The 144,179-nt window shown below is 27.0% G+C and overlaps 11 protein-coding genes and 2 long non-coding RNA genes across 20 annotated transcripts in view; 5 read left to right on the top strand and 8 right to left on the bottom strand.

Moving 5' to 3' along the window:
- The window catches only part of LOC114123213 (noggin-like), a 37,531-nt gene extending 2,755 nt beyond the window's left edge, over positions 1–34,776 (top strand). The window contains exons 2-3 of the mRNA XM_027986113.2: positions 28,534–28,811; positions 32,813–34,776. Of these exons, the coding sequence (XP_027841914.2) occupies positions 28,534–28,811; positions 32,813–33,305 (771 nt within the window). The 3' untranslated portion in view covers positions 33,306–34,776. The remainder of the gene's footprint in view (positions 1–28,533; positions 28,812–32,812) is intronic.
- A 22,585-nt stretch (positions 34,777–57,361) lies between these two features.
- Positions 57,362–63,333, top strand: LOC126549098 (uncharacterized). Its single transcript, XR_007603250.1, has 4 exons — positions 57,362–57,473; positions 57,544–57,998; positions 61,018–61,291; positions 62,752–63,333. It is a non-coding gene; the product is annotated as an uncharacterized LOC126549098 (long non-coding RNA).
- A 2,759-nt stretch (positions 63,334–66,092) lies between these two features.
- On the bottom strand, positions 66,093–68,797 carry LOC114123202 (proteasome subunit beta type-7-like). The gene is made up of 6 exons (XM_027986098.2): positions 68,547–68,797; positions 67,351–67,530; positions 67,135–67,285; positions 66,897–67,064; positions 66,665–66,816; positions 66,093–66,415 (listed from the first exon to the last, which is right to left on the bottom strand). The coding sequence occupies exons 1-6, from the start codon at positions 68,606–68,608 to the stop codon at positions 66,316–66,318; spliced, it is 813 nt and encodes a 270-aa protein (XP_027841899.1). The 5' UTR covers positions 68,609–68,797; the 3' UTR covers positions 66,093–66,315.
- Positions 68,798–68,965: 168 nt separating this feature from the next.
- Positions 68,966–70,462, top strand: LOC114123201 (39S ribosomal protein L2, mitochondrial). Its single transcript, XM_027986096.2, has 4 exons — positions 68,966–69,352; positions 69,420–69,674; positions 69,764–69,976; positions 70,165–70,462. The coding sequence occupies exons 1-4, from the start codon at positions 69,121–69,123 to the stop codon at positions 70,374–70,376; spliced, it is 912 nt and encodes a 303-aa protein (XP_027841897.1). The 5' UTR covers positions 68,966–69,120; the 3' UTR covers positions 70,377–70,462.
- LOC114123203 (40S ribosomal protein S12, mitochondrial) lies at positions 70,447–71,251 on the bottom strand. Its single transcript, XM_027986099.2, has 2 exons — positions 70,953–71,251; positions 70,447–70,883 (listed from the first exon to the last, which is right to left on the bottom strand). The coding sequence occupies exons 1-2, from the start codon at positions 70,999–71,001 to the stop codon at positions 70,519–70,521; spliced, it is 414 nt and encodes a 137-aa protein (XP_027841900.1). The 5' UTR covers positions 71,002–71,251; the 3' UTR covers positions 70,447–70,518.
- A 1,216-nt stretch (positions 71,252–72,467) lies between these two features.
- On the bottom strand, positions 72,468–82,404 carry LOC114123192 (modular serine protease-like). Its single transcript, XM_050197526.1, has 17 exons — positions 82,289–82,404; positions 80,010–80,070; positions 79,439–79,561; positions 79,189–79,353; positions 78,320–78,525; positions 77,715–77,882; positions 77,516–77,649; positions 77,259–77,426; positions 76,745–76,901; positions 76,064–76,296; positions 75,427–75,640; positions 75,110–75,325; positions 74,335–74,502; positions 74,136–74,269; positions 73,870–74,037; positions 73,465–73,621; positions 72,468–72,883 (listed from the first exon to the last, which is right to left on the bottom strand). Exons 1-17 carry the CDS (start codon positions 82,332–82,334, stop codon positions 72,699–72,701), a joined length of 2,703 nt encoding a protein of 900 aa, XP_050053483.1. The 5' UTR covers positions 82,335–82,404; the 3' UTR covers positions 72,468–72,698.
- Positions 82,405–87,221: 4,817 nt separating this feature from the next.
- On the top strand, positions 87,222–92,977 carry LOC126549096 (uncharacterized). Its single transcript, XM_050197527.1, has 7 exons — positions 87,222–87,418; positions 90,548–90,738; positions 90,888–91,079; positions 91,307–91,633; positions 91,706–91,962; positions 92,020–92,179; positions 92,639–92,977. Exons 2-7 carry the CDS (start codon positions 90,552–90,554, stop codon positions 92,773–92,775), a joined length of 1,260 nt encoding a protein of 419 aa, XP_050053484.1. The 5' UTR covers positions 87,222–87,418; positions 90,548–90,551; the 3' UTR covers positions 92,776–92,977.
- A 6,994-nt stretch (positions 92,978–99,971) lies between these two features.
- LOC114123197 (modular serine protease-like) lies at positions 99,972–121,211 on the bottom strand. The gene is made up of 20 exons (XM_027986091.2): positions 120,857–121,211; positions 118,681–118,741; positions 116,472–116,594; positions 116,221–116,385; positions 115,343–115,459; positions 115,093–115,287; positions 113,407–113,612; positions 113,089–113,304; positions 112,323–112,490; positions 112,122–112,255; positions 111,867–112,034; positions 111,352–111,508; positions 110,718–110,895; positions 102,579–102,784; positions 102,262–102,477; positions 101,576–101,743; positions 101,375–101,508; positions 101,100–101,267; positions 100,772–100,928; positions 99,972–100,533 (listed from the first exon to the last, which is right to left on the bottom strand). The coding sequence occupies exons 1-20, from the start codon at positions 120,900–120,902 to the stop codon at positions 100,307–100,309; spliced, it is 3,210 nt and encodes a 1,069-aa protein (XP_027841892.2). The 5' UTR covers positions 120,903–121,211; the 3' UTR covers positions 99,972–100,306.
- Positions 103,976–106,584, bottom strand: LOC114123196 (uncharacterized). The gene is made up of 4 exons (XR_003592333.2): positions 105,905–106,584; positions 105,218–105,282; positions 104,085–104,207; positions 103,976–103,998 (listed from the first exon to the last, which is right to left on the bottom strand). It is a non-coding gene; the product is annotated as an uncharacterized LOC114123196 (long non-coding RNA).
- On the bottom strand, positions 107,942–110,714 carry LOC126549097 (uncharacterized). The gene is made up of 2 exons (XM_050197528.1): positions 109,799–110,714; positions 107,942–108,094 (listed from the first exon to the last, which is right to left on the bottom strand). Exon 1 carries the CDS (start codon positions 110,542–110,544, stop codon positions 109,996–109,998), a length of 549 nt encoding a protein of 182 aa, XP_050053485.1. The 5' UTR covers positions 110,545–110,714; the 3' UTR covers positions 107,942–108,094; positions 109,799–109,995.
- Positions 121,212–123,892: 2,681 nt separating the features above from the next.
- LOC126549286 (uncharacterized) lies at positions 123,893–126,978 on the bottom strand. Of its 8 annotated transcripts, none has more exons than XM_050198003.1 (3): positions 126,555–126,978; positions 125,286–126,425; positions 123,893–125,156 (listed from the first exon to the last, which is right to left on the bottom strand). In XM_050198003.1, exons 1-3 carry the CDS (start codon positions 126,834–126,836, stop codon positions 124,074–124,076), a joined length of 2,505 nt encoding a protein of 834 aa, XP_050053960.1. In that variant the 5' UTR covers positions 126,837–126,978; the 3' UTR covers positions 123,893–124,073. The 8 variants fall into 8 exon arrangements, with proteins under 8 accessions (XP_050053960.1, XP_050053963.1, XP_050053959.1 ...); XM_050198006.1 differs by having other exon boundaries at positions 123,893–124,733; XM_050198002.1 differs by having other exon boundaries at positions 123,893–125,579; positions 125,709–126,425.
- A 6,451-nt stretch (positions 126,979–133,429) lies between these two features.
- Positions 133,430–137,060, bottom strand: LOC114123227 (RING-type E3 ubiquitin-protein ligase PPIL2). The gene is made up of 10 exons (XM_027986126.2): positions 136,844–137,060; positions 136,523–136,733; positions 136,311–136,454; positions 136,090–136,255; positions 135,872–136,020; positions 135,682–135,805; positions 135,306–135,606; positions 134,995–135,184; positions 134,729–134,901; positions 133,430–134,119 (listed from the first exon to the last, which is right to left on the bottom strand). The coding sequence occupies exons 1-10, from the start codon at positions 136,873–136,875 to the stop codon at positions 134,044–134,046; spliced, it is 1,566 nt and encodes a 521-aa protein (XP_027841927.1). The 5' UTR covers positions 136,876–137,060; the 3' UTR covers positions 133,430–134,043.
- A 116-nt stretch (positions 137,061–137,176) lies between these two features.
- On the top strand, positions 137,177–141,690 carry LOC114123220 (MICOS complex subunit Mic60-like). The gene is made up of 15 exons (XM_027986118.2): positions 137,177–137,340; positions 137,411–137,508; positions 137,593–137,835; positions 137,933–137,982; positions 138,133–138,204; positions 138,925–138,999; positions 139,112–139,249; positions 139,307–139,445; positions 139,511–139,715; positions 139,783–139,920; positions 139,994–140,119; positions 140,430–140,658; positions 140,729–140,872; positions 140,971–141,256; positions 141,335–141,690. The coding sequence occupies exons 1-15, from the start codon at positions 137,314–137,316 to the stop codon at positions 141,507–141,509; spliced, it is 2,145 nt and encodes a 714-aa protein (XP_027841919.2). The 5' UTR covers positions 137,177–137,313; the 3' UTR covers positions 141,510–141,690.
- Positions 141,691–144,179: the final 2,489 nt, after the last annotated feature.

The following is a 144,179-nucleotide window of genomic DNA, read 5'->3' as shown; positions in this document are numbered from 1 at the left end:
GTCGTTGATGATGCAGGGGATCGTATTTATTTGAGGGTATAATAAAATATAATTCCAGACATAAATATCCCGTTTAAATAGATTAATGTCATGTATTCATTAAACTTATAAACGTATATCTACAAAAAATATTGCTATTATAGTCATGATAGTAAATTATTATTATAATTTTAAAACCATTTTTATTTTTGTATACAATTTATAAGACTTCAAGATTTGCATTTAGGAATAAAGTACATAAAATTGAACTAAAGCCTGTATTTTAAAATTGAAATTGTATTAAATAATAATAACTAAAGAAGAAATTAATACGTAAATTAATTATATATTATTATATTATTGAATTTGGGACCTGCTAAATAGTCACTTTTAATTGTTTTTAATGTTGTATATAATATTTATTTTGTCAAACGTTTACGTAATTATATTTTAAACAGCTGACAAAACTAATTTTTTTTTTCATCGTCAATTAACCGTGTTATTATAAATTTCTAATATTAAATTAAAATAAATATATTATAATTAGAAGTTTTATGGAGTTACCGTCTTACACCTATTAAATAATTATTAATTTATATACATGAAATATTCAATTTAAATATATTTTTAGAATCTACACTGTAGAATCCAACTTCCAAAATTGTATACTATACATAGTATATTATATTATTATTGTAATAAAAACGAAATTTACATTATACATATTATTAAGAATTCCCAAGTACAAAAGCTTTTAAACATAAAATTAATTCAGTTGTTTTAAAATAAATTACATTTCTATAATAATATATTGTATACTGTACTATCAATGAATATGACAGATAGGTTCATAAAATGTACATAGGAAAGAATTATTATAAATTTCAAAACAAGTTTAGCAGTAAAAATACAATTATGTATTATAATAAAACATAACAAAACGATAAACATGTTGTTATAAGAATCACCCTGTATACAATATTTTCTAATTTACCCATACCGTTTTACAGACGAGTGTACAAGCCAATTTCAAATGAGCGCGTCGTAACTCATAAATCACCCACGGCAGACGTAATTTAAAAATTATTATTATATTGTGCCTCGTCCCGACGCCCATCGTGGAGCAAATCGGATGATGATGATGATGATGGTGTTGATAATGATGATGATGATAATGATAATGATGATAATAATAATAATAATAATAATATTAATAACAATAATAATAATACTTCATTGGCCTCGAGGAATGATCGATTTGCATTCAATTATTTATATATAAATATCAAAAAACGAATTTTCATTTTCAACAATGAATTTCTAGAAATATACCCTGACATTGTTCCAATTTTTGGTTTATTATTATTATTTTTTTTTTAAAACTCGTCACTCGGCCAGCAGGCGGGTTAATAATAGAGATTGGCCAATTGTTTCTGGCACCACTTAATAACCATATGCGTGCACCCCATCCGGCGGCCTGATTGATATTGACGTGTGAATCCTAATTGACAAACCTTCAGATTTTTAACAGCTATATTAACAATAATATCCGGTGTGCCGGAGGTCCTAATGACAAAATAATATTATTCAGTAAAACTTTTTTTAGAAAGCACTTTTTGTTTTTGAAAATAATGCTGACACTCCTGATAATTGCTTTTTCACTGTAAAAAACAACTTAACATTACATACCTACGTATATAAATTATTAACCTTATATTCTTACTTTTTTTATCCCTCATTGTGTAAATATAGGAAGACAAATTCAATTGTTCATTTTCTCACTGTAATTTACAAAAAAATTACAATTACGCTTTGCATAATATTATATAATTCACTGGAACAACTATTATATTATTTTATGGTATAGTCAGCAATATATTTTATTTGCGTAGGTAAAATAATAAACATATAACTCTTTTATTTTACTTCTCATTTATAATGGTTTTTCAAACATAAACACAAATGCACAATATATTGTATTATATTATATATTTATATGTATGTATAGTTTATGAGTACACAAGAGAACAAAAATTGTTGTCTATAATCAGAAAATTACATAGTCGTACAATTTATTTAGATCAACATTTATTTCAAAGTACGTGCTGAATGCAGTAAGGCTACATTAGAATCAGGAAAACAGTCTATCTCTAAAATGTGTTAGGTTATTCGTATTTATGTTATTATTCATTTCCAATGGTGGTGATAGACGAAACACATAGGTAATTTGTATTAAAATAAAAATCAATAAATTTCACGTTATTCGTGGAATAATAATTTCATGCTGCAGTATGAAGTCCCTATATAATATTAATTAACGTATTAAAAATTAATGCTGGTCAGAAGTGTCGTGTTATATAATCCGTTATCCAACTGTAGTAGGTACAGACACTGTGTTTCTTTATTTTAATTAAATTTTTTTTATCGTATTCTAAAAATGTTCAAATATGTATTAAGATGTATTAAATGTAAGTAAAAGCAGTATTTCATTTTATCATCATACCTACATAATGTGTACTATATATACTCAATTTATATAGGTGTCAAAGTGATTTGAATATAACACTCGAAACTCGTAAACTACTGTTAAAAAATGCAAAAAACTTTTACTGTTAAAAATCTAAGTGTAATATATGTATATAGACTTAAAGGTGTATTGTTTTATGATTATACGTGGTCGTAATCTGTTTAAAACGCTGTCAGAAATCGGTAGTTTTGCACAGATGAAAAACGCAAACAGAAAAACTTCGATTTCCTCTTCGGTCGTCGTAAAACACCGCGGGTAAACGTATTTATATGTATTATGTATGCATATATGGGTATTTTAATACATAATAATAATATAGTGATATATATATATATATATATATATATATATATATATATATATATAAATATTTATAATGAGGTCGTTATTATACAACGACCGCGACGCGTCGACTAGACAAGTTTTTCCAGCGGCAATAAAATTCGAATTAAACGCGACGCGTCGCAAGATAGGGTTAGAAAAGGATTAAAAAATAAAAAAATAATAATAAAAAATATCACATATTTTTAAGGATTCTTTCTCTGCGTGTTCCATTCATGACTTCCCACGGAGCCTCGGGGTCGTTTCCATTCATGCCCGATGAACGCATACACATAATATTATTATATATAGTTAATAGTTATACATATATAATATATATACACACGAGGACGCGTGGGCGCCCGCATTACCTACGTTCGCCGTCGCTGTCGCCGCCACAGCAGCATACCGTTCCTAAAATTAATAATAATAATAATGAAACGGAAAAATCTCATAAATTCGTGTCTCGGAAAGGCGTTTTGAACAAATCGTCTGTGTGTACATACAACGCACGCGCGTTCGTGGAGTGATTTTTTTATTTAATTTTTTTTTTTTTTGCGCGCGCGATCCGATCCCGACAGAGGTGAGACGAAAACACACGACACTCTCTTTTTGCACACACTCACTCACATGATAATCGCTCAGACATACGCGACAGTACGTTCACCCATATTATATAGGTAGGTAGGTACCGCGATAACGGTATATATACCTACTGCGCCTGAAGACGACGACGACTGCTGCTGTGACGTTTACGTTGTTATTATTATTATTATTACTATTATTACGCACGTCGATGTCGACGTCGAAACGATATCGGTAGAGAAAAAAAGTATTAGATCGTCGCAACGATAGAAAATACACATTTGAATAAAAAAAAAAAATAATCGAAACGGCAGTATAATATTATATTATTATGTGAACTGTAAACGCGACAGTTGCTGAATTGATGAACGTGCGCAATTACATTCTAGTACAATATATTATGACATTAATGCGATGTATGCGTCGTGTTTTATATTGACTGTAGGGCGTCATATGCATAATGTGCGTGAAAAAAATTAATTAATAATTGTGATTTTGACGGAAGTGTTAGTATGCGAGAAAACATATTATTATTGTATTATAATATATTATAAATAAAATAAAACTATTAAAATACTAGAATTCATTTTGCGCGTTTTCCGAGGTGGTGACGATGTAGTGTGGTACACGTGCGCGCGTGTATACACTTAGATTTTTTTTATGATAATAATAATATCATAAATATGATTTACGACAGTTTACGAAATCTGTACCGCGGTTACAGTAGGTAACGATAATGTAATATTATGGTACATATAATACATAAAGCGGGCGCGGGATTCGCGATTTCTAATGTTTCTTAAAAAATTCACGGCCGACACATAGTAATATAATATTTTAATATACATTACGCGAGTAGTACTATATATATGCGAACGGTCAAATGTGTTATTCTATCTTATGACGTATAAAATAATAATATGTTAAATGATATGGGGTACTCGTCGTATACCCGGGCAATAGGCCAAACGTCTGTGATGTCGGCGCCACTCACGGAGACTTCAATAATAATAATATAAAAACGGAATATTTGCAAGATTATTCGATATTTTTAACTACAGTAGTGAAACCGCACTATAAAAACCATGATTTATTTTGGCATGAGTTTTAAAATTCGTTGTCAATTTGTTGGTATTTAAAATATTAATTTTTGACTTTATATATATGTATGCTTTTGAAAATAAACAAGACAGAAGATTGATCCATATAATTATAACAACAATAATAATAATATTTTAATTATAAATTTTGTTTACTAATAATTTACATTAATTTTATTAATGGAATTGCAAACTGTCGAGTTTATTGATCAAAATGTATAATTCTTTCGTCAATCATACCGATGGACCTAATATAATGATTAAACCTTTGAAAATTAATATGACATTTTTATTTCGTCTACTTGATTTTTATAATTCGTTTGCTTTATAACAACTTGGTTTAATATTGAAATTGCATGAAAGTTTAAATGTTGCAGGTTATTTTAAATTTAAATAAAAAAATTAATAAAATGTGGCCTGATCGATTGATATTTATTAATGAATTCAAATTAGTTTTCGAAAGTCGTATTAATAGGTTCGTTAGTATAATTTAAAAATAATTTATGTATTTTAATTGAAATTATTGACTGTTTGGATTTTCTAAAATATGGTTTAAATTAGAAAAAACTGTTAAAATATTGTTATCTCAACGTTATATTACTTATTACATAATTTTTCTAAGAAAACTAATTGTTTTCATATTATTAGTTTTGCATTTGTTTTTTATATGTAGTGTCATACACGAAGGTTGAGAGTACAATGTTAAGTAAAATTATATAATACTTATGATATAAACAGTTAAAAATGTGTGATTTCGATTATTATATTTTGTTTTAACTTTTAAGTACTAGCTAGACTATGATGCGCATTAATTATTTTCTTATTATACAAAAAAATAGTATTACATTATTGCAGAATTTCAATTATACAGCTGCAATACACCATTGCAATGTACGAACGGTTCAGTTCAATTAAGGTCAAAATGTACGAAAGCCAATAAATCGTGTAAGTTATAATAATATGACTACATTCAGTATAATTTATGTTGTGAATATAATTTTAATGACAATATATTATTATTACTTATTGAAGAATAAAATAAAATGTAAATATTATAATGAATTATCAATGTATTATGAAAAAAAAAACCATACATTGAGAGAGAAAAATAAGGAAAACACAATTTTATTCATATATATATATTATAATGTAATAACATATTTGCATGTATACATTTTGCAAATGAGTCATGGTGTATCTACCTAAATATACATATAAAAATATAATGCAATATGTTTATTATGTTTATCCTTGAGTTAATACATTTCTAATCTTATTTTTTTTTCATTTAGTCATTAATAAAATAGTTACTATTCCTACTTATAACTTTTGAACGGAAAACGTAATAAAATTGCACTTTTATTCATTCTATTAAGTTAAGTTGTAACATTGACTGTTGTGAATTAAATCATCTTATACGCGTATATATTATTACCATGACTGACGAGGATAATCAATATTAGAAAGATTTAACTGAATGTTTCGTAAGTGAAATAATATAATGTTATAACATTAAAAAATTTAAAACTTTGAGTAGGTAGTAAAGAAAAAACATTCAGTACACTATTTAGTCAGTTAATTATCTGGTAAATCGAGTTAAAAATATATTGATTTAAAAATCAGAACGCTGAAATCTGTATATTATATTACCATTAAAAGTGTATTGTAAGTTTATTTTTGTATTTACAGATATAGTATTAATAATTGTTATTTACGTTATAGGCACTAATTTATTTAATAATAATATATGACAAGTAATCAATGTCATTTTATGAAACATACATAGATAGATCACACTTTCTGCTCCTGGTTATAATTGGAATTTGGTTTTTTTTTATGTATTTATAATTATATATGTGTTAACAATTTTAATAATATTGGTATCAAATAAAACGAGAAATTAATTTGACTAAGTATTTAAAATGTAAATCAAGATTAATGTGGATTATCAGAGAGGAGCTTTTTATCCCAAAAGCCGAATTTGAAACAATTTAAACCTCACTCTTCGCTCGTCGGTCATGTTTGAGTAGATACGCCATTTACATCATTCAGAAAAAATAACTTAATGCGATTGTCTTATAGGTTATCTATTATTATATTAGGCAACTGCAGCCAACGATTCTATTGCAAGTAAGTGAGTATTGAAGCATCGTTGTCAGCTTATTGCTTTATATGTATATAACAATAACAATAAAAGAGATGATTCAATTTGAGTCCCTAGATATTTGATCTCCTAAATTATTCACGAGTTTGGTTCACATTGTTATTTGATAATACTTGAATTTGATTCGCAGTCACAACAAGTGTTAGACGGAGTATTTAATTTTAAGCTAAACCTATGTTTTATAACGATTTATTATTTATTTAATTTATATTTTACTTCAGAGTTCAGCCATATAAATAAATAAAAAAAAAAGAAATATTTTTATACATGCTCTGTTTTACAAGTGGAGAATTTATTGATGCTATTTTATTCTATGAAAGATGTAGTTTAAGATATTGTAATAATGGGAATTTTTATGTAAATTTAATGTTATAATTAATAAAATAATTATTTTGTTATCATGGTTATCAAAGTTTAAACAGTCTTCGCTTAGAATCATTTTTTTATCTTATAAGTACAATTGGTTGTCATTGAATTCAAACAATGAAATCCATTTTAGTGAATTACTCAGTAACAAGTTAAACTCAATAGCCAATGTACCTATAACAGAATTAACATATTACCCCCTTTTTTTTTATATTATCAATATACACAACTACGCAGTACATAAATTAATTTACCTACGAACCAATTTATGTTTATTCGTCTAAATAATACTTTTTTGTGGAATAAACACTTGTCCAAACACCACCCTCATAGTTAACTTGCCTATAATATGATCTATAATGTCTTCCCCATTAGAATCAATAATTCATGTTCTTAGTAAAATATCTCGAGACTCAAATTATGTCATTTCTGAAATTTTAGATCCAATTTGAGGTCATCTCTAATAAATGCTTAAATTTTTATTTACTCACTTACTATTTTATTTACTTGATACGCATAATGATAATATATTATTAGAGCAGGTACCTGATGTATATATTATAATTTATAACATATTGATATATTATACAGTTTCGTTCACAAGATCTATAATATTTAAAACATTTACACAGCTGATTTATTCTACATAAAAATAATATATTTTCCATGATATTAATTTTAATCCAGCTGTGTACATTTATATATATATATATATATATATATATATTACCTACTACCAAAAAACGTAACGAGAAACGTCCGTTTTTAACACTTACCTGTATACGTATTTATACTTACAGTTTGTTTATGTATTGCGTTGTTATTATTATTATTATTATTGAGTATTATAACTTACGTGTGTTATTCAAATTCACCACGCATTCCTCAGACAGATATAATCGGTATTCTCCCGCGGCTGGGTCTTCTTTCACAGCAAAGCGTTTATACGCCATACTGGTACCCTCTTAGTTTTTTTTCACCGATCAGCTATCATCTCGGTTTCTTTCTGTTACACGCCGCCGCGGTGTCTTAGACGTACGCTCATATATAGGTTTTCGTGTAAAAATAAAATAGTATTAAATATGTTACATACGCTGCATATTATACGCATAACGTGTAAAAACGTAATATTGGTCGTCTGCGAGATAATTTAATGTTATAAAATAATGTTAGACGACGCATTTTTTATCAGTAATTTGTCGCCGATCTTCCCCATTTCGTGCGACCAAGGATTCCGTCCGGTGTACACACTTATCTACATGTCGATGATTAAGCGCACGCATGTACGATGTTTAGTAGACTATGAGTTTTTAAAATAACTCATTAACATTTTATGTAAATAATATGCGGTGTATCGGTTATTAAAAATTGTCTAAATATATAATATTAAGAATAGTTCAACTTCATGTTATCGTAAAACAATAAGTAAGACCTAATTCAAGCATGTAAATAAAGTTAAAGTAGGTACTTAATTAAAACATTCAAAACGGTGATCACGCCAGCGACATTGTTTTCATAATTATTATCATAACTGATATTATTTATAATACAATGTATCTACTATCAACGTAGATATTATATAATTTTTGATATTTTTCAAATTTTTTAAAACTAAAAGATTTTGAATTAAAAATTTATTTTATACATTAATTGTTACTTTTTTATCTTATTACGTTTTTTTAAATTAAAGAAAGCAATAATTATATTATTACATTATGTGTTATATCTTAACTGGTGATCCTAATATTCAAATATACTTATAACTTATAAGCATCCATTTAAATGTTTGGTAAACATCTATATATATCTATAGGTACTATTTTAGTTATTAATACAGACGATTACGTGAAAATTTATCGTTTTAATTCATTCATTTTTATGTTAGGAATAAAAATAATAGCTTCAAAACTATTGTACGTGATTAAAATGATTTAAAAAATGAACTACCTATTCACATTTTTAATTTGTATGATATGTTTGCAATATTTTTTATGATTTCAAAGTCATTATTGTTATATTATGTAGACAATAGACAGGTAACATTATACAATAACTACTATACTACATATTATTGCATTATACCTAGCACGTGTAATGTATATTATTAACAAAACTAAATAATTGAAGCATCGTTTTCTCAGTGAATTTTTACTATGAATGTACTATGTAAAGGTCTGTGCCAGTATAATATGTGCAGCCGTTGCAAGGGACTAGCAGGGTAAGAATAGCTAAACATAAACTAACTGCAAGTAGTAAAATGTAAGGACATTGTTGCTATTATAGTTATTATATTTAGGTACCTATTTGCTGTACTTTTTATACACACACACACACTATCGTGTGTGAAATATATTAACGGGACGTCTATTGCCGGGACAGCGAAAGGAAAAAAACCTACTTACTAAAAGTATGTAATGTAATAATATGAAGTCCATAGGCTTTCGATACGTTTTATAAACCAGAAAATATTATTTACTAAATACCTATTTACATACACAATATTATAATATATTGTGTATACACTTGGCGCGTTGTTGATTTCCGCTATCTCTCCCGTTCAATGGTAATAATAATAATAATACCTATAATACGCATAATATTGGAGCATATATTGCGGCGGAGTCCATCCTACGAAACAACCCATATTCGTCGGTATAGTACGCCCATATGAACTGGAATGTAAATTCAAATATAAAAAAAGGGTGGGATGACGATATCATTATTATCATCATTTGTTTTCCTCTCCACTACGGTTTTATATGGCATATACGCAGTTTGTTGTCAGTGGCACTATTTCCAAGATTGTCTCCCTCGCATCTTCGATATTAAATAGAGGTGATTCATTATTAGCCAAGTATGCTCAACTCCGTTTCATCCTTTAATAATGATTTTATTTGAATTTTCAAGTGTCTTACTATAACTTCCCAATGTATATTATCGAATATTTATACATTGATTTATTTTTATTGTCAGTGTAAGAAGTGTCTTGTGGTTTAGAAAATATGAAGGGGAATACGACTATTTATTAAGAAATATCATGGTAATTATCTTATATTTTCCTTAAAAAATTATAAGTTTAAAGTGTCAAATAGGTTTTTGATTTGTATTTATGCAGAGGTATAACTCAGCATATTAAGTGTTTTAACCTATAGGTTAAAATGATAATATTTTAGGCTATTTCATATTTTATTATATTGGTAACGAAACATACAAATAAACCAAAAAAACAACATGTTTTGTTAATTTAAAATATATATACGATAATAGTTTCCAGAAAAATATAAGGGAAAAAATAAATTACTCTGATTATTACTCAGTGTAGTATATGAGGTAGGTACATATTGTTTATTCGGAAACAATATATGTATATTAATATACAATAAAATATAAGTAGATAAATTACTATTTGTATGTTTGTCAGTTTATTTTTTTATTATTTATTATTTTTATTACATATTGTAATATTATCGCGGTGTGCGCATGCGATAATAGTTAATTAATCTATATAAAATTGAAAATAATAATAATCATTATATAATACTACATGTTATCCAGATAAAATTTTTACAATATTAGGTATAAATGATTTGCATACGCAGGAAATCTCTATGCGAACGATTGATTTCGCGAAGTTATTTGTCATTGCTCGACGATTGTTGACGCCTATACGTGCAATATAGTCGCATGCCACAGTTACGATATCACGGACACTACAGGTGACTACAACTACAACAGTCGAATAAAAAATATTTATATAATATATAATACTGGGTGATTCTTTTTACCGTAAACACTCATTATCTCAAAAAATATTGAAGTTTTTGGAAATACTTTCTTTTACGTGATTATAAGTTGTCACGATATTCGCAAACAACATTTTTTTAAGTCATATTTTTGTTATTTCTTTCGTTATCATTTTTAAGATTTTTGAATAACGGGCAAAACAATTTTTAATTTCATATTTCCAAGTAAAATTTTTTTCAGTGTACTTTTACGTATAAATTTAGTTTTCTAACGAGTAATCAATCGTTGTATATTAAGTTAGAGTTGCAGATAAGTAATACATTTTTGTTGGGTACCCACCACCCACTTCTGTGTCACACCAATCCGCTCTATTATATATTTAGAAAAAATTATAAGTCGTTCAAAATTAATTATTCTGTTTTGTGTATTTATTTTTTATTTTACAATATATTACATATCTTCGCGGCGTAATGAGTACTGCGACGGCAGAGTAACGCAGTTTCCTTACTCTGTGGGTGCTGCTTCAGCGCATTATACGATAATAATTATTATATTGTATTTGCTCTGTGACTAAAGTTAAGTCGTAATTCTCAATAGTAATACGTCAAGCCATAAAATGAAAATAATATAGCATAATATATTATTATACTAATATGTAAACCGATTACAATATCATTACAGTCGACTGTTTACCGCACGTATTAAGTAATGTCATACGAAATCGGTTTTTTCCTCTTTCACTATAAACTGTACTTTTGCCGTAATACACACTGTATTGCGAATCGGAGTATACCTGATTTTAACTGCTGAAAACTTAAACTAATAATATTATATCCATAGACAAAATAGATTATGTTTAAATTTGATTATCTGCATACGTTTAATATTGTATTAAGTCTTTGTGGGTAGGTAACTTCAACATTTTTATAATATTATGATTTATGACAATTAATTTTTTTTTTTAATTTTTGTTGTTATTATGAATCTAGATAGGCGATTTTTACAAGGTTATTTAGGAAGATGATAATACAAGCAAAATTAATATTGTTTAGTTTCATAATAATAATAGTACCTATCTAGTATCTATTTAATACGTCATATTATTATAATATCTAATCTGTATAATAATTTAAGTACAATGCCATCAATATTTAAAAACATAGGGAACAGACATTTTATGGAAACAATTATGGTATTATTGACGTATTAATGAACGTCAGGTCAAAATTGAGACTGTATCGTTAGTATTGTAATGTATGTTTAGTGAAAATCAATATATTTTACATTACCGGATTGGAGATTTTCTGACAAACTTGAACAAGACTCACCAATTAGGTGCGTAAAATTTTGAAATTTCTAATTGATGAAAATTTGAAAAAATAGTTTTTAAGTTATTTAACTTTCTTATAATAATAAGGATTATAATAGGTCGGAGATCCACATGATAATACGTTTGAAAGCATCGAATCCAAACGGCTCCCGTCTACATTTTAAAAATTCAAAAATTCAGAATTGTAATATTATTTATGAGTGAAATAAAATATAGGGGTGAGTACGATTGATGCCCTGTATATATCTGTGTTCTACACATTAAAATATGATATGATATGATATATATACATGTGTGTAATGTTGTGTTGCGCGCGTGTGGTCACGGAGTGGAAAATTAAAAATGTTTTTTTTTTGGATCTCTGCCCGCTGCAAAACCGTATCGCGATAATATATCAAATCGTGGTGCGGAAAAGTCCATCGCATGCTCTGGCCTCGTCGTGTGTTTTGGTTAGGCTCGGCGGTGGCGTTTAAATAATTACAATGACGCGTATGCGTCCGTTTAATGATGAATTACTGTACGTTATTTTATAATGCTGCGAAGTAGTGTGAATCGTTTACGTGCACGCTATCATGAATAATGTAATGCATTGCTATTAAACTACATGTATTATACTGTAATATTATTTGATTTATACGAACTATGCGACGTGCTTGTCGCCACTGTTATTATTACGTCATTAATACGATATAATGTGGCGTCATAATATTATAATACATTAAAATACTGTTTTGATATTAAATTAAAACGTTTGATAATAGATACAAAATTAGTAAATATTTAAATTAATATTAATAAAATAATACATCATACATCGGTGATCTGTCCATGCACTACAGTTAGTGAGTACAATGATCAGGTATATTATAAATCGTTTATTCAACTTAAATATCATTTAAGTGGAATATGATCCCATACCTTCCCACCGTCTCAATAAAAATGTCTAATAAAAAGATAAAAAAAACTATTTAACCATCGGATTTGGAATTAGATTATCAAGAATATAGATTATTGATTTAATTGTGTATTATTTGCTGTACCTAAGCTGAGTTTCTATCGGAAATTTGTAATTCAAAGGAATCTATGTAAGTGGCCAATACAATAATGTACCTATATGTTATTTCCACCGTTAATCCATTCTCCCACCAAAATCCATGCAACCAGTTTTGAAGTTCTAACCCATTTATGTCTAAAGATTATTTAAAATAAACTTTTAACTAAAAAATATAACTACATAACTATATTAATCTTTACTAAAAGTGTACGATTGTGAACTTTATTATTGAATTTTAGTGTTGTATAGGATTTCAGGAATAAAAATATACGTAAGCTAGTTTCAAATACTAACGTTATATATATTAAATATATAGGTATTTTTACATAAAATTTTTAAAAAAATGTATACATTTCAAACTAGAAGGTCATAATGTAGGCTGGAAAAAATTGGATTACGGCTGCAAAAACAATGATTACTTCAAGAATAAACTACACAATAAAGCTAAAATCGTTCATGACAAAATAAACAAGTCAAGTGAAAAAAAAAAAATTGTGCAGCAACGTAAATATTTCAGTTATTGGTGTTTCAAATGTGTAATATAACACAAATTTATAAAATAGAATAATTTTTCGGTCTTCTATAAAGATTTCAGGTGTTACGGTAAATAGACAAGTCGGAATCGTAGAGAATATATATGAAAACAGAATTAAGTTTAAAAAAAAAGAAGAGAACATACGTTTACAAAATCTGTAACAAATAAGTACCTACTTTGAAAAATTCATCCGATGAAGTTTTTTTACGCATTATTATTATTGTGGTAGTATCACAAACGTTAAATAATGAAATGAAAACTTAAAAAACAATACAATATAGTAATCCGCAGATTTTCTTGCGATCCGGCGCGTTGCAGCAAAACTGCAGCAGAACTTGTCCCGCCAACAGTCGGATCACTGAGATAGGAGCGCAACAGCTTCAGTTATATATTCGTATAATAAGATACCGTTTCCGGAAACCGTCCCGCGGCGGTGGCGGCGGCGCGCATCGTCACCGCCCCCGCGCAATACCTACTACTACGCTATATAAATTACATTAATATCTGCAGCACTCCGTAACGCATAATATATATATACATAATACACACACGACTCACTTACGACGGCCACCGGCGGCGGCCACGATAATTTAATATAATGTGTGTGCGTGAGTACCTACATATAATTTTCATTATCATTATACTTGTATAGGCTGCAGTGACCGGATGTGCGAGGCGAGAGAATATAATGTATATTATAATATTAAAATGTATATATAGGAGGTACCTATACATTATGTACGACCACCGCGACGACTATAACACGGTGTGTAAACGCCTACCGACGCCGCCGCGCATCTCGCGTGTATAATATAATATATATAAATGACATATTGTACCTGCGGCGATCGCGGTCTACAGCTGCTGCGTCCGTATATATATATATATATATATATTATACCTATTATAGGTTTGTATAAAATGCATACCTGTCCGCGGATCGAGCTGAATCGTCGTCGTTCCGATTAAACCGCCACCGTTCACGGCGATTACGCTGCAGTATACTCCTCGCACACGTCTTACACATTATACCAGAGTATGAGGTATGGGTACCTAACCCATACTGCCTATCCACTATACGGTTTAATGTAATATACTGTATATAGGTGCAATATACCGGAGCCGGCCGTGAAATCGTTTGTCACGCGCCGCCGCCCGCTCGTCCGCGCTCACAATGCCAGGCTCGTCTCCGTCGCGCAGGTCTTCGCGGCCAGCCAAACCGCAGCGGCGGATAACCTCGGGTAGGGTCCGCGGCCGACGACTATAATATTGTAATAATAATAATAATATTAACAATATAAAATGTAATTCTGTATAACAATAATGTTTTATTGTTATTATTGTATATATTATCGGCGAGTCGACCGGAACAGCACTCCAGTGCTCGCATCGTGGTGTATAAACCGCATCTTGAAACGCCGACCGGAAAATCTTTCCCAGTGACATAACGCCCCTCGCGAGGTTGTGGTACATGAAAATGACTATTTCGTGATCGCACCAAATAATATGATATATTGATTAATAAATTGTTAAATTATGTTATCACTTATGATATAATATTATCTATCACTTTAATTCAAATTATCTATAAATAATCGTAACAGGGTCGTTATTTGAGAGAAACATTTGCCTCATCCTAAATTTTTGGGGTTTAACTAATTTTACAACGGCCGGAATAACGTCGCAGAGCTTAAATAATCGTAAGATATAATATGTGCTGTATGTGCCGTATAGTAAAGAAATGATATAAATTTGAAACTTTAATAGTATTGATCGATATACTATTGTTACGAATACAATTCACGAAGATATCTTTGATTTTTTTATGAGCATTTATGTACGACTTCATGATTTGAAATCGCTTAGATGTTCATCGCAGAAAATTGAAATATCATAAAAAAACTAATGTGCTAACACAGATAATGCTGTCAACTTCAAGTTTGTTCATTTAGGTTATTGCACTCTATAATATTAAAAAACTAGCAACACGTTGGATGAAGAAAATTTGACAAATGGGGAGCGAGTCAGAGAGAGTGAATGAACGATACGCCGGGTGCTGACATATTCCACTTAATCAACGATAAAAACAAAAATAAAAATTACGACTTTGCAACGACTGTAAACTGATTATTAAATACCAAAAATATTTAAAAAATATTCAAGGTTACTTATTAATAACACTATATCATTTTTATTAGATCATGATCTGTTCATCACAAACACCAAAATACCTAATATATTAATCAATATTTGAACCAATCGCAACACAAGATAGTGTAAATAGTGACTTTGGCGATCGCAATAATAATAATAACAACACCCGACAGTAATAACTACACGATAGCGGCCAGCAGTACATCGAGTACAGGATATAGAAGAGTTGTACCTATTCGTATTATAACATTTATATAACACACGTAATATACGAGTCCGACGGGCGTGTGATATTATTGTATATTATTATAATATATGCGCTCACCGGTGCAGCTCTCGCGCAGTGGAATGTGTTAATCTCGGCGATATTATATTATTTAGGTGTCGGCGACGGCCGAAGAGGTCGGGTACTCGGGGTCGTAGCGGGCCGCCGCCGCGGGTATACCGCGGCATATATGATATTATTATTATTACTATACATCTAAACGCGTTTCGACCGAGCGCATTCTTTTTCATTGTCGTTAAGTACAATATGTATATACGCCATAGTACATCGTCGTCTTTTTATCCATATATTATTTAGGTATACGCTCAGTGCAGTGCGGCTTGTGTGTCGGGGGTGGTACGACCCCACCGCCGCAATAAACCTAAAGCGGAATATCATATTATTATAATATTATTGTTATTATTATTATTATTGTTATTTTTGTTCAGCATTCCGATCGTCCAAAATCGTATATCATGTATATATAGAGGTAGATACGCGTATTATTATATTATGTTCACAGTTCACACGCACGCCGCGGACCTTTGTGCAACGAACCTGTGGAATTTGTCAACAGGCGGACCCGGTCGGCATTCGTCTCGTTGGCTCCTCCTCGTCTTATTCCTCTGATCAATTTGTTTGAATCACGCTCGTTTTGTCCAAAACCATGTTATGTAACGCATACGACTCGCACACCTATATAATTACGTTAGGTAATAATTTAAGTACACACAAAGATATACAATCTCACGTCTATATCTCGACCACGGTGGTCATGGTTAGTGGTAAATTTGATCTTCTCTTCAAATCGTCCACTAACTATTGTATTCTACATTATATTGTATAGTGACAAAAATTCAATATCATTTTCAAAAAATTTAAATGAAATTTCAAATTTAGCCTACTAAAATTACGTGAATTGTAGGTAGAACACAGCATTTAACAAATCAATTTTTAAATATGATTTAATAGTAGTTAGAGTATATGTGGACAACGGATAATACAATAACGCTGCTTGAGGGTTTAAAACATCTTTACAAAATCACAAAGGACTTAAAGTTCTCTAGTTATATCTGTACATGTAATTCTATATAATTTCTAAAACGGGTAAAGCAAGTCATGAGTAAGACAAGAAACATGAATTTATAGGGTTTATGATGAAATTTTAAAGTAGGTACACAAAAAAAATTATAATAAGAAATATAAATAACTCATTAACTTTGCCAAATGAATAGATTGAAAGGGTAAATTAACTTTAATTTTATAAATTTAAAATTATTAATTAATTATTATTATTAATTATATATTACAACATATTATTCTTTGGTTGAATAAAAAATGGGAAAAAATGTTAGTGTCTAACATAACAATATAATGATATTCTGTTGCACTGACCAAAATCATTAAATCTGTATAATAATATATATATTATATATACATCATATTTGCTACCTTATAAGGGCTGAGGCTCTTTATACTAACTGCGATTTATACTAGTCACTACTTGGAATCTTATTCGGCATCATTAGTGCATATAATTTAACATTACAGTAATTTATTGAAGGTTTTTGCCATGATTAACAAATGTAATATAAATTATAAAACTTGAACATTGGTTTTACATTTTAAATTTGTGGCAATATCACACGAATCTATGAACAATAATATTATTCAGGAATTGAATTGGTTTCAAAGTATTAATTTTACGAACGAATAGAAAAATGAATAAACCGTTTTATGCGGATAATTTACCGATGGGATGACAACATTTTATCCGATACACGCTTACGGCTTACCTATATTTCTAATATTTTATTGTGTACGTAAATCGAAATTTACAGTTCCATTATTATGATATGTCATTGTAAACGCGTAAAGAAGAAGGGAATATATATATATATATATTTGACAAGTGAAAACTGGTTCATTTTTATTATAATCTCACCTTGCGTTAATACGTACAGCGAAGAACGAATTAACGAGCGTCAATTTTTTTTCTATTTAAATATATTATACACGTAGGTACGCGTAATAATGTGACGGTCGCGTAAATATTCAATGTATTATACTAATATTAATAATTTAATAATATATTTATGGCTGTGAGGATATGCGATTCTAAAAAGTTGACATTTTTATCCCCACGCATTCGTAAAAAATATATTCTTTTTTACCACATTATATGTATTATATATTATTAGTTGTACATCTGCATTCTACATAATAACACCTGATTATTAAAAAAATGTACACCGTTAGAATATAATGATGCGTTTACGAAGTTAAGGTCAATAACTTTATGCCATAATATCATAGAAAATTTTTTTTTATTTATTTCGATTTCGTCCTACAAATATACACATTAAAAGAGCATATAATGCAATAGTGTTATGGTTATTACAAAAACTTACAACTCGTATTAAGTTGGTAAGCAGTGAATAAAGGTATATTTGTGAATTAATAATAAATTGTAGGAAACAGTGAAGGGTTGAATCTTATGCATTTTATAATGGATTGGGATTATTTTTTTTTTTTTGTTTAATTTAATATCTGAAAAACGGTATAACACCAACAGATAATTGTGAGATTCAAAACAATAAGTACGACGTATTTGTACAGTAACATATTATAATTATACATAAAGATGATGATTACTGATTACAATGTTAACAATTTTAGAGACTTAAACAATGGTTAATGATAAACAAATTTTACATAATGGTGCTTTCTGAAAGATAATATATATATATTATAATATAGACAAAAACTAAACCTGATCGGGAAAAAATAATTACAGAATATTAACACGAATAATAATTAATATCCTGTTGACTAAATATTAAAGCCGATTAAACACGTAAAAAAAAATCACGTTAAAAGTTTTGCCATTATATAAAAATGTAGATATATAGTTTGTAGTTATTGACTAAATTAATTCTTAAATCTTTATGTCAGTGTACAATATTCAATTAGATAAATAAATATTACTTCAACATATTAGTGGAAAAAAATTGTTTTGGCCGCGTATCAAGTATAAAAGATTCGTTTACAATGATTGACAAACTTAAAGCATTTTATATACTTTACTACAAAATTTGTCACATTACTACAAAGAACTAAGTTGATTTATTGAGTTGTTTAAAACGTGTCTTATATATTATTATTACAGTTCTCGTGTAATGTAACTAAATGTTGCATAATATTAAAAAGTGTTATTTGTGTCTAAAAATTCACAGAAAAAAAAATATACATATTACATATAGGTACTATATAAATCGTCATTGACATTCGCATAACCTTCATATAGTAAAATATACTTTGAACCGACATAATATATAAATATAATGTGTTGGTACGTCATAATATGTCTTAACCCTTGTATATAGCACGGTCTTAAAAGAATTATAAGTATTATTTAAAAATGGTTTAATTATTCATTTTTTGATTAAATTTAGAATTTCGGCTTCATATAGCTATATGCCATTATAATTTAAATTCTAATATAAGTATTAAACACTGGGTATATTAATATTATTTTTAGATTATATAGTTTATATTACTATGTATAAAATTCAGTTGTTTTTTTTTTTAATAACATTAAAATATTCTAGTGATTTTTTTAATCCGGTTCCAGGCTTTCTTCCTAGAATAAGGCAATCCTAGAAATTGTACAGTTTTCCAGTTTCTACGAAATAATTGTAATATTATGCCAGTATATTGTGGTTGATAGTAAGGGTTACTTCCCAGATTTCACGCAATGATGATTGCCATTAGAAAACCGTATGTTATTCCAGTGTGTCCGATTCTAATAGTCTGTTTGGTAACATTATTTATTTTCATTTGGGATTTTGCCATTTGAATATTGTGTTTTTGATTTTTAATCATAAAAAAAAAATCGTCCGTTCACTAAGACAGATTACACTGAGTTCGTTTAGTATACAAATTTCACGTTTAGTAATCTATAATTTTTTTCTTGGAATGTCTATTATGATTCTTGGTAGTTGTATGTCTATGTCGACAACAATAAAACGTATGTACACAGATGTGGCCAACAAACTCACAGCTCTGGACCACAGCCAGTAAAGAAAAAATTGCACTTTGAGGCTTATATAGGGATAGTCTATACTCTATAACATTAATATTTGAATGATATATTACACTTTATATCACACGCAAAACTTAGCAATTAAGATGTTTTTAATCTTCAAATACATACAAGTTTCACCAATGTAATTATTCAGAAACACCAAGTTTAATTTTTTAATAAATAAGAAGCAAAAAGAAAAATTTAGAACAGAGAAAGTCGATTATCGCATGAAACGATAAGTGTATTATACAAAATTATGTTTTCCATGGATATAATTACTTCAAAAATAATTGTCTAAAATATATCACGTTGAAGCATTTTGAAATTATATTTAGAACAACCAAATCATTTAGTAGAGTTTAGAATTATTTTTCCACTTTTAATGCGCATGATGAATTTGACATGCACAGACAGCGATCCTCGCTTACAACTAGTCCTTAAACCCGTACGATTTATACTCTGAGATTATTTTCAAACTATTTAATAATACGAAATCGCCGTTTAAACGCGTACAACAAACAGTGTATTATTATTATTATTATATTATGATGATATTCGCCCGCCAGAATACTGTCCGTAAAAACATTTCGCTCAAGTCCGTATAAATACGTCCTATTTACGTCTGTGAATATTTTAATAGCGTATTATGCCGTATACTTATTATTATTATTTTTTATTACCAACGAAGAAACCTACGTCGTGATAGTCACCGTAGTAGATCTATGTGATTTCTCTATAAATTAAATCGCACGTTTATATACCTATATAATGTACATATATATTTACAACACTTTAGTCAACACCTAAAAGTGTTTACGACCGGTAATGAATGTCGAGAACATGCGCTTATTGTAATGATACATATATACAAACGATGTTTTTATGGTCACTATTAAAATAAATAATATAATATTATTGTAATTTATAATATATTTCCACCGATTTCGGACTGTCCTATATATAGTGTTTTAAGATTATATTATTGTCACCCGTTTCAAAATCCATGACATTACGACAATATAGGTATAATGTATAAGAATATTATGTAAATGTGCAATAATTACTATTTACTACTATATAGTATTGTGTGGTGGCGTTCGAGACAATCGACGGTTGTCGGATGGGTGTGCACTGTGCACCGAAAGGAAAACAAATCAATCGCGTTCTAATAAATAATATTAATTTATTATTGTCGTCATCGTCATCATCGAATCGCTACCGTTGTGCTGGAATACCGGGAGGAATAATGATAATATCACGATGGTATCGTTTGAACGACTGCGGTAAAGAAAAATTACACGATAGAAATAATATAATGATCGATGGAGCTAATGAATAGAACAGACAAAATTCGGCCGTAAAAATGCGATACATAATAGGTGTGCGTATTATTATAATAATATGTGGTATAATGATCGGGAAAAAGGCGAATAAACCGTTTGAATTCGACTTTTTTTTTTTGTCTATCCCGCTCGTTCTATTGTCGTCGTCCACGACGTGTTTCGTTCCGTAATTATTTCACAATAGACCGAACGTCTCTGTTACGCGTGAAGTATGTACAGTCGGCCGAACGTTATTATATGAATCACATTATTATATTATAATAATATTATACGGCACGGCGCGCTTTTAAAAATGATTTACAGCAGCGATTCGATCGAGGAAACGTAACGTGCCGCGTTCGAATAAACAATAACGTTATTATTACAATACATCGGACGTAATATTCTAATTATTATATTATTAGCTATATGCGTCTGTGTAAGTTTCGAGGTCCTAAAACACGTGTCGCGTAGATAGTACATGAGTACGAAAATCCAAACGCGTGAGCTGTCATATCCAATGCGTCATGATTATTAGTAAAATATAATGCATAATAATGCATTGCGTATTATACAGTTGTTGCATTATTTAAAAATAATTATATTTTTATACATATATAGGTGTCCAAGTGTACCTGCACCGGTGAGTGAGTAGAAAACGCATATTATTGTAGTCGTCCATTTTATCAAAATTATTTTGTTTGTATGCCAGACACTTGCAGATCACGTATGTAAGATTTCGATATCGCGTACATTCGATGAAATTATAGAAAAAAATACATAGCATATGGGTAGTAAAAAACCGTCAAGTAGACAATCGCTCCGCAGTACAGTAGAAATACTATTTAGTACCTAGTCATTGAGTAATGGATTTGTTTAAGTTGAATTCAATGATAAATCATTATTTTAAACGATGAAAAACGATTTTGAACGAAGATAGTCTAACTCTTTGCTAACTGAGGTTAACAAACAATTTTTCTAACGATGATAAGTTATAGGTAAGTATTACGATTACCATACAAATGACCGTATTAGATTTTAAGTTCAGTAAATAATGTATCGATTATAATGGTGTGTGTTTTTTTATTATTGTACCTATCTAGAGCCAATTTTTATATTGGAAAAAATATTTATTTTCAACTTTTTAGAAGATTTCATTTAAGGAGTACTTTTTAAAATAATTGGAAGAAAAACAATGAATGTTTTTAAAATGTTAATATTATAATAAAAATAATTCCTTCCAGACAATCTTGATTACCAAAAAGATAGTTTTCGATTAGAATCATTTTTCGTCGTATACAATTATTTGTCATTGAAATAAAATCTAACCAATCTATTACAGTGTCTCCTTAATTACATGATACACTCGATACCTACTGTAAAGCAAAGCAATTACCATATCAACAACATTAAAAAATAAAAATTTTCCCGATAATTTAAAAAAATAGTGAGGATTTTCAATTTTTGTCTGAAAAAAGTATTTACAAATACCAATTAATTACCAGAAATCTTCCTCGAAGTTGACGATAGTATCTTTAGGCGCAAAAATAAAAATAAACACATATCATTGTAATACCATTACACATTCTTCACTCCGTTCAGAAACTAACAAATGAATAGTTATCGTCGCATTTAAAATATTGCATCATTAACTATACGATATCGCGGATTTTATCGCGTCGGGACAATTAATGAAGATCAAAGTTGGAGACTGCAATAATAATATCGTTTTTTTTTTTTTTATCAAAAATCACAGAACGTCTGATTTTCGAATATTTTACGGCGGGGTGTCGTGTTTCCGACAGCATCGGATATATTTAGTCCCAAACAAAAAAACCACCTCGCGGTTGGTGGTTAGCAGCAATAGCAGCGATGGAGGAGAAGGAGGAAAAATGACGCCTTCGAAGACGACTAGAACGGGGTTTACCGGCGCAACACTATACCACGGTAGTGGTTGTCGCTGTCGCGTACGTGTAATAATAATAATATAATATCGTATTATTACGGCTCCGACGGACGGAGATTGCGGTGGTGGAGGCTGCGTGATGGTGGTCGTCGTCGTAGTCGTCGTCGGCGTCGTCGTCGATGTGGGGCCGAGGCCAAACAGTGTGTTATGTACGGACGCCGTGCAGTCCTTTTGTCGGCTCCGAGATTTTCGGACACGATTTCGGTTGATTGACGCGTTGAATCCGAAACGGAAAAAATAAAAAATAAAAATACAAACCGGACGGGTCACGCGGGCTCCGGCGGCGCGGGGACTCGGGCCGACGGAACGAATTATCGTTAACGGATCGTCGAGCCGAGGTGTTAATGTGCCGGCAAAGAATCCAGTCGGCCGGTTTCTTCTTCTTCTTCTTCGGGTTTTTTCTACTATTTTTTTTCCGTTTTAATTTTATTTTTCGACGTGACTCGAAATAAATTACCGGCGATTTAGAGAATAATAATAATAATAAAAAAAGACTAGCTCGACAGCGGCAAAACTCCACATAATATTATATGACCCAGTACGAGCGGGCGCCCGCCCGTTCGTTCGTCCGTTTCAGATGAATACCTACTATATATGTATAGATTAAAATATATACCAGGTACCTAAGAATATTATACATAGTATATATATATATATATATATGTGTGTGTGTATGTGTGTGTATGTGTGTGTGTGCATGCGTTTAAATATTATATAAGGTGCTACATAAATATAATGTACGAAACGTGTCCGCAAAACTAGGTACGTAAAATTATTGGGTTTTGCGAACCCAAGTGGTGTTGTGATGTGGTATTTAATTCAATCGACATCAGAGTGTATAGATTATATTATACATTTTAATTTACTACAAGCGTACTCACCCCTAATTTTCCTCTATTGCAAATTGAGAGTTTCGGAATTTTCATGTATCCTATTTAAGATTCATATTAAATTATGTATTAATTGATAACCAAATAGCACTAGTGCATTAATATTAACAAAATGTAATATGAGCAGCACGTAGCATACTGTGAATAAATAACTTCAAGCAGGATATAATAAATTTTAGGTACATTGAAAATAAAATTTAAACACTATTTTAAATAAAAGAATTATTTAAATTATATATTTAACTGCTGATAAATATATGTAAATATTCAATTTGTATGTAATTTGTATGTATAATAATAAATTCAGTTGACGAATATGATTTTCATCAAAATAAAATCCATAATTATTTGACATATCACATAAAGTTAATATTAATGCTTAAATTTTCGTGATGGTGTATAAGAATACTCTAAAATATATACTAAATTTAGATTGATTTAGGTTACCTATGTAGGATGGAATTATTAAGCAATACTTTTTTATAACATTTAATAATCTAATGAGTATCTTGTTGAAATACAATTTTCCTTTTTTTACAATAGATTGTAAGCAGATTCTTAAACATGTCAATATATCTAAATCGAAATTCAAACTATAGGTAATTGTTTCTGAATATATTTATTTTTGAAAAAAAAGCACGACCAATAATAAATTAACAAGAACTAGTTATAAAAATGAATACAAAATTCGAAAAATTAATTTAAATTAAAAAAAGAATTAACTACCGTGTATTTACCTAGATTTTCAGCAGTGAAACTGACTCTATTGTCCGACAAAATATTTAACATTTAACATAGAAAACGAACTCTCTACATTTTCTGAAGTGATCGGTGTATACTTCATACAAAAGGTTTCAAATTACAACATTAAGTCATACATTTTGAAATATTCGATATCGATGTTATAGGCATACTGACCGTATAGATACTGCAAGCTATAATATTATGTAGATCGACAATCTATATATTTAATAAACAAGCCGATAACGAAAACAATAATAATTCAATAAAACCATTTAGTCCGTATTCTGGGTTTTTACGTTTTTTATTAATTAAATTTAATATTATTACTATAGTAGCATAATAAATTTATAAAAATTTTACTTTTGAAATAACTGAAAAAAGCATTTACGGACAAAAATAAATCAGTTTATTTGGAATCAGAACGTCACGAAACGAACTTATGTATAAAAATTAGATTTCTATCTTATATATAAAAAAGAAGCATCCCATCCCCAACCTAACTAATCCGAGACCTATGTATAACATATATATAATATTTCATAAAATATTTATAATACTCGGACAATTTATATAAATTACAAAATTTTAACAAGTAATTTTAATAACTATAATTATTTATTTATTTACCAATGTAATAGCGACCCCCATGTAGGGCATGAGTATAGTAATTCAGTTATTCAATTATAATGTAATTATAATTTATATTAATTAAATATAATGCAATAAATGACATATATAATAATTGTTCAATATAAATAATTATTGCAATGATAATTAGGCAACGTTAGTTACAATAAATATAACTATTAAGAATGTCAAAAATAATACTTTTATTGTTATACAAGCAATTATTTTTCATAATCATTTAATGTTAGGAATACTTACAATAAATCATTTACATTATTTCATTTACAAGCACAAAATTGAATGAAAATTCGTATATTTGAATAAAATATATAGACTATAGTTTGTCTATAAGGGTATTAATAATAAATAATTTGTGCAACCGGTAGATACAATATATAAAATGATATGATATATTATTAATTATTATAAAAATATTGAAGAATTTCAATTTTTAACTAAAACTGTAAATAAATAAAATGAGTTTTTAATTTTTAAGTCATACAATAGGTGGTCAATTACTATAGCAGCTTTAATTTGTTTTATCTTCTTTGGTACTGAAATATAAGTATGTTTAAACGTTAGTAGTCTAAACAAAATTTGTGCTAACTCCTATCGACAAATAATTTATTTTTTGCTACTTCTGGAACCTCGATTCAAATTATAGTCATTTATAGGTAGTATATTTTTAGTTAGGTAATAGATATACATATATACATTCTGATTAAAGAGATATTATTTTTTTTTTCATTGTTTATTAACATGTTGATTTGTATTTTTATCCACCAACAGTTCGTGTAAACTTCCATAAATTTCCGTTGTTGTTCCGAAAATCTTATCTATGATATTTTTAGAACAAATTGACTACAAATCATAAAACCGATATCGGTGCTTTTTTTTTTTTATTATATTTAATATTGATATCATATTATACGTTCATTTTATATGTATCACTCGCTGCCTATAGAAAGATTCAACTTTTTGCGTTATCTGTAATGTTTTTACATGACGTATAGATTGCTTCAATATTTTTTATCACGTAAATTAATACAATTTGATAACTTTTTTTTTTATTTTCGTATTTTGCACTAAACATAGGTATTTTCTAAAAATAAAATACTAAATTAATATCTTAATTAAATTTTATAATTATTTAAATATAAAAAATAAAATGAAAATTGTAACTCTAATGAATAGGTTACACGATATATTTTGTCATTATTATATTTTAAAAGCATGTTGCGAGGGATCTAATTTGTTTTACAATGATGTTTGTTTAATTGATTCTATTGTTTTTAACCTTGTTTTTATGTAAAAAAATTTCATCAACACGACTTAATTCAATCGGTAACATTTTTTCAATGCAAAATTTTATTCGATACCAATTTTATTTTTATTTTTTGATACTTTTGAGAGGTCATATTTCGATTTTGGACATATTCGACAATGCATTAATGTAAAACTACTGTAAAATGACTTTAACGTGGATTTTTATACTAGTTTATAATTTTTTGTAATCCAAAATATACACCGAATAATTGTTTTTAGTATTATAAATCAATGTCAGCTATGATGGTAGTAGCAATATTAATAGTTATGTGTACTTACACTCAATTACAAAAAAAAAAAAAAAACAGAATCTCAACTTAGAATCTTTTTGGAAATGTATTATGAATGATTTATCATTGTTTTTTAAATACTATCCGTAATGACCTATTCAATAATTAAAAGGGTATAAATTCACTTACTATTAAGTACAAACATAAAGGGTGATTTACAAAGCATATATTCACTACTATTATTTCCTTTAGTATCTAATCAACTTATTTCAATTATGATTTTTAGGTTTTTTATAAGTATATTTTATTTTCAAATACTACTTTTATATTATTTGAAGAGTGTTCCCAAACTTATTTTTATCAAATGAAAACCAATCTATTTAATTGAAAATTGTTAATTAAGATAGTTTCTTTTAATATTAATTTATTTTAAATCAAAATAAGAACGAATAATTTCTGAATTATTAAAATGTATGCAGTAAGGATAGTGCTTATAAATGGTAAAAAAAAAAATATTGAAAATATATAAAAATAGAATTAATATTATCTATTACTATATCGTTTAAACCATTATAGCTCTTATATCTTCTAAACGTAGTATCATTGGTATACAAAGTTAAATAGCTCAAAATTTACTCACTCGAATAAATTTTTATTTAGGTGTATTTAGTACACCAAATGGTACAATGATAAAAGACAACCTAAACACGTCATGTTAAGAATAAATTATTTTGTTGTGTCACCTACACATTTTAAATATTACCTTTAATGCGCATTTAAAAGAAAAAATAGTAGATGTTAATATACGTAGCGATGATGATTATAGTGGGTTATCTACTTATCTATGTACATAGTATTTCGTGTTGATCAGGGTTCTGAAGTTAATCTTATCAGTAGGTACTAAACTATAAAACCATTTTACGTTGTTAGGTGTATAAGTCTTGCAGTATAGCGTTAGCCCGTCTCCTGTAGAGTCGCACGTCGTGGTATTTACTTACAAACGCCGTAAATAATTCAAATAAATGATCGTTTAATTAGTGGATGGGTGATAAATCTATCGTTCTTTCATAGCCTATACGCTTCAAAGACTTGGCGCCTCTCGCCGTAGAGCACGATGTACAAACATAATATAAAACCTAATAACAACGATAGCGATTATACACTCGTTTGCGCGATGTCGTACTCACGGTTTTTATTTTCTTATAAATTTTTTCCAGATGACTGTCAAATGGTGGTCCGTGATGGTCGCGCTGGCGTGTTGCTCGATCTGCCGCACCGTCATGTGCACGGCCGTCCGGTTGGACCTGCGGCCAGTACCATCCAACGACCCAGGTGTTGTTGATCTCATCGAGATGCCTAACCCGGCGCTAGACCCCAGGCCCTCTGACTTAAACGTCACGGCACTGTTAGCCAAGCTGGCTGCCAAATTCGACCCCAACTACATGAGTGTGACTGCTCCCGAACACCTGATACCCGTTGCTGACATACCCTTCAGGTGAGAATAGTCATTAAATTAAATTTTGAGTTTCTACTTTCAATTATCATCGTCGTTGATACGAAATGACTTCCGATGTGTAAAATTTACAAATTTGAAGTGTTTTGTTGTTTTTAGATTTAGAAAAAAATAAGCTGTAATTAATTGATAATATTATCTCATGTGTACTATTCCCTAACTTCATAGTAAAATAGTACTACTTCATAGTAGAATTGATAAAAAATAATAAGTAAAACCTCCTATACATTACTTACTGTGAATTATTTATAAAATACTTTTTATGTGCGATTAAAAATTATTAACATGACACATAAACGTTTTTTGTGTGTCCTAGAAAATCAGTTTTTATGACATGGAAGATTTTTTCGTGTCAAAGAAGAAGATTATAATAGGTATGGAGGTATAGTTATTATTCTCGTAAACTGTATAGTTGATGGTATTATGGTGGTCGTAATTCGTAAGGTCCATTAGGTAGTAAAATAAGCATTTATAGATAATACTCTTATTGTTATTGTATCTATACACCGTTAAACTCTTTCCTCACAATCACAAAAAAAATCCATGTGTTTACCATCTAGTGTTATAGTAAACGATTTTCCGAAATACTTGCTGGATTCATGTATTTTGTATATTATATTTTCGATAGTTTTGGTGTCGTAGATCAAAGATTTATAAGACGAGAAAATAAATTGAAATACTTATCATTTTTATCTAAGGTACGTGAATTCATTAGATGTGCAAATCCAATAATGTATTTTAACACATAATATATGTATTTGGGATGGGTAAGTACAGATATTTTGACTTTCTGACTCTGATTTTGAGTGATGCTAAATATCACTACCTACTTATTATGTTACTTATTACTTCGTTATTACTTTACAGTAATTATAGAAAAACTAAAAAAAAAAAAAACAAACAACAACGATATATTATGTGTTTGGTTCTACTTAAAATTTCATTATTTAAATAGCTGCAAAATAATCAAAATAATGATAATAACAGAAACCTAAAAGGCATACATGATTGAATGATTAATACAATGACTCTTAATTTTCTTTGAAGTGAAAAATATCGAATATTTTTTTCTACTTATTCCTTCATTGGATCTTGTAATTCTAAAGTAAAAAGAAATAACTGAAGTTTGTTGAACTGAATTTATTTTTTAATTAAATGGAAGACACCATACTACCAAACCATCAGAAAAAATATTTTTCTTACCCATTTTACCCCGTGTAACCAACGTGCACTAATTTCTAACACAAGTTCAATTTAGTTTTTTATTCTATAATAATCACCAATAATTTTTATAAATTTGCAACAACATTGTTTGCGTATTAATAAGTTCAACTTTAGTTATGCATATTTAGTAACAGAAATGTCAACGTTTTTATCTTTTTTCTATATTTCCAACAAATTTTAATAAAGATTGCCAGGATGTTTTAGGAAAGTTTTAAGTACAATTAGTACATGCTAACTTCATATATTTTATTAGATACTTACCAACTTAAACCAAATACTAATGAAGCAAATGCATAACTACCGAAATCCTTTTGACGAATTACGAACAACTATAATTTTACAGATAAAGAGTAGTGCTGAACATTATATAGTATGTTTAACGATGATTCATCTATAATACATAAAATAAAACAGATTTTTAATGCAATATAAACTACAAAGTATGCGATATTGCATCGTGAGCGTGTATACTAGAGTATACAGGTAATAAATCAATATGTATGTATATTATATAAATAATTAAATCCATTTATCATCTAAAAAATTCATTATTTTAGAAAATATTAACTTTTTGAAATAATTTTAAGTCATCAAAAGGGATATTTTATTTTTACTTTTACCATTAGCATTATTAAATTTTTAAATTTCATAATAACAACATGCATTTTTAATTTCTTATTCCAAAGCAGAAAAAATATTATAGTATTTCGATACATAAAAATTGAATTTTAGACGAGTGGCTTATGAGTTATGAGTTATTATAGTGTTTAAAGTTTATTTGAGTGTATAGTGGAGTGAAAAGGAGTACCCAGCAAATGCCGGTCTACTATTTATATGTTTCTTAAGCATCAAACTTTATACATATATAAATTACAAACTGTCCAAAATTTAATTTTAAAATCAAAATACTCCAAATAATATTCTGTCTTAAAATATAAATTAGAAATGTACATTGTTATTTAGAATAGTAAAAACATAAATAATGATAAAAAAAAATATTTAAAAATATATTTATTTTATTTTCTAATAATATTATTTTATAACAACTTAAAATTTTGTAAAAGAAATATTTTCAAAAACGTTTAGTATTTTCTGAAATAATGAGTGTCTTAGATTAAAATATAGATCACTCTATACTCGTATACTATAGATCGCTTACAACACAATTATATAAAAAAAATTTAGGTTATAATAGGAAAGACTGCAGGAAACACCAATTGGCAATTCATAATTCAAATTAAAAATTTTACTTTTTTTTAGTACCGTATAATATTATCTTGCCCCCCTCAATATATGTATACCATAATTTATAGTTATAAATAATATTATAGTTTCACAATAATAAAATTACATGTATTTCTAAACAAACTTGAAGTTTAATATAGCGTACGTAGATACATCAATTATTGTTACCAAATGGTGTAAACAAAACCAAATAAAAAAAAAATCTCGATTTATTTATGATTCAAACGGTAGGTATATATTATATAGAACACGTTATGTTAATTTTGCGGGCTAGGTATATACTTACAACCTTTAAATTAGCAAAACAATTATTATTTTATTCAAACGTATAAATTCACGTATATTATATATTGTGTAGCTGCTAATTTAAAACGTTAAACAACTCGTATAAGTATACAGCATGATGTTAAGTTTACTTATAACATAATGATATACTAAAAACTTATCATAGTTCATAAAAGTTTGTACTTTAGTTTGTATGTGTACCAAATAAAATATTAATTTATAAAAACTATTAGTAATAGAATCTTATGAAATACATAGATAACGTTAATATTATGTAATCACAATAATTTATAGACGTTCATACATAAATGATAATTAATATGATTTTATTGCAGGATAACCACAAAATATAATAATACTATTAAATACCGTACACTTACCTACTATAATTTATAAGTCTTAACAGTAGTATCGCAATAATCAAATTGTATCATGACATTAGTATACCTACATTATATATTATGAGGTGTGACTGACTTCATGACTTTTAACACCGTGACCAGTAATTTTTTTTCAAAAACGTCAGCAAATGATTTCTATTAAATTAATAGTAATAGCATTCATTTTATTATACTTGCTGAAAATTATGAAAATTATTAAAATTAGGTATAGTATGTTAATTTAATAATATATCAATTTTTGATAATATGAGTTTATCAATTTCTCATGTATGTTCTGTACTCATTATTCAAATTCATTATAATATGTATATAATATTTGTTACATATGTATAAAAATCTAAATTTATATAGGGTAATATTATAATAATATTTTTTTAAATAACTAAGGGCCGTCCTTACAATGTCCGGTTAAGTGTCGGTTGAGACTAACCGGTAGAATTCTATCGGTTAACTCATGATAAATTCTTCCGGTTAGCATTATCAGACACTAACCGAACATTGTAAAAACGGCGCTAAGTGATTTTTTTACAGTTTCAATAATGCATATAGAGAGAACTCATTGATGGACTTTTCCCGGTTTTCTGTAGCTATAGTAGTGAACAGTGGGCTGTTCATATAAATAATAATTAGGAACATTGCTGTTTATTATTTTAGATATAAATATACTCCACTAATAACAAGCAGAACTCTGATGGCTCTACCTCCTAATTTAAAACCTATAATATAGTTACGCCTGTGAACTTGTTATTATTATTGTAGTAACTAATGAAATAATAATATAATAGGTACCTATACTAACACTATTGTTGTCATCCGTTTGTTGTACAGGAGAAATCGACGAGGCCGATTGGTTCCTACAGGCAAAATGCCAAACGAGATCCGAGATCTGGACACCAAATATTTCTCGCTGCCAGACGGTCGGCGGCTCCGGACTCGGATATCCGGTCAGTTGCGCCGAAAGATTCAGCAGTACCTCTGGGGCCGAACAGCATGTCCGATGCATAGGCAGTGGAAGGACCTGGGCCAGCGGTTCTGGCCCCGATGGCTGCTTGAAGGACATTGTCCCAAGGGTGAGACGTCGTGCTCGGTACCCGCAGGCATGTACTGCCGAGCCACCGGAAATCAGTACAAGACGCTATTGAGGTGGCATTGTCGGGGCCCTAGTGGTCCTTCAGCTGTATTGCAGCAGTACAACAGCTTGCCGGGTGGAAAGGCGACGGGGGCGATGGTCAACCCGATAAAGGTGTGTCAGTGGATCAAGGTGGAGTACCCGGTGGTGACCGAGTGTGGTTGCGGTTGCGCGACCGACGTCTCCGAGTGATGGAGCGGGGCGGCGTCCGCCTGCAAGAGCGGAACGAAACAATATATCATATTATTATTATTATATTATTGTATACGAGTGGTATACCTTATATCATTATTATTTTTCTCCAAGCCTTTATTTTTATTATTATTTTTTACGAGTCGGACGACTTGTCGCACACTACTAGTCTTAATATAATAAAGTACGAAACACGGTTTTTTTTTAACGACCAACTAGTTGTTAAGAATTACATGTATTTAAAATAGTTTACTACATATTTATGTACACCATCGTCCATAATGTCAGTCCCGACGTATCATATAATATATTATCGTTATATTTTATTATTCGAAAGAGGAGATCCCAAATATATTATTATTATTATGATCGTGTTCTCGACACTCCGTGGCATCGTGTAAATAATTTGGATGGTAATAAAATACTATTATTACAACAATTCAAACCAACAATATTGCACTAAACGATCAATTTAATCATAATATTCTATATCCGCAAAGCGTTAATACGCATATCGATCGATCGGTTGGCGCTAGATCGCCGAGTTTCAATTACAAATTCGTGATAATAATATCATGTTGGTTATTGGTAGGTGCACATGCGTACTGTGCCGTAAGGATGTGCGATCGGATAAGACTACCGTCGTTAAAGGCTTTTTACCGACACTCTCATCCACCACCCCACAACGGTTCAATGTCATTATAAGTTATGATGGTTTCTACTGTATATCATATATACAATCCTATTCACGGAAACGTATTAAACGTCAATCTAGAATTAATTTATATTATATTGATGCGTCTATCGCGTCGTGACAGGTATGATTTTTCGACAAATTTTTTTTAATAAAATATCACTCTCGTCAGCTGTCCGTATATACTATATATATATTATAATATATATTGTACCTCCTTCACTCTCTCTCTCTCTCTCCCACGTATTATTATTATTATCGACATTCTTTGAGGTTTACATATCATATCATTTTACTTATTTATACCATCGCGCGTAGATATTGTCGGAAAAATAATACGAAATCTGAGTAAGCTCGAAGATTTTTTTTAAGTCCACCTACAATAAACGTTAGCGCACATTTGATAATTTTTTTACCAAATCGAGTATAACGCATTATATTATATTTTTTCGTTTTGCTTTGAATTATTTTAGTTTTATATTTATATTTATACGTGTATTTTGTAAAAGCTTCTTGATCCTTTTTTTTTTTTTGCACTCGTGTAATTTCTTCTTTTTTTTTTGTTGTATATAATTATTTAATATTTAGTTAAATTATAATTAATTCATTATACATATTTTATTTATTTTATACAGACCTTTTTACGCCAGAGTAAAATTTAAATTATATATTATCTATATTCTATACATTTATATATAATTTTAATATGATTTTGTAAATTATTTTTCACGATGTAAATAACAAAGTTATACATAAAATGACAATACAAAAACAAAACACATAGTTTATCTTATTATTTTAATAATATACTTAACAATTCATCAACAGTTGAATAAATATGCTTGATTTGATGTCCTAAAAAAATTACTAAGAACAATTTTTTGATGAATGTTTACAACAAAAAGACGTGATCTAAAAATCTATAAAATGATTTTGGTCACATTGAATAGTATTTAAATCGATTATTTTATTAAATAATGTTGAATTATTTAAAAACATAAGTGTACAATACCTTTGATTTTTAAGTGTTATAACATGACGTTAAATATTAGTGAACTATATTATATAATATTATTTATCAGTCAAACGATGAATAGAATTTTCTGTAACACAATAATAAGTACGCCTGATTAAAATAATATACTTTTTTGCTTGTTATTTAATTATAATTAAATTTTACTAAAGTTACGTAAATTCTATAATCTATAATAATTATATAATATACAAAAAAAAAAAAATTAAACAAAAGAATGAAGTCTGAAATCTGCTCAAAATAATCAAAATTAAAATTCCATAACTATATTTAACTACGCATTTTGTATCCACATGTATCAGACAAGATTTTTTTTATGTATAAATTTTACAACTTGGTGAGTCAAATATTCTGCAATGTACGAATTTTACGAGTTTTTTTTTTGTTATTACCTCTGTTGAGTATAATATTAATCAAACACTAACTTATTGAAAAATATTATATTATAATCGTGTACGTATATGACGCGACGTATTAATTACAACCACAGCACGGATTTATAATAATAGTAATGAATCGGTGGGCGGCGAATCGAGTCGTCTAAAATGCCAGTCTTTTATTTTTGTTTCAATTGTTCGAGAGACGACACATTGTTTGTGTGTGAAAAAAAAAATCAAAAAACTTACTATTGTTTCTGTTTCGTCGGTTTTTTTTTCACTCGTCGTCGTAAGCCGCCGTAGAAAATATGCTCTCGGTCAGCGGTTCGATTGCAGAGCTGCTTATAAAGTATGTGTTGCGCGTGTGCTGACAGTCGTAAACAATTTTTTTTTTAAATTATTACGTTTGAACGAGCGCGTTTCTCATCGTGGTCTTTTGTACGTTTCGATTTTTAGAAGTCTCTATATAAGGCATAATAATATAATAATATTTTAACATGGTCGTTCCCCCGTCCAGTTAAACATGCGATATCGAGGGAGAGTCGTAGAACGCTGTGGATAAAATGACTATAACTGGGGTAAGATAGAGATAAAATGATCTAAATTATATTTAAATAACCGTGGACTCAATGACAGTTATTATTATTACTATTATTACTATTTATATTAACGACTAAGTGTTTATAACAATTGATATGTACATTGTACATTTGTACATATGTATATTATAATATCCCAGTTTATAATAATAATTTCTGTGTCGCAATCTTACGGAGTTTGATGATCGATGTTGTGTTGATGTCAAATTTTCGCAACAAACTGTCATTTTTACATAGTATATTGGCACAAGGCTTTACAGTTGATTTTATTTGATTGTATCGGTCAGCAGTAGGTACTCTTGTTACATAATTGTAACAATCTATTATTTAGAGCGATTATTTCCACGTCGCATTCGTCTGTTGTTGTGGTTATACTAATATTTTATCCTACACTCAAATTTTCAGACAAAAATATTGGACAACTTTTAACGAGATGCTGGTCATTTGAATTAATCCTAAATCCTTTTTTACACGAAAACGGATAAATCCTTTAGGTGAATACCATACACAATGTGCGTTCGGTCAAACAAAATAGATCTATTTTTTTATATAGGAAATCATACTCCTAATTTTGAATTATTTATGATGATATTGAATAATATGCGCTTTTTTCACTCATAACCTTTCAAAACTATAGTATAATAGTTTTGTGCTTTCACGTTTTTGATACCTATACTACAGCCTCTTCTGATTTTCATGTCACAGCAATACTTCAACCTACTATGTTTTATTTTAATGTTAATGTAATTTGATAATAACGGATAATATATATATATATATATATAAGTTTCTATTTTAAACCATATAATATACAGAGTTATTATCATAATAAGTCTTTTACCTGGGTATATTATATTTTAGGAAATCCTTTAAAAATATATTTTTTTTAATCAACATTACTTGATATTTTTCTATAATCCAATCTGTCAATAGTATTTTAAAATTCTTCGTTTTATTAAGATATTTTAGTATTAAAGATATAATAACCGCTCTTAATACGATTAAAGACTATTTGCGAACTCGACATTTTTATCACTGTCCGAGGCGAATCCAAATTATCGACAACCCCACACGCAGACGAGGGCCCGCTATAAGATAATTATATTATCGTCGTTGTTGAGGTAAAATCACTATATTATATTCTATACATGCGTTTTGTGTACGCGTGTAATATAATAATATATTATACATATATACGGTGCGAAGAGAGGAGAAAAATATGAAGAAAAAAAACCACTACACACGCGACACCCACACTATTCTGACGCCCTCACGTTTAACCCGGACGCGGATGTTTTAATAGTTATTTATTGTAATAGGTGAAAAAAGTGTGGGCCGACCCGGGGGATTCTAGATTATTTTAATTAATATAATTTATACATAATATTATAATATATTCCTCGAGAGCGTGGTGGTTTTTTCGAAAAAGTCGAAAAAAAATTCGGTAGATAACATCGCTGGTCGGCGGCAATTTCATAACACACGTGTTATATTCTTTAGAGAGAGAAACCATATAAGTATACACCTGTAGATACCTACTGAATCTTCATATAGTCGTAGCACATAGCAATAAAGCGGTAGGTAGCTATAATACTAATATGAGATTGTATTTTTTCGTCTGTTAGATTTGTTATTAATCACGTCTTCGCCGTATACACGTATATTGTGGTGCTGGTGCAACACGTACATTTAACTGTCGGACTATAATATTATACGATAATATTAATAACAGTTTATAAAAATGGACAATTATTGTAAAACGTCGTCAATTTTGGCGAACTGGCTGCAGAGTATTTGAATTTTGGTATCTGATTATTATATCATGTATTATAAGTTGTGATGATATCGACGGACTATCGTCTAAGACTGAGCATTGTGCTATTGGCACAAAGAAAAAATGATAAAGGGGACTTGTATATCATCGTATCGTGTAGTATTTCATACCAATACTTAAATATGTAAGTAACAAAATCTTGATAACAAGCGTTGCCCATACACAGCTTGGTAGCGAGAACCTAATTTGACATAAAAACGTTGGTATTAAGCTTAATACAAGTAATCTGAATAATGTATCCTGATGCTATCAAGTTTATAAAAAAAAATATTTATTAATTACACAATCTGACTTTTTGAATTAACTCAATAAACACTGTGGAATAATCTCAGGAAAATAAAATAAATTTAACTTTTGTTCTTAAAAAACTACTGAATTAAAAAAAAAATGTACCTAACAATCAAAATCTAATTTAAATGAAAAATGAGTGGTGCCAGATTAAAATTTTGGACTATTCAGCTTACTACTTTTATACTAATCGTGCTTATTCCATAGATACTAGAAGAGAGATTTTCGTGATTATGAAAATTTTCAGAATATTTAAATTTAAAAGAATATCGGTAGTATACTACTGTACTCAAGTTTTACTGTTCATTAGAACAAACGATCAACGACGATTATAAGGTAGTAGGTATAGACCAAAATGTCGCACGGACTAGAGACCAGGTTTGTTTTTAGTAAAAATACTGGTTTTTTTAAATTATACATAGTGCATACTGTATACTGTATATTATTACAACATTTAATTAATTCAAAATGTTTACGAGCTATAAGTATATTATATTATTAATCGTATACTGTGCGCAGCTTATTATGATTATTGTCGGTAATAAAATCATTTAATATTGTCGTAAAAAACAATAAAAATGTAAACATCTGGAAAACAACGAATGGACGTTTAAAAAACAATATAATAGTTTATGCGCACACAATAATTAAACACTGTAATAATACGATATAATAATAACACTTAATATTATAATATCTCAAATCAGCTTCGAATTTTTTTTTTTGGATTTCGTCGTACAAACCTTTGTGTTCGACATAATATTATTATGACCGATCGGCAGTTCGGGACGAATAAACAATATAATATACTTTTAATATATAACACGTGTTGTACGTATAAAATTCCTAAACCACATTTTTTTTGTTCTTCCAAATAACCTCTACTGCAGCAGTATTGCGGCTGCGTGAATATTATAACGACATATTACTATACGCTTATATATAGTAATATTATAATGATATAATATTATGTAGTTTTTTTATGTGCTTACGACAATACTTTGCAAATTTTCATGAAATAGTATTGTAAAGTTATCTTATACATGATAATAATAATAATAATATGTACACAGGTATAGCCCATAGCCGGCAAAAGCGCTGTCAAGGATGACCACTGAGCTGTACAGTACGTTTTGGGTTACCCTTCGGCCACAATAAATTTAGATCACGTCAATTATTTATGTGTACTTATATGTATCATGACAATCATAAAAATCAAACACGCGCAGCACCTGTGTGGTATAAACACTAGACGATAAAAATATATTATACGCTCAGCGCAAGTGATAAATAATATTATATTAACAGGTATGTGTTCGCGCACTCACGTAATAATATAATATGCATATATTATTAAACCGAAATTAAGTAAAAAATAAAATAATGGTAGCAAAAACATATCGTAATATAATAATTCGGGTTCCAATCGTGGTAATTGTTTAATACCTTTTGGGCTCAGTGCCGACAACGTCTTATAAATCGTTTTTAATCTATACAAGCTGTCAAGTGAATATAATATTACTATCGTTCGGAAGTGTTTCAAAAAAAAAAAAAAAATTCCTGACACATACCTACATTATAATATTATATAATAATATTAATTTAATCGTCGTCAAACATTATACTAAGCTTATTATATATATCAACAATTATTTTAAGGTTTAAAATATTAGTTTATTGACCACATCACTCAAATTATACGTTTGATGGAAAACAAAAATAAAAATATTTATTTTGTTATTATAAAAATAATTATATAGTGTATTAGTAAAATAAAATGGATATTGCTTAACATTTTGTATTGATTTATGATTCAATACTACAAAAATAATAATAATAATAATGTTATTAAAACTGTAGGAATCAGTTGTGATTTTTGTGGTTAAAGAATGACAAAAATACATTATATTTCAATATTATGTACCTACAAGGAAAATGAAACTTTTAATATGGTTTGAAGTTACGTATTTACGAAGAACCGACCGGAAGAAGTTCCTGCTGCCACTTATATGGTGTGGAGTTTGTGGATTGCAGGTGAGAAAAAAAAATCTCAGACAACCTACACGATCACAATAACGATATAATGTAGTAATGAGCTGATGGTTAGGTAGAATATAAAGGGAGATAAAAACGTATAAATAAACTCTAATTGAAACATATAAATTCGAGGTGAATATTATAATATTATGAGCACATCCGCTGCAATGATTCAGTGATGGTGTCTCGATAAAAAAATGTATAGACCGATCGATAATAAAAAAGTGCCGTTTCATATAATTCACTAAAATATAAGTATAAATAATATAATATTATGTGTTTTAAAATTATTGGCAGCATTCAGAAAAATTGAGAAAAAAATACGAAACTGTGCAATCAATATAATATTGTAAAATCAAAAAGTCACTTGTTTAAATATGGTGGCATCTGACAACATAAATAAAATATTGGCAACATTCCGATTGAAAACGTTTAAATATTTTTAATACTGTTCAGCAACAGCAATGGTGATGGATGTAGAAAATCAAAATGTCACGATCTTGTAGATATCATAATAATTATATTTATTTCATTCAATTGGTACATAATAATTATAATACCTATTTTTTTAAACATGATCGCATTTTAATATTGTAAAGATTTTAAGTAATACTATTTTATTGATATATATATATATTAATTACTTTGTACTCAATTATTAAAAAAAAAAAATCTTGTTGAAGTCAAAATAAATAAATATAAACTCCGTGAACCCCTAAACTCGCATATAGCCTATTATATTATATACGATCATTGATCATACTCCGAAATATAAATACATAATCATTGGTAACTATATAAATAAGATAGTCAAAATTGATATCAACAATAGTAAATCTTATAACTTCTTGAAAGTAGTGCACGTCTTTTTTAGAACTAAAATATAATATATTTTTATAATAAATTTGTACAATAAAATAAATAATTAAACAAATAAATAAATTAATCAGTGGTTAATTATTACATTAAAAGTTAATTTCATAAGAGATTATTAAAATGTAATAATATATATACTAGGTAACTGCCTAATTTGAATAAGTAATTTTTAAGCAAATATTAACTATAGGAATAACCTGTCAATAACCATGGTCGTGCAGTATTCCCCTATACCACATAATAAACTAGATAATATTGTGTATAAGTAAAAACGGCTATTGACTCGAAAGCACATCCAAAGATTATTTTTTCTCCACAAACTGTACTCAGTCACAATTAAATGATATTCAACAATATTAAATTTTAATCGCATTCAAAATTAAAATATTATTTTTGTTCTAGCTTAAAAACCTGCTGATTTGGGATTGCGATCATTGAAATTATATAGAGGCAATTACATAATATTTTGTATACTTCTATAAATAATAAAACGATAATCCATTAGCCGCACTCGCTGCTTGAAATAGAAAACAGTTAAACTCGGCAAAAACATAATTATTATAATAAATAATAATAAAACGTCGTACAATTTTTCGGCTGCGGAGTAAAGTAGTTTTTGGCAAAAACATAGAACAGTCGGCCGACGCGACGGACCAACGGACGGACGGACGCCACGATGAAACGTATAGTTGGCGCCACCGCCGCCTCGTCAATATAACATATCGAAATCGTTCTAAAAACATTGGCCTCGTGATTTTTCTGCACTTGAACTCTTTTTATCACGAAAGTTCATATTTTATATGATTATTCGACTTTAAACGGCACCATGAATACAGGAGTAATAACATCTATGAACGCTTTGAGACTTGATTATATAGAATGATTCATCGTGTCACGATGTTCTCACAATTTTTTTCTTTAATAATGAATTTATTATTTTATATATAATTTCATGTTATAATTTGTTCATTGTTTGAAACTTTAAAATAGTTTCATGTGATAAAAACTAAAACAAATTCCTGTTTTTAAAATGAGAACCCCCTTTTTTGCTATAAATTATCCGATGGATAACTTTTTTTTTTGAAAATATTGACGCACCTAAATCAAAATTTGAATGACTAATTTTTTAATAACTAAACATTTATTTATTATTCTATGATATAATATGAATAATAACTTTTAAAATGAATTTAGAAAAATATAAAATATATATAATTCTGTATTTATTATTTATTACCCAAGGAATATTTTAATAGATTATTATTAATACTTTAATTTTTAAATTACTATAACTCCCAAATAGAGAAAGTAAAGAAAAAATAAGAATTTAAAACTACTCATATGAATTTTGATTTTATAAAGTCAACGTTTCACTAAACTGATCCGCTAAGTAATTTTTAGTAATTATGGATCTTGTTTAAAAAATAGTAGTTTGTATTTTCATAGAAAATTTCATGTTAAATAAATAAAAAATATTTTAAGATATTCTCAAGAATATAATATGGTCTTTAGGTTTATTATATATTTAATGATTCCAAAAATAATATTTTGAATAACTGCATTATTAAACACCCCCTTTTTAGTGTGTAAGCACTAAGTGCACTTGGTGAATATCCTTATATTATGGAAACTTGTAAATAATAATAATTTTAATAATGTTGTTTATAACAGTCAATTTTGCCAAATTATTTGTAGCCAGATGTGTATTATATTAGCTACAATTGATACAACTGAATAATGTATTCACTAAACGTCTAATTATCGATGAATTATATTGCTCATATTTGTTTTAGAATTGCGTTCCCAATCTCTTCCCACTTCATATCGCACGCGAATTATATAAATAGGCCAGTCCGTATTATTAAAAATATTGCATTTTATCAATATCTATGGCTGAGAATGTAAAGAATGTCGACTATGGTACCTGAGTAAGAGCATTGTCTGCAGCCGGTCATCAACTTATACAAGTAGTAAAAATACGGTTGTCCAATTTCCGTGCACGTTGAAAAAGAACGTTTTAAATTTGCCGTATCTGATAACGCCATAACGGGACGGGTAAAAACGATAATATTCTTAGGGAAATAAAAGTCATTAGTCATCGACGTGAATTTTCACTATTTATAGGTATATTACAATAACATTACATATTTAGAAATTATTTAAAAGATACGTAATGATAAAATATATAGATAATATTTTTTTTTTTTTACTTACATTTATGCAATACGTACTTACATAAATCTTTATTGACTTATTGTAAAATCAAATGGACTTAAAAATATTGAAAACACAATAGGAATTTATATTGAATAAATATTTTGAATAGACTTGACTCAGCCTGCCATAGAAAATTGATATGTATTAAAAGTTGGTATCAAATATAATATCGTATGAAATATATAGTAATGTAGTAGAATAGATATTATTTAAAGGGTATAAATTTGATCTTCAAAATAAATTAATAAATAAAAAACTAAAAACAATAATTATTATAATATTATTCCGACCTTCGAAACGTTAAATCGTATGTGTGCGGTGAGTGTTGGGTTAAATGCGACCAATAAACAATACGCGTAAAGGATCATCATTCAAGGTTCGTCTTCATCAGTGATGGATCTTCAGATAAAAAATTAAAATTGCTTTTTATAGCCCTCTAAATACTTCTCACGTTTCAGTCTGAGATCGTTCGGTAAGGTCGCGGTGTAGTGCCTGCTATAATATAATTTATACCTATTATTATTGTCGTTTATTTTGGCGACGAGCTGGACTATTTTAACAGTGAAAACATATTATAATTACTAAACATGGTTCGGTTCGAAAATATCGCAGCGATGTTTTGCGCTACAGACTTCGAATCTGTATAAAATACAAACTCATATAACCGCATTCTTCCGTCTTTGTACGTGATTTTATTATTACCTATGTATAATATGTTATAATATTAAGTATGGGTACAATGGGCGATTTATAATTTGACGGCATCACGAAAAGAAAAAATGCGTTTCGCCACGGTAATAATAATAATAATAATTCCTTATTTACGGCGGTGGTTATCGTTGCAGCTAATATTATATACCTACTATTATTATGCATTATAATAAACGTATATAATATAATAGGTCAATCTAATGTCATTAATTCAAAATCGTGTAAAGGTGGAGGCCTTCGCAAGACGTTCGTCCATGCCGTTCGGTTCGCGGTCTAATAACATTATTGTTTATTATTATATTCAATACCTACACTTGGCTATCAACCATATACCATATTTGCTTTATAATATTCAACTGAAGTGTTATGAAACGTACATAAAATAATAAATACCAACGAAAAACTGTAGTTATATTATTTTATTCAACAACGAAACAGTTTTTGATCTAACCATCATGTAACAAATAACATATATGTGGTTTCTAGTTATCTAGTTTATTGAATAAATGGTAATACTAACAATTTTTTAAAAGCGCAAGAGAATTCTAAAATGATTTAAGAACAAGCAACAAGCCATACCGAGTTTTCCTCCATTATCACCGACTCTACATAATATTATATACATTAAAAAAAAATTATTACTGTAATACGTAGTAAAGTTATAAAATGTTGACAATTAAAATGTAAAAATTTTTTTACACCTTATATTAACCCTTGATGCTATTGTGTCCATCAATCTGTCTGATAACCGTTCGATCGATATTTTTCCGCGGTTACAATAGTGTAAATATTTCAAATTAGCTACATTTATGTGAACAATTTGAATAGCAATTGCATTAGGAGAACATTTAATATTAATTTATATTCTTCTGCAATGTTAAAAACAAATCATAACAATTTAATTAGGTATTTAATAAAAATGTATATTTTGAAATTCAAATTATTAGGATTTTATGGTAGTAAATTATAAATAGATTGGGATATTAAATTTATTTAGATTTCTATTCATAATTGTGTAAAATAAATTATTTATAAGATCGTATATCGTTATTTAAATTTAATTTAGAAACTGGGAATTTAACAAGTTTACTTGTTTTGGTTTTTTTTTTAATTGTATTTATATATTATTCTTATATATATATATATATATATATATATTATGCAATACGTTAATGTTATGATATGTATGAAAAAATAAACATAATTAAACAAATAAAAAAATTTTCATTGAAATTTTAAATCGTAAATGTTTCACCCATAACAGTTACACTCATTCCCGTGAAACTGCTCTCATCTGTTTACATACTATTATAATTTCAACAATTACAGTGCTTATATTTAACGCATTGACAATTAACCGCTGTAGTTATAGACCCAATATTTAACTGTTGAATGAAGAATTTTCGAAAATTGTCTTAAAGATATATTAATATTCACTATATCGGAGATACATTTTGACCATAGTATGGTAGTCAATGCTTACATAATGTTCACATCGTTGAAGGTTTTTATGATTTTCAACATGTTTTTTGTTTTTGTTTTTAATAACAAACCTAAAATTTTTGGTGGTATATTACATCACTCTTAAAAATATAGGTTATGGTTTCAATTACCAGATAATACAATAAATTGTAATATTATAATATATAACAAAATTATTTTTTTTTTGATTAAGAACTGATTTTTCAATCGATTATATTCGTCGAATAACCAAAAATATTCTGGGGATAGCAAAAATGTCATTTTCCGGGTTTTAAATGTAGAAATAAGTCACAAAAAAGTTATTCGGTAATTTTTTTATCAAATTAGAAATTATTAAACGATCACATTGATATTTTAAATAAATATATAGATAAATTTATCCAAAAACAAGATTAAGTTATTTTATTTGTTATAATTTGTTATAAAAATTAAAAGTGTCTATTGCTAGATATTAAATATTTTTAGAACACACTATTATTGGAAAAATTTGAAGACGACAATAATGATGATGGTATTATTGAATTTTTAAATTATCAAAGACGAATGTACACAATTAAAATAAGAACTGATCATATTTCTTTTTGGATCGATCACGTTTTTAGAATCTGATTCAAACTATCTAAAGATTCTTGTAGTTATGGGATACCTACATAAATAATAATAAATCTTCACAATGTTGATGAATTATGACAGTAAATATAAAATTGTTCTATGATAGTAACATTGTCAAAAAGTTATTTTAATAAAATGTTTCAACCATTATAATAAAATAGATCTCTACAACTTTTTCACAGTGAACAACTCCTAACATATTATACTCGTATTATATATTATTTTGGTTGTAAATTTTCTCCAAATGATATTCAGAAAATAAATTTGTATCTAAAAACACTTGTCAATATTTATTTTATTTTATTTGAAAGATTTATTGGCTAATTAACCTAACCTAACATATAGGTTATGAACCGTCGATCTGATTTCTAGTATGCTCTGTATGTGGGTTCCAAAGGTTCCAAATTATAATATAAAACTCTAAGGTTAACTTTGCAAAGTTTTTAAGAAGCTATTAATTCTGATTCATTGTGAATTATTTTTAAAAAATCCAAGCTTTTTAACTCCTTGCAGCGGATAGCTTCGATATCAACATTTAAGTTCAAGATACAATAGAATAAGACTCCAAGTCTATTTAATGAATTACCAAAATTTACAAGAGCAGTACCAGTCATATTGTGTGAAATGTACTTGAAGATGCCTCGATGGCGGCCTCTTTCGTATAATCATTGGTACAACGGTGTCTACAGCATAACTGTGGCGCAACAGTGTAGTAAATACTTTCTATCGCATGATCTCTAATCTATAAGTTTTGCAAATTTTGAGCTATTATAGCTACATTTGCTTTTAGAAACTATAGTATACGAAGTATACCAACCTTACGTTCAGCTAGTCTATGAAGCTACTTCCGGAGAATATTTTCTCGTAGCAGAACAAAAAATTCTGACGATCAGAGGTGTCGATTGTGAATAATAGAATTATAATTTAGGTGGTAAATTAGCAGTAATTAATTAATTACCGTTAAGAGCCATCGTCAAACTGTATAAAAAAAAAATGATTTTACAAAAGTTATTTAAAGATAAATTTAAATCAAAAAATTACAATTACAATAAAAACAAAGATTTGTCATAAATGTTGTTTCGTTTTATTTCACAAATAAAAAGTGAAATAAAAATGATAGCGAATTGGGTAAAAATGTAAATGAAATTATTTTTAAAAATTGAATTTTTTTCAGCTCACAACTCATGTACCCCTCTGTTATTTTGTTGAGATACAAATCGGTTAGCACTCTTTTATTATTGGGACACAACTCGTCAACTGCGTGGTAGCTATCCTCCGCATAATATGACATTACCATAGGTAAACACTATAGGTAATAGGTCGCTGCTCGCCCCAAGGTCCCGGAGACACAACTCGGACGAAACTAATCACGGGACGTAGGACTACGCGTAGTCGTATTCGGAGAACTTGTGCGTTAATGTAATTGCATCAATATATTATATATTATGCTGCAATGAATTAAATAAGAACGAGCTCGTTCAATAAATTAATATTAAAATACAATTTAAGTATAATTTGATGTGTTTAAGAAAATGTTTAAGCTATGATCAATTGCTGAAAGTTGATGCACAGTTCAAAAAATGAATAATTTCGATCGCGTATTACGACCACGGGAATTTAATATACATTAACAAGCAACGTACATTTTCAGAACGTGGATAAATATGTATAATAATATACATTGTATATACAGAGACATCTGACGGAATGCGACACCGCTTTCTTTAACATGGCGTTATTTTTCAAACATCTTTCTATAGATTCATATAAAGTGCATATATGCACTTCTACCGTATTTAAAAGGGTTTTTCGACGTTTTTAAAACACTTAATTTCAGTTTCGATAAAATGCATGGTTCAAAAAAATTATTCAAGACCATACAGTCCTGGGCAATGACTATAACTACTAAATGGATATTATAAAATAAAAAATAAACTTAATCAAACTAACAGTAATTGATAAAAAAAACTAAACTAAATCTTTTTGTACAAACACACAAAAAAGGAAAAAAAGAGTTATAATAATTATAAACAACGTAATTTATATATATACAAAAGTATTGTACAAATTAATACATAATAAATAAATGAATTTGGTTAATATATAAACAATTATAAATTAATATAAAAAAAAATGTATGAAAGTATAAATATGATTATTCAAATTTTTATAATATGTTCTTTATAGAAAGGAATTCTTCCTTTAATCATCAATAGGTAATATCATGTAAAAAGGTGATATTTTAACAGCTTCTTCGAGTTATCTTATTTATTATTCCTAAAAATTACACAATATATAAAATCAATCGATATCACAAATTATATAATGTACATAATCGTAATTCAATGAAAATGTATAGAAATTATTACTAATATTTGATTAATAAGGGGTCGGATGATTTAGATATTTATCCTAATAGTGATATTTATTTTTAAAAGAATTAACAGCCCGTACGTAATTTATCCATGGAAATAGTTTGACGAAGGGCAAACTTATGGTTAAGTATTAAAAATAAAAAAATGTCTTAACACAATATTAAGACTCTATATTATAATAATAGTCATAAAGAAAAAATAATAATAGCAGAACAACATCAACAGAGCTTATTCAATTTCAGAAAAATAATAATTTTCAACTAGGTAATCAGCTCCATTCATATTATTATTTAGTGGTAGTAACTAATTTTAATAATTACGGTTTTCGGATAGACAATATATAGTAAATATAAAACTTGATCTATTTGTTACAAGAAAGTGTACTGTATGTACTTATGACGCACAGGAATAAATGTAATCATCTTAATGGAGTAAAAAAATACAATACCAGATCTGATTCTTCCATTTCATCGTCTGTTGTACTCTAGGGATAACCGCTTAATGTTGTGGTATACGAATACGCTTCATCGGAAGATGATTCTACATAATTCATTACAACATTTGAGTCTTCCGAGCTTGTCTAATCAAATTTAAAACATAAAAACATCATGTAACATATAAATAATAATATAGCAAAATGAGAATGTGTGACATTTTCTTAAATTTTGATATTAGTACAGAAACTATTGGTAGTAATACATATGATTTATGTAGAACTGCAAAATATTTACAAACAATTTAAGAAAGTTATCTTTTTATATATAAATTAAAAATATTAATATATTTACGGATATCTTTATTGTTTATAGATGAAAATTTATCAATATTTTATATTTATAAGTTACTAATTATAATCGTACATCTGTTAAAATTATCTATTTAGAGCCCTGAGCCGTGTTGAACATGTACGAGTATAAACCATGATACACAATATATATTTTAGAACCTAACTACCCTTAATAAACTTAATTTAGCATAATAAATATCATTGTAATGACTAAATATAATTTTGATAACTATGATATAATTCCTCAGGAAAAATTTCAATCACTCCACTAATTGGGACCATTGTTCTTAAACTAAAATTAAACATAAAATGTAATTAATTGTCTAGTACTACGTCTAGTAATCAATCAAATAATTTAGAAAATTAAATTGGACAGTAAATATGACCAAGTTAAATATTTGTATTGAGCCTATTATTGCATTTGGTGATACGAATACGTATGTATTAGTTTTATTTCCGGACTATTTAAAGGTATGTACGAATTGATTTTCCTATTATTGGTGTACTATTAATGGAAATATTAAAATACATTAAGTAAACAGGTACCCGGAAATCAACTCGTACTCTGTGTATAATATCCTGAATCCTATAGTTTTAAGTATTATTTTATTTTTCTAAGAATAATGCACTAGTATTAAAAAAATATATACAAAAATATACGTTTTCATTATCATAATCATTATGGTAAAAGTTATACTCGTATCTATACTAGATATGTGTAGGTTAGTAATTTTAATTTCACAATTCAATATATTTTAATGACCTGCGTGAAATAATTGTTATTAAATGCAGCGTTCTATAAATTATTTCTAAATTCTTTTATATTCGTGTAAGTTATACTAAGTATCTTATAGTCTTTAAATCACAAAAATGAAATGATGGGGATTAATATTAATAATTAGAACATTTTGAACCTTACACATGTGCGTGAGATTCTTCTATATATCTAGCAAGCACGCCCATGGTACAACGCTCATCTACTGAGAGCATTTTATAATAAATATTTGTCCTGTATAATTTCAAATCATTTAAAGCGTTATAGTTTTGATATTTTTAAAAATTTATCAAAGAAATATATTGTATATATAAATTTATAATTGCATTCATTTTAATTTTTTTCTTAGACTATACTATAGTATTACCATTACTATACTTAAAATAATAATAAACATATTTTATAAATTTAAATGGTATAATAATAAGTCAATAAAAATTTAATAAAACAAAAACAAAAAAATTTTATTGAATGGTTAGAATTTAATAACAAAATAATAAATAAGTATCAAAGTTTAAAGTAGACTGTTATTAGAAATGTATTATTTATATGCCGCTACGTGGATACCGACCATCGGCAATATTTGGTAGTGCATTATTTATTTTCAGCCAGCAACAAAATAAACAGTCTTACTACTTATAAGTTATATTTGTATTTTTATGACTATATTATTTTTTGTATTTAGAATCCCGTGTATAATATATATATATAATTATATATATATATTTAGGTACCTACTCGAAACTAAGCATCAAAATTTAGTTAGTAAATAATATGCTTTTTTACAATGTTTTATATTATTCTGAAAGGAGCGATAAATGTATTGATTTTACAACGTTGTATTGTTTTTTGTGTGTGTGAGTGTGTCTATAAACACGATAAGAAGTCTACTTTCGTCTTTTAAAATGAAGAGTAGATCTTTGGGAGAAATGGGAGAAAATTGGATCTAGTTGATGATTTACAAGTTAAAATTAAAAATTTTTTTTAAAAAAAATAAAGAGAAAAAGGAAATTTTTAAATAAATCCAACATTGACAATATCTATTTTTTTTTTGCGTAACTTAAAAACAAATAACCTTAAATACTTGCAATTTCCATCAAATTTAATGGGATGGATCCTCCCCATGACCTTTTTTTTATATATACTTTATACATTATACCGTTAATAGAAAAAATAAAATTATTTATTTTTTACGAAAATTAGCTAGTTTTTTGGGGAATAGTTTATATCCCCCTCTCCTCAATGAAAATTCCTGTCTACGCCACTAAACTTGATAATAAATTTTAATTTTCTTAAATTTAATTTTTTAATGTTGCTAATTATTTAAAAATTGTTGTTTAATTCCACCAAAATAATGTTTATCTTTTTAAAATAAAAATAACCTTTAGTTTCTCTCTTTTGGGGAAAATATCAGTTCATTCATTATGTTTTGTGACAGCCCACAGCACATATAACTGATCTTAAGATCCTCAATTTAAGGTTTATGTAATTAAAATAGCTTATGATACTTGTAGGAAAAGTACGAAATATTATTTTGTGCTTGTAAATGTTCAAACGGGTATATATTTGGAAACATGTCATCCAATTAGTTTTTAACTCGTGAAATAATATAATGTTAGGAAAACCAAAAAATATTCTACTCTTTTCGTTACACAATATTTTTTTGACCTCCAGACCTCTAAGACATATTAGTTTCAAAATGATGAATATCCAACAATTTTACGGGAAAAGATCGTGTTTTTACTGTAAAGTCGTTTTTAATCGTTGAAATGATTTTATATTTTGTTTTCGAACGGCACGGTTTCCGCGCCACGCAATTAGAAATTTCCCGCACTCTTGACCCTCATTTAAATAGTCGACTTAAACAATTTAATTAACGGTATATATATCTTTGATATTTTAAAATCGTATAAAGCATAATATTACGTTAAAGTTTTTTGGAGCACTACGAACATCCGCCCTCCAGTGATCACTTTCTGCGCGCGCATCGATTCGTTTTTAATAAATATTATTATTATCGTTATTATCGTGCTGCCGGTGGTGTCATTATCACCACCCGGCGCAGCACTGCATAGATATATTATTATATTATATTATATTATAATAATATTAATGTAATAGAGGTCGGGTGTTGCGGATGCCGTGGGTGGAGACGTCTGTGGGTGCAACGGCGGCTGTACGGTCGAGGCGGCGGCGGCGTCGACTCGGTATCGTCTTGGTCGTCTTATATCGCCTCGGTCGTCGTCTTGGTCGCCGCGATGCACGGCAAGATATTATTATTATGTACGCGTATAAATGATGATGATAATAACGATAGTAATATTATTATGTACGTGTGGCCGCGACGTGAACGACGGTGAAAAAAAAAACGCGCAGATACGCACACGCATACGCACGCAGACTCCAGCGGCGGCGGCTGTACCGCACGCGTGTGGGACGGCTTCTTGGCGCCTTATGGCCAGGCGACGGCAGCGATAAACCGTGTTTTAATACTGCCGTACGGCTTATTATTATGTACATAGGTATATAATATATTATTATAACATAACCTACCTACCTATACCTCTACCTACTTATTATTATTAGTATTATATCGTTCGTCTTCCGTCCTAGGCATACACGACTACTACCTTATAATAATACATAATACACGGGGTGATTCGACGACCGTGTGCATATCCCTTTTTTACACTCTGATAAAATTGATTCGTTCAAATATTTGAATATTTTTTTAATTTTCTATAATTACATCGAATTTTTTTTTAAAGACTCATGGATCGTTTATAGAATTTAAAATAAGGAGTGTCGTGTGTGACGGAGATTCTTTTTTACTGTAATCAATTTAGCAGAAACATATAATATATGCCTATATATACATATATCTCAGTTTGTTTTAAAATCAAATAGCTCGAGTAGAGTAAATGTTATATTATGTATTGCATCTGTTTTATATTTTTGTAAAACTATTACTAACGACTTATTATTATTATTATTGTAAAAATTTTAATAGCTCATGAATTATTCAATCAATTTTTATTTATACACAGATATTTACAACAAAATATCCATACAATTATTTATAGTGAAAAAGATGGATTCTTATTTGAAAATCATAAGTTTCTATCGCCGCAGGATACGCTTGACGTGTTACAAAATATCTAATATTTAAATTTAAATACAAAAATTTTAAGTTCACTTGAAATGTCAAAATACTGTATTAAAATAATTAAAAAATGCATTTTTCATGGAAGATAGAGGCGAGTGGTTATGCTTGGTGTATCACTCTTTATATATAATTTAAAGTGTGTTCATTATCACCCATCATATTGGAGGTATTTTAAATATACTTAAGTATAACTACGTCGACTCGTTTATTTAATAAAAAGAGAATTATTCTACAATATCGATTCTGGGAAAAATAGAACTGTATTCGTTCCAATGAACTTCCTTAAATTTTACACAGAAAATAATTTGAAAATTGAATCGATTTTTTTTTTTTTTTTGTGTAACATTTGATTTAGAATTATAAAATAATTTTTAAAAGTTAAAAGGAGGTAGGGAATACTAAATATTATAATATATGAAAAATTTAATTTCGTTTGTGTACTGGCTTGAGTTTTAGTTTATAATAAACCAAATTTTATTTGAACAAATTATCCCCTCCTATAATTTAACAAAAATGAAAAAATGAAGTTAGGAAGAAAAAATTTTTTATGATGTAAAATGTATTGGCAAAGATTTCTTTACTGAAAGTTCAAACTTCAATACCAGTTAATGTTTTGGAAAAAAAACTTTTTTCATCTATGTCTATTTGGAATTTAAATACCTACCTTTTTCTGCATGGCAAATGTACAATTTATACTCCAAATCGTATTAATATACATTATATATACAATAATATACAATTTATACATCAATACTGTTTATTTAATTTATCAAATGTCAGCTAATAACAGTGGGTTAATCTTGTGCTATTCTATGAAAGGTTTGAAAAACCTAGAAAAGAGGAGAAAATAGTTCATTATGCACTACCGTTCAACTCTCTGGACCTATACTGTAATCCTTACAAAAATAATTACCATTTCCGCATCAATACGGATAAGAGATTAAAGTGTGAAAAAATAGTATATGTGGGTTATGTGGGATGGCAATTTATTCGCTGGTCATATAATAATATATTATCTCCATCAAGAGGGTCAAAGGTAAAAAAATAAAGATTTTATTATTTATTCATGTATGTAGTATGATTTGGTCTTAGTTACATTACAATAATATCATTTACATAATTTAGGTATAGTTATAAAATATTAATAAATGTAAATAGATAATTTATAAAATAATATAATGAATGTTATAAAAGAGAAAGAAAGAGAAAAATAATTCAACATTGACATTCCGTACCATCATTTCAATGGACTAAATAGAGACATAGTTAATTATACATATTGAAACATAAAACATAAAATCATTAAAAAAAAAAATTCCGTTAAATAACTGTTTAGACATTTTGATTCAACAATAATCTAACAAACAAACAATAACTTTTCCAAGATCAAAATCCATTGTATGCAATATTGATAAAAATATTTTTCGAAGTAAATAATTTTAAATAATTCAAAACATTACTATAATACAATGGAATAATATTTTTTTTGTCAATATTCATAGTTGACATATATATTAACACATCTGATTAATATACATATTTTTCGAATAGTATATGTTAGGTTAGTGTATAGGAATAAGAAATGGTCATGAAATTATGATGAATAAATGTATTAAATGGAAATCATAAATAACAAATATCCACAACTATTACGGAATACATATAAAAAAAAAAACAATTTGTATGTTCATGACATGTTTTTGTTTATAATATTAAATATATAATCAAAATGTAACTTAGTACACAAAACTAAATAAGTATTCAATGAACCACTTATATATCGACTGTAAAAATATATTGAAGAATGTACATATAAATGTATATCACTAAATAAAAATCAAAAAATATATTGCATACAAAATAACTATGAATAATTATTTATTTTTTTATAGACTCAGTTTTATCATTTTATAGACTGTGGCTTTACTCGAGTTTCATGCATACATTATTATTTTTATTTCCGTTGAACTAAATATCGTCTGAAAATAAAGTAAAAAGTTTCTTTATAGAGTTTTAATCAGCTTTTTTTATTAAACTATAAAAGTTCAGTGCAGTATGGCTAGTATGCATAGTATTTATATAAAAAAAGTAATGATTTTAATCCTTCATTTTGAGTTAATTTATTGATTATTTATCAATTTAATGCATAGTACGCACTTATCAAAGACTATATAAACTATAAAACAGTAGATAACTATAGACACGTTTTTGTTCTAGCGCAATAATTTGTACTTTCGCCTAAATCAATAATAAATAACTTCATAAACTGTCGAATGTTGCAAAAGCACACTTTTGCAATAAAACGCCTACATGTATTAGCACTTTTTATATTATATTTTACTACCTACCTGTAGTATATATGATAAATATGTACCCAACTTAATGTTATATTGAAAGAAATCGTGTGTTCACTTTTGCTGTCTGAAATTTGATTCATATCACTCATATTAGAACTTATATGACAAAATATAAAAGTGATATGTTACTGTTTCTGTGCAATAAAAAAACAAATATACAAACATAATAAACCAATCATATTATTATTATTATTATTATTATTCATAATGTTTTAATTTTAAAATAAAAATATTTAAAATTTATTTACAGGATTTAAGGGATTATTTTAAGGATGTTCCCCATGTTTTCTCAAACTGAACTGTCTTATTGCTGATGGTTCCCACAGTCCACAACTGCGTTTTATTATATATATCCATATCTTATCTCTCCATAAAATTCGACGAAACTTTTCAAGATGACTTTCATTTTACTTTAGTACTACAAGAATATTATTACGATATATTTCATAGCAATATAGACATCAATTTTAACTCATTCAAAATAACAATTCGTTAAATTAGAGTAACCAACTTTATGTGTCTAAGTATAATATATAGTTTTTAAGTTTATAATATGAAATATAAATATAAAGTAGGTATTATTATATTTAACCTAATTTTACTAAATTAGATTTTTTTTTTAAATTTATATTACCGGTTAGATAAGGATCCGATACAATATAGTTCTGGTTTGATACGTCATTAAAAATAATTTCCAGGTGTTGCTAAAAATTATAAAAATGTGATTGTATGAATTAAACATATACAGTTGTAGTATCTTTTCGTTCGCTGCTTATAATATAGCATACTATTACCATATTTTATTAATAACATATAATTGACAACGAAAATCCTTGCACTTAGTTTCGTAGACATCTTGACGACGCTTATAACAGGAGTATTGGTATATTAATATATATATATATTATTATTAGTAGTAGTAGTAGAGGTAGTATAGATGACTGATACTGACAAATAAGACAGATGCAGGCCAGACAAGAAACGTGCACTACTGCAATGCAAACGCATTATAAGAGTAAATTAATTCGTACGTGGCGAAACAGCTCTGGTCACGACTACAATAATGTCCATATAATACCTAGGCATAGTACATTGACGGCTTAGCGTACACATTACACATGTTATAAGTTACAAATTTGTTTCACAAAGTATGTTATACAAGTAATCGCCATACGGTAACACCGAATAAAATATGTTATTGTTATTATAAATCTTAAAAATAATAATTTTACAGCTATATTTTTTATTTTGTATGTTTTAGTATTGCAAATAGGTAAGTAAAATGTATTGTTTCCTAATAGTATTTGTATTTAATTAACTTAAAAATTATTGGAATAAAAATATTATATTGATTCAAGCAACATTTCAAATACTAAATAATTTAATAACTGATTAAACTTGGCAATAAATACTTCTCATAAATGGTGTACTAGTGTGTATTTCTTTTCTTTTTATATTTCTTTCCCAGATAAATTTCAAATACATCTTAAACATTTTTAAATGATTGTATCTATATTCTATTTATATAAATATTGATAAACGTTATCTTTTATAATTATGCTCTTAAAGTTTTAAATGAAAATATATATATATGTTATTAAGATTTTTGAACCATATGAAAACATTTACATTTACATTTTAAATATAAATTAAATACATACAACTATTTGTTTATAATTGTATTGGATTATAGTTTTAGTTTATATTCCCTAAATTAAAAATACTACTGTACAAATAAATTTAACCACTACTTATATATTAGTTATATACATAATTTATATTAAATTAGAAATTATAAATCTATTGTTCCCTATGTGGACTTCTTAATATTATTTCCCCAGACTCCAAAGAGCCAAAATCGACCAGAGCAGTATTTTTTTATTCTTTTTTTTGGATGGGTGAAGAATAAATAATACATAGGATTTACTGTGGTGGAATTGTATCTCATGTAAGAATACACGTTTTAGAGTAAAACACATAGTATAAAGTGATTATATTGTATATATTATTATTATTAGGTACTTTAAAATTCAATCAGAAATATTTGAAGCTACATTCATAAGATGCTACCTGGTGATTGAGTACATTTGGTCTTGCAGGCTCTGTCCAGCGAAACGAAGACGCCGCCACGCACTTTGCCATCATCTATGGCAGCAGTTGCTAAGATGACAATAATAATATATAACACCATGATTGCGAATTTTTGTCGTGCGACTCTCGCGGAATGTGCCCGATGCTCGGAAATCGAAAATTTCCGACGGATCAAACGTGTTTTATTCCCATAAAGGTCGTCGTCGTCGTCACCGCCGACGTCGGTCGGTTTAATGTATTCCGTCCACGACCGTCGTCGGCGAGCTGCACTCTTCGCATCAGCAACAGCAGCAGCAGCAGCGGCATCGGCATTAGACTGCAACTGTGTAGAACTGCGATCGTCGCCGACCTCGTCTGCGGCGTTATTATCATTATTTACACCGTAGGTACCTCTGCTTATATAATATTATAAATTATACCTGTCGTTATTCTTTCGCGCCAATGACACGTCGTCCTGTCTACTCATAAGTCATAATATATATGTATGAGTGTATACTGTATATAGATTGGCTCAGACGCCTTCAAAATGCCGCACTGCTACCCCCTCATCACAAACCGAGATACAGGATAAAGGCCATTCAGCACATTTGCACTTTAAAGGATTATAATACGATCTATACTCTATACTATTAGATTAAATTAATAATCATACAAAATTAAATATTGATTTAAATACTGATATGAGTAATACATATATAAAACTGCCATATTTTATAATGTTATTGGCATTTTAATGAGTCATAAATGTTGAATAAAACAATTAGGTACACGAAATCAAAACAAAATTATTACATTTCAATATTTAGTCTACAATAAATTATTCTTTATCATAATGATTGATTTACACGATTTGTTTCGGTTAATACGTCTTCTGTTACGATACAGTAAATGGTATAAAATAACCGAAAAGACAATGACACAGAAATAATATTTAGTGACATTTATTAAGGACTGTATGATTGTAAAAACATAATATACATCTATTTTTGTTTTTTTTTTAGTGTAATTTTAATTTTCCCATTGCATTTCCCTCGATTATTCTATTTTTCCACTCTTTTAATCCGGTTGTTGGGTCACCATATTATGATCGAGACAGTATCGAACTTTTATTTGCCAAGGAATATAATATATATTTTTAATAAACGTTATATTATTATGATCAGTATACATAACGCCAGTAAGCGCGTTCCAAAAGTCTCGCATATATTATTGTGAAACCCGCCGACCGCACTCCACACAACATATGCCCATTCCTAGAAGTAATTATATGGTTTGGATTCTTTAGTCGTGCAGAGGTCAGCGCGGGCAGCTCGTAACAAAATAATAATAATATTATGTATCTATGCTATGTACCGCATACCACTATTATAGTATTATAATACATATGTAGGAGAAATTATTGTGTTTTATTTCAAAACAACATATTATATCGGTTTATTAACCAATACGATAATATTTTTATTGTGTTGTTGCGTATTTAAACGATCATTCGTAATTTTTAATTAGTCCTTTGTTTTCTATACTACATAATATAATACATAACCTAGACCAGTGGTTCTTAACCTTTTGTAGATTACGGGCTCCTTATGAAAAATTTTTATACACCGTGGACCCCTTACTCATTTTTTTCGAATACCATCTTTTTTTTACATCTCATATTAACATAACTAAAATTATAATAAATATTTTATATTATAATTACATAAGTAGACATAACAAAACATACATATTTATAATTATATTTTGTCACGACGTATTAAGGCTGCCGCGGACCCCGGACATGAGCATCGCGGACCCCCAGGGGACGCGGACCACAGGTTAAGAACCACTAACCTAGACAATAATGGTCGATATTAGGTAGTTATAAGTGTCATAACAAATCAATATTATATTCTAGACATTTACAATCGTACTGATAATTTTTTTTTTATTATTAAATTTGAGCTTTTGCGGCAAGGGCTTTATACATTATAATATTATACAATATTACAAAATTGTGTACGAGCAATACAGGTTCGATAAAAAATTAATACGATACATGATGATAAAATAACACCAACTTGACCATAGTCATATCATGGGGAATATAAATATATTATATATATATTATTTATATACAATATACATGGGTAATTGTTATACACTTTTAGCAGACTAATCCTTGTATAATCCTTCATTCCAGAATAACATATTTTAATAATACCTATATAATAATATATACATATAACTTATCTACCTACGATTTTTAACATTTTTGGTTAATTTTCTTTTTTTTTTATATTCCAATATTATATAACACGTGTTTTAGTTTTAAAATAACTCGCCAATATGCAAATCATAATAATGTTAATCATTGTTATTAAATTGCTGCAGCAGTCATGTCATTGACAGTTTCTTGGCACTCTTTTTATTCTGCTTTAATACTTACATACGTAATGCATATAGTTATTGGGTTGACGTAAGCTGCGACGGGAGTTAAATGGTATTTACGGAAAGTAAAGGCTTGTACGCGTGCTATATTTTGCATTGGAAACAAACGATTTGAAAAATACTTAATGCATTACTTGTGTACATGACGGTAAATAAATAATGATTACTGCTGCTGCAGGGACGATTCATGAAAACTGTGCCACCGTGCCAACAATTTTTTCTTCTACTCTGACGCATGATGAGTGTTAGCAAAATTGATTCGATTTATGACTATAATTATCGTATGTTTAAACCATCTCTAACTGTGCAGAGTTGGGTGTATATAAATAACGAAATTGTGTACTATTTAACAACTTAAATGCAACTCTTGAATCGGAAAAAATTTTAATATAATATAATTATTATTTATTACTATATTTAAAGATAATTTTAAAATAACTTTATGGTTCATTATTTTTGTATACAATGGAAAATACCAAATTAATAAAATTAATATATTGTTAGTACATCAAATTGTCTATTTATGCTCGTATTATTGTTTTTTAATATGGATATTTTTTTTCACTCTTATTTAAAATCCGTTTACTAATAAAAACTAATCTTATTCATTACGTTATTATATGTTATTTTGTATAGCATTTTATAAGAAAATGCTTTGAAGAGTTGTAGTTACTACAACCGTCAATCATTAATAGAAAACATATACATAATAAAATCATTAAGTATTATTTTTTATTATTTACTACCTATAGCAATATGTATTAATGTATTCTTTTATTTACTTTTTGAATGAAAAAACGATGATTATAATTAGCATCTATTACTAAATTAAAAATCAAAATGAATGGGAAAAAAACTTTTAGATACATGTTCTGGCCGGAATTCCGTCCACGCTCCACATTTCATTTTAAATTTCGACGATTTTAATTCCATATAGTAGCGGTATAAAGGCGTTTCATAACATATTGCAGAATCCGATGAAGTATGTGACACGCGTTTGCACAGCAGCGAGAGACGAAGACGAGTTTCCAATAAAAATGTTGTTGATGTGCCCGGCCGTATATAGTCGTCTCGTCGATACGAAAGAAAAAATCGTGCGAATACCGATCGATTATAGAAAATTCAAATCATACACTCTGAAAATTCCTATGCGTATATATATATATAGTATATACATTGTCGAGTATGATATTCGAATTGTCCGTGATGATAGACACGTGATATTTAATTATAATTGGCATACATGTAAGTAGATAATATTAGGCATGCTACGTTACGCATGTTTTATATCTAATAAGTAATTATTAACTATAATAAGAAAAATAACAGTTTGATAAATAGACAATCTTAAATTATACATACAACCAAATAAAAAATAAAAATATGAAAAAATTAATTATTTCAAAATTATTAAAAAATTATTATTTTAATATTATATTTATATATAAATTTTAAAAAATATATCGTCATTATTATTATCATCGTATATTACGATTAGGTATGTCTTAATGTTACATGAATACCTTCAATAATTAAAAAAAAAAACAAACTATTATTCCACTTCCCGATCTGAGACAATCTGGGATATGATCCATATATAGTTAATCGTCACTGCACATTAGTACCTATAATAGCTATCATGCCTAGCTGGTTTATCAGCTTCTATATAGTACCTTTGAAGATGTACAGTAACATATGTAATAGTTTGTACAGTAATCCTTGCTTATGTAGTTTTGGTTAAAATTGAGGTTCAAATGTCTTAAAAAAAATTAATCGTGTATATTTTTTTATGAAATACTCATGAGGAATTTAGTATTATTTTTTCAAGACTTATTAGTCATAACAAAACAATTTACAAAATAAATATTCACAATATTGATGAATCATATTGTTAAAATTTGAATTTCTAATTGTTATAAAATAAATGTATTTTAAATATTTTATACATTTTATTTTTAAATTTTTAAACTTTTAACCGACAGAAAAATAATAAATTGACATGTAATAGAAATAAGCCTAAAATAAGATTTTAAATTTCAAATGTCTATAAATAAGTCAAAAGGAATCAAAATGTTTTGAAACATTACCATGTATGGAAATGTCAATACTTATGTTTATTCATTTTAAAATTATAACAAATTATTAATAATCGTTGGATGAGGAATAGTTATTTTAAGGTCAATGTCATACAATTTTATACTTCAAACATCATTAAATTAATGTAACTTTTCGATAAACTTTTTTTATATAAATAGAACAACTTATGAGGAACATTTTATTATATTTTAAACTAAGATATAAAAAAACTTTTTTGTATTTCTAACTACATTACACGTATTTGAAAAATGCCGAAATTCTAAATTTAAATGATTATATAAAAATATTATGACTACAGAATATGTTTGATACTTACATTTTAATATGTAAATCAACATCTGAGGAACTTGATATTAAATTTTCAAGTGTTTTGAATGTTTTTATCGACAATAGTTGAAAAATATTAAGTAAAATCGAAAATTTCTCATGTATATAAGTAGCTCAGAAAAGTGATAATATTAGAAAATTCTTACATAAATATTTGATAAAATTTTCAATTATCTATTCACTATTCGTTATTAAATTACATAAAAAAAAAAATAATTTTTTTGAGTAGAAGTTTCGAGTAAAAATTTCCATTTTTTGCTAATTTAATTTGTTTTTTTCAGTTAAAAAAAAAAATGAATACACTCGTCTTTTTGCTAAGAACCAAAAGTGGATGAACAATAAGCATCCCTAGTGCATCACTTTGTTATCTGTACATAGCAATACGTCGTAATATAATAATTATTTTGCAGAAATGGAACTTCTTTGGTACTTCTTCTATACACAACACGCATACATAATAATAAAATACGTGACCGTGTTAATACTACAAGGGTAATATATGCATAATAATTTTTTCCGAGTTGATCACACCGTTAATATCACCACAATACTAAGTAAGTACTGCAATGACATCGCGCGCACGTGTTGACACCGCCGCCAAGGGATCGGATTTTTTTTTTTCATCGTAACAAATCTTTCTCCAACACGCATAACACATATTATACAATATTTATATATTATTATACTTTATGTAAAAAAAAAAAGGGTAATACGATAATAATACACTATGTGGTATAGACGTTCAGCTGTGGACTTACTACCTTTATACAAACGCGTGTAGCAGTATAATGATGGTAGTGGTGGCATACGCGAGCTATTATAATATTATATATAAAACAATATGACGACGAAAAAAAACGAAAACGACACTTATTATGAATAGCCCTCGTAAAAATAAAAAAAAAAACCCGATCTCGCGGTGCATGCGGGCCGCCCCGTGGAGACGAGACTCGGCAGTCTCTGCAGGTCTGCCGCTACAACAGTGTGTGTATCCAAAAGGTGTATACATATAATAATATAATTATTATTATTTTAATACGACGATAGTGATAATGATGATGTTATGATATTTAAAAAAAAAAAAAGACCATATCGGCTACGCGCATAATAATAACCATTGTGTTTGTTTCGTGAAACACGATACCGGCGCCAGTCACGTGTGGAGTGTCTTCTCTAGCGTGATAGTTTAACGTGTACATGGCCACACTAACAATCAAACTCTTGAAATCTACTTATTAAAAAAAAGTCCTTTAAAAAATATTAAAATTAGATGAAGTCATAACCCAATTTTTCCATAATTACATTCAACATTTATATTCCAATTTATTAAAAAAAAAAAAAAAAAACATTAAAATTGATAATATTTATAAAAAAAATATTCGTATCTACAAATTGATTTAAAATTCAAAAGAACAAGTAAAAAAATTCTACAATAACCAACAGACTATAATAACATTAAAATAATATTCATTTGTGTGTATATCGTTAGTCGCACTCGCACATGACGACACCAACCTGAAACAGGCAAAGTACTGCAAGTATCTAAGTCTAGTTAGAGTTTAATTCTCTAAACCGATAAAAAATATTATCTCATACAATCTAACTACATATTGTTCTTGCTGAGATAAAAAGGAAATAGAAATATTATCAATATAAGCAAGTGTACGTGTATAACAGTTATATATACGAAAAGTAACAATTGTATTGTTATGTATTATACATCACCTCAATGTTTTTTTTGTCAGTTTCATTTCCTTATAGACTATTTTGGCTAAATACATAACGAATGCATTTTTGTCATTTACTTCCAAATTAACTGAAACATAATTTTTTTTTTTTTTTTGAATAATTGTTTACTAGTTTTTCATAATTTATAGTATTCGATATTATGTCTATGTAGGAATTAAAATAATATAAATATAAAATTGGCATAACACGGCGCATTAAATAGGCAATTCAGGTACTCATATGTCTTAGACCTCTGCTTTATGACGTGTACTACAGTTTTTTATAGGCAATATATTAATATAATATCACAACGAGTAATAGTAATAAGTATAATAATATTATATTATTAGCGAAAAATTACTTTATATTATGTCTATAACAAATAACAATTAAATATATTCTAAGATCAAATTAGAGTTATATGTTGCGACTTGAAATTATTATTCATTTAAATAATGATACTATAGATTACAATATATAGAACTCGTGGTTATCACGACTGATTATATTATATTATATTATATATTTAGGAAAATAATTTAATGTTGACAGCTTTAAAATTAAATTATTTTTGTAATTGAATTTACAAGACATAAAATAATTTTCATAATATTGTGACTTATTTCAATTAAATAATTGAGTAAAGAAATTAGAATTATTTGTCAATACTCAATGTGAACTTTCAATACAATCACATAAAATACAATTAAAAATATATTAAGAAAATATTATAATATAATATACTAAACCGACAATTCAAATACCTACCTTGACAAAGAATACAGATGCGTGATTTATAATTATATATAATTACATTTTATGCTTAATTTAAAATTAATAAAGTTGATCATTTGATTTAGGTATAATGAGGAAAAATAATGTTTGTAGACAATTTGAAAATGTTTAAAAATATCTATAAATACATTTCCATTATATGTGTAGTTATACTTAAGTACTCAATCCACCAAGTATTCAAATACATATTTTCAAAACATTTAAACAGAAGAAAAAGTTAAGTAAGTATCAAAGTTTGAATACTTTAAAAAGTATCTTTTAGAAAACTGTTTACGCATACCAATCGCATATTTGCATATTATAATTATTATAATCATTAATCGAGTATCTGCTATTTGACAAATTCAAATTTACAATGTCATCTTTGCACCTGCTGTCTCCTTTATCGTTGTTTTGCTATGGCGTTTCAAGTTCTCACACTGTTCATCATTGCAACATTTTCCATATAACGTCGTTTTTAATATCACAATCTACTTATATTTATTTGTACATCTTATGTGTTGTTGCATAATTTTATTTTATTCAATCTTGAGTATTGAATATTGCACTATGTAGTACTTATATACTTGTAGAATATTATAATTCATAATATATTGTAGGTGTTTTTATAGATTATACTGTTATCAATTTTATTGGGAGACCATTGGCGAGAATTATCCAAACGGGCAAATGTTTTAACGGATTAAAAAAAAAAATACCCACTAAAATTACATTTTAACATATAATATAGACATACTATAGACTAAAAAGCTTTTAGATACCTAAGTGTTCTATTAGTTTTCTCTCTGTAACACAGAAGGTTTTCGTTTTGTATACCTAATCAATCCTATGTCAATATGATCATAATCGATATCGATATGTCAAAATTTAATCCAGTGTATGTGTTAATTCCTACGTCTTTTTTCAATTGTGATATTGCTCAGTCTTCTGCCTAACCTAATCTTACTGAACCTACATAATAATAAAATAATACTCACTTATCTACCATTTAGTGTATTAATTTAAAAATGATAATTTCTCTCAAAAATATATGACCAACATTTATAATAATATATGAAGTAAAATTTTGAATTACTTGATATAAATTTTTTAAAAATAATAAATCTCAAATCATAAAAATGTATTTAAAAAAAAATAATAAATAACATATTTTCTTATTATAAAATATAATTTTTATTACACTTGAGTAGTATTAGTATTTCACATAAATAAAAATGTATTTTGCCAACAAAATACAAAAAATATTGTGAAAAACTAGAAAATGTATATAAAATTAATATTTATGATTGGATCTTAATACATTATAGGTATAATTGAAAAAGTTAAGCATCAACTTCCATGACAGTTTCCTCAGCAATTTGGAATTTTATTTCATTTCTACATAATACTTTGGTCAAACCAGCTGGATAAACATATTTGGCACTAAAAAATAAATGTTTTTATATAATTTTAACTTATAAGACAACAATAATATAAGTACTAAATATATACTACGATCAAGTTTAGATAACTTAAAAACATAACAGCTCAAATTGCTTTTCCCTTTCAAGTGTTTATAAGCTATATTTTAATTTTGAGGTATAAAATTCTAAATATACAAGTCAAATTTATATTAATTCGACCAATTTTAAGTTATCGACACTTGACCATTATAGAAAAAAAAAACCGTACGTAGCTGGTTTCTTATTGGGTGTCAGATAGTTTCTAAGCATACGGGTCCCATCTTTTTTGATGACACAAAGGTCTACATTACTTCCAGAACCAAGATCATTAAATACACCGCCCAAAATAGCATCACATGCCAATTTCATTCCTTCTTCTTCCTAAAATTTAATTTAACCAAACAAACAGTTTCAAAGTTTTAGGTTTAAGTAACAAATTTAAAATACAAAATTGTTATTACTGTTAGATCTTCATTCCAGCGACTTTCAAGTTCTGAAATGGCTGCCATACTTCCAGACCCCATAGATATGTAAGGCAATTTATCAATTGAACCATGAGGATAAATTGAGTATAAATGAGCACCACTATTATCAATTCCACCTAAAATTAAAGCAGCTGAAACATATCCCTAAAATCAAACACAAAAAATTAAAAATTAAGATAAAATACAAGAAATGATGAAATATAAGCTGAATTACCATATACTTGAAAAGATACTGACGAAGTGACCTAGCAGCGAATGCAACAGGAACCATTTCATCAGGAAACTTAAATGCTTGCAAGGAAACATTAGCAGATACCATGCGAGTCACTTGCATAGTGTCTGCTGCAGTACCGGCACCACAGCAACTAAAATAGTAAAACAATTCAAATATAATAATTTTCAAACATTGATTATTTTCAAGTTTACATACTGCATATATTTTCCAATATAATGGATTTTTTCACAATTTTTTTCCATAACTATTGTGTCAGATGTAGCGCGTGTATCAGCAGCCAAAATAACACAATCACGAGTAGTTACTCCCACAATTGTAGTACCTGTTTTTCGGAAACTCGGCATTTTGAGTCCTATTTTTTCAAGTTTTGCATTTCTAAACAACCAAAAAAAAAAAAAATTAATATGGTTAACTATTAATTAATTATTAATAAAATTAATAACCTAGTATGAAAATATCAAAACTGTGTGCTAAGTTGAAAAACATTCTAAAACGTGATTTAGGAACATAACGAGTACAATTTATTTTTTACAAGCAGTAAAAAAAAAATAAGGTAATTCACTTAACTGTATATTTAAAAAATAATTAGTAATTAATATTTTGGTTTAATAAATAATTAAACTAGTTTATAAAATAATTAACTGATGTCAACACATTCTTTGTTGGAAAAATAAATATATTTAGTAATGGACAGTAACATTTTATAAAAAAAATAGTTATTTTTTTTTTCTTACAGTTCAAATTTATTAAGTCAATAATATCCTATTATTTATAACATTACCCTATACTGTCTTTTCAAAGTTTTTAAACTTAAATTTGTTGAAACATTCATTAAGATAAAAATATCAACAATAAAAACATAGGAAAAATTCTATTGAACCTATTTCAATTTAAACACTGATTGGCTATTACTTTAAGGTTTTATAGGTTACCTACCTATTTGGTATATTTTGCATTAATTTATCATTTAACATTGTCATTATGACTCAATTAACGCAATTATGCAAATAATAAATATGAATATTTTTTTTTATTTAATACGCATTAATGTATTAATAATTATGTTACATATCACATATATATTTTGAAATTTTACCTAAACATATTAAGATAAAATTCAAATATTTTTTGTCAAAATAACTCTTAAACATGTGTAAAATAAATACATTACTAAGTGACTATCCATCTGTAATAGTTTAATAGTAATAATTTATACATCTGCTTTATTTATAAAATTAAGTAGGTAGGTATATCTAACTTTCTAAGCATTCAAGCTTAAATATTTTAAACGAATCACTATAATTATAAAAATTATCTTAGGAATTGAGATTATAAGAATGTTTATAAAATGAATGTTTTTAACCATACTAAATTAAATAAAACTTACAAACCTTTCAAGATTTCGGAACGAAAAGGCTTCGTCATCGTTGATAGAACTATAGTTTAAAGCCATTGTTAACGAGACAAAAATTTAAAGATAGTTAATATTTTAAACAGTAATAAACCTTCAACAGAGGAAGCGGTTTAAAACAATTTTTACTTATTAATTAATTAAATGATCATTAAGATACTCAATACTTTAAATATAAAACGCTTATACCAGTAGTTATACTATATATCTTACTCTGTATACTACTATACTAATAGGTCGTAGATATTATATTGTCAAGATTAATTTCGCTTTATCATTGTCAAAGATGTAATAAACTCAAATCAAAAATATACCAAACCTCTTTGATTCTTAGTTTTATCATTATTGATAATAAAATAATTTCATATAATATCTATTATCGGTGTTTCAGAATTGATAATTGATATTGTGTCTAATAATGTCCAATAATTAAAAAAGAAAAAAAATTGGAAATCTTCAAATTTTTGTTATAAAATACCAGGCACGGTTTCGGGCCGTATTATTTGATGTTAGGATAAATTTAAATAATATTCATAAGTTTAAAAGTTGCGAAAATGTCAGTTTCATTTTTAGCGCCGGCTTTGCGTTTCTCTGTATTTGATCCTACGAAGTTGAAGACCATACATTCGGTTTTTTTTAATGTTGTAAGACACAAATGGAATTTCACACACATGGAGTTGCCTAGTCCAAAGTCAAGAAACTTCAGACGGGAAATTGAATGGCCCGAAAAATACACCGTAAAACCATTGAACAATAAACACTTGGCGGGCCGAGACCCGATCTCTGGTATTTATAACAATATTAAAACAACAAATATTTATTACTGTAAGATTTATAATCATATAATTTTCAGGTCGAGTCGTTGTCAAGGGCTTGGGTGGTGGTATCAAACAGAAATATCATTGGGTTGATTTAAAACGTTTTGGACCAACTGGTGAACATGATGCTCCTCGAATTGATCGTGTCTTAGAAATAATGGACTGTGGCTGTAGAACAGCTAAAGTAGCATTAGTTGGTTGTGGCACAAATTTAAAATACATTATTGCAACTGTTAATATGAAACCTGGAGACATGTTGGTCACATCTGGTTACATTCCTCGCATTCCAGGTATACCATAATTCATTATCTTATGATATTTTTTAAATTAAAACATAGGTACTACTGAAAATAATTATCTTTGACATAACTTCTTATAGTTAATCCAAATGAAGGAGATGCATATCCACTTGGTGCATTGTCTAAGGGAACAAAAGTTCACTGTATTGAGAAAATGCCAGGTGAAGGGGCTCATTATGTAATGACAGCTGGATCAACAGCCACTATATTAAGACAAGTTGACGACAGGGTCATTGTTCAGTTGCCATCAAAATTACAAGTATCACTCTCTAAACATTGTATGGCATCGATTGGTAAGTTCAAATTATTGTATAACTTACTATTATTATCATTTCTGATAATGTTATGTTAAATATTTTTAAATGATCTAATACTTAAGAAATTGCCAAATATTTAATAGAGATAATATATTAAAATTAATCAAATTAATTAAATTTAAATAATCTTTAAAATTTATGAGCAAATTATAATTTGTTTTCAGGACAAATATCAAATGCAAATCACTTTAAAGAACACATCGGCAGTCCAAATCGTAACCGTGAATTGGGTAATCGCCCTCGGTCTGGATTGTGGCAAAGAAAAACTGGTCGTTTTGGCCGTAAAATTAGACCACCACCACCCTTAAAAATTATAACTGAACTTGCTCCAAAAAAATTAGAAAAAGTTACATTAGAACTAAGTGCTTTGTTTTGAAATATATGTACTTAGAATATTGAACTATAAACTGTTATACCAAACATGTGTAAAATAAAATAAAATAAAATTATATTACATTTTAATTTTATTAATGACTAATATACAAAACAAATTGATAATGATCTATATTACTATTGAGCTAAGAATTTGTCTGTGTTTTTTTTACAACATGTGGTAAATCAAATTTTCCTCTAACACATGTTATTTTTACACCAGGCAAATCTTTACATCGCCCGTTACGCACTAATACAACGTTGTGTTCTTGAAGATTGTGTCCTTCACCCGGTATATAAGCTATCATTTCCTTGCCATTGCTTAATCGTACTAAGACACACTTTCGATTGGCCGAATTTGGTTTCTTTGGTTTTCTTATAAGTGTTTTCAGTACAACACCTTTTAAAAACGGATTATCGCCCAGTGGATTACGTTTGAACATTGGTTTTTTATGAGGACCAGTCTTGTGCATTTGATAAAGCGATGCCATACATCTAGTCGTCTCTCCCACTAAGTATTATGAAAACAAATTCTAACATTAATTTTAAACAAAAATTATTGATTTATGATAACACTTACATGGTTTATTTAGAACTAAATTTTTCATCCCCTGTAATAGAACATTCATTTCGAAATATTTTCGTTTAATTCGGTTTAAAATTATACTGCTCGCTTCGAATAATATTTATTCTGTAATTTAATTTTCACTGAGCTATTGAAGTACTATAAGTCCAACAGCAAAAAGTAGTTGTATAATTAAAAGTTTGAGAAATAGGTTTTAAGATATAATATTACTGAATAGTACTCAAAATCATAGAGAAATATTAATATTACTTTATAATTTTCTTATAATGTATACACAATACACCAATAGCGAAATCATGCCGATAGATAATAATTATTTATTTTGATAACAAACTTTGATAAAAAAAATCTCAGTGTTGCCAGATGAGGTAATGTAAATTAATCAATATAAATTAATTTGCCTATAAAAAATAAAAACGGTAATAATTTTGCCTTAGTTCTTCTCATGTATAATCTTAGTTCATGGTTCTTCCGAAGTAAAAAGAAACAACACAAAATAAAATAAAAAATTAGATGTAAAAATATAGTAATGTATTTCTTAGACAAAAAATTGTCGCTTTATCAATATTAATTAAAAATTAAATGTTTGAGTTACCTATCCAAAATTACTGGTACATACCTAAATTATTTCAATAATTGATTATAATTTATAATATCATATAAAATATATAATCAATAGGTACCTAAAAATAATTATGAATTAATGAAATCTCAAATCATTATTTATTTATTTTTTTTTTTTTGTACCTATGTTCTATTTACGTACAAAAACTTATTTGGACTTAATAAAATACTTAAACTTTCAATGTACGACTCAACTGACGAAGGAACTGATCAATTCTCAAAAAAGTGTATATACTCAAACGTCTCAAACCACTTTTGCCACTAAGTACTTTTATTGTTTCGTAAACTGTAAGTAAGTCTGCAAATTACTATTAACATTAAAATAGGTACCTGCTATAATACAATAGGTACCTATATCAGTATGTGTAGCATAATTATTTGTTTTATTACCAATTATTATTATTATTATTATCATTTAACCTTATATTTTCTAAGAATACTATATTAACTTTGTCAAGAATAACTTTTTAAAAACTTAAATCTTATGCTTACATTTAGCACAATATTTATGACAGCTTTTTTTTAAATTATATACCTACACATATATTATGTACAAATGGTTTCCGTAAATAGTAGTGGGGATATCGGAAATTTTAATGGCTATACAATTTCTTGATTTCTTCAGACCACGTGGATTATTTTGAAAAAATGATTTTTGAGTCTATTAATTTTGTACGTCATATCTAGGGCATACCTTGTATATAATAAATAAGTATTGATATATCATGCATTATTCTTGTGTAATATTGTAATTTTAATAAAATAAAATAGAATAAGATAAGATAAAGTTAGTATTAAGATATATCATATTATTTCGTATGACAAAAGTCGAAATTTTTATTCGCATGAACATACAGGTTAATATATCAACATGAGATTGTTGTACAATACAAAATGTGTAAGTACATGCAGAAAAGATTATTTGAATTTAATATGTTTATAATATTATACGTATTAGGTGTAATTTAAATGAAAAATTGTAACTCGAGAGTAAACAGTAGTTATTTATACAAATATCGATTGAAAATTTAAATTATAATTATTGTTAATTATGATTATGACATTTCCATCAAAACATAATTGAACTTGGATGTATTATTGTCACTGACATAATACCTATGTAGGTATATATTTGTTATACAGTGCATGAAGCCATTGGATGTGGTGTTTAACATTTGTAAAAACTGCTATTGAATTATTTATGCTGGGATCCTTGACACTTACCACTCCAGTTAAATAATAGTAATTAGAGTGTAATACCGTTATACCTGAACCGCTATCTCCCTGATACACTCCTTGTCCTGAAATCAAATTATGTTTTACATAAGTCAAAAATTATTCATACGATTGTTTTAAGGTACCTACTTAGTACCCTTTTAACTCCTTTATTTACATCTCTACACCGTCCAAAAAAAAAAAAAAAATAAGTATTAGTAAAGATTCTGTGTGTGTAACGGTCATACGTAACAGGCGAATGAATATCACATATTCACATGAACCTCGAGATGGTTTAAAATTAATTTAATAAACCTAATTTTTCCGAAAATGACCATAATAATTGTGATATTATTCTTGTTAGTTGTTACCGATGAGTTCTTCAAAGAAACGGACGTAAAACGAAAAATATAGATTAAATGTAACTGATATAGAATAATAAAAAATGTGTTACTTATTAACTAGGTACATATAATATAAAAGTACCATATTATGTCGACATGTTAATTAATTAAGTTAGGTAATACATTTTATTTTAGTCGATTTAAAATTTAATTTAAAGGATGTGTTCAAGTTAAATACTAAGAGTTTAATAAAATTAATTATGTAAGTTTGTTGGAAAAAAAAACTATGGTTACACGGTGTTGATAATTAAATATTTTATTACCCAATGTAAAACTCGCACAAAATTTATCATAAGTCATAAATATTTTAAATCCATTTGAATAGATATTTCGACAAGATCTATGGTCGATGTATGGTAACGATGTTTCTAATAAAATAGGACTTAAAGTTCCATTATCCATTTTCCCCCAACCAACAACCTGTAAAAGTAAAAATGATTTTATAACTATAATAATAGTTTAATATTTAGCTTTTCTTAGTTAGTGTATAATTAGTTAAATAAAGTCGATTATTTAAATTTTTGTGACTTTTAGAATTCGATCAAAATTGACTTCATATATGCAAATTAAAAATAGTCAATGATTATATATTAATATAATGATACATGTATAGAAATAAACTATAATTAAACCGTAATTTTAATATTTAAATAATACTAAGAGCCAACCTTTCCTTGAGCTGCATTAGATATATTATATCTACCACTCCAATCAACACAAACTGGTGCAACACCACTACTAATAGAAACCCTGTTTTTTAACACAATAACAGCTATATCGTCAGAATAGAACCGATTATACCCATAATAATCTTCTTTCAGATAAATTGTTTTCACCTATAAAATTGTTTCGTTTTAATATATATTGTATTATAATATAGTACCTACATATTATTATTAGTCTATAAGATTCTACTTTTACACTTATAACTTACATCTATTATTTGAGTAAAATCATTGTCAATTAGTGTCAAATCTCTATTATATTTTCCAACAGCAATTCTGTATAAACCATCATTTATTGATATTATATTAGATACCATATCTTTTTGCCAAAAACAATGAGCCGCTAAAGATTTTATTCAAATAATTATCATTCTTTCTTAGGTTTTAAACATATTGAACAGATTATACCAGAAACAACTAAATTTGGAGAAATTATTGATCCTCCGCATATCAAGTCATACATGGAACTATCTTCATTAAATTTATATATTCCAACATTCCATGGGACTGTTCCAAAATGTGATGTCTTACCATTATTAATCAATATTTTGCCATCATTATGTACTCTACCACAATCTAAAATAATATTTGAATACAAAATATACAAATTACAAAAATTAATAAGTAACAACAATACCTATATAATACCTAAAGACTAAACCATAGTGTTGAAGTCTTAAGAGTTAAAACTTTAAGAGGATGTCAGTCAGTGCACTTTCATAGAATCAACCATTTCATTAATAATAAAAAATAGTATTTTGGGAAATATATGATAAATAAAGTAGTTAATCGTTTCAAAACAATGTTTTAATAGGTATTCATTTAAATTAAAAAAAAATATTATATTATTTTTAACTCCAATACAAAGTGAAATAATAATACATTGTAAAACCAATAGGTACCTGAATTCTCAAAAAAATATATATTTTTTTATTTTATAACCCCTATAATAGGTGTATTGACAGTAAAAATTATTTTGACACTAAGATTTATCTCAAATTATAAAAAATAATTTTACCAGAATAAAATTTATCTATGTAGGTGGAGGTTAGAGATACAAATACCTATTGCATATAAGACTTCCTAATAAACATTTATAATAAACGATTGTACTCGATCAAACAATTATTTGTTCATCTTAAATTTTAATTTTCATAATACATAAAAAAAAAATTACAATTACGTGGAATGCATTTATATAGTTGATTATTCCACATTCCATTAGACTGACAATGTAATTCCACTGGCGTCTTTTCTTGTCTAATCAATGAAATGTATGTCGGCTTACATGATGGTATAGCTATTGTATCGGGTATTGATGGATTTGAACAATTAGCGAACTTACCATTTAGAGTACATTTAATATCTACATTATCTGATAATAGAGGTGGACACATTTCTATAAACATGCCAAATTATAATCAAATATGGAATATATATTATTTAAATAAAAAGGTAATTATTTCAGTATACATATTTAATATAAAATACATAACTTACTAAAACATAACTTCTCAGAATTCGATATCCATTTTCCGTTACCTTGACAAACCCTAAAACTATTGGGGTAAGCCTTATAGTATCCAATTTCACAATTCTGAATTATAATACGATGAGGATTAATTAATGTACCGCGAGATAAAATTTTATCTGAACCTTCGTAAGAATATATAACCCCTTCGGCAGTTGGTAAAACGCAAACATTTTTCGTAACCTATAATATTATAATTAATTAATAAAAAATATAAAATTTTAAAAAATTGATAGCGCTAAGGCAGAAGTTGATATAAAGTTTAACTAAGTTAACTTAATACTTAAAAATTAATATTAATACCTATTAAAAAATAATAAATGTATACATTATACAATCATGCTCATTTAATAGTCAGTGATTCCGTTAGAAAATTATTTATATCATTTATATATTATATACATTTTACAATTTTTTTATGTAAAAAAACTATTCAAACTTATAAATATTAACCAAATACATAATACCTACTTAGATATTATCTATATATACTATGCCATATTAAGTTTAATTCAAAAGAACAATCGCTAAGAATGAACTGTTATAAATTGTTACACAAAAGTAAAAATCTATTCATGTAAACTTTGACTTAAACTATTTACTTACCATAAAATTTGACTTATCTATTGTATTATTTGTATAGTGACTTTCATAAAAAGTATATTTTTTATATAGTTCATGAAGCCATTTAATGTGATATTTAACATCTGTAAAAACTGCTATTGAATTATTTGTGTTTGGATCCTTGAGACTTACTATTCCGGTTAAATAATAAAAACCAGAATGTAAAAACGTTAAGCCTGAACCACTGTCACCTTCACAAACCCCTGGTCCTGAAACTAAAGATATTTTATTCTAATGACAAATTATTCATACGGCCATTGTGCTGTAGGTTTAATACAGATAATATATAAGTAATATGACATATGGTTATCGGTTTTTTTGTAAATTGTATACCTATGACAATAAAAATAAATACGAGTACAAGTGAACAATTATTTTGCCTTTAAGCGTAAAATTATTGTTTATAGATTTAGACTATTTAGAGAATCACAAAAAAGTCAATAATTTTAATTAAGTTTTTATAACTCAGATTTATAGTCTAGGATTCACACAATATTGATGTACCTATGTAATAAGTTAATTCTTAATTATATATATATTATACATCATTAATTAAAAATAGTTGGTAATATTTATGATCAATTGGCATATGCAATTACAATGTATATAATTGTATTATAATGATTGTTAAAAAAAAAATCAAATAATTAAATATTTTATTACCTAATGCAGACCCAGCACAAAACTTATCAATAGTCACAAACATCTGAAATCCATTTGTATACATGCTTCGACAAGAATTGTGATCGATGTATGATAAAGTTGTTTCTAATAAAACAGAACTTAATGTATCTTTCTCCGTTTTTCCCCAACCAACAATCTGTGAAAGTATAAAACCGTTTTATAATGTATAATAATACTAATCTCTTTCAATGTAACTATGTATATTTTAGTAATATTAATAAATTTAATTATTTAAATTAAGTCTAACTGATCGAGGTTTTATCATTTTTAAAATCGAACAAATAAGAAACAAGAATAATATTGAGTGGTTTTGCAATTTAAATGATAAGATTTTTATTTTCAGTACTATTTTAAATGATACAATAACAACCATGTATAATATAGCAGAGTCTTTTACAGTCTTTGACTATTTACATACAAATTAACAGTAGTAAAATATGGTTTTAGAATGATGAAATCATAATTTTAATTTCTAATTATTTATCAAACAAACCTTTCCTTGAGCTCCATTCTGTACATTATATTTACCACTCCAATCAACACAAACTGGTGCCACACCACTACTAATAGAAATTCTGTTTTTTAATACGATAACAGCTATATCATCAGAATAGAACCGATTATACCCATAATAATCTTCTTTCAGATAAATTGTTTGCACCTATGAAATTGTTTCGTTTTAATATAGGTATATTGTATCATAGTACCTATTATTCGTGTATAAGATTCTAATTTACGCTTAAAACTTACATTTATTATTTGAGTAAAATCATTGTCAATTATTGTCAAATCTCTATTATATTTTCCAACAGCAATTTTATACAGGTCATCGTATATTGGTATTATATTAGATACCATATCTTTTTGCCAAAAACAATGAGCCGCTAAAGATTTTATTCAAATAATTATCATTCATTTTAAAATTTTATATACATAATAAAGTTTTTACCAGAAACAACTAAATTTGAAGAAATTATTGATCCTCCACATATCAAGTCATATATGGAATTATCTTCATTAAATCGATAAATTCCAACATTCCAAGGTGCTGTTCCAACATGTGCTGTCTTACCATTATCAATCAATAATTTGTGTTTGACATATGGTTTACCGCAATCTAAAATAATTTTGATCGCCAGTATAAATAATAAATATTATAACTAACTATAGCTATAGAATGAAAATAATATCATAATGTAGAAGGATTAAAATTATGTCAGTGCACTGTTATAAAATCACCTATTTGAATAATTATAAAAGACAATGTGTTTAGGGTTATGAGAAATAAATTAGTTTAAATATTGACTCAAAACAATGTTTTAATGTTCATTTAAATTTACGAAAAAACGTTTTTATTTTAAATTCGAATACAAAGTGAAATAATAATAAAACGTAATACCAATAAGTCAAATCTTCCTGAATGTATTTTATATCATTTTATTATTATCTGATAATGGAGCTGAGTATATAGCATATTATACAAATTATAATCGTTACAATAAATAAATGTTGTAATAAATTATTACAGTAAAAATATTGAAATATATAACTTACTAAAACACAATTTTTCAGAATTCGTTATCCATTTTCCATTACCTTTACAAACCCTAAAACTATTGGGGTAAGCCTTATAATATCCAATTTCACAGTTCTCAATTACAATGCGACGAGGATAAATTAATGTCCCGTGAGGTAGAACATTATTTGAACCTTTGTAAGAATATATAATCCCTTCTGCAGTTGGTAAAACACATAAACTCCTTAAATTACAAATATCAATTAAAATATCAATAATATGATAAATTATCTAAGTTACATCGATAAATCGATGATAAATTAAATAAAACACAGCGAGTAGAAATCTATTGAACCATTCCTTGAAACAAATTATATAATACAAAAAAAAAATATTAACCTTTAAAATAAGTTTATTTAGAACACTTATTGAAAATATGTTAACAAATGCTATATAAATTTTTATCAGACCCAACTTTACAATTTCGAGTTCCATCAAAAGTTGTTCAATACATTGCCCATGTATACCTTGTATTTACACTTGTATTGATTTTCGCTTTAAATAAAACAAAAACTTAAACATAAAGATGTGTAAAGTTTTAAAATCAATATTTATTATACAATATAATATTTGATATTGGATACCTATCATGTATGATATATATATAGGTAATTATACATCAATTAGGTATTATACGAAAAATTAAGTGCATATTATCATTACGCATTTATACAATATTATACCTAAAATAAATTGCATCATTAGAATTAAATAACAAATAAATTGTACTGGTAGTATGTATAAATATATATGAAAATGAATATTCAAGAATATTTTTTTTAGTTTGATTAAGTAAATGTAATAAAAATATTATGAATAAAAGTAAGTATGATTAAAAAACGCTTACAGACATTTGGACGACCCATTGATATGTTTAGTGCGGTTTATAGATCTTAGTTTACATTCGGTTAAGTTTTCATCAGAACCATCGATACAATCAATTTTTCCATTGCATTTTTTAACATTATCCACACAAGCTCCATATTGACATCGATATTCATAACTTTTACATCTATATTATACAAATAGGTACATAGTATTAAATTAAATTAAAACTTTTTATTGTTGATTTAAGTTATAGTCATATTTTCCCATACGTTAGTTTAGCACACAAATCGCTGGTCTCATCTGAACCATCTGAACAATCTGCATGACCATCACAGACAGCCGACGTATCAATGCACAGTCCATTTGAACAATTAAACGTGTCCTCGGAATTTCTGTAATTACATCACAATAGTTAATGAAGCCATGCTATGTTTTATCTTATCGTATATTCTATAAACATAATAATAAGAAGTGGCATAAATGAGAAAAAATTAAAAATTCTCAGGGGTTTCTAACCCATTTTTTTCATTACTACGTAGGTAATAGTTTAGGTTTAAAAAAATTAAATGTGAAATAGAACACTATATTAAATCTCCCCAATAGATTATTACTATATTATTTCTATTATATAGTATAAGATAAAGTCATAAGAAATGTATAAATTTATGTGTAATGTATGAATATGATGAATGTACAATAATTTACATAAGGTATTATAGCTAGTATATTGATTAGTATAGAGCAGGTTAAGGTGTTTGGGTCGACATCTTCCCAGAGCTACCCTATTTTCGATGCTTTTAATAGCATAATATAATAATAATTAATATAAAAGTTACCAACATTATGCAATATGATGCAGTTTGTCGTCTTTCAAGTTCTTTGTCACAAAAAACGCATATTCCTGAAAAATTAATTTGTAATTTTAATTGGTGTAGTAATATAAATCATAATGATCTGTTTTATATATATATATATTATTAAATTGTGCATATTATAAACTATAAGTATAGACCATTGTGGTATTGTTACATACATTTTTGATGTTTCAAATAAGTAATATTAATTAATTGTGATGAATAAGAAATAAATACCTAAAGCCTTTAACAACTAATATACTCATAATATTAGATCAACTCAAAAAAGGAGGAGTCGCCATTGATTGGTTTCTTTCTTCATCTTTTATTTTAATTTAAGTACATTTTTTTCTCATTTCACATATATTTTTATTTTCTAGTGTTAGATCTATAAATATAGATTGTGTATTTTACATACTCCTTAAACCAAAAACAACATGGTCTATTGAATAAAGACAATAGGTAACCGTGAAAAATCCATTGTATGAGGACAATACTCAACAATAGTCTCACGCATAGATGCCAGTTACATTAATTTTTTCCATAAATCAAAACAAACTTAAATCCTCAAATGTTCATTAAATAATACTTAGTGTTTTGGTATTTGAGAAATCACTTTTGGCACATATTGTGAATCATCTAACACTTCCTGCATATTTATATTTACACATGGAGTGTGTATTTTGGGAGTAACTGAGAACTTAGCTGGTCTCACGTAATAATTCATAATATTTCAATACATTCAAACGTTTGATACCGTCAATCGAACACTTATTGTATATTGTAGTTAATATTGATTAAATATTATTTTAACCAGCAATATTATTAGGAATATAACAAAAATATATAATTATATTGTTTTAAATATTTATAATATTTAATATTATATGGTTCACGGCCCTTGGGTTGGGAACAGCTGTGATAGAGTATTTGATTTGTATTAGAATAAATTTTAAAAAGAAAATAACATTTAAAAATTGTACGATTTTTTTCATTACTTTACTCAATTTTCCTCTTTTTTTTCTTTTTTTTTACGTGAGATGTAAAAATATATGATCACACAGTACTGTTATAAAATCATCGTAACTACTACAGATAAGATTATATCAAAATGTAACAATAAAACTACATAACAATCATCATCATATCATTACGCACACTCGGTTATTGTCACACCCGACCATAATGTTGAGGGTGCCCGAATGTCATTTTTTTCACACCTTCTGTAAAGAAGTTTTACTACAAAAATAAATACTTGGCTTTTTAATCCAGATAATATGATGAAATTTAATGTTAAAGGCTTCCGATATGTACCAATATTATTAGTATGCAGGAAAAACTTTTTTTATGACACATTGCATACACTTCGTAATATGATGGGAAAATTGATGTTGGTGTCTCAAATTCGTTGTTTCAAATATTGTAATGATCGCTTTATAAATTGCATAGATATACGTTCCATCAAAACACTAAAATACTTTAGAATGTAAAAAGAAAAGATAATTTTTATCAAAGGAAGTATTTCATTACGGTTAACTTAAAATAGATTGTATAGACTATACATTAGTTAAAATTAATAACTAATCAAAATTAAAAACAGAATAAAACAAAAATGAAGAACAGTTGTCCATTCATAAAATTATGATGTGGACTGACTATCCTAGACTATCTAGACATACCTATGACTTTTTTTTTTGCGATTTTCAATTGTCTGTTTACCATTTGATAAAAATCATAGTTGGTACAGCATTATACTAATAACATTCTTTGTTTTTAACCCTAAAATGACTTTTACATATAGATACGAGTAGATACAACTATAAAGTATAACTAAAATCTAAAGTACATTATATTTCCATCATGTTATTGAAAATTAAAAAAATAAAACCTTTGTAAAAGTAAATATAAAAATGTTTTTAAGTAAATTTTATCTTAATTTATTAATACATTATTATCATCAATTAAATTATAATACAACTAATACAAGTATGTAGCATATATAAGGGCAAAATATTATTTTTATAAGTTTTTGAAATAACGAACATTTTATCAGTTTTATATCTTATTATTTTTTTATTCAATAATAATATGACATATTATTGTTTTCAAAAACTTGTATTATTGTATTAATATTTAAAAACTTTTGACTAAAGATAATAATTAATTGTATTACCTACCTTTTTTTTCATACAAGTAATATAACCAACTAGTCGTCAATATTATATATTTTTATAATTTAAACTGTATTAACATTATATTACGTACCAAACATTAAATAAAAATGTATTAACCAGAAATACACCACCTTCATGACCAATGATAAATTAATATTGAATATTTAATAGACTAATCTAACATAAACACATCTAACTATTATGCATTCATGTATAATAAATTAACACTAATATATATCTGTAAAAAAATGAGTTTATTTTAAACTTAATCAGAGAATTATATCGTTTTTAAAACTATATTTGAATAATATGTACTGCAATACACACGATTATAATATCACATTTACATCTACACAATACGTAATGCTAGGTCTTCTAAAAATTAATATAGCCGAATTCAGGTTATTAGCTAGAATTGATATTTTTATGTCCCATTTATACGCGTTGCTACGTTTGTATGATCGACCAAAATAGGACAGACTATGAGATGGGTATTCAAAATTAAAGGAGTACTTAAGCAAACTTGTTTTAAAATTGATTATATAACTCTACTGCTACATCAAGTAGATATTTATTTATTTCCAGTAATATTTTGAAGTAGGTATATATTATTAACTGTAAAACTGGTTCTTCTGATTAAATGAGTATACATTTACACGAATCTACCAATCCACATCATAAAGTCGCAGTCAAAATGTCGTGAACACAAAAATATGGCAAATACCAAATTACCGAGATGTCTAAAATATGAAAAATACAATTAATATGAAATTTACCAACTTATATATTAAATTAAATTAAATTAATTTTATCACGTTTTCACACAATATTGTAAGAAAAAATAATATGAAAATTAATAGTAATTATTAATAATATTTAATTAGTAAGGGGTAGGATGATTCAGAAATTTATCCTAATAGTGATAATTATTTTATTTTTTATTTTTAAAAGAATTAACAGCCCGTACGTAAATTTTTCCACGGATATAATTTAACGGAGAACAAACTTATGGTGGAGTATTAAAAATAAAAAAATGTCTTAACACAAGACTCTATATTATAATAATAGTAGAACATCAATTCAATTTCAGAAAAATAATAATTCTCCACTAGGTAATCAGATCCACTAATATTATTATTTAATCGTAGTAACTATATCAGAATACGATTCATCAGAAGATGATTCTTCAGTTATAAACGTTTAATTGAATTTATACAATTTAAAAAAAAGAATTATATTATAGTGTTCATTTTTATATTTATAAAAAATATATATGTATACTTCTATTTCTTAAATGATAGAATTCATATCGTCGACGTTATCGCTCTTGTCTACAGAATTCATTCTAACATCTGAGTCAATTTACATAATTTAGTATAATAAAAATCATTATAAAGACTTTTTTTTTTTTTTTTTTATTTTTACTGCCTATGGCATTTTTTATTTAAACGACCAAAGGTCTTTATAAATACAATACATTGAGGGTGAGTACAATATGATTATTTATAAGTAACATTTAAAATATTGAAATATTAAAAATATTAAAATACAATAATAATTACTAAAATATATATTATACATAAACATGTGTGGGATTTTATCTCCAATGAGATAGTCCCTTTCCTAAGCCTAAGTGATTTAAACTAAGTCGTATGGCTTTAGGCGTTTGAGACGCCTAATGTCTTGCGAGTTGTCTAGAAGTTGTTTAGCAGTTGCATTCGGATGCAGCTCAAGTTTATTCGCATGTTTGTTGGCAAACTTTTTGATTTCGTCCTGGATGGATGATATATTCAAGTCTCGATGGATGATCTCATTCCTGTCAAAACGGTATGCTGCAACAATGGTACGAAGTGCAATATTCTGACATCGTTGAATGACTTCTATGTTGGATTTGCTGGCACAACCCCACAGTTGTATGCCATAAGTCCAAATCGGTTTGATAATAGCTACATATAGTAGCCGTTTGTTTGTCAGGTCTAGTGAGGAATGTCTTCCTACAAGCCAGTACAGTTTACGCAATTTTTCCTTTATTTGTATTTTTTTCTGTCGTACATGGTGTTTCCAATTAAGGCGAGAATCAAGGTGCATACCTAAGTATTTGGCTGAGTCCTTTTGTGGGATTGCCGTATGATCCAGCGACACTTGGAGATTTTCAGTTTTGCGTAAAGTATAATTTACGTGCACCGACTTTTCACTATTGATCTTGATTTTCCATCTCCTTGTCCAGTTAGCGATGAGGTTGATTGAGGTCTGTACGTTTTCAGTCGCAGTCTGTTGATCATTGCTTGTTGCTAAAATTGCAGTATCATCGGCAAACATGGCTGTCGTTGCGTTACAATCAGTTGGGATGTCAGCTGTGTAAAGCAGATAAATAATAGGTCCTAATACACTACCTTGTGGTACTCCTGCTGATATATTTTTCCAATTTGTTATCGCTTCTTCATGCACAACTCTAAATTGCCTTTCGGTCAGATAAGATTTTAATAGTGCGCACCATGTGTGTGGTAGTTGTTCTTGTAGTTTTATGAGTAGTCCTTTATGCCAAACCTTATCGAAGGCTTGGGCTACGTCTAGGAACACTCCCCACACAGCAATTTGAAAACATTAATATTTTCACAATATTTGAATAAGAATCCACCTCAAATATTTACTGTAGAATATTATACAGTTGTTTTGTAAATATTTGATCTCAAAATATTTAAACCCAAATATAGTCAAAACATTTTCAAACTATTACCTACCAAATATTATATATCAATTTCCCATCTTATGTTTTGAAAATATTTGATCTCAAAATATCTAAACTCTAATATAGTCAAAATATTTTCAAATTATTGTATACCAAATATGATTTATCAATTTCCCATCTTTTGTTTTGAAAATATTTGATCTCAAAATATCTAAACTCAAATATAGTCAAAATGTTTTCAAATTATTACATACCAAATATCATATACCAATTTTCCATCCTATGTTTTGAAAATATTTGACCTCAAAATATCCAAAACCAAAAATAATCAAAACTTTTCAATAATTATTTCATTTTAAGGGTAGATTTATATATACAATGTACCATTGTACATTATTTTTCCGACAAGTGCATCTATTTGTTGAAACATTCAAACATGTAAATTGAATAATTATTCAAATATAGGTTATATAAGTATTTAACGGTAATTTATTATACTTGTACAGATAAAAAAGAGCAAAAGCAAATTTTTATAACATGTAAACTGATGTAATTTTTCAATGATGATGGCGATTTAAAGTTGTTGACCAGTGTATTATATTATATTAGTTTTATTTTATATATTATAATATATATTACAAAAAATTAATCGTGGGATCGAATTTCGTGAAATTCATTAAGTAAATACATTTCGAGCTAGGTACACAGTATATACAATATACATATATATATTACTTTTCCGACAATAATGCATTTATTTGTTTTGCACTATGTTTTGTAAAAAAATTTTTGATAACCATTCCCTCCAAATTTCGAATGTATATTCGCTGTTTCTATTAATTATGTTATAATGTATACTGTGTAGATCAAAATGCCATAAAAAATCACGTGTAACAAAAAGTAAATATATGTTTACTACTCACAATAATATATTGTGACATAATAATATATAATATATTGTATATAATGTAATATTTTTTGTAATATTTAAATTTAATTTAATATTTTACATATTTTCTTTTTTGTTAGCAATATAAAATAAATTTATTTTACTAGTTTAAACTAGTACTTAATATAATGTTATAACTTATATTTAACTTATATTAAAATATTCCAAACTATATTCATTGATAGGTAGGTCATTGATAAAATATATAATAGATCAGTTTACATATATTATTATATTGCTCTTTTTTTTTTGCAATTAGTGAATTTTGATGAATAATAATAATTATAATGAATTATCGTATAATATACTTATTCAGTATACATGTTAAATGTTTCAAAAAATAGCTGATGCGTTTGCCGGAAAAATAATGTTATAAATGTACTGTGTATAGTTATTATAAATAACCTACACCGCCTTAAAATAAAATAAGTAAAATAGTTAAAAGCGTAAGCCTAAAAAACAGCAGGCCGTTTGGAAAAATAATAACTATAATATAATAGTATAGTTCGCCAACGGGCTACACCCGTTCTTTTCGCAAAAAAACTAATTTTCAATATGGCCTACGACATATTATACATAAAATATATCTACTACAGCGGAATACTTTTAAAAATTAAAATAATATTATTCGTCACATATATTATTAAGATTGTTTTTTGATAGATATCATAATAACATATTATTTCATTTATAATAATTATTATATGATATATATTATGATAATATCATCAATAGATATAAGTTACGCTATAGACATTTTTTTGAATTTTGATATAATTTGATATAATATAATATAATATTGAATTATATATTATAATAATGGCCAGTGGTCACGGCCGACATCACGTATATGATGTTTTATTATTCAACTAACCTACCAAGTACAATAAAATTACAACACATTCATTCAATAACCGGGCTGGCGTATAGTAATTATAGGCACAACACCGCTGACTGCTGAGAGGTAATAGTGGTAATACATATTGTAACAACAATAATATACGTCATAATATACACACACAACGTATTATTCAAATTTATATATATTATATAATATTATTAATTAGTGGTATTCTATTTTTCGTTATACTTTATAGTTTATAAATTATTATTATGAACCATAATATAATACTACATTTAATATTATAATATGGTCAGACGGCCAGTCAAAAGTAATAGGAATATAATAAAAATAAAATATGGGTTATTCCAAAATTGTTGTAATCAGTGAATCCGACGACCCGACCATACAGGTCCGAAGCGCTTGTCGCGTCTTCCACCCCGCCGCCACCTGTACCACAGCAAATAGCTATCGGCGACGGGTGTCGCGAGAGCGTTTAATACTTTAATTATTATTATTACTTCTTTTTTCCGTGGTGCACTGTCTCGCCTTTAATAGTTTAATGCGCTGTTTAAGAGCGTATAAGCTAAACGTGTTCTATACTTCTACAGTTCTATAGTGTTTTGATTCAGCCATAAGTTATATAAATTATAATAGTACAACCTACAATATATTGCTAATAAGTGTAATAAGCATATTATTATTATACGCAACGAACGGTAATTGCCACCAGCCAATACGCGTAAGTACCTATATATAATATATATAATAAATTATATTACTATATATTACTATTAGAATATTATAAATTTATTATCTATCTACATTATTTAGAGTATTAATACTAGGACATCTGGCAATGCACTGTTTGTTTTCCTTCTCTAGCCCACGTGCAACTTAGACAAAACGTATTTACACAGAATCATTTTTCTTTTTTTTTTTGAGTAATTTTCATCCATTACAAAAATTAATTAAATATAATGAAATAAGTTTATAAATTAGTACAATATTTCAGAAGAAATATGTGATCACACATGCAAAGCTTACAACAAGAATCTTAAAAATAGTATTTTATTATTATTTATTTTATTTTTGTACCTACCTATAGCAAAATTATACAATATTATATATAGGTAATAATTGTTATTGCATTTAAATAATATATAATATATTATGGTTATATATTTTTTTATATACCTAATCTTAATATATGTTTTTTTTAAATAATAATTGTACCTATAGATAGGTAGGTATGTATAAAGATACCTAAGTGTTGGATTATTATTTTAAAGAAAAACTACAAAATATAGGTATCAATTTTTTTTCACATAACAAATAAATACCTACTAGAATAGTCACAAATAATAATTATAATTCGTATTTTGTATCCATATACCTATACTATCAATTTTTATTTTCATTTTTCAGATATTATTCATATTGCTAATTAGTAGAATTATAGACTTTATTAAATACAATTATTTACAAAGAAACTAAGTTTTATACAATTTAAAATTGTTTAGTTATAACTTAACAAATGATTAAAACTACTAGTTATAGAACGAAACAAAGGCGATTGCAAAAAGAATTGCAAATTCTAGAATGGTCATCTATAAATGAAATCTCAGATAGTCTTGTTGAAAATACTCCATCACCTCCACATGATGATAATTATGATTGTATCAATACAAGTATTCAAACCAGTAGTTTACCTGGACATAACCATATTACCAATAAACATTTCTATAAATCATATAACAATAATTTAAATCAAGATTATTTAAGTAATGTAATTTGTACTCGAAACAATGCAGATTCAAATTCAATATCAATTCCTCTTACACAAAGTTCAGTATATAGTGAAAATATTAAAAATAAATTAAGAACATGGATGGTAAATTTCAATGTTCCCCAAAATTCTTCTAATGCCTTATTAAAAATATTAAAAAATGATGTCAATCTTAATTTTCTTCCTGTCGATAGCCGTACATTACTTCAATCTGGATCAACAAAAGTTTTTAATATTCGAGAAATCGAACCGAATGGCATATATTATCATTTCGGGTTAGAAACTGGTATTAATTTGTATTCTAAGATATTTTCTCTAGATGATGTTATAAGTATTGTAATCGGAATGGATGGTCTACCTTTAAGCAAGAGTAGTTCAAGCCAATTTTGGCCAATTTTGGCTTATATTTTTCCTTATAATAATAATGTTTTTCCTATTGGAATATACTATGGCCACAATAAACCTCAAGATAGTAACATATTTATTAAAGATTTTATTGCAGAAATGCTTAAACTATCTACCCATGGGATAATGATAAATAATATTACTAAAAAAGTAATTTTAAAAGTAATTTGCTGTGATGCTCCTGCCAGATCATTTGTAATGAGAAACAAGGGACATGCTGGTTATTTTTCATGTTCAAGGTGTGTAATAGAAGGAGAATATTTAGAGAATCGTGTCTGTTTTCCATTTATCGAAAACTGTGAAAAAAGAACTCATTATGATTACATAACTATGAAAGACGAAGAACATCATACATCTTCAATAATTTCATCCCTTGTCATGATCCCTGACCTTGATATAGTTAATATATTCTCTTTGGACTATATGCACTTGGTTTGCTTGGGAGTTGTGCGGAAATTAATTATTCTTTGGCAACATAAGGGACCAAAGACTGTTCGGTTGCCTAGTTGGAAAATTAGAAAAATTACAAATTCTCTTTTGACATTAAAAACTGATGTAACCAATGATTTTTCACGAAAACCAAGGGCTATAGAAGATGTAGCTCGTTGGAAGGCTACTGAATTCCGCCAGTTTTTGTTGTATACAGGACCAGTAGTTTTAAAAAACATATTATCTAGTAACTGTTATGAACATTTTATGGTCTTAAGTATTGCTATGAGAATACTTTTAAGCCCTAACTATAAGCAATATGTTGAGTATGCTCGCAAACTTCTTGTTTATTTTGTTAAATCATTTGAACAAATCTACGGAAGTCAATTTATGTCATACAATTTTCATAGCCTAATTCATTTACCTGATGATTATATTAGATTTGGGCCACTCGATTATTGTAGTGCGTTCCCTTTTGAAAATTATATGAAGGATTTGAAAAATATGCTCCGTAAACATGAAAAACCTTTACAACAAGTTGTTCGACGTTATGAAGAAAAATGTAAAAGTGGAAACATAGAACATAATAATAATAATATCAAAAAAGTTAAATTTACCACCAAAGAGCCAAATTGTTATTTTTCAATTCAAAGTGGTGAAATAAAAAAATAACTGAAATTGTATCATCAATAACTTCCAACAATATAATGTTAATTGGTAAAATGTTTTTAAACCAGGAAGAAATGTTTATTAGCCCTTTAAAATCATCTAAGCTCAACATTTATAACGTAAATAATCTTTCTCAACATTCATTCGAATGGGATGAATCTGATATTAAAATGAAAATGATGATTTTTCATTTTGAGGGTTTAGTTACAGCTATACCAATTATTCATTCTTAATTAATATAGTGAGTATGATGTAAAAAGTTGGCCTCTATGTATTTTGTGTTTAATTTATTATGTTTTATACTTTTATTGTTATGGCTATATCGTATTAGCATTATAAATAATAATAATAATAATATAAGGTAGTTTAACAAAAATTTAATCTTTATTACTTATAGCTCTATAGATATTCCATTATTTTATATATTTTTATTATATTCAATATATTTCAATACAGATACAATATAATGAATGATTAGTAAAACAAAAATAGCTCCAATTTAACAAGCATAATATACACCTGTATCAATAAATTAAAATTAATATTTTAGTAACTTAATACGAAATATAATGTTTTTAGAATTATGTGGACTATTGTCTGTTTTGCTGTGGACAATAGTGTTGATGTTGTACCTGATACATGGTATCACAAAGGTGCATGTGCATGGCCCAAAAAAAAATCCAATCTAAAAAAATTTTTAGAAGGACGTTTTCAACCAAACAGAGAAGATTTTGACTATTATGACGCCCGTCCTCTACAACAAAATATAAGTATGTTTTGATTTTTAATAAGTACAGCAATAATAAATATAATAATAATATACCAAGGTATATTATATTATTAGCTAATAATATACCTAGGTAATAGAGATAATTTGTATTTCAATATATTTTATACCTATTTAAAATTATACTACTAGAGAGTTTCCATCAAGCTCGTTTAAAATCTTTAAAAGCTCAAGATACGTCTGAGCTTTCCTCCAATGAAGACGACAAGGAAACTAGGAAAAAAAGGAAAAAAGTATATTATTCATCTCAAGAATTCAGCAACGATCGAGGCATCGATTATACATCTGATGTTTTATGTCCTCCAATATTAGAAGAAATTGAAGGTAAGGGAAAATATACAATTATAAAGTTGTATACTATATTATGTTACCTACCACTGTAGTCATATAGAAATTTCATTTATTAATACACAATTTGAGTACATACATTTAATTTGGTGTGTATATTATATTAGTTGTCAATTAGTTAAAGAAAAATTATAATCATATAAGCTAATCTTACCTATTTACTATTTGTGATATTATTATAATTTTATTAATATATGTTTCAGGAACAACAGTAGATAATTTGATATCCGATTATAATTCTTTTGAAGGGCACAAAGATATAATTTTTGGTTCAAATTTATCACAAGTGCAAAGCACATCAAATTCACAAGATATACAAACAATTACAGAGAGTGTTAGACCGCATTCAGATATTCAAAATGAAACAAAATCTACGTCAAAAAGAAATCTATTTGATACATCCATTAATTCTGAATCTTCTGAAGCTTCTGTTAACGATAGTTTTCTAGATTCAGAAAAGAAGCTACGTACTCCAACTTTGATTCGACAAGTAATAACTCCAACTAGTTCTGGTGATAATAGAGATGGTGGTAAGATAGAAATTGTGTACCATGATATATTTTGTATGATTAATATAAGTAATATTTGTGTGTTTTATATAGGAAATATAGCTTTTCAAAAATCCATAAATAGAAATATTATTGTTATGAAACACGATTTGAAAAATATACAAGAAAATATTGATAATTTGTTTGCAGTACAACAACAAATATTAGATAAATTAAATAATATCCAATCAGAAACATTACATTTTGATGGTTTTGATAATACTGATGATTTGATGCGTATTAATAATGATGCTGATTTAGATACTATGGAAGATAAACTTACCAATGAACAAAAATTCAGAAGCAAAGTGGTGATTATAAGAGAAAATCAAATAGCATATATGAGTGATTAATTAAATTTGTAACAGATTTTAGAATTGTCTCGTCTCACTGGTTCTAATATGTCTGAAACTGTACGGAAAATCATGCAAAAACTATTTACTGACAACTTTTTGGCAAATTATTCTTATATTGGGTTCAAAGGAAAAAAACAGTTTTCAACTCTTCAAACATGTAGAATTATTTTTGGTAAGTAATGATAGGAAAATTATTTTATTTTTAAATTAAAAAATGGAACATATAACTCAGAAAAAACTTACCTTAAATTTTGATAATAGTTCAATAACAATAACAAAATTAATTATATTATTTTGATTACAATAACATCAAATTACCTATTTTATTATATCATCATCAGTTATTTATAAAACTAAAATCTATGACAACAAAGTCAAATAAAATATACTCTTATAATTATCACTGGATAATAATAATAGACATTAGCACATTACTGTATATTATATATGTTATTTACTTAAATTTCAAAATATTAAAATATACTGAATTATTATACATTACTAATTGCTCCATTATTTAGTATTAATTATTTACTGTATCAACTATGGAAATGATTACAACATTATGTAATTAACATTTACAATAAATATTATCGTGTACTAATAAGTGTTATAATTTTTATTGTATTAGAATCCATAAGAAAAATGAGACAATACAAAGATATTAGTGATATTGAAATAGAAAAACCATTGAAAAATTGGATGGCTCAATCATCAGCTCGCATAAAAAAGACTAAGGAAAAATATTCTATCAATAATAAAGCTTAAAAAAAATCAAATCACTAATATATTATATGATCAGAATTCGTTCTTTTAATAAATGTGTATTATTAACATTAAGAGGTACATTTAAAATTTTTTTTTTTCATTTGTGCAAATTGTATTCTTTTTGTTTATTTAATCACATATAATTATATAATATTTATTTATTTTATTAAATATTATAAACTATTATATTGTATATCTATAAGTACGCGTGTTATATTCAGTATTAAATAATTAACTATTTAAACTATTATAATATTTAACATTTTTACTATCCATATACATTTACTTGAATATTATAAAACATTTTGTAAGTAGTATTCTTTTTTTTTTTAATTAATTTTTTTTTTTTTGTGTTTTATACTTAGTATCTACTAAATGTTTTCTATTTATATTATATTGAATATTATGTATTTTCACACTAACCAATATTATATTAAATATTTATTAATTTTCATTAATAATATAATATGATATATTTTATGATATTGTGTAGGTACTTACTGTGTGTTATATGCAGTTTTACATAATTAACTTTTATATAATTTAAAATTTGTATTATATATATAATTAGTTGAATAATTTAAAACTTTCTATAGTGTATTCCTTTTTTTTTAATTTTATATTTTGTATCCATTAAATGTTTGTCATTTGTATTATATATTGGTTATGGATTCTATTAATTATCATCCATTGTTATGTAGTATTATGTATTTTCACACAAACTAAAATTATATTATATTATTCAATCAATTATTAATTTTTTTTTGATGGGTTCATTATTATTTATTATGGATGTTCTAATAAATAAACCGCATAAAAATATATATATATTTGTTTTGTTATTTGAAAATAGGATTTGATTATTGTCTATAATATGTATAATATTTTATTTGTGTACAAATAAAATATATGCCTGATTCAAATTTTATATTATTAGTAATATTGCTTCTATTTCGTTTAGGTAATATTCTCTGAAAATATATAAAAATTATTGGTGGTCATTTTATTTATTATTTATCATCATATTCTAATAATATTGTTGGTATTTCGTTTTGGAAATATTCTCTTTAAAATATAATACAAATATTAGTGTTCATTTATTTTAATAATATTGTTGGTATTTCGTTTTGGCAAGATTTCCATAAAAAGCTTTTAACAATATTTGAAAGCAAACGTTTTAAAAACATTTTTCTTCCTGCCAAAAAGTGATGTGACAATATTTTGAAAATATTTGAATATATGATTACAATATTTTGTGAATATTCAATCAAATATTTACATACATTTGAAAATGTTTTGAAAATATTTCAAAAACATTAATTTGCTGTGTGGGTCCGCAGCAATATTTTTTTTCTTCCAGTGCCTTGCTTATTACATTAGTGACACGATGAACTTGATCAATAGTAGAATGTTTGTTCCGAAAACCAAACTGATGGTCTGGTATGAGGTGTTTTTCTTCTAGAAGTGGTTTTAATCGTTTAAGAAGAAGCTTTTCAAAGAGCTTTGACATGCTTGGAAGAAGCGATATCGGTCTGTACGAGGTAGATCGTTCAGGTGGCTTGCCTGGTTTTAGTAGCATGATCACTTGCGCCTTTTTCCATTGCTTAGGGAAATATTCCAGTCGTAGGATTCCATTGTATATATGTGTTAAAAGAATGACCGCCTTCTTTGGTAACTCTTTAAGTATACGTGGGCTGATCTCGTCGAAACCAGGTGCCTTTTTTGGGTTGATGTTGTTATCAATTTCATGAGCGACTTCTAGAGGTGTAAAATATCGTATTTTTTTTCTTGTTTCGTTGAGTGGTTGACATTGTATTATATCAAGTTCGGAAGCGATATCATTTGGTTGAAATACATTCTCAAGGTGTTGCCCAAATACTTCAGCTTTATCTTGCTCACTGCGTGCCCAGGTGCCGTCTACTTTACGAATGGGTGGTACATGTGTACGAGGTCTTTTAATGCGTCTTGTGGCTTTCCACAATGAGTAATCGGTATCGTTCGTTGCAGATAAGCCACTCAAATGCGATTTAAAAGTTTCGTTTTTTATTTCATTGATTTTGTATTATAAAGACTTAATATAATTTTGATAACAATAATATAATTCTCCATGCAAACAATTTCCATCACTCCACTAATTGGGACCATCGTTCGTAAACTAATATTAAAAATACAATTTAATTAATTGTCTAGTACTACGTCTAGTCATCAATCAAATAATTTAGAGAATGTAATTGGACAGTAAATATGACCAAGTTAAATATTTATATTAAGCCTATTGCATTTGGTGATCAAATTATAGAATTTTATTTAAATATAAAACGTATGTATGATTTATAAAGCGCATTCGTTCAGCTTGAATTCTGATGTATTTACAACTTCGTGGCTTATAAAATTCAGGATAAGGATTTTTACATACTATGTACATGTGCATGTGCATAATGCACATTATAGTTGTATGTATTTTTTAAATATACTTAGGTAGGTACTTATTATACTTATTGTAATTATCTAATAAAATATTAGAATTATATATGTACATACGATTGAAATAGGTAATTGTTTTAGTTTTGTCTTCTCCGGTGAGATAATAGAAAATCTAAAAAATCTAAAAAAATTAAAATTTTATACTCAAAATTAAAATAATAAAATATGTTTGAGTATTGATTGACTTTAGAAAAGAAGAATAAATGTTAAGTTGTTTAGATTTTATAAATGTATACAGTATACACAGGTTATGAATACTAGAGTGTGTCAACTGTAAATTATGTTTTATGGCACTATATACATGATGACCGAAATAATTTATAAATTAAATCTTTCTAAATTATAAATAAAGAAAAATTGAAAAAAAAATACTGCGTAAAATAAAAATTGACTTGTTGTCTAATATTAATCTCAAAATGTTGTTTAGTTTATACTTGTTTTTTTAAATAACATTATTGCTTAAATGTTAACCATTATCATTAAAATGTATTAATTTTTTTATAATTTATGATGTACGACATTTTGTTTAGAAAGCCTTATTTAGCCTTTTATTAGGGTCATTAATTTTTATTTATTGAATTATATTTATTATTTATTTATTTATTAAAGAATTGTAGTAGTAAAGTAATTATTTAAAATATTATATTGTTTTTAAACACTGGTATCTGGTAATGAGATTACCAGTATACTTAGTCATTACTTCTCTCAAAAAATTTGTTTTTCTTGGATTGTTCTATTTTTGTTACTGATATTTAACAATAGCGAATTTAATTTTTCATACTTATAAATGATCCGGGAATAAATTCAATTGTATTGGTGTAAGTAAACAGGTACTCGAGGTCAACTCGTACTCTGCGTATAATATTCTGAATCCTATAGTTTTAATTATTATTTTTTTTTCTAAGAATGCACTAGTATTAAAAAAAATATATACGCTTTCTTTATCACAATCATTATGGAAAAGTCACTCGTATCTATACTACATGTGTATGGGTATATTATGATAAGAAGGTCATAATTACCGATATTTCTTTGTATGGTTCACATTTATTTGCCTATAATTTTGTAATTTTTATAAGTAGATTTAACTGTAATATTTAGGTGCATAAGATATTTAAATTAAATTTTTCTTAAACTGTTATTTAAAATTTGAAATTCAATTAAATTACATGTATAGTGAACACCTTTTACGAAATTCCATAAATGCACGTTGTCTGTTACTAATATATCTCAATATTTTTAATTAAGTTTACTATTTGTTAGTAACAATTTATTAATTAATATTTTTTTATTCATTATAAACGAAAAAGTTATTATTTTTATGTGAAATATATAATTATTATTTGACAAAAAGGTGAAACTAATATTATAATTTATATAGTATAGATGATTTATACACTGTATAATTATACTTCCTGAACGATTTCTCATTACAGTGTTTAAGTACCCTAAACAATATATTATATTTTTAAATAATATGTTAATAATTGAATATTAATATTCCGTAACACGGCGTTCTAGATAGATAATTTAGCTACACTTCCGTATTGAAAATTTTGTAGTATCGCGTTATAATATAGTTATGCTATTATTATTTACTAGAGAAAAGAAACATAGCATTCCATGATATCAGTGGCGAATTCTTCGTGCATGCATGCTTAAGAATATAAAAATAACAAGCAATAATATACAAATTATTTAGTCATCAATAAAACCTAACCTATTGAAAAATTCATAGGATCCTGGTATAACATCATTATACTATAATAATTTATTGGAAAAAAGAAACATACTAATCCGTAATACAGATGTAAACTTAATATTTAACTCATTTGATAATGCATTATAAATAATATTTTTGATATTCGTATTATGATTATTAAATACAACTTAAAAGTACCTTTTTTTTTAATTTTAAATAGTTTTTATTAATTTTAAGTAATTTTATGACTTTCGCCAATGCAAAAGTTATAAAATTATTGAATGAAATGTGGACCTGCAAAAATGTTATTCATTATTCCAATAAAATTAAAGGACTATTCAAAACCAATTTATTAATCAATTTTAACCAAAAACATAATATATTTTTTTATGTGTTTAAATACATTCGGGTCATTCCAAACGATTTTGAGTGTAATAAGTAATAAGCAACTGAACTTTATATACATGACGACTGAATTTTATATCTGTGGACTGTGAGTATTATAAGCGCCGTCTCTACATACCTCATTAACCTCATTAACCTTGATATTATTTACCAAAAACTAAACATGAATACATTGAACAGGAATATATCACCTTCGTGGCTAATGGTGAACTCTAATTAAAGAAAACAATATATTTTTCAATATAAACCTTAAATCGTATTACAATAGTTATATCAAATTAATGAAACTCGGCAATTAAAAATATTTTACCATAGATTAACAAACATTTTAGTATGGTAAAATACCTTTTATAATATTTATTAAATACCTATTAAAAATAATTAATTTTCAAATGTATAAGATATGTAGACGATAATATACCAACAAAAATTATAACATTTTGCATACAAAATCGAGTCTTCTATACATAATTTAAATTTCCATGACTCTGTAATATAAATGATGTTAATTTATGTATCTTATTTGATGTATGCGTTTATATGTTCGACTGAAGGACAAAGTATATAGATAAACATAAATGGTTATAATATAATATAATATGAGTGAGTGTGTAAACTAGTTTTAAAATTGATTGTGTACTACTACATCACATGCAGCTTATAGTTTTTTTGGACGTGTCTATACATATATAAGTGTATGACTGATTATACAGATTAATTGAAGATACACATACACATATTTTATTAAAATTTTTTTGAATATCTGGAATGAGAACCTGTCAACGACTGACCACCACTCTATTATTGCTGTCATCCCCTGAAGCATGGTAGCTCTCATTCTATCAGTACCGGAACAAAATGGTTTCCGTCTATAAGCTTTAAAGTATCTTATCTTTTAAGCTTGTAAACTATTTTAAGTTTTAACCGTCATGTAACTTTTTAGTGTACAGTTGAACACTCGTGTTTTCCATGGCAGTGTCTTAAATTAATTTAAAGATAATTTAACATGTCGTTGTAAAGAAGCAGAACAAAGTATGAGTCACATTGTGATAACATTTCTTATGAGATTATCAAAACAAAGAGTTACAGTCTATAGGAAAATGTCAAAATACCAAAAAGGCTAAATAATGGCTAAACAAACTTGGCTTTGTCTTTAAAAATTTAATTTAATTACCTATTTTAATATTTATACAAACATTACAAACAATTACTTTTGTAAGATTATGGTAATCCATTTTATGATTTAAAATTATCAATTAACTTTTTTTTTCTTTTACTGTTTGTTGTTTGTTACCTACAAAATAAGTTATATTTATTAATCTAATCTAATTTAAGTTACGCAATGACTGCAATGGCAATAATTTTGTGTACTCAGAAACATTTCTTATGTTACATATTAATATCACTATGAGAAATTTCAGTTTACAAATATTTTGATTCCTAGTATATTGTTGTTCTTCTTCTTTCAGCTCTAGAGGTTGAGGTTCATAGCCGCAAAACTAACTTTTTACCGTCGGTCTCTATCAAGAGCTGATTTAAAATAAATGGTTATCCCTAGTTGTATTGGTTTTAGTTCTTTCTTATTTTTGTAAGACCTTTTACCATCTATGCTGTGGTCTATTAATCGGTCTCCTACCCTGCGGAGTTCAATTCAGTATACATCATTTGTTATTTTTAGTGCCTATATCATTTGAATCAATTATTATTTTTGACTTAACAGTTATATTGACTTTGGTACTGTAAAAAAGACTGTTTAAACTGATATATTTTTTTTTTTATAATATATTTGAATAATTTGTTTATGTAACACAGCATAACTGATAGGCTATTTAGCTACACGCCAGTAATAGTTTAATTGTTATATTCTTACTGGTATTATTATAAAAGAGAAACTCAATATCCATTAAAATATATAAGTAAAAATTGTATTTAAGTTAACTATAATGCGCTTAAATATCATCATTCATTAAGCACTATTATCAAGATATTTTAAATACATATTCTAAATATAAAATAAAAAGAGGTTTAAATAATTTTATTCTTTTTTTCGATGTAGGTACTATGAGCTTATGTTAAACTTTATTTTAATTTCCTAGTCTGTAAATTTTCTGCTTAATATTTTATTCCATTTCCATGTCCTGAAAAGAAATTTGCTGCCGTTGCGTCTTTGTTCAGTAGATTTGTGTTTTACATTTTTAATTATTTTTATATTAAATCGTCGTGGGACAACATCAAACCATAACTTTAAGTTTAATAATAGAAAAAATAAAAATAATAAAAATATTAATCGTAGCGGTATACTTTAATATCTTAACATTATTGGTGTTGGAGATCTCTATGATTTTGTACAAGATTTTATACTAGTGCATAACTATCCAAGATAATATATATTTTTAAATATGTTTAATTTTTGAATATTAACATTCCGTAACACAACAACATTTAAGATAGATTATTTAGTTACACTTCTGTATTGAAAGATTCATAGTATCATGTTAAAATATTATTTCACTGTTATTATTTATTGAAAAAAAAGAAACATACTATCCCATAATATGAATGTAACAAGCTCACTATTTAACTCATTCAAATGTGTATTTTAAAACATATATATATATTTTTTTTTTTTTTTTTTAGAATTGTTAAATTCAATGAACACGTTTAACCTAACCCTTAAACATTGAAATAATTGTACAAAAATAAAAATAAAAGTAGTAATTTTAATAATCAATTACAATAAAAATAATCAAGAATCAATTATTTATACAACAAAAAGTTATAAAAAATATACATTATGTTTATAATGTATGTTTATCACCTAAGATAATTAAATAAAATCTTTAATTTGATTTAATTCAATGAAACAATTGTTAAAAATAACATAAGTAAAAATATATTTATATAAATATTGATTTTAATAACACATTTAATAAATTATTTTTATTGCAATGCCAGACTACTGGGTTTATATAAATTATCACTAGCATAAGAAGTATATTTGTTATACAATTCACGAACCCATTGAATGTGATACCTGACATCTGTAAAAACTGCTATTGAATTATTTGTATTTGGATCCTTGACACTCACTACTCCAGTTAAATAATACAAATTAGAATGCAAAAATGTTAAACCTGCTCCACTGTCACCTTCGCGAACCCCTTGTCCTGAAATTAAAGATATTTTATTCAAATCACAAAAACCAATCATATGACATTTCCTGAATAGTTAGTATAACTATTAGATATTAAATGCTGAAGTTCGATTGTCATATCGTTGATAACAAAATAATCAGTTATATTTATAATAATAGCAATATGCAAATAATGCATATGATTGAATCGTGTTTGTAGAAAAAAAAATGAAAAAATGGTTTCAAATATAATTAACTAAATATTTTATTACCTAATGCAGATCCAGCACAAAACTTATCAATAGTCACAAATGTTTGAAAACCATTTGTATACATGCTTCGGCAAGAATTGTGATCGATGTATGGTAAAGTTGCTTCTAATAAAGTAGGACTTGATGTGTCTTTTTCCGTTTTTCCCCAACCAACAATCTGTGAAAGTATAATTTTATAATGTATAATACTACTCTCTGTCAATGTAACTAAATAAGTAAATATTATAAAATAATACATATTAATAATGTTAAATAACCTAACGTACCACATAAATGGATAATTTCAAATGATAATAAAGTCCTTAATTGTAATTTTTATCATACAAACCTTTCCTTGAGCTCCATTTTGTATATTATAATTACCACTCCAATCAACACAAACTGGTGCAGCACCTATACTAATTATAACTTTATTTTTTAATACGATAACAGCTATATCTTCACCATGGAATCCATCAGATCCATAATAACTTTCTTTAAGATAAATTGTTTCTACCTAAAAAAAATTTTTAATTCATAGTAATATTTATTATATTTTAATATATATTTTTTATTATGGGTTTCTAAGATTCTACTTGTACACTAATAAGTATAATAACTTACATCCATTATTTGAGTGAATTCATTGTCAATTACTGTTAAATTTCTATTATATTTCCCAACACCAATTTTATATAGACCATCGAGAACTGATATTCGTTTAGATAACATATCTTTTTGCCAAAAACAATGAGCCGCTAAAAACATAATTAAAAAAATTATTATTCATTCATAGGTTTTAAATAAATACTGCACAGTTCATACCAGAAACAATTAAATTTGGAGTAATTATAGATCCTCCGCATATCAAGTCATATTTGGAATTCTCTTTATTTAATTGGTAAATTCCAACGTTCCAAGGAGCTGTTCCAACATGTGCTATCTTGCCATTATTGATCAATGGTTTGCCATTATTATATACTCTTCCACAATCTAAAATAAAATTTTAATACGAATTTATAATGTATTAACTAAATACAAATAGTAACTATATAATAAACAATAAAATATAATGTTAAAGGCTTCAGAGTATGTTAAACAACTGTTATAAAATCATTTATTACAAAAGCTATTAAGTATATTATATTATTTAAATTATATAATATCGAGTAATTTAAATAATTTTTTAATAATATATAAATATTATTAATAAATAATATATATTTTTTTCCAAATAATTCGTTTTTTATTTAAAAGTCAAATTAAAGTAAAATAATAATTAAATTTAAAGCCTATATGTCAAACACTCGATAATGTATCTTCTACAATAAATTTTATTAAAATTTAAAAGATTTCTCACAAATTATAATAAATAATTTTACTTGAATTTGATTTATCTACAATCTACATTGCTTGTGCTTCTAAGAGATAAAACAAGTATTGCGCTCACAAAATCCTCTTAAAAATATATGTGTATAAATTAATAATATAGAATAAAAAAATACAATTACGTGGAATGCATCTATATAGTTGATTATTCCACATTCCATTAGACTGACAAAGTAATTCAATTGGAGTTTCTTCTTGTCCATTTGGTATTTTATGTGTTGGCTTACAAAATGGTGTTGCTTTTGTGCCATATATTGATGGATTTGAACAATTAGCATAGTTTCCATTGAGAGTACAATTAATATTTAAACTATCAGATATTAGAGGCGGACACATTTCTATAAACATGAAAAATTATGAACAAACATAACCAAAAATCAGACAAATAGTACATAAATAAGTAATAATTATAACATACAAATTACAATACATAACTTACTGAAACATAATTTCTCAGAACTTGATATCCATTTTCCGTTACTCTGACAAACCCTAAAACCATTAGGATAAGCCTTATGATATCCAACTTCACAATTCTCAAATACAGTGCGATAATTGTCAATCAATGTCCCGTGAGGTAAGATTTCATTTGAACCTTCGTACGAATATAATACCCCTTCAGCAATTGGTAAAACACATACATTCCTTATGTTATAAAATACAATTAATTAGCATTATATCAATCATAAGTATAAAAATTCAAAAAATAATAATCAGGTATAATTGATTCGTATAGAATCCATATTCGGTAATTTGTTGACTAAAGCTATCAAAAGTGACGCGTGTGGTGCCTATAATCAATAAGATTATTGTAGCAAAAGCTACAAATTTATATTTTATTTTATCTATCATAATAAGTAAGGCATTTTAATGACAATATTAAGTTTATGAATTATATATGGCGTTCATAAACTAAAAATTAAATTTTTGAAAATATTCGTTATTTTCTTTGAATTTGCAAAATTCTCAAATACTTTATAAATAATGCGTATGTTTTAGTATAACTAAAACAAAATAAAATATATACTTAGTATTAGACTGCGTCGTAGGTTGTGTTGTATTATTCACAGGTTTTACTGTTATCGGTTGTGAGATTGGATTACGATCAACACAGTTTTCTTCATCAGATCCATCAGCACATTGTTTTACGCCATCGCATTTACTCTCTTTACTGACACAAGCTCCATATTTACACCGGAACGTATACTTTTGACACCTCAAATTAAAATATTTAATATAATATAAAAGTTGTTTTATTATAACCAACTCACCGAACTGCTTTACATAATGCTAAAGTTTCATCAGATCCATCTTTACAATCTCGAGATCCATCACAAGTTGATGTTCCGTCAATACATTGACCAGATTTACATTTATACTGGTCTTCGCTTTAAAATAAAAAAAAACTCAAATTTAATTATGAGTTATATTTAAAAATTAATTATTCATATTGAATTTTCTATTTTAATAACATATAATATTAAATATTATACAAAAATAAAAAGCATAATATCATTACAGCTTTAAAAATAATACTTATAATAAATAATAATAAAAATTAAATATCAAACATAATATATAATTTATACTAGTATATTAGGTGTACAAATAACTTACAAGTGAGAGTTATTTAATTAATTAAATAAACGTTTTATCAGTACAAATAAAAATAAATATGTTTATAAACCGCTTACAGGCATTTAGACGAACCATTGGAACTTTGAGTACTGTTTACAGAGTTTTTTTTACATTCGGGTAAGTTTTCGTCAGATCCATCGACACAATCGTTTTTACCATTGCATTTTGCACTTTTATCTACACAAGCTCCATATTTACATCGATAGGAATAATTTCGACATCTATATTATACAGACAGAAATATAATATTAAATGCAATTATAACTAATCATTATAGCTAAAATGTATAGTCATATTTATTCCATACGTTTGTTTTGCACATAAATCGTTGGTCTCGTCTGAACTATCTGAACAATCCGCATGACCGTCGCAAACAGCCGACGATTCGATACATTGTCCATTTGAACAGTTAAATGCGTCATCAGGATTTCTGTAATTGTAAATTCAAAATTAAAATATGCAACAAATAATGATTGGAAATAACAATCAACTATATTATGATAGCTATGTTTAGTTCATGAACACATTATTTCTCATCAATTATTTTTTAAAAACCAATTGTTTGTATAAGTACTCAATATAGCAATAAAGTTACAAAATTAAATATGTACAAAATCATACATAAACACAATATTTTTTACTAAAACTAAAGTGTGATTTAAGTAAATAATTGGTATTGTATTATTTCCGAAAGATAAATAATATAGTAATTCATATAATATAATCGTATTATGCACTATTATGTTTCCTTTTTTTTTAAATATATAGTGAAATATATTATATTAAAAATAATTTAATGCCAAAATACACGAAAAACGATAAACACATAATTAGCATGTGCTATCATAGAATTAGTTAGGTTAGTTTATTAAATAGAAGCTAGAAGTAATCAAAAATATAGATGATAGCATGTATTTTAAATATTTATAATATAGACCATTAAGTTATTTTTAAAGATCAGCAGTAAAAGAAATAATCCAATTAAAATCACAATAAAGGTTAAGTAAACAACAATAGTTATAAACTTTCATTAGATATAATCATATATTTAATATAGATTAATGCATTTCTTACCTAATAAAAATTCTAAGAACAAAACTTTACACAAAATTCTTAGAGAGTTTTAAATCCAAGATTTTTATATATATATATATATAAGTAGGTAGGTAGATATAGTATAAATTTAAAAGTGAAGTAGATCACTATAGAATACAAGATAAAATCAAGAGAAATAATATACAGTTATTACAGTATCAGTTGTTAAATAATGTATGAATGGAATGAATGTATAATTGTATAATAATTTACCGAAGTTGTTATATTACATAGCTTGTGTATTATTTAATATTGGGCTCGTTAATGTTTTTGGGGTACACGTTTCCCGCCAACCTACCCTATTTTTGATACTTAAAATAACATAATTATTATTATTATAGTTACCAACACTGTGCAAGATGATACAGTTTGACGTTTTTCAAGTTTTCTATCACAAAAAACGCCTTCTCCTGAAACGGTTAATTTTTTAATGTTAAACGAAGTAATATTATAAATCAGAGTTTTCTGTTTTATATCGTGCTTATTATAAATTTTTGTTTTACATAAATAATATTATTAATTGTATTGAATAAGAAATAAATAATTAAACCCTATACAATAACTAATAATACTAATATTATAGTCATTTGAAATATAAAAAGTCTACATTGATTTGCTTTTTTCTTCGTCACATATTTGATCTCAAGTATATTTTTTCTCATTTCACATAATATTGTTATTAGCTTTTTTCATAGATCTATAAATATAGATTTTATAAATCATATATTCAATTTTAATAAGAGTCTAGGAAAATTAGTGAATGAGTGATGACCATAGGAAATACTAATCAAAAAAAATTTTTTATAAAATTGTTGTTTTCTATATGTTTATAAATCACATTTTTGTTATATTTATGAATAATTTAATTTCAATACCATTTGTACTATAAATCTAATTTTTTAATGCAATCTTTACTAATTTATTTCATCTTTATACTACTTGTATTTTTTTTTTTTTTTACATCATATAGATGTTTTGTAAATGGAGTTTTTTTTCCATCAATAAAGAATAATAACAAATATTATTACTTACCAAAAATGAAGCATGAATATATCAACCAGGAATACGTCACCTTCATGGCCAATGATGAATTAGTATTGAAGCGAAAATGTATAATATATTAGATATATCAAATGAACGTCACTAAACACTAAACATTATTTTAAAGTAAATTAACAAATATGTAAGTTATTATCTTACTATAATGTATAATAAACACTGAAAAATATCTGTGAGGAATGAATTAATTTTGTACTTAATACTTAATCAGAAAAATAAATTTTTAAAACGATATCTAAATATTATGCACAATATAATATAAGCGATTATAATCCCATCAATACAACTACACAACACAATGCTACGCTAGGTCTTCTGAATTATTAATGCAAATTGCAGGTTGTTTTTCGTTATTGATATTATGTACCATCTATATGCTCAGCTACGTCCGTGTGACCAAAGGACAGACTACGTAGATAGGTAATGAAAATTAAATTGCTAAGCAAACTTGTTTTAAAATTGATTATACAGCCCTGCTACTGCTACGTCCAGCAGCTAATGGTATTTCGACGTAGATAATAGGTAGGTAAACATTTATACGTCATATAAAACTGGTTATACTGATTATGCGTATACATTTATACAAAAAAATATAATATTATTGTGTACAATTAATATGTACTTAAGTAAATTCACAGTAATTTTGTATTGTAAGATTATATTATATATTTTATTATATTATATAAATATTATTAACATATATTATGTTTATAAATTATAATATATTATTTATAATAAAGATTGAATAGTATACAAGTATAATGGTATACATTATAGCTAATAGCTACTATAATATTTCATTTCTACAATGTTTAAAATCGATTTTTATTATCATTTCAAAACAACTGCACAATGATTTCAATTCTCAAATTCTCGATCATTACAAACACCCAATATAATAAAGCTGTTATATGTTTTATAATATTATTATTCTAATTAGTTACCGTACCAATATATCGTCGAAAAAATAATTGGGTATTTACGTGAGAAAATATTAATGAGTGATCATCGGAAAATTACGTCAGAGGTCAAGACCCCAAAAAAAAAACATATTATAGTCCTAGATATGTAATATGTATATATAAGACTATATATAAACATATTATAATTTTTAAATACTTTGAATAAACAGTAAATTATGAAAACAGCTTAATTTAATATTATTCTATATAATTATGAATGAAAAAAAAGCTGTATTACAAAATCCTAAGTGTAAAAATTAATCCAATTGTATTTTTTCGAAATAAAAGTTAATAAAATAAAAGGATAATTATTAATAGTTTTATTATTTAATACTAGTACTGTGCAAATTAGATTCGCTTAAATTATGATTCTCCCTTCATTTATATTCTTTCGTTAATGAATTACTTTAAATAAGTTTACATTAATATTATTTTATGATCATTTGAAGTTCAAATTATTACTACAATGGATATTTATTCGTATAAACAGTTTCTCCTTAAACGATTTTAGTTTTTTTATTTTAGTTTATTATTTTCAAAAAAATAATTCTTTCTGAACTATTTATCAACATTTTCAATTTTTTTTTTTTTTAATAATTTTACTTTTAAAATGTATTACTGAATAAAATTCGCATATGCATTGTTCTTTATGTGTACACAAATAAATAGGCACCATTGCACAAACTCAAATTTTTACTGAATCAATTTCAAAACGTATTAACTTATAATTCAAAGTGTGATACAAATCTGGTTATATGTTGTATATTATATATTATTTTTGAAACAAAATTATTGAAATTCTTGATGTATACAGCATTTATTTTTCTTATAATCAAATAAGAAATCGACTTTTTATTGACTGTAGCAATCGCTTTAAAATATGATTCTTCGAACTCAATTTTTTTATTACACATATCCTTGCTGTCATTTTGCTCATTCAATTCTAATTCAGACCTGATTAAACTCTTACCAGACCTCTTCAATTTTTTCTTTTCTTACAAGAATTTGCTCGACGTCGCTATCCTCAGCAGGAACGTAGCTCCGGAACCGTGTTAAACGAGCAATTTATCTTGTTAGTAACTAGTGAAGCATTGATTCACGCCGCTTGTTTTGTTCCTTTCATATCCATTAAATGTTGTTAATATTTATTTTGATTACTATTGTGGCAAATCGTCTTGAGAAATTGATAGAGACATTAAACCTATTAAACATTATATTCTATTACTATTTACAAAGGTATTTGAGTTTTTACAGTTTTTCCTGGTTATTGTGGTACTGTTATACATTATTAAAACGTGAGGCGATTTCTTTGGAAAATTATATCTGAAGTTTTATTTAACTGATTAGTGTACATTTTGTTTTAAACGCAAGGGTGCGTTATGAAAATGAGAAAAGTTTAAAAAAATATAAACTTAAGAAATATTACGTAGTGACATTCGTTGCCTGCATTGTGCATTGTGCGTGCACACATAATCGTACCTATAACTTTTACTACTATAATATAATATAATATAATATAGAATATCTATAATTTTTTTAACCCTTTATATAGCCTCATGTATATTATGTAACACAAACATACCTACTTAAAACATATTTTAATTATTAATAAAACTTGCTTTTATGGCCACGTATAAGTACCTATATTGTACATTTCTATACATAACTTATAATATAAATTTACTCGATCGGAAATTAATATCAAATAAACTTAAATAATCGTAATGATGTAGTCGTAAAACGTTAAAATGAAAATAAATTAAAACCAGAGATATTAATATTTTTAGTCACTGTACTCATCATTTATGTAAAAATACAATGGCGATTCACAATGTTTAATTGGAAAAATACGAAATAAATGATAATTATTGACTTAGTTATCAGTTTTCCATCTAAAATTATATCTATGTAATAACTAGATTATCTAAGGATAGTGATGATTGGTAATTGATTATGGTTATATGTTCAGATGGTCAGAAGCCGTCAGCAAAAGCAGTTTTTTTGCCCTTATCGCTGGTTGCTGTGGTTTATTAGCCAGTCGGGGGTTAGGTTATATGTTGCACGAAAATTCGTTAAATGCTGTACCTCTGTAATATGTTGACTTCACATTAATGGCTAATGGACTATCTTTCCTCATGTGTGCTATGGCTACCAGTGATTTTGCAAAAAATGTTGCTGTATTTTGGATTATTTGGGTTTTTCTTTGGTAAAACTTTCACCATTATATTATTTTACAGAACATTATATTTGGTACCTGTGTTAATATATCGATTGATTTTATATATTGCGTAATTTTTAGGAATAGCTAACAGAATAATTTACAAAAGCTGTTAAATAATAAAGTTGTTAAAGACGAGTATTATAATGAATAATCAAGGTGGAAAATGTCCCTTCTACAGTGAAGACATTTAACTGAGAATACGTTAAAAATAATTTTAATTTTGAATAATAATATTTATATTTTAACTTATCATTTATTTTTTTATATTAAATAATTGTTTATATATTAACCAGATTCATTTAAATCATAATTATCATTTGGACTATAATTAGCTTCGTTTTAACTAACTTTTTCTATCTAAACTTGATTATATCTTTTAATTTAAATTTGTGTGTACAATAATTTGATTTGCCTAACATTCAGTAACCTCTTTAAGTATTTACTTTTATTTTTGTTTTAGTTTTTACGTTTAAGTATACTGTGTATGGATACCAAAGCAAATGAAATCTTATATTTTACTTTTTAAGCATATATTTTAAAATATTTAAAACAGAAACATTTACAAAAAGTATGTTATTTGCTCAAAAATTAAAATTATATTTTTATTATTTATATATTTAAAATAAATTTATATAATTATTTAGTTATATTTTTAATGTATATTAAAAAATAATATATATTTACTTTTTTGTACTTTAAATTGTATGTCTGCGTATGTTTTGAATTTTCAGAGCACAATTTATTTTTTCAATTTTTAATTCAAAATAATTACATATTCGTCAATAGTTTTGTTCTTTTAGTGCATTCAATATAAATCAAAAGTAATAATCTATTCATATAAATATTGATTTTAATAACTTCTTCTTCTTCTTCTTCAGCTTTTACTGTCCTTGAAGGACTTTCGCTGCCTCTACTACTTTTCTCCAACTATCTCTGTCAACACTATCCTCTAAAGTCAATCCCTGGGCGCACTTGTCAATATCCTCCTTGATCCTGTCTATCCAGCGCTGTCTGGGGCGACCCCTAGGTCTTTTTCCAGTGATTTTTTTTTCCAGAGCTTTCTTTAGGATACCATTTGACCTCCATACATGGCCTGCCCACTCAATTCGTTTGCTCATAAGGTACGCGTTGATACCAGGTTTTTGATAAATTTGTTGTACTTCCTTATTGGTTCTTCTTCTGTACACTTCATTTTCTAGTATAGGTCCATAAATCCTTCTAAGAACTCTTCTTTCGAAGCAAGCCATTTTTTCCTCATCTCCTTTAGTAGTCGACCATGTTTCGCATGCAAATGTTAGAACTGGCCGTAGGAAACTTAAGTACAGGCATTCCTTTGATCGTCTAGAGAGGAACTTTGACTTGAACAATTTTTCCAAAGCGTAATAACCCTTATTAGCGGCTGATATTCTAATTTTAATTTCATTATGCATGTTATTGTATTGATTTATGTTTACTCCAAGATATTTGAAGTTTTCTACTTGTTGGAAGGTATAGTTTTCTACTACTAGATCCGAGATATCCCTTTGATTTTAATAACACATATAATAAATTATTTTTATTTGAGTACAGTCCTATTGAGCTTAGATTATTGACATTTTAATACAAATTATATTTATTGTAGAGTTCACGAATCCATTGAATGTGGTATTTAACATCTGTGAAAACTGCTATTGAATTATTTGTATTTGGATCTTTGACACTCACTACTCCAGATAAGTAATAAAAATTAGAACGTAAAAACGTTAATCCTGCTCCACTGTCACCTTCACGAACACCTTGTCCTGAAAATAAATATATTTTATTCAAACGAAAACAATTAATCATACGACCATTCGTAAGCGGTTAGTATAATACAAAAATGTAATATGGTATATTATGATTATCAGTTTGTTCTTAATTTTTATTTAATAATACCTAATAATATTAAATATTTTTGAGTGAAGAATAATTATTTGTGTATGTAAAAAATCACAACAAAAATTATTATTTTCAATAGAATTAAAAAATAATTCAGATTTTTAGTCCTAGACTCACCCAATGCCAGATATGACAATTGACTAGTATCCGATCTCTATATACTGAATACTAATGCTTAATAGATAACATCATTGATAAAAATATTTGATAATATGTATAATTAATGATAATATGCTAATAATGTATATAATTGAATAGTGTTTAAAGAAATAAAAAACGAAAAAATGATTTCAAATATTAATAATTAAATATTTAATTACCTAATGCAGACCCAGCACAAAACTTATCAATAGTCACAAACGTTTGAAAACCATTTGTATACATGCTTCGGCAAGAATTATGATCGATGTATGGTAAAGTTGCCTCCAATAAAATGGGACTTGATATGTCTTTTTCTGTTTTTCCCCAACCAACAATCTGTGAAAATATAAAATAGTTTAATATATATTATATTACTCTCTTTTGATATAATCATGTAAATTGTAGTAATATTAATAAATTTAATTATTTAAATTAAGTCTGACTGATCAAGGTTTTATCATTTTTAAAATTGAACAAATATGATACAAAAATAATGTTGAGTGGTTTTATAATCAACTATTAGAATTTTCTTTTTAGTAGATATTCTTTTATGTGATACAAGAACATTACTGTATATCTACCTTACCTATCTTTTAAAGTATTTACCTATCAAATAAATGAACAATGATTGAATATTAATATATAACATTTAAATTAATCACAATTTTGATTTTTAATTATCTAATAAACAAACCTTTCCTTGAGCTCCATTTGGTATATTATAATTACCACTCCAATCGATACAAACTGGTGCAACACCACTACTAATAGAAATTTTGTTTGGTAACACGACTACAGCTATATCTTCACTATGGAACCCGTTAGCTCCATAATAACCATCTTTTAGGTAAATAGTTTCCACCTGTAAAATTGTTTAATTTATAATATATAACAAATAATATCTATTATTATTAGGTTTCTAAGATTTTATTTTTGCACTAATACTTACATCCATTATTTGAGTAAAGTCATTGTCAATAACCGTGTAATCTCTATTATATTTTCCAACAGCAATTTTATATAAACCATCGTTAATTGATATTCGTTTAGACAGCGAATCTTTTTGCCAAAAACAATGAGCCGCTAAAAATATAATTTAAAAAATTATTATTCTTTCATAGGTTTTAAATAAATACTGCACAGTTCATACCAGAAACAATTAAATTTGGAGTAATTATAGATCCTCCGCATATCAAGTCATATTTGAAATTCTCTTTATTTAATTGATATATTGCAACATTCCAAGGTGCTGTTCCAACATGTGCTTTCTTACCATTATCAATCAATGGTTTACTATCAATATAAACTCTACCACAATCTAAAATAATATTTAAATATACACTTAAATGGTAATATCTAAAATGTAATAGTACCCAACAAATAAATAATGAAAAATAATATATAAAGCTTAAAAGGATTTAACCCACTATTATAAAATTATCCATTAAAATAGCCAATCATTAAGTGTTAATTTTTCAAAGTATATTATATCAAGTTATTATAAGATTGTTTCAATGTTAATTTAAATTTACAAAAATTCGTTTTATTTAAAATACAAAGTGAAATAATAATAAAACGTAAAACCAATATGTCGATCTCTCTAAAATGTATCTTCTACAATTCTTATAATAAGTGATTTTACTATTAGATTTCTCACAAATTTTTCTCACAAATTATATAAAAAAAAAATTACGTGAATACGATTTATGTATGTTGCACGTGGATCTGATAAAAATCAAATATTGTACTCACATCCTTTTAAAAATGTATATCTAATTATTGTACCTGATCGAACTTAAATTTTAACTTTTATAATACGCACTAACATATTAAGTACTTGAATACAATAATAATTAATTCGGTAGATTAGTAAAATATGTATGAATTAGTGATATATAATTTAAAAACACAATTACGTGGAATGCATTTATATAGTTGATTACTCCACATTCCATTAGACTGACAGAGTAATTCAATTGGAGTTTCTTCTTGTCCATTTGGTATTTTATGTGTTGGCTTACAAGATGGTATTGCTTTTGTGCCATATATTGATGGATTTGAACAATTAGCATAGTTTCCATTGAGAGTACAATTAATATTTAAACTATCAGATATTAGAGGCGGACACATTTCTATAAACATGAAAAATTATGAACAAACATAACCAAAAATCAGACATATAGTATAAATAAGTAATAATTATAGCATACGAATTACAATACGTCATAACTTACTGAAACATAATTTATCAGAATTTGATATCCATTTTCCGTTTCCCTGACAAACCCTAAAACCATTAGGATAAGCCTTATGATATCCAACTTCACAGTTTTCAATTACAGTGCGATAATAGTCAATCAATGTCCCGTGAGGTAAGATTTCATTTGAACCTTCGTACGAATATATAACCCCTTCGGCAGTTGGTAAAATGCATAAATTCCTCAAATTATAAAATAATAATAATTAGCATCATATAAACTAAGTAAGTCTTCTATATTATAAAATAATAAATAGTCAGAATTTATTAATTCTTAATTCTTATACAGTATAATATTCTCGATGATCTTTGCTTATAAGTTATAACTATGTATAAGGACGCCATGCTATCAATAGACTAATTGATAACTACGGATTTAATGTTAATTTTTTCAATTACGATAAATAAGACCACTTTATGACATTTCGTGTTTAGTAGAAACCACAGACTTCTACACAAACGTCTAACAATGAGTTGATGATAAAATGGATAAACAATTATAAAGAGAAAATAAAGTTAATTCTGTTATGTTCATTTTACCAATCAAGTCTTTCAATATTAAAATCTGAAGCACATTAATTATCGTTAAAGGAAAATTCAGTTCCATCGATATTTCACCATTTCATTCTTACCTCCAAAAATAAAAATTAATATCCAGAAAAATCTCTACACTAAGAAACACTTTGAATAAAAGTATACTATCATAAATTGTGTTAAATAAATTGTCTATTATCTGTGTAATTTTTATGATGCAGATGTGACTGAAAATCGTTTAGAAAACAATATTAATGATTAATCAATATGATTTCATGCATAATGCATTCAATTAATAATCTTAAGGGCGATGAAATACAAAATGTAACCTCTTATTCAAATGAATAAATGCTTTAAACTAAAATAAAATTACTACAATAAAAATTACGAAAGAAAAATTAAAAAAAATTGTAACTTAAGAAGATTTAGTCAAATGTTTAAAAAAAAATGACACATTAACTCTGAATAACAACATGTAATTTTAAATAACTTTAATGATGAACTTTTCATATTTATTTACATTTAAATTTGCCATTTGCTTCATAATACTTTATGCCTTGTATAGTCACATTCAGTTTCAAATCTATTCAAAAATAAAAAAATGATTGTAAGACGACAGGAAGAAGGTACAGCCAAAGTTTTCAATTACATTTATTTACACAGGACTGTGATTTCAATTTAACTTTGATACAATGGCTATTCGTAAAAAAAACAATGTATAATCATAATCATAATAGATTTATAGAATACTATGATTTTTGCGGAATACGAGTTGAGTGCCAAGTATCTCCAGCTACCTAAACCTTAGTATTTATGTGTGTTGATTTTAAAGTAGATGAAATTTTCCAAATTATTCAATTGAATACTATTAAGAATAATATTCATTATTACACTATTAACTTTTTTGTTAGAAAGTTACTTATTCTAGTTGGCTTATTTCAGTCAAGTATTGTTATTCTCATTAATTACAGATTACTTGGCGTGAGCACGTTATTTAGTTTGTATAAAAATCTGTGATAGAAAAATAAGAAACTAATAAATTCATTATTTTCTCATTTTTGCGAAATTCCTAAATACCCCATAAATAATACGTAAGTTATTCGTATGACTAAAATAAAAAAAAAAATACTTTGAATTAGACTGTGTCGTTGGTTTTGGTTTTGTTGTAGTTGTTACAGGTCTTGGTGTTATTGGTTCTGATATTGGATTACGATCAACACATCTTTCTTCATCAGATCCATCAGCACATTGTCTTATGCCATCACATTTACTCTCTTTGGTGACACAGGCCCCATATTTACACCGAAATGTATACTTTGGGCACCTTAAATTTAAATATTTAATAGAATATAATATTTATTGTATTTAAACCAACTCACTGAATTATTTTACATAATGCTAAAGTTTCATCAGACCCATCCTTACAATCTCGAGATCCATCGCAAGTTGATGTTCCATCAATACATTGGCCAGATTTACATTTGTACTGGTCTTCGCTTCAAAATAATAAAAAAACTTAAATATAAATATGCTTAAAGTTTTAAAATCAAAATTTAATACAGAATAGTATAATATACATATTCATATTCTATATTGTACTATCATATATAATAGCGGTTTTAAAACTTTTTTAGTTTACGTCACCCTAAAAAAAAAAATTGAATTGCGCCTCTAATGAGTAAATAAATAACAAATTTACAATATCAAATAAACAAATATTTTTATTATTATGGCTACATAAATCATCAATAAATATTTATATTATTAAATTTCTATTTAAAGTATTACAAAGTTTTTAATTTTAATGAAAAAAAAAACAATAACTATTAATATTAACATGGTTTGAACATGGTGGTTAAATGCTGGCTGGATATAGTAACTTTCTAAAAATTCTCGAACTAAGTATAATCATACAATATAAATGTATGTCAAATTATTGTTGATTTAAAAACATCATTATTTACCAGGCACCTCGCACCTGACAGTTTGGAAACCACTGATACAATATACTTAAGTTTCTTTAATTAAGGTATTATAGATAAAATTAAGAGCATATTATGTTATGCTCAAACCTTTAATCATTATACATATAGGTAGTATATATAATTGTTAAAATTAATTATACATGTTCTACTGTTATTATAGGTACGTATGTATATAATGTGTACAAATAAATATTCAGTGCTAGGTATTAAGTATGACGAAGTAAATGTTTTATAAATATAAATAAAAATAAATATGTTTAAAAACCACTTACAGACATTTAGATGAACCGTTGGAATTTTGAGTACTGCTTATAGAGCTTTGTTTACATTCGGGTAAGTTTTCGTCAGATCCATCAACACAATCGTTCTTACCATTGCATTTTGCACTTTTATCTACACAAGCTCCATAATTACATCGATATGAATAACTCCGGCATCTATATTATACAGATCGATATATAATATTAAATGCAATTATAACTATTCATTATAGCTAAAATGTATAGTCATATTTATTCCATACGTTTGTTTTGCACATAAATCGTTGGTCTCGTCTGAACTATCTGAACAATCCGCACGACCGTCGCAAACAGCCGACGATTCGATACATTGTCCATTTGAACAGTTAAATGCGTCATCAGGATTTCTGTAATTGTAAATTCAAAACTAAAATATGCAACAAATAATGTTTAAAAATAACAATTAACTATATTATGATAGCTATGTTTAGCTCATGAACACATTATTTTACACCAATTATTTTTTTAAATCAATTTTTTGTATAAGTATAGTAAATATAGCGATGTAGTTACAAAATTAATTAAGTACCAAATCATAAATAAACACGATATTTTTTACTAAAACTGAAATTTGATTTAAGTAAGTAATTGATATAATATTATTTCTAAAAGATAAATAATATAGTAATTCATATAATATAATCGTATTATGCACTATTATGTTTCCTTTTTCCTTAAATATATAGTGAAATATATTATATTAAAAATAATTTAATGCCAAAATACACGAAAAACGATAACACATAATTAGCATGTGCTACCATAGAATTAGTTAGATTAGTTTATTAAGTAGAAGCTAGAAGTAATCAAAAATATAGATGATAGCACGTATTTTAAATATTTATAATATAGGCCATTAAATAATTTTTAAATATCAATAGAAGAAGTAATAATCCAATTAAAAACACAATAAAGGTTATTTAAACAACAAAAGTTATACGATTTCATTAGATGTATTCATATATTTAAATATAAAGTATAAACTAATAATTTTTTTTTACCTAATGAAAAAGCTAAGAAGAAAACTTTACACAAAATGTTATAGAAGTTTTAAATCCATTTTTATATGTATATGCCTTATGGCTGGGGGTCGTTCTGTTAATTTGTGCGAAACCGAGAATGTTACCAGTCGAGACTTTGATTGTTTATAGCAACCATAGGTTAAAGTAGTTGCTATGTAAAAAATTTAAGAAAATATATATATATTATATTTACTGTAGGTAAATTTAATTTACCTACAGTTTAATCCTGTTCTTCTCATATCTAAAAACTAATCGACATCGACATCCGTATGTCAACTATATTTAGTAGAAACAAAACATATACATGTACTGATATATCTGCATGTAGAATAGATATAATATAATTATTTATATATATATATATATAATATATACATATATATATAAATGAGTAGACAGATATAGTATAAATTTAAAATTAAAGTATAGATCACTATCAGAGTACAAGATAAAATCACGAAAAATATGCTACGTGCTCAGATATCTTATACACTAAATATAACACATATGACATGTATGTACTGCGTCGTAAGATTTATATACCAAATATTTAAGATGAATAATGACCAAGTGATTGTCAGAAACATTAGGCCTAAAGGTGAAAGGTAAATTCACATATAGTAATTGGGAATGACTCGACGACGTCTGCACACGAATTTACTAACAATCGTAATAGCGAGAGAATTGTAATCCTATAATAGACAGCGGCAATGGAGTAGCTTTTCTTGGAAATGCTAAGAGCACCAGAAGTGCCGAGGAGCGTGGGTGAATCGTCATTCAGACACCATTAAATTACAGAATCATCACAGGTACGCCTGAATTCTAAAATACGTCATCAGCTAATGATTGACGCAGAACGTGAGAACACAATGGCAAGCTTTTGACTGACTAGCAGTGATATGTCGATATTACTGGGGGACACCGAACATATTATAAAGGGGGGCCGAGATAGGCAGATATGATTCCTCAAAGTTAGAACGAGCACCTTCACTCTAGTCAGTGTAATAAAACTGTCCTAGGGACTATAGCCTATTTTTTGAATGTTAAACACTTTGTCATTTTTTTTATTCAAAAAACACTTAAAAATATTTTAAATTATTAACCACTTTGAAATATTTCCAATAATAAATACACTTCGAAATTATTTTGCGGCTTTATTTAACACCTCAACTCAAACCAACATCGTAACGGTAGCTCATACATGGGCTGCTACAAATATATCAGTTGTTAAATAATCTATGAATGTAATGAATGTATAATAATTAACAGAAGGTAATATAGTATTATACTAAATAAATTGTGTATTATTTGATATTGGACTCATTAATTTTTTTGAAGTTCATGCCTTTTGCTGACCTACCATACTTTTGATACTTATAATAACATAATAATAATTATTATAGTTACCAACACTGTGCAAGATGGTACAGTTTGTCGTTTTTCAAGCTTTCTGTCACAAAAAACGCCTTCTCCTGAAACGGTTAATTTTTTAATGTTAAACGGTGTAAAATTATAAATCAAAATTTTCTATTTTAAATCCTGCTTATTATAGACTTTTGTTTTAAATAAATAATATTAATCGTATTGAAAAAGAAATAAATATCCAAACCCTACCTACAATAACTACTGTAATATTATATTAACTTGAAATAGAAAGAGTCATCATTGGTTGGCTTCTTTCTTCACCTTATATTTTATTAAGTCATCACATTTTTTTCTCATTTCACAAATTATAAAAGTTTCTACTATTTTAGATCTATAAATATGTCAAACAATATAGATTGTGAATATTACCTACTTCTTAAATTAAAAAATAATATGCTGAATTGTCCCCGTGATGAAACATCGTATGCAGACAATAGGCCCACATAATAATTTTATACACTCACAATAGAACTCTGGTCAAGATATTCTGAAAAAAAGTTGTATACTACAAACACCTTATTTTCAAAAATGTTCATAGACATATTATGTTTATGAAACTTAAAAATTGTAAAAATAAAAATTAGCTAAAACAAAAATTAATAATTAATAAATATTTATACTGAAAATACAAATTATTTAAAAGCTTATCCTTCGGAAAGTTGTTATTAAAACTATTAAATATAGATACTTTTTTTATTATATTGTTTAAGATTCTGAGCAAAGCGATAAATTAATTGATTTCACAAAGATGTGTGTGTGTGTTTTATGTCTTCCTATGTACACGATAAGTAAACAAATTTTTCGATTTTAAACTTTGAGGGTAGTTTTGAATAGAAAAATGATTTTAGTTTTACCTACTTTAAAAAGATCAAAATTAAAAATTACCAATAATCAGAAAAAAAAAGCAAAACATTAGAGAAAAACAAGACGTTTTACGCATATATTATTATTTTATTTATTTACATAAATTACAGGTCACTGACCAAGGTACAGTATTGAAATAGACAGTACTACATTATTACAGACAAACATTTAATCTATACTATAATAGGAAGTCCTAATTTTTTTGTCACACATACAAATCCTCATTATTTTTTTTATATATTAAAATAATTGTTTAAAGCATTTAGTTAAGCAATCGCTCACAACCCACCTTAGAATATTTATATTTATAGTGTGTTCATCAATTTAGGGAACACTGAATTTCTCAGCCGTATTTTTTTAGAATAAATCGATTTTTTTTTCACAAATTGGTTATGTATAAATACACATTTTTCGATACATTTCAAAATTTTTTGAAATTTTGGTCTGCACATCAGTAAAAACTTTTTATTTAATAACAACACCTATTTTGAACACCATATTCGGATAGGTCTATTTTTTAAAGCAATTTTGATGTATCAATTATGGTTCTAAATTCAAAATTGACTGAATAAAAACCACGTTAATTTTAGTAAATAATACCTACATTTTTTTTATTACCTATTTAAAAAAAATGATAAAAACATTTAAAATTAGTTCTTATTGGTTACTTTTTGAATATTTATACGTATTTTTTTGTAGAAATGTTATAATTTTATACCCATATTATTTTAATCTTGTTTATGACACTTCTAAAAAAAAAAACGTACAAATATTCAAAAAGTAACCAATAAGAACTAATTTTAAATGATAATTATATAATGATGTATTGTTTTACAAATATACAAGGCATACAGCACGCGTATATCTTTGTCGTGTTATTGTAAATTATAGCAGTTAAGCCAAAGTAAAATTAAAAACTTATCTTAATTTGATAACATATTAAATAATAATACGAATATAATTAAAATCAATACTAGAATAATATAGGATACAGTATCAGTATATTATTTTTATAAGTTTTCAAAATTCTTATTTCCATTAAATTTTACTCAACTATAGTATAATACTATAGAATACATTATAATTTTCGAAAAAAATTGTATTTTTATATTAATATTTAAAAATTCTTCAATATAGATGGATAAATGTATTATGTAGGTACCTGAATATTTCTTTTTCAAATAACTAACCATTAAAATTAAACTATTAGCTAATTTATTTTATATATTATTATGATAACATGTTTCTCCATCATTTATTACTATATTGTAAACAAAATTAACATAGATATTACGTACCAAAAATTATACATGAATATATTAACCAAGAATATGTCACCTTCATGGTCAATGATGAATCAATATTGAAGCGAAAATGTACAATATAGGTCTTAGATAAATCAAATGAACGTCACTAAACAATATTTCACAAAAAATTAACAAACATGTTAGATGAAGCGTATTATCTTACTGCAATGTACTAATTTGTATGATAAACACTGAGAAATATCTGTAGAGAATGAATTAATATTGAACTTTATCAGAAAAGTACATTATTTTTAAACGATATTTAAATAACATGACGTACTGCAATATGTACGATTATAATACCATATTTACAACTACACAACACGTCATAATGCTAGATCTCCTAAACGAGTATTGCAAAATTATTAAGGTTATTTTTTGTTATTGATAATATAATGTACCACCTGTACACTATCAGCTACATCCGTATGATTGACCAAAGGACAGACTACGTAGATTGGTAATGAAAATTAAATGAGTAAGCAAACTTGTTTTAAAATTGATTGTACAGCACTACTGCTACGTCCAGCAGCTAATATCATATTTCGACCTAGGTCACGGTTCATGGGTACCTATATTAATATGTATATATAAAACCGGTTATTCTGATTATATAGGTTTGCGTGTATACTTATATACAGAAAAATTATAAGCAATTTATACAGCATTAGTTACGATATTATGTTGTTTATTGTTTTCATTTATTATACTATTAGTAAGTAAATTGATTCAAGTATATTATTTTGTTTAAACTTGAACTTCAAATTACTGTAGAAAAAATCGTGATTTTTCTATTCCACTGTGAACTAATAATCAATAAATTAGTATGTACTGTAAGTTGAACATCGTAATAAATTGTAACCTATAATCTATACAGATTTAAGGAAAAATTTTAAATTATGTGATCAAGAATTTCGACCCAGTAAATAATTTTTTATCATCATTTAAGAAAATTTTTTTTAAAAAAGTAAGAAAATGATCACCACTCTATTAGGTTTCGAGTAGGACTCGTTTTTAAGTAAATCATTATATTATAATGGATTTCGTTCAACTTGACGCACAATGAAATCTAAAGAAACCACAGTCGGGCGAACGGTCTTGGATAATCCAGTGGTTCCGTTTAACGACTGGAGACATCCGGAACAGATAGCGTCCCTGAATTGCGCACAGGGGTGAGTTCTACTTGCGGTACAATCGTTAGGTATGAATAAACGATCACCGACCACCATGTGCAATGAACTCGGAGCGTTCGAATTGAAGGAAGGTCCTTCGTATCGAAGAGGTCGTATAAATGATGTGAACATCGACGGTTTCGACGTCATCGGCTTTTCCTTCCGCCGTTCAGTATGTTAATCTCAGTTGGCGGGTTGTTTTCGTGTGGGTGGTTGAGAGTCGGTGATACCTAAACCGGCAGGTTACGCCACTCGTCATTGGGCTTTTACGGTAGGTACACGGCAAACTACCACCGCAGCTTCCGTAGTCGGCCGAATAACGAAATAACGTTCATCACTAATAGATATGATCTAAGTGGAGGTAACCCACCTCAAACCACTGATAACTTCTGTGTATATGATGAAAAACGATTCTGAGCTAAGACTATCTACACGTTAGTCTACATTAATAATTGTTGAAGAAATAATTATAAGGTGATGTATGTATTATATTGTATTTGTAGAGGCTAACAATTGAACTTCGCTTACTGTAACCAACATATTATAATATAAACCGATAAATTTAAAATACCTATCATTACTGCCCAATATGAAGTATCTATAGCCATGACAATAATCAATACCCACTATACCTACTTATTTCTTGGTTTTAATTTTGTTCCACGTTACATAGTACCTACCTATATTTTAATAAAACGATTTATAATTTGATACAATTTATTTCTATAGTCTTTATTCTGTTAGACACTTCATAAAAAGCTATAAATTGGGCACGTCTTCAAGATGGACAGCGTAAAAGGGACAGTCACTCTCCCATACCTCTTAGCTTTTAAAAAATCTTGTTAGGTTTTTATAGTTAATATTTTCTTAACGGAAATGTTAATGTATGCCTGTATACTCTAAATGAAATCTATTAAAAATTATTAATCTATACACATAATACATTTATATTATATTTTACATTCTGAACTGAGCGATAAATGTAATGGTCTTATAATTATGTGTATTTTTTTTTTAAGTAATAAAAAAAAATGCTTCGATCTTCAATTTACCGGGTAGCTTTTGACAAAAGATTGTATCTATAATTTTTTGGCAGTTTTAGGTAGTAAAAATTAATAATTCTCATTATAACTACTTTTTAAAATAATCAAGGGGAAAAATAGGGTAAAACGAAAAATTTAATATTTATGTTAAATCGGTGTTCAGCAAAATCAGAAATTCTACGGTAGACCTAAATAATTTTCTTATCTCTGAACTTAATAATTTTAGTCAAAAATAGTCAATTAACTATCACCACGTAGTCAGCCGCACTGCTACTATATATATACATATAAGTTAGACTGCTTTATCCGTGTGCGATGGGCGGTGCTAATATAAATCTTCGTTCGAATATCGTTTGCGATCTGCGTACGGTATATATTATTATATTTATGTATATTATAATAGTAAGAAATAAATACTATAAAAGTATAAAAGTGTATTCACACCATTGCAATGTAATAATAAGAATTGTTATTGTTATTTTTGTCTCAAGTTAATATAATTAATTATAATATTTACTTGAGAGTTGTGATTATAATTTCCCTTATAGGTAGAACAGTACACTAAAATAATAATCAAAAGCATCGATTATAACTTGTTTTCGTGGATATGCATTTTAATTAAATACACATAAACTACTAAAGAATAAAATAAGAATCATCTCGTTTTAATTATTTTATCTTATATTATTATACCTATTAGTCAATTGAATAAACCAGTGATTTTTAAACAAATATATTTTATTTTTTTTTACATAACAACACATAACAAATTAACTATATTTTTTATGAACACAATATAACTCGATAAATAAATGACGATACCTATCATAACAATGGATTACAAAACAAAATAGTAAAAAAATTAACAAACATTAAAAATAAAAATGTATTACAAAACAAAATAGTAAAAAAATTAACAAACATTAAAAATAAAAATGTATTACAAAACAAAATAGAAAAAAATTAACAAACATTACTGTGTCCAAAGCTAAATTATTTACACCGCCAGCAGCATAAACATCTGCCAACTTTCATTAACCCCCTCCCCAGTGCATACAAAAAACGGCGTTTAGGTCGGAGTTGTCGAGTAGTGGATTTCTCCAGCTCGACAACGTCACTCCCCACACGATCATTGATGTCATTGCATATAATCGTTTCAATATTATTTTCATCGCTACCAGTCTCTATGGGTGACATAACAGCTTCAGTCTCGCGTATAGGTACACCTTCCTGCAAACATAAAGGTATTGGTGGTATGTTTTTTCCGGTCTTCGAGCTGGGATTTCTAATTTCCATCGAAATTTCCTCGAACTCCAACAATTGTTCTAATACAGATGTATTATTCTTTGGTTCGCTTACTTCAGATGATTCCGTAGTACTTCTGTTACTAAAACTTGACAACACTTCGTCGTCGCTAGAGAATAATGAAACGGGAGGCAAATTTAATGACCTCCGATTGGCCGCCACTAGTAACTCGTCAGTAAGACTGGATAACACGAGTTCGCGTGTGTAGTCACATAAAGACTTTTGTCCTTGGACGTTTTTTAATTCACCCGAAACGGATGGCATGTTTATTTTTTCAATATTATTTTCATCGCTGTCAGTCACTGTGGGCGACGTAACAGCTTCAGTCTCGCGTATAGGTACATCTTCCTGCAGACATAAAGGTATTGGTGGTAGATTCATTCCGGTCTTCGAGATGGGATTTCTAATTTCCATCGAAATTTCCTCGAACTCCGACAATTTTTCTAATACAGATGTGTTACTCTTTGGTTTGCTTACTTCAGAAGATTCCGTAGTACTTTTGTCACTAAAACTTGACAACAATTCGTCGTCGCTCGAGAATAATGAAGCGGGAGGCAAATTTAATGACCTCCGATTGTCTGCCACTAGTAACTCGTCAGTAAGACTGGATAACACGAGTTCGCGTGTGTAGTCACATAAAGACTTTTGTTCTTGGACGTTTTTTAATTCACCCGAAACGGATGGCATGTTTATTTTTTCAATATTATTTTCATCGCTGTCAGTCACTGTGGGCGACGTAACAGCTTCAGTCTCGCGTATAGGTACATCTTCCTGCAGACATAAAGGTATTGGTGGTAGATTCATTCCGGTCTTCGAGCTGGGATTTCTAATTTCCATCGAAATTTCCTCGAACTCCAACAATTTTTTTAATACAGATGTATAACTTTTTGGTTCGCTTACTTGAGATGATTCCGTAGTACTTCTGTCACTAAAACTTGACAACAATTCGTCGTCGCTCGAGAATAATGAAACGGGAGGCAAATTTAATGACCTCCGATTGGCCGCCACTAGTAACTCGTCAGTAAGACTGGATAACACGAGTTCGCGTGTGTAGTCACATAAAGACTTTTGTCCTTGGACGTTTTTTAATTCACCCGAAACGGATGGCATGTTTATTTTTTCAATATTATTTTCATCGCTGTCAGTCACTGTGGGCGACGTAACAGCTTCAGTCTCGCGTATAGGTACATCTTCCTGCAGACATAAAGGTATTGGTGGTAGATTCATTCCGGTCTTCGAGCTGGGATTTCTAATTTCTATCGAAATTTCCTCGAACTCCGACAATTTTTCTAATACAGATGTGTTACTCTTTGGTTTGCTTACTTCAGAAGATTCCGTAGTACTTTTGTCACTAAAACTTGACAACAATTCGTCGTCGCTCGAGAATAATGAAGCGGGAGGCAAATTTAATGACCTCCGATTGTCTGCCACTAGTAACTCGTCAGTAAGACTGGATAACACGAGTTCGCGTGTGTAGTCACATAAAGACTTTTGTTCTTGGACGTTTTTTAATTCACCCGAAACGGATGGCATGTTTATTTTTTCAATATTATTTTCATCGCTGTCAGTCACTGTGGGCGACGTAACAGCTTCAGTCTCGCGTATAGGTACATCTTCCTGCAGACATAAAGGTATTGGTGGTAGATTCATTCCGGTCTTCGAGCTGGGATTTCTAATTTCCATCGAAATTTCCTCGAACTCCAACAATTTTTTTAATACAGATGTATAACTTTTTGGTTCGCTTACTTGAGATGATTCCGTAGTACTTCTGTCACTAAAACTTGACAACAATTCGTCGTCGCTCGAGAATAATGAAACGGGAGGCAAATTTAATGACCTCCGATTGGCCGCCACTAGTAACTCGTCAGTAAGACTGGATAACACGAGTTCACGTGTATAGTCACATAAAGACTTTTGTCCTTGCACGTTTGTTAATTCATCCGTAATCGATGGCATGTTTATTTTTTCAATATTATTTTCATCGCTGGCAGTCTCTGTGGGCGATATAACAGCTTCAATCTCGCGGATAGGTGCACCTTCCTGCAGACATAAAGGTATTGGTGGTAGGTGCTTTCCGATCTTCGAGCTGGGATTTCTAATTTCCATCGAAATTTCCTTGAACTCCAACAATTTTTTTAATACAGATGTATAACTTTTTGGTTCGCTTACTTGAGATGATTCCGTAGTACTTCTGTCACTAAAACTTGACAACAATTCGTCGTCGCTCGAGAATAATGAAACGGGAGGCAAATTTAATGACCTCCGATTGGCCGCCACTAGTAACTCGTCAGTTAGACCGGATAACACGAGTTCGCGTGTGTCATCCGGAGATACATCACTTCTTTGTTTGGGCTTTTCGACGTTTGACTCTTCGACGTTTGGCTTCTCAATCTTAATTTCCACAGTAGACACAGTCGGCTGTTCTGAGTACATTTTTAAATTATCATCCATTTTCCAAACGTTTTTATTTGTATTTGGTTAGACTATTATTATATTAATATTAAATATATATAATATAATGCAAATAATACGTAAATATGTAAGTACAATAAATTGATTGTTTTCACGAAATGAAAGTATATAACTAATACAAAATTTGTGATCGAATAAACAAATAAATAATATTCAAACGAATGTATCTATGACAACTAAAAATATTCGTTATAACATAATTAAAAATTTATTAGACGGTCAATTTATTTCCAAAGACATTATATATAATATATTAATATGTTATCTATGTTTCAAATTCTTGCACTTTTTCACTAGTTAATAATAATTTGTAAATCTGCTGTTATTTTTAGTGAGCTATTTTAATATATATATAAATATATTTTTTAGCTGTTAAAATATTTTATGAAAAGCTATGCAACGAATAATTTTGTTATAAAAGAACTGTGTTTAATCATTATGTATTAATGCTTACACATGACTAATATTATAATTCAATGGCGTAACTTAGAGCTTTTTTTCGGTGGAAGGCTAAATATTATAAATATTTTTCACATTATCTTCATTTTCAAAAAGCACAATACGAGATATATTATAATTAAACAAACTATATTAAAAACCAATGACATGCTTTTCAAATATACCTACTAATTATTACCTATGAGATGAGTATCTGATGTTGTCCGGACGGGCATGCGTATCGTACAAAAATATCTATATAAGAATCCTCTCGGACTTGCGGAGGTCTCGAGTCCCAGAAAAACTTATTCGATAACCGTGTCTCACCATCTTCTGGCCAGTCGTCACAATAATTTGATTTCTTAGTTTTAAAATAATTTTTATCTTAATATTTGAGGACTTAAAATAATTTAATTAGCTTACTCTAATACGGTCTTCAGACTATATTCAGTTACTGACATTCGATCGAGTACCAAATGACTTGCAACATTCGCAAGTAATACGAAATAATTAATTTACTAATCACATATGACGATTAACCGCGTCTCTTCCAGGCTATATTATGGTATCGTAGGGCGTTGGGTTCGAAATATTCAAAATTTCTTAGTGTATTTAAAGATTTCAGAAATATCCCATGAACAAAATGTATTAAAATCAATGATTTCTTGGCCAAAAAAAAAAATGATTTTAAACAAAAATCGTAATTTATAAAATCATTTTATAATAATATATATGATGTAAAATATCATATTGTATACATGTAGGTACCTATGTTGTATAATATGTAATATATAGTGAAGATTCCCGTCGGACGGTAATAATTGATGGCTTCTTTTGAGTAAGCGACCAATCCTTTTCCTTTGAAAAAAAGGTTAATTATTATTTATTCTATAATCGACCGACACTAATGACGAGTTGCGTAAAAACCGATCGTCAAAGTCGCCGAAAAAAATCTGATGACATCGAAGACATTTATTTCCAAACCAGCAATCACCTACTGCAACCCATATAATATTTTAATAATATTATTATATTATAGTTATTCGATATTTTTTTTTAATATTTTAATTATTTTAATTTATATTGTGTATTGGTTTATCGGCCCAGACGATAATGTACACACTTCTGTAACCAATAGATATACTCGTCTGGTTTCCATTAAACACTCATATTATGCTATATATTATATTATACTGTAACTGTATACTGTATCTTCTATCCCTCTGTTATTTTGCATTATGTTTTAGTTAAAATATAGAATAAAACAAACGGTCCAATAGTTAACTCTAGGTCTCGATGTCGATAAAATATCTACATCGTTCTTTAGCCTCTACTCGTTGAATTTATTATTTCATATAAATACATTTTTAACGTGCCTCAATAACGTAATATTTTTATTATCAATCATTCATGCACTCGAAGTAATAAATTGGACTCTAGCTTTTCCGCTAGTTTTGTCATCAAATCATCTTTAATTCATATACTAGTTAATATAGCTACAACCATAATAAGATACGATCTATAACATTATTTCAATAATATTACAAATATTATGCACGTTGGTTCAGGTAGTTCCCATCGTATATTGGCTGTAAAATATTTATAATTTATAATTAGTTGTCTTTTTCGCAAATACTAATCCACTTAACGTACGATTGGTAAAGTTAGATATTGGTATTACATATCCTTACACGGTTAAGTTAGACTTGAAACTTCTACAAATAGACTAAAACATTTAAAAATAAGTCGGACTTTCTATTAAAGTAACTAAAATTTAGATAATCTGTTTAATATCTAAAGAAAGACTCGAAGAACCATTTATTTATAATTTTTTCTAAACCTTTTAATTTACATTTACGGTGTGACAAAATTTTTTTTTGAACTTTGAAACTTTATATTTATGTTTACTATTAAGGTGTGTAGCCTAAACATTATGCATGCAAAAAAATTTAAGAAAAAGTAATTTTTTGTGTTTTTAAGAGTGTAAAGTATTCGCGAGACTCCTACAAATATACTAGTAATTAGAATTATTGTGATAATTTAATTTGTAAAATAAAAAATGTACAATACAAAAATAACCGTATTAATCATTTCTATGTTATTTAATATCATACTATAGGTATTCGTTGATATATGTGATGCATAGACGCACAGTCATAATACGAATATTAAATAATGTTAAATGTGAAAAAAAAGATGGACTAGTAGGTACTGCTTTGTTGTATACATAATAAATACCGTATGGGTAACTGTAATGAATGCATGAAATTTGAATTGAATGCTAGGTTTACAGGAATATATATATTATATACAATTATACACTGTTTACCATTTATTCTAGAAAAAATCTAAAAATTCTGAATGGAAATGGTCTGTCAGCATAGAATAATTTTTAGTATTATATTATAAAATTAAAATATATAGGTACCTAGATGAAAAGCGTTTGTTAAAAATGTTGTTTCATAAAACAAAATACCTATATTATTTTTATTATACTATTAATTATTAAAACATAATATCGTATATTATTTTTATCAACTATTATAACTTTTAATTATGTCAATAGAAAAAAAAATACGTAAATAAGTTTATTGTTTATGATATAAATACCCTTTAATATTATTCTAAATATTTTGAATATGTTAAAGCTAACAATAATAGGTATATATATTAACGTTAAAAATGTTAAAATATTAACATAAAGTTTAAAATCCCCACTAATAATGTTTTTTAATTGTTACAAAATAACGTAAATCGTAAATATTAGTGAACATTAATAACTCCCCGAAAAATCGAACTTAAAGTTGTCTATTAAAAATGTATATTATTTTTAAGATTTTATAGTTCAAATGTGAACTAATTATATGCACTTATAAAAAACCTTACCTATATAAAAATTTTACATTTTATAAATTGTTAAATACAAAATAATTGGCATTCACAAATTCGTGATTTTAACGAATTTTATCAAAATGTTAACTTAAAATACTAATAAATAATGATGCTAACATATTTTTAATATTTTTTTTACAGCTACATTGCTACAATAAAAAATGCTAACATAAACATTATAAGATAAACAAAAGCGATAAAAATATAGTTATTCATTTTCTAAATTACACCAAAAAAAAACAAACAAAATCAATATTTATCATATATATCATAATATTATACCTATTATTTTTTATTTTATATTTTGCTGTCAAAAAAAGAAAATGTTTAAAATTAATATCAAATTATCAACTATGTACTTTTCTAAAAACTAAAAAATAAGTAGGTACAAAAATATTCAAAGTCAATCGTCATTTTTAACTTCACAATGTTGTATCATTTTTAGAATAACCACCCCCTCTCAAAAACACAAAATAATATATCCAAATGAAAGTAGCCTTGAAACTGACTTAACAGTTAACACAATGGTTTTTATTAAAAAAAAAAATTAAATTTTACGTTAATTGTATTTAAAACTGTATTACAATACAATGTTTTGGTTTATCATTACTTAGAACTAATGCGTTTTAGGACTTATGCGTTTGTTGATTTACAGTCACAGTCACGCGTTCGGACATTGTTAACTATACAGTATATTTTCCATACTACGAACCATACTATCACACGCCGCAGCAAAAGATGCGACGTACGTTTTTTTTCGACCGCTTCCACAACGAACGAGGTTTGTGTTTTACCGTGGTTACCGCGGCATAGGTAACCCGCATGCGGGCTCTGTCGAGTCCGTCGCAGTACTACGACAAGTCAACAAATCACGGGAAACTTGCCAGGGAGCAGTGCGCTTGATTTCGGTGGCGCCAAACGTCATCGTGTTGTTCATTGAAGTATTCGGCATTAAACACCATAATCTTCTCGATTGACCGACGAAATCTCAGCTCTTCTTCGCGTTTGATTCCATAAAAACCTGCCGATCAGATGAGATGGATGGCGATCTGATCTCGACTTCTGCAGCAGCTGGTTCCTTCACTGCCGCGTTCACTATCGCGGTATAATGCCGCATTTGTGGTCCAGCATAGTTTGCCAAAACAATATTGATGTCGGGCAATATCCAAGCAGTTAACTATATAATACATACATTGATATGAACTTTGACGTATCAACATTTGAACTAGTATACTTTTAGGTACTTAACTTAATATATATACGATATACTAAAGATACTATACTGTAGCTATGTCTATTATAAAGAGATTTGAAAATTGACTTTGAGGACTATAAAATCGTATTAACTCATATTAATCTATCAACGTGTATTTTTTTTTTTTTTTTTAATAGTTTAAGTATAGATAACGCTAAATCCAATATTATATCTAATTTGTATTTTTGGAAAATAATTTTTAAGGACATTTATTGTTAGTATAAATATTTTAGGAACTGAAAAACTGCTTGTTTAAATTTTAAATTAGGTTTAAGTTGATTAATTATACCTACACTGAATAATTTACAGTGAAAAAATGGAAGTTCTCATTTAAAAAACAAAAGTTTGTATCGCCACAGGATACTCTTATATTCTTTAAGTAGCACAAAAAAATTCAAGAATTTGAAAATATAGTCTTTATGTATATAGTATATTTAGACTTTACAAAAATAAGAATTTGAATAAATCCATTATTTAATGAATAAATAGGGATAAGTAGGTACGATGGGAGAATTAACCTGTAAATATTATTTTGTTCAGTCGTCACTGTTGGTTGATATTATATCTATTTATATAGCAAAAATTGTTTTTAATTACATTCGAGGGATTAGTCAAAGTTAGTTATAATAACCGATAGTCATTATGATAAAAACGATAAAATACAATTTAAAAACTTGATTTTATATTTATACTAAAATTATATTGTATTAATATTTTTTCCGACCGATATGTGGACTGTACCTATATTCTCTTAAAGGTTGTAAAAATAAATACAACAATTAAAATATGTTTATTATTCCGTACTAACAACGTACTATTAGTAAAATTCAAAATAGAAGGGGCATAAATATCTGTACTGGCCATCCTAATGACTAAATAACACTTTAATTATAAATAACAATAATTTAAGGTGAAATGCCACAGAATAATATAATTTAATAACAGTATAGGGCAGTAGCAATAGATGACGGAGAAAATAGGTGATGACGGTGATGACGGTCACATAGCCGTTGTCGCAGTCGAATCTTATCCTCGGATAATTTTAACAAGGGATGTAAGATTTCCCTAGGATAATTTTACCCAAGGTAAAATATCCCTATAGATTAACTTAACCCCCGGTAAAAATATCCTAGAATATTCTTACGGGGGTAAAATATGACTAGGAAAACCGTACCCTCTCCCGGTATAATAAGCCTAGAATATCCTTACCGGAGGTAAAGTTATCCTAGGATATTTTTACCGGGGGTAAAATTATACTAGGAAAATTCATATCCCCCCGGCAAGAATATCCTGGAGGTAAGACTTGCCGTTACAAAAAAAAAAAATGTTTATCTTAATTTTCATGACGTTAACAATGGGAGTAGAATAAAAAAAAATCGTCCGAATGTGGTTAAAAAACGATCACGGAATGTTACTGGCGAAACCAAACGGCTAACGTTTTTTAATTTATCACTCCAAACCGATTTATTCGGCAGCTGTTTAATATTACAATACTTCTATAAAATTTAGTAATAATTGCAATCGATTTTAAGTAGGTACAAGTCATACATTATACTAGTCGGTTAAAAAAGGCTGTAATTTTGCCGAAACGAGAAAAACACGATTTATTGTTACTGAAAATACGCTTCATTTTTATACATTTAAATTATTGAATAATTTTAATAAGAGATAAACTTCATTTAAAAATGTCTGGTATTTTTTCAATATATTATGTGATTTGACAATAAATTTATTCAAAATTATCAAATGAAATCTTATCTTGTAAAAAATAGACCTAATAATACATTTTGTGCTCGTTTCGACAGCAGCATCATGTCAGTTTTCAATAAAGAGGAGGAAAGGTTTTGACCGGCCCAAAGGAGTAAAAAAAAAAATCACTTACAAGAAAATATCTATTTACATTTTATCAAATTACCATTTCCACCTCACTCATTTTATAATTTAAATGTTTTTAAATACTGGTTGTTATATTAATTGTACATCAATATAAATTATAGGTATACGATTTATTTACAAATCAATATTATTTTAATTTATAATAATTTTTAAATTTTTTATTACCTACTTACTCCGCAAAAATAATTTCTTTTTTATTCAGACACATTTTTTCTATATTAAAATATTAATGATTTAACATTATTTATATACTAGAATTATTTTTACTGAATAAAATAAAACCGGTTAGCTTATTTAAAACTTTGGCTCGAGACGAATATATGTAAGCTATAAGACCCTTCTTAAAATCCGACATTATAGTAAAATAATGAAGGTATATTAAATAAAAGTCTTATAAAAAAATATACAATTATTGTTCTACCAAAAATTAATTCCAGTAAATCCAATAATAAATGTTTATAAACATAATATACAAATATTGTTATACTAAAATCAAGATTTCAAGAAAACAACAAGAAATAGGAAAATCATTTAAGAAATTTCTTCAAAAATATGCATTACAATGAGTTAATTTATCAAAATATATTCCAAACTAAATAGCTTATAATATATTATAAGCTTTACAATTATAGTAAGTTTTATAATATTTAAAATCAGTTATATACATGAAAAATTAATGTTATATAATATTAATAATTTCTGAAATCACCAATTATTAAATCCATGAAAATCATAACCAACAACTTTCTTTTTTTTGTTAGGCAATTCATCATTTTCAATCCTAAAAAAATAGAAACATTTATTATAATACAAAATAAGAATCACTTTATTGAAAAAAATATGTACTTTGGATCAAAATATAATTGCTTTAGCTATGCATCATAAAATATACATTGGAAATATATTGAGATAATTATTAATTCTAGTAAAAAAGTTCTTCTTTGTATGTTGGTTTTTTACAATTATTCAGTTTTTAAACAAGTTATGAGCATTTTTAATTTATGCAGTATCATATACACATAACTTGCTAAAAAATTAAACTATCGTAAAAAAACCCAACATACAAATACAGATAATGTTCTAACTATCGAGTTTTATAATAAACCTATTCACTCTAATTTTTAAACTAATGAAGCTAAAAGTGATCTGCTGAGCGTAAATTTGCTATATTACACACTTGTAAGACGGAGACAACACATGCAGGTGTTGTGTCCTCTTAAGAGAATGTCAATATGTTTTTTTTCAAACCCAAGAGATAAAACACATTTACATATAAAAATTATTTTGCATGAATTTGTTTTATCTATATTGTACACAACACTTGGGCCAGCAAGAGAAAAAAACAATTGATGACACCCTCTTAAAGTCAATTTAAAATAAAAAAAATTACTTGTTTTTTTGTAAAGCTGAAGGATTGATGTATTTCCCTACTCCAGATTTAAATGTTTTGAGTTTAACTCCTGGAATTGCTACACTTGATATTTTATTTTCTTCTGTCCGTACAGTTGAAGCTATACTAGTTCCAGGTGTATTTATTAATGCCTCTTGCCTTTCTTCTGCAATCTATATAGAAAAAATCAAAAACAATAATATAATGATTATTTAATACCAACACTTAAGTTAACATAATTATATCAAACTATTTAAGATTTATACCTTATCATCAACTTCTTGAAATGGATCAACAAATACATGAGTTTGCAATATATTAATATCAGTAATTGGCCGATCTTTATTATCCACTTCGACTTCTTCAATTGCATTAAGCGTTTCAAAACCTCCTACTATACGTCCAAACACTGTATGTTTGTTGTCCAAATGTTTACATGAACGGTATGTAATAAAACTATAACAATTGAACACGTGTATTATTGATTTCATATTTATATCTATTTATGTAACATCAATAAGCAATATTTAATAAAATACTACTAATTAAAATATTTAAATTTATGTAGAATACTAACAATTGTGATTTATTTGTATCAGGACCAGAATTAGCCATGGATAATATTCCTCGACCAGAGTGATTTAAATTTTGTTTAAATTCATCTTCAAAAGGCTGTCCCCAATATGATTCACCACCTTTACCGGTACCTGTTGGATCACCTCCCTGAACCATAAAATTACGAATAGATCGATGGAATTTTGTACCATTGTAATAATCTTTTTGACAAAGTTTTATAAAATTTTCACATGTTTTAGGTACTTCTTTACAAAATAGTTCCAAATTTAATGGTCCATAATTAGTAGTTAATCGAACATAACCTGCAAACATAAACAATTATCAATTATAATTTTTCAATATTTTTTTAAGCAACAATTTAGAAACATCAAGCTCACCCTTTTTTTTTATACGTTCAAATCGGATTTCATTCTCTTCTATAATAGCTGATTCATGTTCCAATACTGGAACCATTGCGGTCGATGTAAAGCTAGCAGCTACACGACCAGTAGAGTAATGAGCCTTAAAAAAAGGATTATCTGTTAATGGAAAATCTAAATTATTTCAATATTATTATTTGATATTTACAGTATTTAATTTATCAGGTTTTTGTGCTACTTCTACAACTCTTTTTTCTGGTTCCTTGTAATCTCGATCCAAAGTATCCAATATATCTCTTGTAGTTTTCGACACTGATTTTAAACGCCCTTCTGGGTCTTTAGATTGTGCTTCTTCATCTAAAATATTAAATAAACTGTTTATAGTAAATATATTATGAAATGTATTATAATATTAACTATTTTTACCAGGATCTACAACTTTAATTTTTTTTACAACATGATAAAATTTTGCGATGTTAAATTTTGTTAAATTAGTTGGATCTTGAAGAGTAATCATATCTTTACGCAAGAACGGTTCATCTGTTAAAAGATCTTTCCAGTTTTTTGTTTTAATGTTCAATTGATCTATAGCCTAAAAATACAAACATTTAAAATAAATTAAGCAAAAAATAATTTCAATTATTTACCTCGTACGAAAAAACATTTCCGGTTGTTTTAATTGCTACAATATGTGAATGTTTAGTTAAGGCTTTGAATAAGACTGGACAATGATACTCTCCTGCTGCGTTACGATGGAAATTCAATTTAATTAATTTTTTCAACTCAATAGGCTAAAATATATAGAACAATTTATGATAATTATGTAAAACAAAATAAATGTTAAATACAATATAATTACCTTTCCTGTCACTGGGTTGTGTTTAAATTGTTTTATGTATTCAAGTAATGCTTCATATTCAAAAATATTACCATCAGGGTCACAGTATGGTGTCTTGAAAGCGACAAGTGATAGACAACAATGATCAAACGGTAATCGTGCAAATTTTGGCTTTTCAATGCCTGGTCTTTTTCCACCATACAGTGTAGACCATTCTGTGTACGTAAGGTACCTAGAAATTGAAAATATGTAATACAATAATTATGTAAATTTAATTAATGTAGTTGATAGAAAGGTAGTCTATATGGTACATGTTTTAACGATTAAACGACAAAAACTTACATTTTATCCTTCTGATGCTGTCTCTTACCCATTTCAAATGATTTATTTTAACAACAAAATCAAAAATTTACAAAAACACTACCTACTAGTAAATATTACTTTAATACTATAATATAATAAATATTTTATTGTCAATTTGTCATCTGTGACTTGTATTCAGTATTTCAAATTTAATAAAATAATAGAAAACTATAAACAAGGTGGATAATGGTCATAGATAATAATAATGAAATGAAATAAGAGTTGTTGCTATCTATGATAAATTGATAATAATTTTTTTTTTGTGACATTTTTTCACTGACATTTTATTATCACGGAATATAATGTTCTTATCAATTTTTATCAAACACATATCGACTTACTTTTCTCAAAGACTTAATACTCAAACACTAAGTTGAGTTCATTCGGGTTAAATACTAATATTTTTTTTCTCAATTATCTGTTAAACATTTTGATTTTCAATACAAAAGATGTATAAAATACCTCGATTAAATACCGTAAGTGCATTTGTTGAGTGTTTAAAATGATCTATACTGCAATATCTAAAATATCAATAATTGTTTACAGGTCGGATCACTTTTGACTAGACAGAAGGCTGTAAATTTTGAAACTTTTGGCCATCAACTACGTGCTATCAACACATCAACCAATGAAGTCAAACCCAAGTAATATTAGACTAGGATGAAATATAATTAATGCAATGTTAATAGTTTGAGCTTTTGATTTCTGATTGATACTTGGTGTTTCAGATCTCGATTTTTGTTTTATGTAATGGGCACTGTACTTACTGGTGTTATGGGCACAGCAGGAATAGTTGTCTATTCAAAAACTGATCCTAAATTTAGAGAGCTTCTAACAAATAATATACCAGGCGCTGACAAATTTATTAAAGTCTGTTTGTTTGAAGATACAGAATTTATAGATCAAAGCAAAAAGATAGGAGGCCGTATAGTTTGTAAAGTTGCACAGCAAGTTAAGTCAATAAAAGAAAGGCAAGTCATATTTTTAATTTCATGGAGAATATTCATTATTCTTATAATCTTTATGAAAATTAAGGTAACTAATTAAAATATGATTTATTTTTTACAGTATTGGCATTGATCAAAAACAAAGTGTTGTGGAAAAAACTGTAGACCAAAGTAAATACTATTTTAAATTTTTTTATAGTTAATAAATTATAGTCTGATGTGAATTTAAAGTTCATAGTTTTCTTCTTTTTTTTTTAAATAAGCTAATTCTATTTTATGGATTACCAATTTATCACCTATCTATGAAATGTTTTTTTCTAGTTAAATCAAGTATCAATAGTTTTCCATCATCTGTTTCAAATAATGAACAAAGCATACCAAAAGAAAAACAAGGTTATAATTCAATGTATTATAATTTACTAATAAATAGGTTACGGGACTTATTGTGTTAAAAATCTTTAAAATATCCAGTAAATTAGTACTTTTTATTTGAAAAAAAAATCCTCTATATGTATAGTATTTAAAAAATTCCAAATATCAAAAATAATTGAAATTTAATATTACCTAAGTAATAATTGATGAATAATTTTAATTGTTTAACCTAACTCAGGTATAGGTATAATGTATATATAATAAATAGGATTATTGTTTGTTATCTTAAATATTTATAACAATATTATAGGTATATTTTGATTTAAAAATACCGAGTGTTGGATTCAGATATGATATACTAACTTCTGAAATAAACAAACATTGTAAAACTTACTCTCTAAAATATAACACCTAGAATTCATTAAGTTTCTATTCGTGCAATTCTTAATAGTAATCTCATTTATTAAAAAATAAAATACTAAATTTATCACATAAAAGTAATTAAATGTAAAAACTGTACCGATATTCTAACAAATATTCAAATATATTTCTTAAAAGATATTTCATAATATATGCAAATTAAAACTTGCTATTTCATTTATACATTTTATTAAACAAATTATTATATTACCTAGAAAACCTAATTTATGACCACCACAATAAAACATGCAAATGCAAAAAGTTCCAAATCCTTTAATAATAACTAAATTAAATATCAATAATTTAGTACTTTTTTTTTAGAACCCAAGCAATCTAAAAACCAACCACAGAATGAATCCATCAAAACTAATGTTGTACAGACTAAACCACCTGCAGGTATATTTATTTAATTTTTGTATTATTGTCTATTGTAGTCTATTTATTATACATTTATTATTATGTAGTATAGTATTCTACTTTTTTCAAATTAAAGCTTAATGTTGTTTAGAAAAACTTCAAGAACTTCCACCAGCACCACTTAATTCACCGCCTCACCAATATACGTTAGAAGAACTGGAAACTGAAATTATCAAAAATTCTTCTCTAGGTATTAGCGCTTTAAAAAGTGCGACTGAAGCAATAAATGGTAAATATTCAAATATTCAATTTTATTCATTCATTAATATATTTTTATGTAAAATAGATTATTATGAAAAAGTTTATGAACTCATCAAGAGTACTACAGAAAACATAGATCCAAACTTAAGTTTTAAGCTACAAATCCTTGAAGATAATAAAAATAAGATTTATAACAATGCATATGAAAATGCAAGTAATCACAGGTATTATCAATTTCATAAAATCGAAAATGTTTGTATTAGATGATTCTTATATGCTCATGTTTTAGGAAAGAAATATTAGAAAAACAAAAACTTTTAAACAATTCTAAATTTGAGGAAACTTCTGATAAATTAGCTAAGACTATACACAGAACTAATGAAGCATTAGAAGAACTAAAAAATGCCAGTATAAAATTGGAAAATGTAGAACATAAATTGGGTTACATAAATAAATATAAGTCCAACATCAGTGAAGCACAAGCAAGCTTAATTGTAATTTTTTATATTGTAGACAAAAAAAAATATTAATTAACATATAAATTATTTTTTTTTTCTACAGGCTGAATTCGAATCATTATTTCCAGGTTCAGATATAACTCAACACAAAATTAACGTAAACAATAATGATTTTGATATATTTCTTCTGTATGCATTAAAAAAACTAAACTATTATAAAGACAATCTTTCCAAACAAGAAGTAAGTATATAAATTAAATTTTAAAATATTTAACTTTGTACAAGTGATTTTTAACATCAAATTTTTTACATAGGCAAATTTAGACCGTAAAATAAACAATGCGATGAATTCAGATTTTTTGAATGTTGAAACTATTAATGAGATGAACTCACGTTTAAATTCAGAAATACATCAATTAGATGAACAATTTAAACACCAGGTATGACTAAAATAATAAATATATATAGTTTTCTATTTTCTACGAAAAATTAATTAACATCCATTAAAATAACCGTATAACATACTGGAAATTTTAATTTATATTTAGGACAGTAAATCATTGTACTAAGAATTGAAAATTGCGTGTTACACAAATGAAAAACATATCTAATAATTTATTTTCATCTTATTTTATAAACAGTAATCCTTTACAGAACTAATTTTGTTATCCTTTCACTATAATATATGCATTGATAAGTTAATCATCACTGATTAAAATGGTTGACTAATTATACTCATTTATATTCTAGTTAAATCAATTTAACATCAGCGTTGATGAAGACTTAAAAGAACAATTGAAGGCACATAAGAAAGCTCATGCAGACCTTATAACCAAAGCTGTTGACTTCACCAAAGAAGAATTTGAAAACAGAGTACGCCAAGAACTATCAGCTATAGAAAAACTAGAACGTCAAAAGTACCAATCACAGTTGAATTCTTTGAAATCTGAACTTCAAAATGTTGTTAATAATTTAACCAGTAATTAAATATAAGATATAACTGTTGTCAAATAATGTTAAAAGAAATAAAATTAATCTATGTATTATAGAAGAAGTTGAAAAAGAAAAAAAGCTGTTTGCCAATAAGTCAATTTGGGAAGCAAGCAAATTTTTGAAATCTTCTCTTGGTAGTTCAGACAACGAGCAACCAATCAATGTAAAAGATCAAATAAATGCTATCAAAAAATTAGGAGGTATTACTAGATTTGAAGTATTTTTTATGTGTTTATTATAAATTCATAACACAATCTATGGATTGAGTTTGTAATCATGTTGTGATGTATTTTTTTAGCTTCAGATTCAATTGTAGAAGAAGTAGTGAGCGCTGTTCCGCTCAAAGCTCTTGAAAATGGTGTTTTATCTAAAGGCCAATTAAAAGAAAATTTTAACCAAGTAGAAAAAAGAGTATACGAAACTGCTCTTATTCCTGATGATAGTTTCAGCTTACCTTTAATGGCATTCAGTTATTTGGCTAGTCTCTTTGTTGTCCATCATTCACATATTTCGCCTAATGAAGTGAACAATGAAGAATTTGATCCTTTAGAATTAAACACTTATGAAATTGTTGAAAGAGCGAGGTACTTATAAACAATTTAACAATAAATATTTATAAAACATTTGTATCAAATATAATTCTACTTTTTATCATGCTGCAGGTACTGTGTTGATAGGGACAATATTTTACAAGCATTGCGGTATTTAAACTTGCTAACAGGATGCTCACGAGTTGTTGCCAAAGAATGGATAAAAGAAGCCACAGTTTTTTTGGAAACAATCAAGCTGTTGATCTACTATTGTCTTACACTACAAACAAATCTTATTCATCTGTAAATGGCAATTGAAATGTATCTGTTGTTTTAATATCACCAGTAGCCGAGTAATTAGAAATCATAATAATAAATGTTTCTATTTTGATAGGCTTACTTATTATGTATTTGTTATAAATGTTCTGTTTATTACTTCAATTTACGCTCTATGTCAAGTTCCAATGTAAATAAATATTTTAATTATATTTCACTGGAAAATAGTTATAAATTATTTACCACTTACATAAATATTTTGATAGTTTACATTACTCAAAATGAATAGGTTTTTAATAGATGGTTTGATGCCACTTTTTATCAGAATAGTAAGCAAATGTAACTATACAAATCTACTAGAAAGAGAACATAATCACAATCTGTATAAAGTCATCTATCTCAGTATTTGAATTATAATTTTGCTTGACATTTTAATAATTTGATGAACTTATATTAGGATTTTCTGTCTTGAAAAAAAATTCATTAACATATGTTGACTCTGTATTGTCATTTGTCACCCACATATATTTAAAGTAACTGGTTTATTATTCCCTTCGTAGTTTTGAATGTTATTTTATTATTATTTAGTGTAATTAAGCGCATGTTTTAATGTATATAGTTTTACACCATTTGAATGTATAAGTATAATATGGGAGCAATTTTTTATGTTATTTTTAGAAAAGAGACATAATATGCACTGGGTGAAAACTGCAAAATGACAAACATAATCATTGGGTTAATTCTTCCTTACCATCAAAACCATCTCGACTTATTATATTATTTATTCATTTCTAAATATGAAAAAAATTAATTTGTTTTTGGTTTTTAATATTATAATTTTAAATTACTGTAATACACTGCTACACCAAGCACAGATCCAGAATAGATCCTCGATCCTTACCCCCCCCCCTGGATCCACGCCTAATTTAAAAGATATATGATACAACTAAACAAAAATGTTTGTGAACAAAAAATTTATAGTGATGGGCACAACCGAATAATTTAAATAACCGACTAATAGTTATATTTTACTCCAAAAAACCGACTAACAATTGGTTACAAATTTACTATTATCATGGCCAACTAACAACAAACTGCTTAATGACTAACACTAACAAAAAACAACTGATGACTATTAACTAATGAAAAATGACTAACGACTTTTAACTTTTAAAAAAACGACTAGGTAACTAACGAAAACCGACTAAATAACTAAAGAAGAAATTTTTCAACTTATGATATTACCACCAAAAATAAATATTTATCTTAAAGCTAATAAATAAATGTATTTAATGGTTCATTAGCATAATTAGATATTTTTACAAGAAAAAATATTGTAAGTACTTTTTATAGTAATGAAATTTTATCTTTTATTTAAATAAAACACAAAAAGACAATAGCAATATTATGTCTATGCTAATTCTTTTAAATTTTTGTTTAAAAAAATTAAAACATCTAAATTTTTTGGATCTAGCCGATTCTTTTTGGCACTCATTATTTCCCCTGCTTTTATTCATTTTATTTTTATTTTATTCATTAGAAAAATGAAAAATGATTCATTAGTTGGTTTATTATTCGTTGGTTGGTTTTATTCGGTAGTGATTAGTCAATGTCAATAACCTACTTATTTTCTTATTGTTTACTACCGACTAAGTCGTTAGTCATTAGTTGGTGCTGCCCATCACTAAGTCAAAAATAGTATTAGTTTCCAATAGTTATTCTGTTCAATGGTAACCAAGTAAAATATTACTTATAGGTATGTTACATGGTGAGTATTAATGATGGATCTAAAACTAAATTTGTAGAATAATTTTTATCTTTAGTGTTATTGTATTCTTATAAATGAAAATGTATATTATATAAAAATAAAATACTGAACTAATTGGCACTAAATTCTTCACTCATACTTCTTGATACTCAAGGAATGTTCCTTTCTTTGTTTAACTAACCCTTTGATAGGTTGTTACTATATATATGGTTATAACATAAATTACATAATGTTTCAATGGTTTTTTTTTTACATATTATATAGGATTGCCATTGGTTATAAAAATAAAATTGATATAGATTATCAAAATTGCCTTGCATTGTCATAAGAATTTTTATTTTTAAACAGAAAATAATAATTAGTCAATTATTGTTAATAAAATATACAACTAAAAACAATTTCCTTAAGTTTGTAACTTAGACTCAAAAACTTATAAACTAATTTTAATTTAACGAAAATTTCAAAGATTGTTTTTAGTGATATCAAAAAAGGTTAGAGTAATTTAAAGTTTTGAATCATGTTCGAAAATTCATATATCAAGTGGTCGATTGAATAAATTAATAAAGATCTAACTGTAAAATTAGGAATCTGAGGTACAGTAGGTACACCAATATATTCTATAGCATATTATATAAAATATATTTGTTAATTTTTACCGGGCAAAGGCGGATTATACTATTATACATCTATACAACAAACTTTATTTATTTTTAAATAATTAAAAGAACAAATTATGAAATTTTCTTTAAACCCTAAATCGACATTTAATTTTAAAAATATTTAAGTCAAATATTTACTATTTGGCATTAAATAATTGCCACTTGACACTGGTCATTTTAGAATAAGAGTAATTGAAGAGTTATAAAAAAACTGTTTATTATTTTGAAAAAACCTATTTTCCCATATTTATAGGCTACCTAAATAAAAAAAAGA

This window comes from Aphis gossypii, chromosome 1 (assembly GCF_020184175.1).
Source record: "Aphis gossypii isolate Hap1 chromosome 1, ASM2018417v2, whole genome shotgun sequence".
NCBI classification, from domain to species: Eukaryota; Metazoa; Arthropoda; class Insecta; order Hemiptera; family Aphididae; genus Aphis; species Aphis gossypii.
The sequence above is the reverse complement of the archived record's forward strand: the minus strand, read 5'-3'. Positions and strand labels throughout refer to the sequence as shown.

What these genes read in the sequence shown, in the direction of transcription:
- LOC114123202 (XM_027986098.2), bottom strand. Translation starts at nt 68,608, where the DNA reads ATGGCTTTAAACTATAGTTCTATCAACGATGACGAAGCCTTTTCGTTC. An exon ending in TCGTTCCGAAATCTTGAAAG is followed by an intron (nt 67,531 to 68,546) that starts GTTTGTAAGTTT and finishes TTGGTTGTTTAG; the next exon opens with AAATGCAAAACTTGAAAAAA. An exon ending in TATATTGGAAAATATATGCA is followed by an intron (nt 67,286 to 67,350) that starts GTATGTAAACTT and finishes TTACTATTTTAG; the next exon opens with TTGCTGTGGTGCCGGTACTG.
- LOC114123201 (XM_027986096.2), top strand. Translation starts at nt 69,121, where the DNA reads ATGTCAGTTTCATTTTTAGCGCCGGCTTTGCGTTTCTCTGTATTTGAT. An exon ending in TTACATTCCTCGCATTCCAG is followed by an intron (nt 69,675 to 69,763) that starts GTATACCATAAT and finishes AACTTCTTATAG; the next exon opens with TTAATCCAAATGAAGGAGAT. An exon ending in ACATTGTATGGCATCGATTG is followed by an intron (nt 69,977 to 70,164) that starts GTAAGTTCAAAT and finishes ATTTGTTTTCAG; the next exon opens with GACAAATATCAAATGCAAAT.
- LOC114123203 (XM_027986099.2), bottom strand. Translation starts at nt 71,001, where the DNA reads ATGAATGTTCTATTACAGGGGATGAAAAATTTAGTTCTAAATAAACCA. An exon ending in TTTAGTTCTAAATAAACCAT is followed by an intron (nt 70,884 to 70,952) that starts GTAAGTGTTATC and finishes CATAATACTTAG; the next exon opens with TGGGAGAGACGACTAGATGT.
- LOC114123192 (XM_050197526.1), bottom strand. Translation starts at nt 82,334, where the DNA reads ATGAAGGTGGTGTATTTCTGGTTAATACATTTTTATTTAATGTTTG. An exon ending in GATTTGTGTGCTAAACTAAC is followed by an intron (nt 79,354 to 79,438) that starts GTATGGGAAAAT and finishes TGTATAATATAG; the next exon opens with ATGTAAAAGTTATGAATATC. An exon ending in TTCAAATTTAGTTGTTTCTG is followed by an intron (nt 77,650 to 77,714) that starts GTAAAAACTTTA and finishes TAAAATCTTTAG; the next exon opens with CGGCTCATTGTTTTTGGCAA.
- LOC126549096 (XM_050197527.1), top strand. Translation starts at nt 90,552, where the DNA reads ATGTGGACTATTGTCTGTTTTGCTGTGGACAATAGTGTTGATGTTGTA. An exon ending in TCCTCTACAACAAAATATAA is followed by an intron (nt 90,739 to 90,887) that starts GTATGTTTTGAT and finishes TTATACTACTAG; the next exon opens with AGAGTTTCCATCAAGCTCGT. An exon ending in TGGTGATAATAGAGATGGTG is followed by an intron (nt 91,634 to 91,705) that starts GTAAGATAGAAA and finishes TGTTTTATATAG; the next exon opens with GAAATATAGCTTTTCAAAAA.
- LOC126549097 (XM_050197528.1), bottom strand. Translation starts at nt 110,544, where the DNA reads ATGCATAATGAAATTAAAATTAGAATATCAGCCGCTAATAAGGGTTAT.
- LOC114123197 (XM_027986091.2), bottom strand. Translation starts at nt 120,902, where the DNA reads ATGAAGGTGACATATTCTTGGTTAATATATTCATGTATAATTTTTG. An exon ending in TTGTGCTGGGTCTGCATTAG is followed by an intron (nt 110,896 to 111,351) that starts GTAATTAAATAT and finishes ATTTATTTTCAG; the next exon opens with GACAAGGTGTTCGTGAAGGT. An exon ending in CTCTACAATAAATATAATTT is followed by an intron (nt 102,785 to 110,717) that starts GTATTAAAATGT and finishes TTATAACATAAG; the next exon opens with GAATGTATGTGTTTTACCAA.
- LOC126549286 (XM_050198001.1), bottom strand. Translation starts at nt 126,836, where the DNA reads ATGGATGATAATTTAAAAATGTACTCAGAACAGCCGACTGTGTCTACT. An exon ending in GTACTACGGAATCATCTCAA is followed by an intron (nt 126,426 to 126,554) that starts GTAAGCGAACCA and finishes TTATGTCTGCAG; the next exon opens with GAAGGTGCACCTATCCGCGA.
- LOC114123227 (XM_027986126.2), bottom strand. Translation starts at nt 136,875, where the DNA reads ATGGGTAAGAGACAGCATCAGAAGGATAAAAT. An exon ending in GAAATGTTTTTTCGTACGAG is followed by an intron (nt 136,256 to 136,310) that starts GTAAATAATTGA and finishes TTGTATTTTTAG; the next exon opens with GCTATAGATCAATTGAACAT. An exon ending in AACCTGATAAATTAAATACT is followed by an intron (nt 135,806 to 135,871) that starts GTAAATATCAAA and finishes CCTTTTTTTAAG; the next exon opens with GCTCATTACTCTACTGGTCG.
- LOC114123220 (XM_027986118.2), top strand. Translation starts at nt 137,314, where the DNA reads ATGTATAAAATACCTCGATTAAATACC. An exon ending in GTTAAGTCAATAAAAGAAAG is followed by an intron (nt 137,836 to 137,932) that starts GCAAGTCATATT and finishes TATTTTTTACAG; the next exon opens with TATTGGCATTGATCAAAAAC. An exon ending in TGTTGTTAATAATTTAACCA is followed by an intron (nt 140,659 to 140,728) that starts GTAATTAAATAT and finishes TATGTATTATAG; the next exon opens with AAGAAGTTGAAAAAGAAAAA.